General features: G+C 37.1%; 2 protein-coding genes and 1 long non-coding RNA gene across 6 annotated transcripts; 2 read left to right on the forward strand and 1 right to left on the reverse strand.

The window, feature by feature from the left end:
• Positions 1-30,309: 30,309 nt before the first annotated feature.
• On the forward strand, positions 30,310-41,896 carry CCNH (cyclin H; the record flags this gene model as incomplete). The annotated part of the gene is given in 13 exon segments (XM_032213521.1): positions 30,310-30,336; positions 30,338-30,406; positions 31,560-31,652; positions 31,654-31,683; positions 32,790-32,863; positions 33,092-33,302; positions 34,067-34,157; positions 34,160-34,213; positions 34,216-34,228; positions 34,764-34,834; positions 37,671-37,782; positions 39,449-39,509; positions 41,727-41,896. Coding segments are annotated over 13 exon segments (939 nt in total), but the record flags the coding sequence as incomplete, so codon positions are not given.
• A 4,484-nt stretch (positions 41,897-46,380) lies between these two features.
• RASA1 (RAS p21 protein activator 1) lies at positions 46,381-95,152 on the reverse strand. Its single transcript, XM_032212683.1, has 25 exons — positions 94,671-95,152; positions 87,313-87,465; positions 82,268-82,403; positions 80,822-80,892; positions 79,599-79,716; positions 77,580-77,611; positions 75,904-75,956; positions 74,874-75,024; positions 69,111-69,189; positions 67,816-67,936; positions 66,808-66,964; positions 65,227-65,314; positions 64,444-64,521; positions 62,365-62,522; positions 62,098-62,174; positions 57,603-57,775; positions 56,038-56,197; positions 55,706-55,848; positions 54,041-54,156; positions 53,113-53,199; positions 52,450-52,517; positions 51,713-51,801; positions 48,170-48,247; positions 47,295-47,429; positions 46,381-47,182 (listed from the first exon to the last, which is right to left on the reverse strand). The coding sequence occupies exons 1-25, from the start codon at positions 95,108-95,110 to the stop codon at positions 47,099-47,101; spliced, it is 3,045 nt and encodes a 1,014-aa protein (XP_032068574.1). The 5' UTR covers positions 95,111-95,152; the 3' UTR covers positions 46,381-47,098.
• LOC116505451 lies at positions 94,577-108,086 on the forward strand. 4 transcript variants are annotated; one of them, XR_004254941.1, is made up of 5 exons: positions 95,152-95,310; positions 95,514-95,767; positions 96,553-96,629; positions 100,839-101,092; positions 107,237-108,086. It is a non-coding gene; the product is annotated as an uncharacterized LOC116505451 (long non-coding RNA). The 4 variants fall into 4 exon arrangements; XR_004254939.1 differs by lacking the exon at positions 107,237-108,086 and having other exon boundaries at positions 95,154-95,310; positions 100,839-102,647; XR_004254942.1 differs by lacking the exons at positions 95,152-95,310; positions 95,514-95,767; positions 107,237-108,086 and adding an exon at positions 94,577-94,672 and having other exon boundaries at positions 100,839-102,647.
• Positions 108,087-144,179: the final 36,093 nt, after the last annotated feature.

The following is a 144,179-nucleotide window of genomic DNA, read 5'->3' on the forward strand; positions in this document are numbered from 1 at the left end:
GGTAGCAAGGATCACCGCTGCCATCACCTATCACTGCTTTTTGCTGCGGCCTGTTCGCCATAGCTTGTTCACCACCTGTTTACCTCTGCCACAGCCCGTTTGTCACCGCCAGCCATTGTCACTGCTGTGGCCCATTTTCCACCACCATGGCCCATTTGCCGCCACTGCAGCCTGTTAACTGCAGCGGCCCATTAACTGCCACTGTGGCTCCTTTGCCACTGCTGTGGCACATTCTCCGTGGCCCATTCGCTGTGGCACATTCATCATGGCCCATTCATTGCCACCCATTCACTGCTGCCCATTTGCCGCCACCATTCACTGCCAATTGCTGCCTGGAATCCCTGTCACCTGGAACAGGCCAAAAATGGGGCATGGGGCCAAAAATGGAATGCACAGAGGTGGCAATAGGCAGCAGGTGGTGATCAATCCCTGCAGTTTGGAACAGCTGATAGATGGTATTCCGGGAGGCAGATCCAACCACCAATCAGCTACCCGTCGTAAATCAGGCTGTGCTGACCAGGCTGTTTGTAGTTTGCTGCAAGGAGGCAAACTGCTGGGTGGCAGAGGCCAAAGGGTGGGGGCGGTGGGTGGAAGTGCATCTTCTACACCGAAAAATACAGTTTTTTAATATCTTTTGCCCATAACACACTCAAAATAGTTAACAAGTCAATAAAAGTGATTAATTAGAATCAAAATGAGCAACAATATCATTCATTCATTTAAGGTCTGTCTGAAGAGGAATTAGTAGAAATTAGATAAAATATAAATATTCCAAATGATATAGTTCCCATTTTTACAAAGTAAGAACTCATACACTTTGATCTGCTTTCCCAACAACATTGGTATTTGTAACCAACTGCCAGGTTTCACCTTACCTGAGACGTTTACCAGTCTCAGAAAATGACCTTCTATTGAGTCAGAATATTTTCTACTGAATCTTTGCCTCGCAGTTATCTCTCCATCGTCATGCAATAAAATCTCAAAATTTGTTTAATGGCTATTTGTTGGATGTATCAAAACCTCCTAATTAAAAAAAGTCCTTTAGGTCAACAGAATGTCCAAGACAACCATGAAGATTTTAGAGGTGCCAATATGTAAGGAACTTGTGAAATCACAAAGGATAGGTGCAAAGTTTTGAGCTGAATGCAATTTTTGAGGTAGATGTCCTCTTCAGAATAGAAACAAACTAAGAGATCATATTCAGAACAACAGAAAGAAGCAGAACAACAACAGTTATCTCATTAACTCCAACAAAATTCTTCAAATCTTTCCGTTCATGAGAGAAACACAGCTATGTGTCAGAGGTGGGTTCCTATTGGTTTGGACCGGTTCGGCTAAACCGGTAGTAACTGGTGGCCTGGGTTGCTGAAACTGTGAGTGACCCAGGCCTGCCACACCCCCAAACCAGTTCTTTTGGTGGTGGTGCCATCTTGCTTTGCCTTCTGCGCATGCGCAAGACAATTTTTTGTACTGGTGCATGCATGCACAGCAGACATCAAGCGTGTGCGTGTTGCGCCCCTGAGAGAATTGGCAATAGCCAGCAGCTGGAATCCACCCCTGCTATGTGTACAAAGTGGGTTTTACATTGCAGACACAATTCTTGCAAAAACATTGTGACTAGTTTCTTTGGGAAACTATTCCTTATAAATAAATGTCAGTCCTTCAGATCCTCTCATTCTTACCTACCATTCTCTAATCTAATAAAAGTAATAGCAGATTTGTTTTAAAAATTATCTACTTTTCTGCAGTTTTTCATATATCAAAAAGCTTCAGTAAAATCCAGATTCAGTTATAGTTATTACAGAAGAATTGCTGCTTCATCTCAGAGCACCAGAGGATTTTCTTCAAACCAGCAGCTCAGTGGGACCCTTAGATTTAACTAAATCCAATATATATTCTCTGTTACTGCCTTTGCTAAATTAGGACTAAATCCAATGTATGTTCTCTGTTACTGCCTTTGCTAAATTAGGACTAAATCCAATATATGTTCTCTGTACTGCCTAATAGGAAGCTCCTGTGGTATAGGAAAACAGTGTAAATATCTGTGTGCACAATCACATATGAGAATTATAGAACCACACACATACATGCATGCATGCATGCTATTGTGTTCCACACTGCTGCATTTTGAAAAGGAAGAGGCTTGGTATTAACATGACCCCCCTTGTTAGGATTTTCTCCAGCTCCCCAGATTTTATCATCTGCTTAGCTACAGCCTGGTGACTACAGGACTAATTTGTCTCACGAATCATTGAACAGATGCAAGCACAGTAATACGATAAACAAGAGTTTCCTGCCAACACTTCTAAGCCAGTACAAGATCCTTAAAATGTGCTGGTGTCTTTTATGGATGAGACCTCCTGAGGAGCATTAGTACAAAGGTAACAGGTTAAAAAAGCACAGCACCATTCTCAGCTCCCTGTTTCCCTACACGCTGCATAACTCCTACTCTCACCTGAAGGATGCCTGGCTTTTGTAAAGAGCTTTTAGCCCAATCTACACTGGAAACAGCATTTACTGAACAAGAGATTACACCCTCTGCATGGTTGAAGGCTTAACTTTAGGCTGCCATTTGGCCATGGAAGCACACTTTGGCAACAGTAATGGCTCTACTCTGCAGCAGGCACCCATACAAAAATGTATGTCACACTGACCCAATGTCAACTTTCAAAAGAAAACAGCTTGGCTGTGTGTGGGGTGGGAGGATATCAAAATGAAGGGGATGCTTAACTCTTTCTCTACTTATCTCATTTATACCCTACTTCACCTTTTCACTATGTTTTCAAATGAAGCTTGGCTGTCATAAATTCTCTTTTGTCTGGAGTTTTTTTTTTTAACTTAAGTGCCCATAAGAAAATACAGGCATTTAACGTAGTTTAGTAGCCAAGGAGGTAGAAGTTAAGAGGCACTGTATAAAGATATTCGCAGCACTTGCCTAATTTAGCTATAAGTAGAGATAGCTGCCTTTATTAAACTAACATTTAAGAAGCTGAAAGCAAGGCCTCTTTTTCCCAGAACACAATTTGTAACACAATTCCTTATTTATAATAATTTTGGTCCTGTGTTGAGGTGTCTTCATTTTACCATTTATCAGCCAGGAAGTACATCAAAAGTGTACACTTGTACACTTCGTCTCCTAAATATCTTTGAAAGTTTTTGATCTAATGTAATGAATTTGAGTGTTTGTGAGCTATTAACTAGAAATAAGAATAGCACAATTATTTGGCTGTGTCCATCCTTCCTTTAAAGCATTCAACTTGACTCATAGGAACAACACAAAAAACATGTGTTATATTATTAGACTAGTGGTCCATCTGCCAGTCTGGCAATAATTCTTCAGCCTTCCACCCTGATGTTTTTTCATTCTAGTTAATAATTCCAAAGATTGAACCACGGATATTCTGCAGAAATTTTGAGTGCCACTAAGCTATAACTTCTTTCAATGTCGCTTGCCTCGCTTTGTCTCAGAATGTTTCCTCAGATTATCCTCTATGTCCTATTTCTTCTTTGTGGCTTGTATGATAGATGTTGGTCACAGATCATAGAGTATGCAAAAAACAAAGTAGGGGACGGGAGATGACTACCTTTTTATCTTTTCCTGTTTTAGCTCTGCTTTATAATATCTAATTCTTTTAAAATAATTATCATAATGGCTTTAACTAATGATTATCTTACTTATTTAGTGTTTTTATTTTGTTGTTGTAAGCTGTCCAGAGTCACTTTCCATACAGATTGTGGTTTGGTTGGACCAGAGGTGATATTCAGCAGAATCTGACCAGTTCTGGAGAACTAGTAGCAGAAATTTTGAGTAGTTCAGAGAACTAGTAAATATCACCTCTGACTGGCCCCACCCCCATCTATTCTCTGCCTCCTGAGTCCCTGCTGATCAGGACGAAATGGGGATTTTACAGTACCCTTCCCCTGGAAGCCACGCCATGCCCACCAAGCCGCACCCATAGAACCGTTGGTAAAAAAAATTAAGTCCCACCACTGGGTTAGATCAATATAATATGACACAAGGTAAAACAAAATATTCTGCATAGATCCTTGTATTAGCCCCAGGTTAATTTATTAGAAAAATGTAGAAGTGGAGTCAATTAATGAAGAAAATATATTCGAGTTCTTATTTATGAATAGCTGATTATAAGACAGATATGTGGCCTGGAAACAATAATACTGTTCAAGCAAAATACTGGTTCAAACTTTTAAATTTTCTCAGCCAGCATTATCATGATAGGCAGTATTTGAGTCCAAAGTCAAGAGCTGTTTTTGGTTCATTTAGCTGTCTTCTGCTAAAGTCTAGAAAACTTTTACAAAAAAAAAAAAAAAAATGCTGGGTTGCATGTTTATGGAATTTTGCCATAAGGTTTGTGAGATTTTTTTCCTATTGTGCTATGTACATACATACTCATAACAATTCCTTTTGAGATAAATAGTGTTATCAAAAGGAAAAAAGAAATAACAAGCAAAATAAGTTAATGACAGGAGGTAAGAAGAAACCGGAGCAAAATTCAACTAAGTTTCACCAATTTTATTCATTATTCTTCTCTATACTTTTCTACCCTTGCAGAACTTTTTTACTTCTACCAAAGTCATACAACAATTCATACATTGGCATTTGTTCTTTAAACTTGTTGTCTTTTGTTTGAAGATCTAATCAACTGAAACCCCCACTGTAATTTTGTATCTCTCCATTCCTTTAACTAAAAAAACTGTGTCCTGTTATTGTGTTGAATTTGTTTTTTTATTGAGCTTTAACAATTTAGCTGCAACATTTAAATTTTTTTAATTAGGCATGAATTTGCTGAAAAAGTGTGATAAGAATAAATAAAATAGCAAAATAAGTCAGCATTGAGCAAACCCACAATGGCTGCATCTTCTAATAACAATATTATTTATTGATCAAATAGATGCATGTATGGTCTTTATTCATATCTGGATAACCTCACACACTGTGACCCGACAAATGCGCGCCCGACACAGCGTGCCGACAAAACCGTGGCGATAAAACCACAACATCGACTGCGCACCGACGAATGAGCACAGAAGCGCGCTGACAAAAGAGCGCCGACAGAAGCACCATTACGGTTAAGGTAAGGGTTAGGGTAAGGGTAAGGGTAAGGGTTAGGTTAGGTTAGGGTTACGTTTAGGTTTAGGGTTAGGTTTAAGGTTAGGTTTGAGGGTTAGGTTTAGGGTTAGTTCAGGGTTAGGTTCAGGGTTAGGTTTAGGGTTAGGTTTAGGATAAGGTTAGGGTTAGGTTTAGGGTTAGGTTAGGGTTAGGTTTAGGGTTACGTTTAGGGTTACCTTTAGGGTTAGGTTTAGAGTGGGCTTCTGTCGGCGTGCTGTTGTCGGCGAGCTTCTGTGCTCATTCATTGGCGCGATTTAGAACTCGTACTTTTCTCCCCGCAGTTTTGTCGGTGCGCTTTTGTAATGTAGCCATACTGCACCTCAATGAGATGGGTCGTGTCACAGAGGTGACATGATCTTTGCCTCTTTGAATGGTAGCAATAAGATCATTCAAACCGATGGGTTGGCATTTTCTCCTTCCTCATTTCCAAGGCCTTCCCTTCTATTTCCAGAAACTAGAAAAGATTTATGTTGTGTATTTTTCAGAGTATAAAACACACCCTTTTCCTTCAAAAAAGAGGGTGAAAATCTAGGTGCGTCTTATACACTGAATACAACATTTTTGGCCTCCCAAAAATCCCACCTCCTTTGCAAAAATGGCTGTGCATAGGCTTTAGGAGGCTTCCAGGGTGCTCCTGGGGGCTGGGGAGGGCAAAAATGAGGGGAAAATGGGCCAGTTTTTACTTGTTTTTGCCCCCCCCCACCCCTCAAGAGCACTCTACAAGCCTCCTAAAGACTATGCATGCCCTTTTTTGACATAAAATGGGCCCATTTTAGTGAAAATGGGCCATTTGGGGAGGTCTGCAGAGTGGAAAACTTTTTTATAATTTGCCTCTTCAAAATCTTGGTGAATCTTATACTCTGGTGCATCTTATACGCTGACAAATATGGTACATAAACTTCTTTGGGCTACTGAGTATGCTGGAGAAAACCCAGAAAGGATGTCAGGCAATGCCCCAACTTGTATTGGAGAAAATTGTTTGGTTACCAAATTGGAAGACCAGAAACATAGCTCCTGTGTTTATTGAGTCAGTCTTCTATCCCAGTATTCTCCACCTGTAAGTCTGACTAATCCAAGTCTAATTTAAAGGTCGATAGGAAAGGAAATATGAACTTTAAAATTAAGAATTAGCTGGAAATGGAGCAAGCAACCACACAGGTTAACTGGCTGCTTGCTGGCTGGCTTCTGTATAGGTAATCCTTGATTTACAATTGAGCCCAATATTTTTTTGCTAAGCAAGACAGTTGTTAAGTGAGTTTTGTCCTATTTTATGACTTGCCACAGTTGTTAAATTAGGAACATGGTTATTTGCTTGTCAGAAGGTCACAAAAGATGATTACATGCCCAGGACACTGTAACTGCCATAAATACGTGCCAGTTGCCAAGTGCCCAAATTTTGATCATGTGAACATGGGTATGGTGAAACAGTTGTAAGTGAAAATAGTCATAAGTCATTTTTTCAGTGTCATTGTAACTTTGAACGTCACTAAATGAATGGTTATAAGTAGTACATTTAATGCATTTCTATTAAATTTTAATTGTTTGTAAATTAACAACAATTGTATATAACAGAGTTTTCTGAAAATTTATATTTGGTTTTTTTCAGGGCTTCTTTGTTCTTTTTTACCGTCATTAAATGATCACCATTTTACCCCTTAACAAAAAAGAGAAAACTTCTTATTCACGCCTATGTAGAAGTGCAATGCTGGGTTAGTGTGTCAGAAGAATTACAAACCAATTGTAAGAAGAATCTTCCTTTTTTTGCATCTCCGTTTGCAAACAAAAAAATAAGAGACTAAAGCTTGGTAATCTAATTTGCTTCTGGGCAAATTCAAAGTGCTAATAATATTTATTTAAGCCCCAAAAGGCTTGGATCTGAATCAGTTAATAGAGTGCCTTCAGCTGCCTGATCCCAACTGTTCAGTAAAGTCATCTGGAGAATTCGGTTACAGCTGCCACAGATCATCAGATGGTGGTTTAGTCTTCTGTAGTGACTCCTTATTTAGATAAGTGGACTGATACCTTGGGTTTTCTTTAAGATGGTCATTGACATTACATTTTGTTTTCAGGCTGTCAACCGATGTTTTTTTAAAAAATATTTTGATAAATTAATCTGTTATATGTTTTAAATGTTTTAAATGTGTATGTATAAGATAGATAGATATATAGATAGATAGATAGATATAGATAGATATGTATATAAGCCACTTTGATGTGGCTGAGATGTTGAGCTTGTCGATCAGAAGGTCAGCAGTTCGCGGTTCAAATCCATAGCGCCACGTAATGGAGTGAGCTCCCGTTACTTGTCCCAGCTTCTGCCAACCTAGCAGTTCAAAGCATGTAAAACTGCAAGTAGAAAAATAGGGACTACCTTTGGTGGAAGGTAACAGCGTTCTGTGCGGCTTTGGCATTTAGTCATGCCAGCCACATGACTATAGAGATGTCTTCAGACAGCGCTGGCTCTGGCTTTGAAATGGAGATGAGCACCATCCCCTAGAGTTGGGAATGACTAGCACATATGTCCGACTGGAACCTTTACACACACACACACACACACACACAAATAAAATTGAAAAAAGTGACTTATGACTGGTCCTCACACTTACAGCCATTGCAGGCTGTATGTATGTATGTATGTATGTATGTATGTATGTATGTATGTATGTGTTGCATATATATATTATATATATATATATATATATATATATATATATATATATATATATATATATATATGTTATATTTATGCTGATAAATAAAGGGAGACTAGTATAGATCTATTTCAAGCTATTTAGCTCTCATCAGCTAGCCATACCCAAGTTTTTGGGAATCGAACCTGTGCTCCATTGCCTCCCAGGCAGGGAGTTAACCTTTTGAGCTACAGACGAGCCTAATGACAGAGAGTGGAAGTGTGACCTTCCTCCCATACTTGGGCATACCAGGGGTTGTGACTTTAAGTATATACCTCCCACCCTGGCTGGCTGATAAGGAGTCTTCTCTGTAGCTCAAAAGGTTAACTCCCTGCCTGGGAGGCAATGGAGCACAGGTTCGATTCCCAAAAACTTGGGTATGGCTAGCTGATGAGAGCTAAATAGCTTGAAATAGATCTATACTAGTCTCCCTTTATTTATTTATCAGCATAAATATAACAAATGTAACAAAAAGGCAACAGTAAAAAATATTGGGTTTCTGTCTGGATGGTCTCTTGTGACGAGCCTAATGACAGAGAGTGGAAGTGTGACCTTCCTCCCATACTTGGGCATACCAGGGTTGTGACTTTAAGTATATATATTATATATATATATATATATATATATATATATATATATATATAGATATATATATATATATATATCTTGTGTGTTTGTGTGTGTGTGTGTATATTCCAGCATAAATCTGGAACGTCTCGAGCAATTTCAACCAAACTTGGTACCCAGATGACTTGCTCTCTGGAAAAAAAATACTGTGGGGATAAGACACCCCTACACCCCTCGGGTGTGTGTTCTGTTAAGATACAGCCTGTTGTGCCTTAAATGGCTTCTACTCTACTGCCATAAAATGGATTCTACTGTAAAGCGCAGTGGATTGCCATGGTAACGGCTTCACAGTACTTCACAAGGGGCTCCCTCTGGTAAGGGGAAAATCCAACATTAGAAATTATGTTTTGTCTGGACATTTCCCCCCTATAAATAAATACCTGGGCAACGCCGGTTATCAACTAGTAACTCATAAAATTGTATGCAACTCACTTAACAACACCGAACTTAGCAATTGAAATTCTGGTCCCAATTGTCTCATAAGTGGAGGACTATCCATAATAAAAGGTATAATAAACATTTGTTAATATATTCCACAATTTTTTTTAAAAAATCTAAGCAAAACAATTAATTTGGCCATGACAATTTTATTGCTTGGTAAAACTAACACGCCAAATAATAAATAGGATTGTCATAATATTGACAGCTTGAGATAAAGGGGAAAAATTAAAACTCTCTGGGGAAAAAATATTTTGAAACCTGTCCCAAAAACTTTCTACATTCTGAAAGTTGAGTTATCTCAGCATTTCTACCAGCCCTTCTTACAATAGCTGGCTGCTTTCACTTTAATTGAGAGGCTTGAAGAAATCTGATGGTTCTTTATTTATTTATAGCTTGTGCTCACGTTTATGCAAATAAGGAACAAATCCAGTGGCAAGCTTAAAAAAAACACGGAGATGTGACTGACTGAATGCACAAAAGAGCAATTGCACATCTTTTAATGCATTCTCTTAAGGAGGGAAAAAGAAACAACAATCACAAGGCAAAACTTTGCAATACAATTGCCTTGAAAAGGCAACAAATATTTCCCACAAAATAATACTGTCCATTCTTGTCAGCTTTTTTCCCACCTCCTTTGTGTTGCAAGAAATTGCCAGTAATGAAAACAGAGCAGAGCCAATCAAATTGTTGTGTATACTACTGCACTGTGGAAACTGGAAACCCTGCATTTCAAGTAAGTGTTATGCATTATTCATAGCCTATGCATGTTTATGTAAATTAACAAAGGTGGAAGTGTATGGTGAAGCAGTATTAGTAGGTGAAATAATGATGGGGAGAAGTACCATGCTTAAAATGTATGTTAACAAAGATGCTGTCCTTAACCTACTTCATTAATATACATACACACACACACACATATACATATATTCAAGAGGTTACATCCTATGAAAAAAATGAAATACATGATATTTTACTCAAGAAACTTGCATTTTTCATCCTTTTCCCAGATTACAGCTATAACATAAAGCTTTATAAACCGTAAGAAAAGAAAGGTATGTATGCATCAATATCATTGTCAAATACGACACCCTAAAACAGTAGAATGCCTCAAGTGAGAGTCTAAAATGTGATCAAAACAAAAGGAGGGGCATTGGATTTTGGGATGTAGTCAAAGAAGAGGTAAACTTATATCTTGGTAGGATCACCAGACAAGGTGTAATTCAAACTGCATCCCATCCCACCCACCCACCCCCAAAACAGAATGATTTGGGTTAAGATAATTACTCCACAGACACAAAGAAAAGCTGTTTTCTCTTTCTGTCTATCTCTTTCTTTCCACAGCCAGTGATAGGAGGAGCAAGGAGGAGAAAGGGGAGGAGAAGGAAGACTTGATTGTAATGTTCATTTGCAGGAGATCTGTGCTTTGGAATTGAATGTGTGGCCTTCTGCAGCTTACTGACATACAGTATAATTTTGTGCAGGTTTTCTATGCATACTGCATTGTGATTTGATAGAGAAAAAACAAGATTCTTTAGCTATCTCCTTCCTCTTGCTTTAAATTTGCTTGAAGCTTAGCATTCAAAATCCTCTCAATTTTTCACTCAAATTAAATACAATAATCTTCCAAAATGCAACTGTAGATATGTGTATAATTTACTTGTTTAAATATTATTTCTGGCTTGACTTCCTCCTAAATTTATTATATCTCTGTGTGCAATATGGGAGAGGGAGATTGAGAAAACATAATACTCAAAAGTGTTTTCAGCAAAAGAAGATTTTGCACTGCATCTGAATATTTTCAGGAGTAAATTTGATTGAGTCTATAGGTTATCCAAGCATTTGAGTTTTTCTTTATCTCTGATATGTATTGATCTGATGCCTACTAGAACTAGAATGGGCATTTTTAAGGGATAAGTTAGCTGTTATTTAAAAAATGAGACTTTCCAGAATTTGGTATTAACATTTATTGCTTCTAGATTTAATATGAATATCAAAATTGAAGGTAAAAGTACCTCACCACAAGGTACTATGCCTTTTGACATATTTTCCTCATGCTGCCATTTTAATAGTAAGATCCCTATTGCTACTGAATGCAGTCCTACAAACTTCTCTTCCTTAAACACCGTATTCTTGCCAAGCCTGTGGATGGATAGTGTCTTTTTGGATAGAAAAAAATGTATATCAGTTTATAACAGAATAATATAGATTCATATTTTAAAATAATTTGATCATTCCTTCAGCGAAACTATCCTTTCAACTCCCATTCCCCTCTAATCAATTACATTTACTCAAATTTGCTGCCAAATTTGCTTGCCATTATTTGATAAGGAACAGTTGGGTCATTGTAGTAACTTAAACACAAAGCAATAGAAGCCAGGTAGGTATCATAAGTGGGAGAGGCACATTTCCTGCTGATATTCAAGGGAGAAAAACAATGCTACCACTGAGCAATGTAGTGCTACTGGAAGGCATTTAGAAGAATTATCTTTGTTTTTCTTTCTTTGTTTTCCTTCTTCCATATTAAAAGATATGGGGTTTGTGTCACAGCAACACTTTCATCAGTATGGCCCTCACTTTCTATCCCTCAAGAATGCTGTGGAATACATGATCATACTTCCTGTTTTGATGTTGTTGACATCTTCCAAGGACCAGGGTCAATTTAGCCCTTTTTAGCATTCACACAAAAAGGGTGGGTCTTCAAGGGCCAACTGACCTGCTATCTTGAGCTGTTGACCCCTCTCACCCCTACAGAAGCCACTGATCAAGAATACTTTGATCTCTTTGTTCTTTACTAAAGACTAGCAAACAGGAACATTTTAAGAATGGCCATGGTCCAGCCCTGAAGCAGGCCACTATTATCTGGAACACTAAAAATAAACTTTTGCTTTGGATCAAGCCACTCCACGAATATCTGTATTGGCATAAACTGGAAAACATTTGTTTTTTTCACATCCTTAGTATGTGGGAATTTCTGATTGATCTTGCTCAAGAAAACAGCCATATGGTGGGAACATGCACATGGTGTTTAAATTCTAGAAGTGTCCATGAACCAAAAAAGGATGATCATCCTGATCTTTATGAGGGGAAGTTACAGATTAAATTATTTTGCATAGTTCATGTGATGTCTGCTCTGCTCTCATTACCCCATTTTTAGTCAATAGACTAACCAATATGATGAGTTTTGCTGTATACTTAACAAGTTTGGTAGATCTGAAGTTTTTAGTTATTCGCAAAAGGGTAAAACTCTATGCTGCTGTTTGCAAAATTAGGCAAAGTTGGCCCAGATCATGGCTAATTTATATCATACAAGTAAGGGTCCCATTCAGTAGGTACAATTGGCAAACATGCTATTTGATTCTGTCATGTGAATTGGTACGATATTGTGAATTTATATACTATGAGGATCATTTCTGTACATCTGCTGATGTGCTACATAATTTACTTTTTGATGAAGGACTGTAATAACTTTTCCTCATTCCAAATTGACTTATTTTTTGACTTATACTTTTTTTGACTTGATCTCCAAAAAATATGCTGATGTATGCATGAGTAATCTATAGTACAAACATACTATCAATCAAGGGTGCTGCTTCCACCTACCAGTTTTTGCTGCTTTTATCCCTTTTCCCAATCCCTTACAAACCACTCTGAAACTGGCCTTCAATACTTTCATGGGTTAAAATACTGATAAAATTTAACTTATAAAATAAGGTAAAGATGCTCCAAGAGAAGATGAACTGCTGTTTGTGTCTGTGTGATTCCACAACAGTCATCCTGGTAACAATGATATACTTTTTTCCATCTCTTTTTAACTTTCCACCTAACTTACAATTCTGGTACTTTATGGTCTTTCATCCATGGAATAATCTGGATTGATTCTGCTTGTATTTGAAGTCCAGGCAAAATTTCCCAGATGCAATCACTGCTAAAACAGCTGAATTATATAATAATTGAAGTTATTTGGAATAACAAATACATTCCTTTCATGGTTTTGGAACATGTATTAATTTATATGGCTGTTCTCAGTTTAGCTGATTGTGCATACACATATATGCATGCACATACATAGTATACACACAGAGAGATTGTTATGATGGAAACTTCCTGCTGTGAAAGTGCCATTCTTTCAGTTTCTTTGATAACTCTATTGCTAAAAGGATAACATGGCAACACTTGTTGAAACAAGTGTTGAGAACAGCTGGAGACTGTAATATAGAGCATCTATGGCCCTTTTTTCACTGCTGGGTTAAAGCGATCTCCATCCATCCTTGAATCAGGAAGTAAATCTATGGCATAAAATTTGCTGCCCCGTTGCTAGCTTCTTTCCATCTTGTCCTCTGTCTGTTCTGAATGGTGCTGTCTTGATTATGTATACACAGCACATCATAAACTAAGTGACTGATGGATTCCTCCACCTTTGCTGTCTTCCTCTTCTGGACATCAACAACTAGTGGCAACAACTGCTGATCGATCAAAGCATTGTGGCAGGAATGAAGCAGGAGTGACAGCAGAATTCTTTGTTGCCTCTTGGTTCTTCTCTGTTTTTCTCTACCTTAACCTGAGTGAGACAGTTTCTTTAAAAAAAATATCTTCAACAAAAGAGGTTGAGTCATAAAACCACTTTTGTTTGGTGTTTCTCTCAAATTCCTTTTTATCTTATGCAAGCAGCAAATATGATTTCCATATTTCTCTATGCTTTGTTCTGTGTAGCAGTTCTGGTTAGTCTCGTCATTCCATTTTTATATTTTTCTGCTAAACTGGTAAGGATCATAGAGTTAAAGCATTTACATCTGTGCTGGCTGAACAGACAAACATTTTTAGCAGTTTTAATTGGCCATCACCCCAACATTAGAGTGTTCTGTTCATGAAGGCAAAAATAGCAGAATGGTGACAGATTGGGTTCTCTGTGGACCAAAAATGAGGTAACATTTTCACATCAGTTTGAAGAACTCAGCAGGCCACACTTTGACTCCATATAATCTAACAGATTTTATATACCTCATAACTGGTTTTGGATGCTGTCAGGTGATGGGGAAAATTGACTTTAACCTGAGTACAATGAAGGATGACTTAAGCTTTTCTCACTCAAGGTCTAGTGACCAGATGAAAGTGACTGCAGAAAAAAAAAATGTTGCCAGATACATTTGGACTGTTGTTAGGGGTGAGGGAGAAATGGTTTGTGTGGTGGTGAGAAGAGAGCGAGGAAAAAGAGAAGGGAACATAGTAGCTCCTTTTTGCTGGGGGCTGGAAAAAGGGTGAAAAAAATCCAGGTAACTGGTAGTGGTGGTAGATTTTACAGAGAATTAGATACTGACCAGGAGAATGAAGATCAATACAGTAGAGTACAATAACAGAGTTGGAAGGGACCTTGGAGGTCTTCTAGTCCAACCCCATGTCTAGCAGGAAACCCTATACCGTGTTCCAGACAAATGGCTATCCAACATTTTCTTAAAGACTTCCAGTGTTGGGGCCTTCACAACTTCTGGAGGCAAGCCGTTCCACTGATTAATTGTTCTAACTGTCAGGAAATTTCTCCTCAGATTTGTATGATGATTGCCTGCACTTAGATTGCTATACATGCTGTACTTGATTCAACTCATGAGCTGTAAGCCAATTATTTCTTTTTACTTACATGCCTCCCATAAACCTGCATGCATGTATGTAAATCTGTTCTAGCTTCCCACTCCAGGGGACTGGGTGGCTTATAACCCAAGACAAAGGGTTTATCTCTGGGGGAAATAATGTTCCAGAGGTTGTGAGCCTAGAGAGGGAAATGGGAATGAATTCGAGGAAGAAGAGGAAGGGCTGCTATTAAGGCAATGGTCATACAAAAGAGGTCTGAATATGGGGCAGAAATATAACATGAGAAAACATTTCACATAAAACCATCTCACATCCTCCGATGAAAATAGATAAAGAGAGGGAAGGGGAAATGCATTCAGACTTGCGATATCCTGTTACTATCTCATTGCAATAAAAGCAGTATTGCCTTCATAACATTGAAGGTTTCCTAGTCTGGGTCACTTTGAAGGGCTCACAAGGGCATAACAGAAAAAAGCTTGCTTGCTTGCTTGGACCTGCAAAGTGAAAATATGGAGTAAACCTGGAACAGGGCAGAAGAACCAGCTCCTCTGTTAAAGAAGCAGATATCACTGATGTCAGTAGTGGTGTATTGGTGCATGCAGTATTGCAGGCTAATTCTGCCCACAGCCAGGAGTTCGATCCTGACCGGTTTTGACTCAGTCTTCCATCTGATATTGACTCAGCCTTCCATCCTTCTGAGGCTGGTAAAGGACAACCCAGATTGTTGGGAGCAATCAACTGACATAAATAAACCGCTCAGAGAATGTTATAAAGCACTACTGAGTGATATCGCTAAGTCTAGTTCTATAGCTAAGTTCTATTGCTATGTGTACCCATAGCTTGGTAATTTCCAGGCTGTCTTAACAACCCAAGAATGGTTACAAAATAGTTGCTGAGCAAACAGCAGAGGACTTTCCCCATCCACTTCCTCAGGTATCACAGATTAAATTCAGTCTAGATGAACTTGCCCAGTTGGAATCCAAATTTGAGCAAATTTGAGGGACAATAGGCCCAAGTATGGGCTAGCACTCAAGTTTAATTGAATGCATTCTTTGTCTTTCTCCGATACTGGTCAAGATTTTGTCTTTTTCCAATAATGCTCCTGATACTTAATCTCATGGAGCTCCTTGGAGAACTAAGGAGCATCTAGGTTTGGGGCAGGGACTGCATATAACCTATCTGGTCCAGAGCCTCAGATACTTACTTATTGCAGGTGACAATAAAGGCCTCAACTGAACTGTCCAAGAGATCTTCAGGGAAATTCCTAAGATCCCTCTGGAACTCAGTCAGGTCCAACCAATCAGACACTGACTGGACAAAAAAATCCCATCTTTGCTCTGGATTAGTCAAAAAAAAAAAACAAAAAAACCCAAAATATTAAAAAACATATTCAGACTTCAAAGAGAGTCAACATCTTGGGGAAATGGGCTAATAAAAGATAGTATAGATATATCCCAAATTGTTTAGTTTCAAGAATGCTAAATTCTTTATAGGGAAATACGTTGCTTACAGCATCCTAATTTGCCTGAGAATAGTGTTTGAATCTGGTTAGTGAATAGAGACAATGAGTTTTTTAAGCAGCTATGGGATACAGTAATGTATGATGTCCTGCTTAGTTGTTCTGAAGCTAAGAAAATTGTTTTATATTCAACTATATTGCACATTTTCTACCTTAAAATATATTTCAGAAGCATGGCTAAGGGGTGAGGTGTGCATTTTATAACTACAGTTATAGTTCTTCTTTCCACTATGCCAAACTTGTAAATAGAATTCAGAAGAAAATCCTTCTTTGAGATTTGAGAAGATGAGGCACCACTAGTCAAAACAGAGACTGTACATTGGATGGATCCACTGTTTGATTTGGCATAAGCTTCATGTATTCAAAAACACCAATAAGAACAAAAGTCAGTTTGTACATTTTGATCCAGCAATCTTACTTGGCTTTCAAGCAGGCTGTATAAAATAACATTTTTCCCATTTTAATTTGTTGCTAACATATTTCCATATAAGAAGCAAGGGAGGGGGAAGTGCAGTTGTCAACTGTCTTTCTAGCAATTGCAAGGATTTATTTATAGGTGTAATTTCTCAAAAGACCGTTCCATGTGTAAGAATGGAATTGCTGGAAAATGTTGGCAATTATTTTGCAAGCTGTGGTTTCTCCCTTGCATGATGCTACAGCTTATTTGCATACAGTATGATTGAAAATGAAACTCTGACACATAGGATTTCACAAATATCAAGCAGGGTTGGTGGGGTGGGGGGAAGCCAACTTAAAACAAATAAATGCTGCCACTTATAGATCACAGATAGTGTTGCAACTGCTAAGTATTTTGGCCGTTTGCTTTGTTAATGCACATTTATGAATATTTTATTAAAATAAATATATCATTTTTAACTCTTAGACAACAGACGTGCGAATATCCTGATAAATTCTACAATTGGTGAAATAAAAGCTGTCCTATAAGTGCAAGATGCCTTTTAAAAACTAAATATATGAAACAGACTTTTTTTCTAAAAAAAAAAGTTTGTTTTTCAATATGTATGGATTTATTGACCCCCTCTTCCCCAGGGCCCAGAAGAAACTTGAAAACTGCTGCGGAATCACTACACATTACACTAACCTTAAATATGTTTATTCCAAATTGTTCCCTAGAACTCAGAGTGAAATATCATCAAATATTGTGTATACATCACTTACAGAATTCTGAAACTATCTTACAGATATGGTAAAATGCATCAGTGTTTCTGTGAGCAGCTGAACAGAAATATCTGTTATAGAGGACTAATAACAAGGGACACAATCCTATGGTCTGTTGCATATATGCTTCCTTTCCAGGCACCCAGAAAAATTCTATCTATAATGTCATGTCCTCATCCCACTTGCAGGCAGCCAATGAATATAAAGCTATTTTAGACAGCAACTCGATGTGTCTAAGAGCCAAACAAGATGCAGTGCCAATTGTACGAGAGTAAATAATGTGTGCATTGTTATCTCATTTTAAAAAACGTGGGAGAGCTAAGTGAAACTCACAACTACTCTGATGATTGCATAGACAGGGTTGGTTCTCTCCTAATATAAATCTGAGGGCCACTTTGGTATAGTAGTTAAGGCATGAGGCTAGAAATCGGGAAACAATGAGTTCTAGTCCTGCCTTAAGCACAAAGCCAACAGGGTATCTTTGGGTCAGTCACTTTCTCTCAATCCTGGGAAGGAGGTTGTGGCAAACCACTTCTGAAAAAGAAAACTGCAGGGATTCATCCTAACAGCTTCCTAGAATCAGACATGATGGAAAGGAGCAAAATAGTTCAACTTGATAACCAAACAAGGATGTTCAAGGAACTTGGAGCCCACCAGGTTTGGTGGCTCCCCATCTGCAGCCCTAAGTTCCTACAAGACAAGGTGTTAAAACTATGAAAATCTACAGAATGTTACTTAAATTTTGAATATACATTTGGAATTTAAAAAACAGAATATAAAAGTCACCATACAATAAAACCTAGTTGATAAATGACCTTGTTGGCCTGATATAAAGCTGCACTACAGTGTTGCCTCCAAATTCGGGTCTTAGCATGGCACCAAAGCCACTGAAGCCTACCAGACATGAGGTGCAGGATGAATTTCCTTTTATTGAAGCGCTTCAGCAAAAGGGGTCCCAGCCAGCAAAATTCCAGGACCCAGAACAAAGGATTCAACAAGCTTTTATAAGTTTTTCAAGGTAGGATAAATAAGCATTGTCTAATAAGCTTTTTGAAACTTATCTTAAGGATCCTCTATTGGCTCCATGCAGTGGTGGGTTTCAAAATTGTTCGAACCTACTCTGTGGGTGTGGCCTCCTTTGTGGGAGTGACTTGCCACCCATGTGACCGGATATGAAGATGCCGACAACACTTGTCCGAACCACCTTAAATTACCTCACACACAGCACTGGCATGCATAAGAATATGATGTAAACTTGTTTTTTAAAAGGCATCTTTGGTTTGCATTAAAACAACTTCAACACACGCAATGTTCTGATTGCACCACAAACGCAGTAGTCATCCTTAACTTTCACAGAGGCACTGAGTTTTATAAATGTGAGCATGATAGTGTAGAATAATCATATCCAAGGACCAGTGGTGGGTTTCAAAAATTTTGGAACCTCTTCTGTAGGCGTGGCCTGCTTTCCGGGTCCACTGGTGGAACCTCTTCTAACCAGTTCGGTAGATTTGACGAACCGGTTCTACCAAATAGGTGCGAACTGGTAGGAACCCACCTCTGGCTTCATGACATTCCTATTTGTCAGTCTTAACTAATAAACAAAACACTTCAAAAGTTCTTTAACAGGTCTTCTATTGGCTCTATTTCAGCCCTATTCCTAAAAGTTAATTAATAGGCATTCTAGAAGACATTCAGCAAGTTTTTTATTGGCTCTGCCTTAGCCCTATTCCTTATCTTAGCAATATGTCTTGTATGATATGCCTGACAGTCAGGTCTTGTTTTCTACATTGAAAGGAGCCTCACCTGTTCACATTCCCTCTTCCTTTATCTTCGTTATGCAGGCTTTGTATGGCCCAAAAAGAGTACTGGCAGTTCTTGACTTACAAAGTTCATTTAGTGGCCATTTGATGTTACAATGTCACTGGAAAAAATGACTTATGACCTTTTTCACACTTACGACCATTACAGCATCCCGATGGTCATGTGACCAAAATTCAGACACTTAGCAACCGACTTAATATTTGTGACAGTTGCAGTGTCCTGGGGTCATGTATCTTCTTTTACTAACTTTTGATAAGTTAAGTCAATGGGGAAGCCAGATTCACTTCACAACTGTTACTAACTTAATGGCAGCCACGATTCACTTAACAACCATGGCAAGGGAGATTGTAAAATGGGACAAAACTCACCTAACAAATGTCTTGCTTAACAGCAGGAATTTTGGTCTCCATTGTGGTCCTAAGTCAAAGACTACCTCTACTAACAGGTAGCTTGGCTTGCTTAAGGACTCATCTACCATTTGGCTCACATGCAGGTATGCCAGCCTGGGGATGGACCTGCCTGCCCAAATATCTCACCTGCCTAAGGCAAACACAGGAGGCTCTCTTGGGGGCAACAAACTGAAGCAAGAGCTGTAATCTCTGGTTCCCTGAGGCCCAATGTAGTTCAATACACTTAAATTGCTCTGTTAATTATGATAATATCTACTTGTTTGAGAAAATTAAACCCACAGACTTTACATGTATTGGAAGCTTTTTTTAAACAAACATCGTGTTTTGAACTTGGCTTATTATAGCTTTTAGACTAATTTTTATTTAAAGTTTTAACAGCATTAATAACACAAACTGAAATAGAACAGAGAAAATGGACAGGAAATAGTAATAAAAGAAAAGTTTAAAAGTGCTATAAGAAAAAAAAGTAGAAAAAGAGAAAGATGTAAAGAAGATTAGAAAGATAAAAGGAAGCTTCTCTAAAATTACACCATGTCTCTCTTCTTTCTCTAATTTATCCTGTGTAATCATCAACAGACTAAATCACAAGTTCATTTTTTTTAAAATCCTCCACTACCTACCACTTTCTTTGGAACAACATCTCATTCAATCTTCACCCAAAGAGCTGCTTTTCATTTAAAATGTTAAGTCACTAACATGTTCTAAGGAAGTCTTTGGTAATATCTTCATTTTATGTACATTAATATGCATAAACCAAATCAGAGGTGGTATTCAGCAGGTTCTGACCAGTTCTGAAGAACCGGTAGCAGAAATTTTGAGTAGTTCGGAGAACCGGTAAATACCACCTCTGACTGGCCTCGCCCCCATCTATTCTCTGCCTCCCGAGTGCCAGTTGATTGGGAGGAAATGGGGATTTTACAGTAACCTTCTCCTGGAGTGGAGAGGAAATGGAGATTTTACAGTATCCTTCCCCTGCCATGCCCACCAAGCTATGCCCAGACAACAGGCAATAAAAAAAAAAAATTTGAATCCCACCACTGAACCAAACCAAACTAATAGCCAAAGACCAGAGGTGGGTTCCTACCAGTTTGCACCTATTCGGTAGAACCAGTTCATCAATCTATCGAACCAGTTAGAAGAGGTTCCAGCAGTGGACCCAGAAAGCAGGCCACTGCTACAGAGAGGTTCCAAAATTTTTTGAAACCCACCACTGCCAAAGACTCAGAAAAAGATCTATATCTTTCAGAAAAAAACAGGTAACTCCTTTGTGTCAGCTTTTTTATATTTCCATACATCAACAAAATCCAAATTATCCATCAAATAAATTTTAAAAAATCCTTTGGTAGTTTGCATTGTGCATTTCAGAAGTGCTATTTTTTTGTGTGGAGAAACCGCTGCTTTTCAAATTCCCAGAAGACACCAATTTTCATATGTAAAATCCAATAAAATTCCACATTAAGCATTTATAATCCATAGTTGTCAAGATTTTAGAAAAGTCAGTTTATTCAACTTTGGTATTATGTGAGCAATCATCGAAAGAGCACTAATCATCAAAGTGGAATTGTGTATTGCTTTAGGACAGAGAAAATTCACCAATATTTTGAGCAGGTCTGTTAAATGTTTGCCACATCTGTAACACGTGAAAGAATTAACAGATTTTTAGCTGATATTGCAGGAACATAAGATTTAACTATGGGATTGATTTTCTTCTGTGATTACATATCTTCTACCTTTATAATGTTATTTGCAAGAATAGAGAATATAAAAAGAAATCTGACATTAGATTTTATATCTCAGAGTTACCAGTCTATCATGACCCCTTGTTTTTTTTAAAAAAATCAGATATTTTTCTGGCTGAATCATTTCAATTTCAGTCACTAGATGAAGGATAATATGCACCAATGTGGCTTAGCCAATAGATTCAGCCCTGCTTCTCCCTTGTATGTGTTGAGTGTGTGTGTGTGTGTGTGTGTAAGTACACATCCAATGATTCACTCACCCACAAAGCAAAATCTGGGGTTGAAATTACATACTACCAAGAAGTATAATCATAAGACATGTACCTCAATATGGGAAATGGGAGCAAAGAGCTGGAACAGTCCAGATGTTCTGATGTAGATATTCCCCTAACTTTTTGGAGGGTTATAAATGGAGATGAGAAAGTTTCTCTTTTAGACTTGGTATGAATTCCATGATTAGCAATTTCTTGAGAAGAAACAAGCCTGAATAAGGTTGATTTTGTTTTTAAAAAATACTGATTTCTCTTCAAGTGAGTATTAAAAGCAGTTAAAAAGAAAATATTCCTGAAAGTTAAAAAGTATAAATTAAAATTAATATTAAAGTAATTAACAATATTTGTGAAATAGGCCTTATCCTCCCCTCTAGCAAATTTAAAAAAAATCTCTTTCTCAGCAGCCATGCCAGGAATTAATGATTTGGCCTAAGAAACTGAATATTAATATCTTAGTGAACAGAATTAGTTTTTCGGAAATAGTTTATAGTTTAGTCTCAATTACTAATCTAGTACCCAAGTTTCCTTTTTTTAAACCCCATACTAGAGCCACTTTAATGTAGTGGTGTGGTGAAGCTCACTCACCTCCACAAAAAAACAGAAAAGATTGTGACATAACTAGGTCATGGAAATATAGGAATTTTTCTCCTCCCCTTTTCTTAAAGGTTATCCTGAGGAAATAGTCCTTCCACAAATTATGTTTATCACACTTTGAGAACCTGCAAGATATGTCATTATATTTTAACAGTGTAGTGCTTAACTTAAATCTTCTTGGACAACTGGAATCACTAGGCAAGCAACATAATTTAGGAACTATAAAAGTGATAGTGGTGTATATGTTTCAGTATTATTGATATTAATTGTGGTATTTTACTTAAGCTGGATACAATGAGATGCAAAGCTCTTGCCCCTCCCCCAAATACCACTGAAAGTTATTCATGCAAAGACTAAAGACAAACACATTACAGTCAGCAAAATAGTCAGAAACTTATCAGAAGCAATTAGAAACTATAATGTCTTCTGTCTTGCTAACTAAACAAACAAACTGCATAGACCAGTGATTTACCAATGGTCTACAATTCACACCTTCCCCCTAGACATTGATAGTTGGTGATATACTTCTTCCCACAGTTGGAAATAGTGTATTAATATATGCAACTAAAATTTTCAGAATGTAGATCTTTCTGCTGGTTATAATGAACAGCTGACCTGAGTTTCACAAAGACACCAATACTTTTTTTTTATACCTGTGTTTACAATTTTGTATAGCACTGAGAGATGAACTCATTCAGTAGTAGTAGTAGCAGCAGCAGCAGTTTTTTAATCCTGATTTTCTACAAATGTTTGATATAAACTGAACAGCACAATAAATGTATTTTTATTTCCTAAATCAGTGATCTTGGAAAAAATGTGGAAATTTTTTTACAGGAAATAACTTGTCTTGGACAGATTTTCTATAGACTATATGATTCTGGCAAGCAATAATGCACAGGATATGTTTTAAGCAGCATGGCAGAATGAGTTGTGACACGCCAAAAACCTTCCACTGCAATATTATAAATAGGAGCCCTTGTGCAGGTGTCTCCCAAACCTTTCCTTTCTTTACTATTCACTGAAGGCAACTGTCTGCTGAGAACCTTGATGGAGGCTCCTCTCATGATTTGTGAATCTTGGCTTCTGAAAATTTCAAGAAAAACTCCACAAATAGATACAAAAAGCTTTCTTGTGCACACTTTCCGCCTCTGCATATAGTATAAGTGTTCTAGATTATTTCAGATTGTTTAGAATACATTTTAGAAATACAATAATGAGGTGAGTTCCAGTCTCGTTCTTGTGCATTAGTTTTAACTGTAGTTGTGGGGAACTTCTGCAAGATCCTGGAAGATTAATCATATAAAGTTCCACATACCTTTATGTAATTTCCCATTTATTAATATTTGGACAAGGCAAATTGGGAGGTTTTTGAATGTTTAAATTAATCGAATTATACCACTGAAGGTTACAACACAACCAGGAGTAGAACAGCTGTGACCCTAAATTGAAGGTAGCTCTTAAGACCCTTTTGTGGAAACTATGGGAATGACAGACATATGATTTCCCATGCTTTCCAATAAAAATAAGTAGGCTAAATATATCCATTTTACTTAACCTTGCCAATGAAAAAGGGGTGAAAATTCCTCTCCTGAATAGCCAAAGTAGCTTGAGATGTAGAATCTACTGATATAATAGTATAACTGCCCATGTAATTACTTCAAATAACTATGCCTTTTATATTCTAGAAAAATGCAGCAGGTTGAGTACAAATATTTAATATATTCTGTGGATATGTGACTGAAACAAGAAGCAATTGTTATACATTTTATACTTGATTGATATGAATTGGCTACTTCTGGTGCTCTACTGGTATTAGTAACTGATTTCCCCCGCACAACACCAATGCAATACCTAATGTAACCAGAACTGGGACAAAGGGGAGTTTAGAATTAATTTAGGTAAAACAAAAACAATGAAGCTGAATCTTTAGATAAATGATCAGCTGAAAGGAAAGGCATTGCATTTGTATGGTTTTTTAAATTTCAGCATTTGTTAATAAAAGACAATGACTAAAATTGACACAAGAGGTTATTCAGCAGTCTCTGAAGAGCCATTAATTTTCTCTACATCTGGTCTACACACTTTGCAGCCTAGATTCAGGTGTAAGATCAGTGACTGTCACAAGTTTTAAGGGTATACCCACTCCAAGCAAGCAATACTAATCTTACCATACGTGTGGTTTGTGTTTTGCTTCTCACCCCAAAGAAACAAAAGACAATACCACACCATTCAGAGTAGTAGCCGCCCTTAACGATAGCATTCATTTATGCCATTCTTTTTATTCTTCTTCTGCAATTTCTTGAACACTAACACACACACAAAAATAAAATTCTTATTCCTATTTAATATATTATACAGGCAAGCAGAGAAGGGGAGAGCTTCCGTTGAGAAAAACATAACCATGGCAACAACAGAGCCAGGGAGGGAAACCATTGGTACTTGTGAATTTCAATGTAATCAAGGCTACAGGGGAAAAAAAGAGAAGAAATATTCTTTCTTTTATCCCAGAACAGGCCTGTTTTTCAAGTGGAGAAGGAAACACTTATCAGTAAGGCAGCTGGTCTGTTCATGTTAGGGCTTTATTGTGAATCTGAAAAACAGGCAGTCGAGTCCTACTTAGTATTTATTAGGGAAACTCCTCTCATGCATGTCACAGGATTTGGAAATGAAACATTTTTAATGCACAGGCTGGTTGGAAATTCTGAAGCTTCTACTCCTGTATATTGGAGGGCAATGTTCATTTTTAAATGTAATAATTTGACATCAATCTTTGCTTTTGACTGGTCCAACCACTACTTTTTGGGAGTGAGGTCCTTGTCTTGGTACTCAAAAGACCAAGCACTATTCTTGCCTCAGGAAAAAAAAAAGTAAACTGGCTTAGCATTAAATCATGTCTTTTTAACAGGAATAATTACAGCAACATCTATCCATTTTACTTCGGATGATGCCGAATCTGACAGATGATGTTCACAGTTCTACATGCTAAGGATCTCAATCCACATCACATCTTTTAATACCTTTACTTCTGGTGGGATAACAAATTCTCAGAATTGTTGCACACAATGTTAGCTTGACAAAGACTGACTGTCCCAAGAGTAGTTATCATAGAGACAAAGGGATTTGAAACTGGGTCTCCTTAGCCTCAACCCAGCACTCAAATGACTAGCAATGAAACCAACAGAATGGTAGACGTGGCACGACAAAACCGCGGTCCACTAAAGCGCGCCCGACTAAAACCGCGTCGCTGATGTCATGAGGCCAGCGCGACAACAGCGACCGCGGAGAAAAAAGGGCGCTTTAAAAAGCGCTTTGAAAGCAAGCCGATTCAAGTTAAGGTAAGGGTTAGATTTAGGGTTAGGGTTAGGTTAAGGGTTAGGTTTAGGATTAGGGTTAGGTTTAGCGTTAGGTTTAGGTTAGGTTTAGGTTAAGGGTTAGGTTTAGGTTTAGGGGGGTTAGGTTTAGGGGTTAATTTTAGCTTAGTGTTCACAGCGTGCTTTTTTTGTCACACTGTGATGACGTCAGGTACGCGGTTTCGTCGAGCGCGCTTTAGTCGAACGCGGTTTTGTGGTGGAACCAATGGCAGAAAGAACCAGAGGCCTCTTTTGTATCTTTTGTGTGTCCCCCCCCCCCCCAAGCCTTAGTTAACAGCAGTAGGGCTTCTTGCCTATCCCTTAACTGTCAGAAGTGGAAACAAATAGTGTATATCTACACAGTCTGAACTAAATATGGTTTTTAACACGGAATAATAACAATCTGAAGCCATAAATAATGGAATCTGAAGAGCCACAATATCACTTCACCCACAGGCACCCATAATGGACATGGCTAGTGATTAAATATGTCATTATATCCTGACTCAAATACTGTGATTTATGTATTTGTCCTATGATAGTAGGACAGAGTTTGAAAGGGTGGGCTTTGCATTTTGATGTCCCCCACTGTTAATCATTGTATCTAAGAGCAGATGCCTATGGCACCACCACCTTCAATGGCAACCAGTCTTATGTGCTACCAGGGACATAGCACAGCAATCATGAGCAGGACTGCCAGAATAAAAACCTAAGCCTTTTACTACTTCCCACTTCAGGACTCTGCTACTATACTCGGTTGAAGTAAAATAATCTGCAAGCAACATTGCCAATCTCTTCTGAAGATCACCTTGATGATCTGGTCAGTGGGTATTAAGTATACTGTACATGAATGGACCACAGCCTTTGAAAAATCAGAAGACAGAGCATATTTTGAATTCCCACTCAATTCTTTTTTCATTGACCCTACATCAAAGTCATTCTTTCCCCCACTCCAGTGTTTTGGCTACGGAAATCTAAGGCTCTAGGATAGGGATGTCAAACTCGTGTCATGGCGTCATCACGTGACGTATAGGGACTTCCCCCCCCCATTGCTAAACTAGCAGGGGCGGGCCCAGCATGTGTGCATTGGCCCACGGGTCGTGAGTTTGACACCCTGCTCTAGGATGTAAGAATTCTCATTCCTAGCCTTGCATTTGTAACCATTACATTAACTGACTCTTAATTTAAGATAATTAATATCAAAACATACTAATGAAGCGTGCACTCTGAAGCTAAAGTAAACATCAGCATTCTGCCTTGCACCAAGAAAGGTCTTTGACACATGTATTAAGTTTCAAACATGTACTAGTTGCTAGTTCAGGAATTCCAAATATGTGTGCACTCATTGATCTTTATGCCCATGCTGGGGCCATTTTTTACACAGAAGAATTGGAATAATAATTCCAATTCTCAGAGATGGAAAGGGCTTCATTCATACTATGGTTTAGTATTTGAAATAATTAGGTGAGTTGATATTTTCCATTCAAGTGGCAAAGTTAATCACTCCCAAGAATTAATTTGGCATTTTGAGTTTTCACATACACTGCTGTTTTTTGGAACCTTAGATATCATCTTTAATTTATTGCATTTGTTTAAGTCTACAGTGACATTTAAAAAAAACACATTTATAAAAGGTGGATGACTAATTGGCCAATTCATGAATTCCAACTTTTGTTATAAAAGACCACCAAGGCCAATGGCCAATTGATGGGAGAAGTTATTCAGTAGTCTCTGGAGAGCCATTCAGCTTCTCTACATCTGGTCCATACTCTTGCTGCAAGGGAAACAAGACATTCTTATTTAAGAAATAAATAAGAAACAAGGAAGTACATTCTTATTTTTTAAATAAAACCTCAGCAAAATTCTGGCAGATTTGATATAACTTAGGTAGTACATTCTTAAAGGGATAAGTATTTGGATAATTTTCATTATCTTCCAAGTTTGCTTTGCTGTTCCACCATTCTCATAATTCTGATCAAATATTCTAGGACATGTAATGCTTAATGGCAAAATAAACATCTTTATAGATTAAGAATGTTTACACATGACTGGCCAGAGCAACTGATTAATAACTTTTACAGCTAGTTATGAAAATGAGATTACAATACTTGTAAAATTAACACTGCATTTCTAATTTTCTAGCCTCTGGACAATTTGCACAACAGGCAATTGAGCCATTCATAATTAACTAGCACATTTCAGTTTCCAGTTTTAATTTTCAGTGGTGCATCTTTCTGAGTCATCCATTAAAACTGTACCATTAAACAGGTACTGAGGTTTTATTTATTTGCATTATCCCCTTCCACCATTAATGGCTTGGTAAACTTTATAAAATATTTTTGCTACTGCTGCTTTCAAAACATTGAACAAGATCACTATTGCTTTTGCAACAATTTGAATAAATCAGCAACATTAATTTGCTGATCTAGTATTCTAGAAACACAAAGCACATGGATACTTCTTCTGTATAGGAATCTGCAACCTAAGATATGCCATATATTGGAAATAAGCATGAAGAACCAGGGACTACTTGTTTACTTAATTACATCCTGAGCTTTCCCCATCTGGGCCTACTTTATACAATCAATATTATTCATCTTAGACTAACTTGAAAACCCAACTTTTTCACCTTTGACTTGTATGACCATTAATGCAATTGTGGTGCTATCATTTCTATATTGTGGAACAGCAGGAGTTTTTGTTAATATTGTCACTATATTGCAGAACTATTATACTATTAATATTACTAGGTATCTATTGTAACTATTTTTGTCAGACAATTTAACTTTTTTCATGTATCTCTATTATCCCCTCCTAACTGGCAAAGTGTTATATATTATATCTTTATAGAAGCCAAGCCAAAAGTTAAAAATTCAGACTGAAAAAATTATTTCTTGGCAGTTAAGGAGGTGGAACAACTAACCATAGCATGGATATATAAGCCTTTCATTACCTTTAAACATTTGTTTTGGAGAAAATGAATAACTTAAGGCTAAAGATCTACATTTTTTGCAGCTATTCCAGGGACTGAATCAGCATGAGTGCATCTTCTGAAACTGCATACAAGATGACTTGATAAAGATTTTTTTCCCCGTCAAATCAGCACAAATTGCCTATCAGAGATCTATGGTGGAGTGGGTGGCTGTTATCCTGCTCTAATGAAGGCGGTAAGCGAAGCCTGTTCGGCCAGAGGCATCTTCTAATGAAGTCACCCTTTGTGCCTGCATAGAAAAAGACATTAAAAGCATCACATTTTGCTTCGGAAGGATTAAATCATGCATTAAACGATTCCTGCCGGTCCCGGTAAATTGTTCAAAGATCTACCTACAACAGAGTAACCCACCCGGTGGGAACCTACTATTAAATTTGATAGTACAGAGCTGATAGTTCAACTGCATAGTATTTCTTTTATAAAAGAGGACTATGAACTGCTTTTTGGAGATGTGAGATCCTTTTTGGAGCCGCCTCCCCAGGCATTGAGTTCATCAGAAAAGCTAGGATCCAATTTCTCGCAACGTTGAGAAGACGAAGGAAAAAACCCAGCTTCGAATTGGGTTCTCAGTGAGAAACTCTTTTCTCTCCGCAGCGCCACATCCAATAGAGGAATCCTTTTCCCCCTTTCGGAGACCCAGCTGATCCGTTGCACTCCAACTCCCATAATTCCTGGGCCGGCCTCGGGCACTATGGGAAATGAAGTTCAACCTGTTCGGAAGATGGCAGGTCAGGCAAACCGATGTTCGGAGCTGCGCTCTTTTCCACCGGAGAGAATGGTTTTATTATTCCCTTGCAGGCTGCGCCGGGGACTGACATGGTGTTGCAGTACCGACGGGCATTCCGAGGCTTCCAGGGCAAGGACGGTCTGCAGTTTTAATTTCCGTCCCAGCCAAATCGGACGGAATGCCGAGATCCTACACTACTGGATTGTCGGAGGCCAAAGCTAGGCGGATCGTCCACGCAGAGTCTCCGTTGACCCAGTTTGCCCATATCCTTGTTGGGCTACACTCCCATCTCATGCAACCAGGAAGAGTCTAATCGGATCTAATCGTGGTGCCTTTTCTTCGAGTTTCCAAAATGCGAATTGCTAATTGACACCCCCAAAAAAACAAACAAGCCCACCGTCATGAGAGCCAAATCGACAACAAGGAATCTGGGACAATTTACAGACAGGGGAAAAACCCTAAAGCGGAGCAGCCTTTTTCTTGCTGTAGCTCGGAAATCCAGTTCTGAATCGCGCAGCGTGCGACAGCTCTTCGCTTTTTATCTCTATATTTGCACTAGCTCGCAGTTCTCGAGCTACCAGTGACTTAATAGAAATACAGACGAGTCACATCAGAGCATGCGCCAAGTTAGGATTCACACTAGTTGAGAAAAATGCTCACGATATAAATTGGCGCATGCTCTGATGTGGCTCGCCTGTATTTCTATTCAGTCATATAAAATTTCAGAGCACCGAATAAGATTCATTAGCAGGTTAGACTGGTAAGCGACGGGAAACTGAAATAGCTCATGTGGTATGAGTAGGCGGTGCGAGCCCGCGAAATCTTTTATTTTGCCGGTGATCAAAATCTAAGGCTGCCTTTGTCTGAGTGTACGTGAAAGTTGCCTTCAAAAGTCGCGACGTCTTTTTCTAATGTTATCCGCAGCTTTCCGAAGGTGCGAGCTATATAAAACGAGTCTGCTTGTCTTATCTCCGGAACGGCCCTGCGAGAAAGCCGCGCGAATAGATTTCGGGGCCTGCTGGGAAATCCTGGCTTTTTGGCGCAAGCACGCCGGGAACTTGGGGGCGGAGTGGTGGCGACTGTGATGACAGCGGAGGGGGCGGGGCCGGAGGCGGCCATTCCCGTGGCGGGGCGTTTCGTCCATTTCCGGGGTTGAGGAGTGCGGTTCGTCTGGACGTCGGCGTTGGCGAAGCTCGGGCGGCGGCGGTCGCTGTGATGTACCACAGGCAGCACGCAGAGGCGCTACTGGACTTTCCGCAGCGAGGGAGGAGTTAGCCCGCAGGCGCTCTGATGCCAACCGCAAGTTTAGATGCAAAGTTGTGGCCAATGGAAAGGTAAGGGGATGGCAAAAGAGCCAAGGAGCCTGGCTTTCCGTTACATTTGCCTCGGGTCTTTAGTATTGCCCGCTTTAGGATTTGTCAGGATGCTACAGGTAGCCCTTGGTTACCGACATAGTTGGGACTGGGAACCCCTATTACTTCACAACGCGATCGTAATTCGTGGGTGTCACGTGAGCACACCGATTTATGGAGGCAGTTGGCAATCCCGGTCAACGCGAATCCTGCATTTGTTGCTTTATCCCACTGTCGTGCGATTGCTGCCCTGCCGGCTTCCCCATTGCCTTTGCTTGTTGGAAACTGACATCCCATATCTGGAACATGATGCTTGTTATAATTGGGAGCCAGTTGCTAAGCACTGCGTGATAATGTCACTGAGGGTGCAGCAATGGTTGTTAACTATGAGGAGCTGTTACAAGTACCATTCATTCGCAGTACTGTAACTTTGAATGGGTGGTCATTCAATGAGGACAACCTGTATGTACCAACACTAATTCAGTATGCTGGCGGGGAACTCTCGGAACTGAAGTCCACAGATCTTAAAAGTTGCCAAGTTTTGAAAATACTTATATAGATTCTGTTTTTCTGTTAAGGGTAAGAGAAATGGATATTATAGTGTACCATGTCCCCATTAACAGATTTGTTACAGTTTTCTTGGCAGGAGTGAGATATCGTGTTATTATTTACAGTTTCCTTGACCATTAAGCGGATAAACTCACTATCTATATCTATGTCTATGTCTATGTCTATGTCTATATCTCTATCTATCTATCTATCTATCTATCTATCTATCTCTATCTATCTATCATCTATCTATCTAGTTATAATCTGTTACTGACAGAGAATATTGATGCACTGATGTTGCCTGGTTTGATAATGAAACATCTGCAAGAAAACAAGCAAGCTCAGAGAACACCACGGACCTCTCTGTTGTGGTTTGCCAAAGTTCTTCTGTGCAAATATGTAGATTTATAACACTCAATTCCTTAGCTGCCTGGGGATAATGGGAATGGTAGTCCTGCACATGTAAACAGTACTAGGTAAGTAAGACTCATGTATAGGCTTATGCCTTAAGTGGTTCCACTTAATAGCTTTAGTCTGTGTTAGTGAATTGTGATTTCTATTTAAGATATGTATTATCTTTCATAAGGTTCAACAGACGGACTCGTTTATTCTTGACCAACATGAAGAACTGATAATTTGTAAATATTATGAAAAAAGATTAGCAGACTTTTGCTCTGTATTTTAAGCCAGTAATGCCCAAATCTGTTATGGTAAGTTGTTGAATTTTTTACACCTGTTTTAATTTTTATGTTTAAAGAAACCAATGTCTTGCTGGTGCTTATTTGAAATGAAACTTTGTTGGATGTAAATAGCTAAATAATTCTTATTCTTCATAAGTTTTTATCTGCCATTTCTTCATTTTTCAAAATTTAATGTGGTTTGCAAAGTTTTCTTTTCCATATGCAGAATCTTTTGTACATTAGCATTAGTTAATAGTTTTGTACACTAGCATTAATAATGCTGATTTGAAATGCTGAAAGAAATGCAGAACAGTTTCTTTTCCAAGTAATTAGTACCGCCTTAAGGTTAGTGCTCTGGAATTGATGTCTTCATTCCCATGAATACCCTGGTCCACCTTATTTGTTAAGTGGGAAGAGAAAGAAAAGGGTTATACATCAAATGTCAGAGCAACAGTTAGATCAGTTTGTAATATTGTAATATTTGTAATCAATTTGTAATATTGTCACAGCTTCTGCTAGAGTTGTGCAGCAGACATGCAGCAGAATGCACAGAAGATCATAACACTGATAGGAAAGCTAATTATCCTGCCATACTGCTAAATTCTGCTATAGGAGATCACATCTCAGCTATGTGGGAATCAGTAGTAGAGACAATCAAACAAGTCTCATAATTCTGGAAAAACTACAGTTGTGAAGAGTATAAACCTATCTGAGATCATAGGCATGTAGACTTGTATTTATTGTATTTGTGAAGTGTACTATTTTTGATTGGGAGAAGTCAGAATTACTGATCTAGTGTGTTGTTTAGAAGGAAATTCTAGTATCAGTTTTGTGCACAAAATAAATAAATAGAAAAATGTTTTAGTATCTCCAAGTAGATTGGAGCAAACATGCTATTTATTCTAGTGGGCTAATTTATACATAAAATAGATGCACTTTTCATTGGTACAGTAATAAACTGCATCCTTTGTTTCATAAATTCGCTTTGTGACTATGATTTGATTTTTTCTGAATAATGTGTGTAGAACTGAGCAGTATGTTATTTAGTTTATATTGGCATTGTAAAATGTGCCTTGTATTTATTATGTTTATAACAAGTAATTTGAATGAACTTTCCAACTTTTTTGTGCTTTTAGGGAACAGCCTGCATGTATTTCAAACGTTTTTATCTCAATAACTCAGTAATGGAATATCATCCCCGTATAATTATGTGAGTAACTCTTAATCATTTATGCCTTGATATCATTTAAAATTTATAATGTTTATGTATTTTTGAAATTTTAACTAATAAGAGACAAGAAATATATAGAGCTCATATTCATATTCCAAGGTGAAAACTGCCTTTTTCTCAGGAAAACATTTTTTTGGTCTTGAAATTATTTATATTGTCTCAAGTACATATACTTTTGTTACAATAAAATGTTTGTTTTGTTTTAAGGTTAACGTGTGCATTCTTGGCTTGTAAAGTAGATGAATTTAATGTATCTAGTGCACAATTTGTTAGTAACCTCCGTGACAGTCCAGCGGGACAGGAGAAAACATTGGAACAGATCTTGGAATATGAATTACTTCTTATTCAGCAGCTGAACTTCCACCTTATAGTACATAATCCTTACAGACCATTTGAAGGGCTATTGATTGATTTGAAGGTAGCTTTTTTCCCTTTTTGCTTACCAAGTTAACATGACTGCAATAACTGTATTACATGTTGTGGTATGAATAATACAGAGATATTTAAACTTTTACAGTGATAATTACGAAGTAGCTCTTTTTAAGCTAATTTTAAAATGGCCAAACTATGAAACTGGATATCAATGTTAACTTGTGACTCCATCTTTAATATCTTAGATTTTATTTGCATATCTTTCAAAACCCTTTCTTTAGTTTTTGAAAATGGTAACAAAATATTGCTTTTAGAACTGAATGCCAAAATGATGGTTGGAAATGTGAGTTGTTTGTGCTGATGTTCATATGTGTTTGAGAGGATTCTTAATTCCTCTATAAATAAGGATATTACCTATATAATTATATTTCTTATGAACATCAGAGTTAGAGTAATGAGGTATAGAAAAAATTGTTTGGTTTTTTTGCTACCCTTAACTATCATTAAAGACAAATCTTGGTAAAGGATTATATATCATCAGCTTAAAAATCTACGAGCTTTTTTATTTGAAGGACAAGGTACTGTAGAAGACCTTTGGTGTTATATATGATTATTCTGAAGTGGGGGTGGGGGAAGACCACAAAATAGATAAGCTTTTTAGTTTATTTTGTTTTATTCTATTGCTTGAAAACAGGGAAATTCTGTTAGTACCTGCCTTTCATTTGAAGGTACTTGTCTTGGATATAGGCTTGGAGGAAATTGTAGCAACAAATTATTCCAAAGTATTATTGTCTGTTACTTATTTTCTAGACTCGTTATCAGTTGCTTGAAAATCCTGAGACATTGAGGAAGACGGCAGATGATTTTCTTAATCGAGTATCTTTGACAGATGCCTGCCTTCTATTACACCTTCTCAGACAGCTCTCACTGCTATGGTATCAAGTGCATCCAGGGCAGGATTAATATGGAAAGGTAGGCAGTTTCTGAATGTTTAAGCAATCACATAAACACCCTCTGTTTCTGTAGGAAAAATATAGGCTATAAAAAAGACATGAATAATAACTGCTGCAACAACTATTCAGTCAGACATATACTCCAAATTCCAGGATTTGATTTGATTACCTGAACAACTTTATATAAGAGTTTGGCAGCAGTAAATAATTAATTCTGGTGTATCTGGCGCCAGGCTTTTGTTTTTAATGCATTTGGTTTTAATACTTTTAATATGGCTTCTTGATTGGGATCTACCCAGTGTTAGGTATAAGACAGCTATATAAATGTTTTAACAAGGGGAAAACTTGAGTACCTTAGCAAGAAATACAAGAAAGTCTAACACAAATTACTTTTTTTTTAAATTGCTTTCATGAGCATAAGTTGTTATTTTAAATACTGTTAAATACTGCATTGCCTATTGTGAAATGTTCTATATGATCATTTTTTATGATCTATAATTTAATTCTTTTTAGCTGTTCGTTTATTTTTGCTAATTTTGTGAATTTTTTAATAGTTACTTGTCAGGAACCCTAATGCTCAAAGAGAACAAAACATCCCTTTCGCAGTTGCTGGACGGAATGAAATGTAAGTATTGATGTTGACAATGAAACAGTACCTACATATTTATTTAAAATATCGTTGATGCTTCAGAAGGAAAAGGTGAAGAGCTTTTAACAGTTGTAAAAGTTTATTTTTGATATTTCTAACTGAATAAAAGGACCCATTATTTTAGAAGAAAAATACTGTATCTGCAATCTTGTCTGTTTCCAGTTTTCATATTCCCCATTTCAGCATGTAGGATAACATAGTATAGGATATCCAATTATCAATAAAGGAGAATATTTGTAGCTCAGGGTTGAAATGAAGGGTCTTTGGTGCTCTCTGAGTTTGGTTGTTTTTTACTTGCAGATGTTTCATTATCCTAATTAGGTATCATCAGTGTTAGTTGCTGATGATGATAGTGTAGCACTGAGGATGTTACCTAGTTTGGGTAATGTAAATTTCTGCAAGAAAACAGCCAAGCTCAGAGAGTACCAACGATATATCCTGTTATATAAAATGTTTGTAGCGATATGGAGTTTCTGCAGTATTAATTATGGCACAGACTCATTAACAACAGGTTTGCTCTATCTGTTTTGATACTGAGTTTTATGTTGCCTGATTCCAGAAAGAGTTCCTTTTAATATTGTGCACGGTGTAGTCCCGGAGATATTAAAACGTCAACAACTATCCAATGTTTTTTTTCTTTAAGACTTACTAGATTCGTTTCAGTTGATTTATATTTTGAACCATTGTGGTATAAACGGTGTAAAGAAATGGCTCTAACATTTTCTCTGTGACTGTTATTGCTAACTATATGATTAGACTCCAGGAAAACTAAAACAATGAATAACAATTTTAGTGTAACTAACTGTATATTGCACTCTACTTTGACATTGGTAAAATAAATGTATGTCAATTAAAATAAAGCCATGATGGTGCAGTAATTAGAGTGCAGTATTGCAGGCTAATTCTCTGCCTGCCAACAGTTCGATCCTGACTGGCTCAAGATTGACCCATCCTTCCATTGGTAAAATGTTGGTAAAATGGGAGCTCAGATTATTGTGGGCAATATGCCAATTTTGTAAACTGCTTAGAGGGCTGTAAAGCTGTAGGAAGTGGTATATACGTGTAAGTGCTATTGCTAATTTGGTAAAAGAGTGAAAGTTTTATATGTATGATCTGAAGAGAAACCAGAGTAACTATGAAGCTATGATGCACCTTCTATAAGGACTCATAGATTCAATTTATTACACCTTACCTACTAAATATCTGGGAAATACTGATCTTTTTTACTTGCAACTACTGTTAATCAGATTGGTATGAAGTAATTTATTTGGATGTCGCCAAATTCTGCTATGCTGTATGTAAAATTAGGCAAACTTTAACAGCCTATGTTAATCCACTACTAATCACAATATATTATTATGCTTGTCTGTTTTTTATGTTTTGCTATTATTGTTTTAATGCTTTTATTTGCTGGTCTATGATCATAATAAAGATTGATTGATTGGTAAAAGAACAGGATATTTAAGCCAAGGATGCGTAAAAGAAGCTGAAGCACTTCTTAGCCATGAAAGATTTGTTTCTAATCTGAAAGAGACCATGAACAGTAACTGCTCTGCATGGCATGAGGACTAGATTTGGAGAGGAATGCAAAGTTTTGGTTTTAATGGGATCATTTGTTACCCACCTCAAGATGGTGAGAAGCTTATTTGTTTTGAACAATAAGGGACAGAATGAGGTTCACAGGTTAACCAAACAAGCTATCAGAAGCCAGTCTAACCCATCTTATGCCAGAGAAAAATATTTTTCCTCCGCTAACAACTTTGCCAGCTACATAGGATAGTGTTTCAAAATAAAAAATGTGCTTCAAATTATGCAGGCGTGCATATGTGGCATGTCAGCAGTGTCTGTCTCCATGGGAATTAGTATAGAGGCAGCTGTGAAATCTAGGGAAATAATGGAGCTATCTTTAAGGTCTTATGGACAAATATTTTGTGAATGTATTGAATGCTTCAAAGCATCTTGTTTCTGTTTGAATCCAGTATGCCGCAGAGAAAAAAAGAATTTGATAGCACTCTTCAGATATTGAAGTGTTTCTTGAAAAGAGAGTCCATCTTCCTGAAATGTGGCACTTTAAATAACATTCTTAAGTTATAAGAAGGCAGGTTCCAAGTATTTTTTTTTAAAACAGTTTTAATACTTTTGAACATTTAAACAATAGAACCAATTACTTAGGCACATGGTGGCCTCCCCTGCATGCATTCAGCTAAAGTCTGTCCTGAGAAAAAAATTGATTCCTAATCTGAATATCCTCTAACACAGTGGTTCTCAACCTGTGGGTCGGGACCCCTTTGGGGGTCGAACGACCCTTTCACAGGGGTCACCTAAGACCATAGGAAAACACATATTTTCGATGGTCTTAGGAACTGACACACCAATTTTATGTTGGGGGTCACCACAACATGAGGAACTGTATTAAAGGGTCACGGCATTGGGAAGGTTGAGAACCACTGCTCTAACATATCTTGTAATTAGAGAATTCCTTAGTTGACATCTGAAGCAGTTCCATTTGGATAAGTTTGCAATAACCTAAAGTCCTTCAGATTTAGCTTCATTTGGTTCATATATAGCCTGCCTACAGTTCTTTTGTAATAATACACCCCCTCCAAAAAAATCCAGGTAATTGCCTTTTGATCAGTTTTGTAGGAGCAAGTAGGCTAAATACAAAATTATTTAGAATGCAAATTGTTTGTGAGTGAGAAAATTTTCAACCAGCACATTCGTTTTCTTAGAATTTCCTGATCTGTTTTTGGTAAGTAACATAAAAGTTCATATTTTTATAATATTTTGATAAGTGTTTATTGCAATTGTGTAGGCATGAAAAATCTGGTAAAAAAATATGAGCTACCACATCCTGAAGAGGTTGCTGTATTAAAACAGAAACTAGAAAAATGTCACAGTCCAGAACTTGCTCTTAATTCAAATATGTAAGTAACAGTTTAAAGTTTTGTTAAATTTATTCTGTTCTAATGGCCTAATTTCTGGCTAGAGTTGTCTCTATTGATGCTATTCCAGGTGTTTGTCAGTATTTATTCCTCAGTTGGGCTTGAACGTATAATACGATGAAGTCATTTTGTGGATTATAATGTTGCTTAGCAAAACTTTCTTGCAGCAAAGTTGAGTAGGGACAGGTTTATGTTATACAATAAATGTAGATAAAGAGATGAAAGATGTTATATAAAAACAATAGTTTACCTCATGTAGCAACATAGAACTTACTTGGGGTTGTAGGTATTTTGTAATGCCACATTCCTCTACTAGGTTCAAATCATTTATATAAATAGGAAAACTTTACTTTCAAAGAACACTTGGATTAAATTTAGGTAATCTTTATTCTGCTGTGGATTATACACTCTCAAAAGTAGTCTTTTGTAGGTTGCATGATGGAAAAAGTGAAACAAACAGTTGATAGGGAAGACATAGAAATGGTGAGGATCTTCATTCTTATCCCCCCCCTTCCCCTTTTTTTGCTAAATTGGATACCAAAAGCCTCAGGTGTTCTGTTACTGAAGGCTTCATAAAAGTAGTAGAAAGAAATTGCAAAATAATATTTATATTAATCTGAAGGTTGGTTTATTGAATTTATTATTTTTCCAACTTCATCAGACTTCTTTACATTAATTTTTCGGCAGTCTATCAATGAAAAACATATATCTTATGGAAGTTGATTCCGGTATACAAAAGTATATGTCTAACAAACTTTTCATTTACCTCAGAGATAAATTTTAATTTATAGTTTTAAGGGATTTATAGTGTTAAATCTGCCCTAACTGCAGAAGGGAATGTCCCAAGCCTGCTGTACTTTTTGAGTTACACTGAGTTCTATTGCCACCTGCATGCAGAAGGCCTCTAGATTTTCCAGAGTCCTTAATCTCTGGGAGAGATGGACTCTCACAATCACCCACTACTCTAAGAATGGTTATATTTATTTGTTACATTTATTTGCCGCCTATCTTGCCATGGGGTGACTTTAGGCGGCTTTCAATAATAAAAAGAAAATGAAAGGAGTGTAAATAGACGAAGTAAATAATAGAATAATAAAATAAACAATGACAAAGGCACACAATGAGAATAATATATCAATCTGAGAACCAAAAAGATAGATGGGTGGAGGGCAGAGCAAGTGATGATGAGATGGAGTCTGCCATCAATCCACACTTCCAGTGTAGAACTGCACTATTTGTTCCCTAGGCCAATCGGCAGAGCCATGTCTTCAGGCTCTTGGAGCAGGATAGGATTAGTATTAGAATCAGTTGGTGTTGAATAAATCTTCTACACCAGGGATCCCCTGGGCCACGCAAGTGGCAGGCAAATGCACACAGCTCCATTTGTGTGAGTGGGGGACGCTCATATGGGGAAGCTACATTTGCAAGAGTGGTGGGATGCATAGATGGAGCTGTACACATAAGCGCCCATTACTTGTGTGGAACCATCCCCTCTCCTATTAGCCAGTTCACAAAACTGGAAAGATTGGAGACCTCTATTCTACAGAGTAATTTAATTATTGCATTCTTTTTAATATAAAAATGGGATTGAATAAATTTAATAGTGGAACATGCCCTCTAACATTTTTCTTATGTGGGATTTTAATAGGAAAAAAAGAAAAGGCTATGAAGGTGATGAATTCATCTCGAAAAAATCTAGAATGGAGGAGGTTAGTAGATGTTATATCACCAGATTAAATTATATTTAAACTATTATTAAATCAGGATCACTGTTTGTTTTTAGATGGCACCTGTATTGTGTCAAAAATCGCTTTTTCTTAATGCCAATTTTTTTTTTAAACAGAGACAATGCAGCTATTTTGTTCCTCTTATCAGAGCAAATCTCTGATCAATTTTAATTGGTTTCTTTAGCTCATAAGAAATGAAGTCTCTGGATCATTCACTAAAATTCCTACCTGATACCGCACAGCATTAATCTGTAATATATGCCATCATATTTTTTTTTAATCTACTTTTTAATTTGAATTGTGGTTTTAGTGGCTTTAATGTGTTTTGTTTATCATGTGAGTGATCCAGAGTCACTACAATAGATGGGTAGTTATGCAAATATAATAAAGAAGTAGAGAATAAATTATCATGGAATCAAAAGGGGCGGGACCAGTTCCCAGATACCTTACACAGCAACTTATAAGACTATAGATATTAAGAAATGTATACCTTATTTTCAAATCTGAAAGTATCAGGAATATGTGGACAATTAAAATTAGCACTGCAACTGTTAACCAGTTAACTTGAATGTTACACAATTAGACGGTTTTTACATTGAACACATAATGCTGAACTAGAATATTTAAGGGAAAAACCTAATTCTTATTTATTCTACTTTATCAAATTCTATGAAAGAAATATTAAATTAAATTTCAAGTACAATAACAAGGTCAAAATTAGAAGCTGATACTGTACTATATTTGAATTGCTGTGGAAAAATTAGTGAAACATAGATTTGAACCAGAAGTAGGTTGCCAATTTTTTATTATTGGTTCAGGCGTGTGCACGATGCTTCTGCGCATGCACAGAAGTGTCGAGTGGGTGGGCAGAGCCTCCCACTGCTGCTGCTACCGTTTCAGTCTATCCGGGCCGAACCAGCAGCAACCCACCTCTGATTTGTACTTTTGATTTTGAAATAAATGTGACATAAATGCAAAACATGTTGGAAGAACATGAGCTAAAGCAAATCATGATTTAAACGAGACCTTTCGGACAGCAGGGACCACTAAATTCATAATTTTAAATCCCGTGGACCACTAATATGATCTGCCTAATGACAGGCTACATGGGCTTGGCTGGGTGGTCACGTGACTGGGTGGGCATGGCCAACTCAATGTCACTCACGTCAAGGGGTGCCTCACTAGCCTCTACTCGCCCCTCCCCTCCCAGCTGCTTATTGCCTGTCTGGGCTCCTTAGGGTCCCAGGAAGCATTTGTTGAAGCTAAGCAGCCACCATGAGAAAGAGTTGTCAAAACATCTGGCTTAGTTCAATTGGATCTGACCGAGGCGGCTCAGCCAAAGCATCTCACTGAGGACTATGAGCATAGGCTTTCCAAGCAGAGGGAAGACCTGCGGGAGTGCAAGGCCACATACAGACTCCTGCGGGCTGAGATGGTCAGCTGTTCCAGGCCATGATGCAGTTCCACTGGAAGAAGGCTCTCCAGCTCTTTGCTACCAGAGGCACTTCCCTCCAGTCTTTGGCCAAAGCCCGCACTAGGAGCTGAAGCAGACCCAAGTTGGAATTTCTCCTCTCCTCTGACCCCTACAAAAAAAACCTGAAGGGGGAGACTTTCTGCAGCAACACAAACATTCATCGCATGTATCCGGCCCAGGGCCGTAGTTTGGGGATCCTTGATTTAGTTCAATAAATCCACGGACCACGGTTGGTGACTGCTGGTTTAAACTAAGCAATCAGAATTTATCCATAATATACTACACCCATTTTTAGAAGATGAGGTTACCTTGCATTGAATTAAATATTTGTACCATTCATTCTGGTCTTTTTGGCTCAGGTGAAACCCTTTTCATGTCCTGTTTCAGTTGGACATCTGGACATGCTAGAACCAAATTTATGTATACTGAGATTCTTCCATCTTTAATGCTTACAGTATTGAAGTTGTGCAGTAATAGTTGTAATTTATTTGAAAATGCTGATGATAATAGGCTTGTCTTATTTGCTTTATATGAATAAAATTTACCTTTTGATATTAAAAACATTGATAAATTAAGGGAATGTTTTTCAAAGCTCTAGTAGTTAATTCACTCTAACAGGATACTTATTGTGACCAATCTTCATGCAGGAAAAAATGATTTAGGAGTAAGTTGGGAGTGTTAATCTTTTGTAATATGTGGTTAATTTGATTTTTTTTTTCACTTAGGATGAATGGACAGATGATGATTTCATGGACTGATATATCTACATTCCTAATAGAAAATAAAATCTGAATTAACATACATTGGAAATAGACCCAGGCAGCATGTTGTACAACTTAACATTTATCAGAAAATTATATATTTATAATATAATAAATTTATTTTAACAAAGTGACTGGGATTTTGTATTTAGTGTGACTTCACAATGAACAGGGCTTTTCATTGGCCATCAACCAACCAACGAACTGAAATAAACATGTTCAGAGAAGATATTCACAACTTACAACTTCTGGAGGCAAGCTGTTCCACTGATTAATTGTTCCATCAGGAAATTTCTCCTCAGTTCTAAGTTGCTTCTCTCCTTGATTAATTTCCACCCATTGCTTCTTGTTCTACACTCAGGTGCCCTGGAGAATAGTTTGCCTCCCTCTTCTTTGTGGCAACCCCTGTGATATTGGAACACTGCTATCATGTCTCCCCTAGTCCTTCTTTTCATTAAACTAGACATACCCAGTTCCTGCAACAGTTCTTCATATGTTTTAGTTTCCAGTCCCCTAATCATCTTTGTTGTTTTTTCTCTGCACTCTTTCTATCTAGAGTCTCCACATCTTTTCTACATCGTGGCGACCAAAACTGAATGCAGTATTCCAAGTGTGGCCTTACCAAGGCATTATAAAGTGGTATTAACACTTCAAGTGATCTCGATTCTATCCTTCTGTTTATGTAGCCTAGAACTGTGTTGGCTATTTTGGCAGCTGCTGCACACTGCTGGCTGATATTTAAATGGTTGTCCACTAGGACTACAAGATCCCTCTCACAGTTACTACTATTGAGCAAGGTACCACCTATACTGTACTTGTGCATTTTGTTTTTCTTGCCTAAATATGAACATAGCTACATTCAAAGGGCCTATACAAATACCTTATAGCTCCATAATTATTTCTTCAGGGAGCACTAATCATGAAATAATCTCAGGATGATGCCATGCAATAATTTTGAAGTTCTTAGTATATTTAAACTTTATTTTTTATAAAAATATGCACCTAATTAATTGCTTTCAGGAAGCCTGATATACCAGACTATAAAAGCTACTTAACTACTCTAGTACAATCTTTCCTTGAGCAGAAAATATCAGTTATGTTTAGCAAAACCTTTTGCTAACATCCTAGGCAAATATTCTTATGTTCCAATGGCTGCAAGTGAAATATCTTGCTTATTGTATAAACTTTGAAAACAGCTATGGATATGTATCACAATATGTGAATGTTGAACTTCTTTATAAGGCATGTATGGAATTGCTGATTTGGAAAATCAAGCTTAATATCCAAATCAAATGTTTGCATTGACCCAGTAGTAAAGTCAGCAAGTTGTATTTAATGCCAAGTATATAATTTGTGAATAGAAGAATTAATGTATACAGTGGGGCAAAAAAGTATTTAGTTAGCCACCAATTGTGCAAGTTCTCCCACTAAAAAGATGAGAGAGGCCTGTAATTGACATCACAGGTAGACCTCAACTATAAGAGACAAACAAAACAAATCCAGACAATCACATTGTCTGATTTGGAAAGAATTATTTTTCAAATTATGGTGGAAAATAAGTATTTGGTCACCTACAAACAAGCAGGATTTCTGGCTCTCATAGACCTGTAACTTCTTTGAGAGGCTCCTCTGTCCTCCACTCATTACCTGTAATGGCACCTGTTTGAACTTGTTAGCAGTATAAAAGACACCTGTCCACAACCTCAAACAGTCACACTTCAAACTCCACTATGATGAAGACCAAAGAGCTGTCGAAGGACACCTGAAACAAAATTGTAGACCTGCACCAGGCTGGGAAGACTGAATCTGCAATAGACAAGCAGCTTGGTGTGAAGAAATCAACTGTGGGAGCAATAATTAGAAAATGGAAGACATACACAAGACTACTGATAATCTCCCTCGATCTGGGGTTCCACGCAAGATCTCACCCCATGGGGTCAAAATGATCACAAGAACGGTGAGCAAAAATCCCAGAACCACACGGGGGGACCTAGTGAAGGACCTGCAGAGAGCTGGGACCAACGTAACAAAGGCTACTATCAGTAACACACTACGCTGCCAGGGACTCAGATCCTGCAGTGCCAGACGTGCCCCTCCTGCTTAAGCCAGTACATGTCCGGGCCCATCTGAAGTTTGCTAGAGAGCATTTGTATGATCCAGAAAAGGATTGGGAGAATGTCATATGGTCAGATGAAACCAAAGTAGAACTGTTTGGTAGAAACACAACTTGTAGTGTTTGGAGGACAGAGAAAGCTGAGTTGCATCCAAAGAACACCATACCTACTGTGAAGCACGGGGGTGGCAACATCATGTTTGGGGCTGTTTCTCTGCAAAGGGACCAGGACGACTGATCCATGTATAGGAAAGAATGAATGGGGCCATGTATCGTGAGATTTTGAGTGCAAACCTCCTTCCATCAGCAAGGGCATTGAAGATGAAACGTGGCTGGGTCTTTCAGCATGACAATGATCCCAAACACACCACCACCCCCGGGCAACGGAGTGGCTTCATAAGAAGCATTTCAAGGTCCTGGAGTGGTCTAGCCAGTCTCCAGATCTCAAATCCATAGAAAACATTTGGAGGCAGTTGAAAGTCTGTGTTGCCCAGCGAAAGCCCCAAAACATCTCTAGAGGAGATCTGCATGGAGGAATAGGCCAACATACCAGTAACGTGTGTCAACCTTGTGAAGACATACAGAAAACGTTTGACCTCTGTCATTGCCAACAAAGGATATATAACAAAGTATTGATATGAACTTTTAATATTGACCAAATACTTATTTTCCACCATAATTTGCAAAAAAATTCTTTCAAAATCAGACGTGATTGTCTGGATTTGTTTTCTCATTTTGTCTCTCATAGTTGAGGTCTACCTATGATGTCAATTACAGGCCTCTCTTATCTTTTTAAGTGGGAGAACTTGCACAATTGATGGCTGACTAAATACTTTTTTGACCCACTGTATATTGTCTAGTTTTGATCTACTGGGCATTTTAGCTCAGTGAAGGAGCATGAGAAATGTTTTAATTAAAATCATTCCAATTAGAAATATTGCTGTAATTATCCAATTTACTTCCATTAGTGATTGGAGATACATTTACAAAAACACATAAATATCAGCTGTATAAATTATTCTGAGCTGATATTTAATGTCTTACAACTCACTGAACTTTTGATAGATTAGAATATTCTTTTACAACTAAGATACTTTGTATAATGATTGCATAGAATGCCTTGTGCATTCTGTCAGGCGTAACTCTGAAATATAGATCCATGAAGAATGCAGAACAGTATGATTACGTTTGAATGAGCAGTTTAGCATAATATAATTTGTGAGTCACAACAGATGATACATCTCTCCAAAGGGAACTGCATTTGAAGAATGCAGAATTCTCAGAATTCTTGTAACTGGAGAGGGGACTCTTCCTAAGTAATCCCTTTAAATTAGTAATAGCCTGCTTTATATTTCAGATGGTTGAAAATCAGTTTGGATTTCCCAATCCAAGGTTTCCCACCATTTGAGGGCTAGTGGAAATATTTTGAGATTTTGAGAGTCACACTTGCAAAATCCATCCCATCCCACTGTTTGATCACCTCAGTTTGCTTAGTTTTTCTGGGAAGGTAGGCAAGTTTTCAAAGAAATCATTTGGGATGTATCCCTTATCCCCTCACGTTTTTTAAAAGAATGCCTCTAATATATAAGCAAAGCTCAGAAAACTAGGAATGTGAGAGGAGAATGCTGCTTCAGTATATCACTTCGCAGAGAGCTTTAATTAAATGAAATAGGCATAACTATTGGGTGAAGTCCTAATCAGCTTGAGAGCACATTTGGTTTTTTACACAAAACCATCTACATTTTTTTCAGAAGGCTGTTCCCCTGCCTTCTGAAGCAGGTAGGGTTCTTTATCAGTCTAAGGCCTGCTGATGTATCATGTCTACTGTCCTAGCATTGACCATTATGAATGTCTTACATTTTCTATTTTTTCCTATTATTCTTCATGCATTATGTTTAAACATGCGAGGTAGTTTATGCGGCAAGATGGCTTAAATGTATAGACAGAAAATATACACATACATACTTGGGGAAGAAATATTCACTCATTAATATTTTTGTTCATTTACAATCTAAACATGAATTCAAAGATTTTCACAATTGTTTTAAGAACTATTTTGAAAGGCTTCAGCCCTCTGGAACTATCCTTTGTTTTTTCTGCTTTATTTGTAACTTTTGATTTAGAGGAAAAACAGAGACTTTAAAATTCAGTAATGCAGTGGGCCACGGTATATTTTTTTAGAACCAACAATGGCAGCATAGTAATAGGCTACTTTACAGTGACCACCACCTAGTCTTTCTTAGCCTTTGTGATATCTCATGAACCTAACACCAAGTGACAGGAGAGCACTTTCCATCACAATTCTCCTTCAGTAATGGTGTTTTTAGCAGCTCCTAATTTAGAAAAGTCCTTATATAATCTTCTCCTCTTACTCTTCTATAAAGGACTTATTAATGACAATACATTACTAACCCTAAGTTGATTTTTTTTCAGTCAGCACTTATGAATGTACAAACATGTACATATATAACTAAATTCCGAATTATTAGTCAAAAAAATTGGATGTATGCTATAAAACTGTTTAATGAATGCATGCATGCCTGATACAATAATTAATAAATTTACTGAATTCAAATTTACTGTTGTAAACATTTTACAAAAATCATTGCAATTTATCTGGATACAGTCATTGGTGAAAAAATTACTCAAAATGATAAATGGCGCATAAAAAAAATAAAGGTGACAAAACTCAGTCTGCATCTTCTTTCAGCACAACTCTGAACAAGCAAAATAGAATGGTATAAAAGTGTACAGCAAAGATTTCCTTTCAAATTCTGGAAGCTGTAAATACAAAGTGGTTGAATAATTGTAATGTGATTACAGTAACCAGGTGAATTACAGTAAAAGGTGTTCGATCCAGTTATACTTTGCTGTTGAAACAATTTATTGGCAGTTGACTGTGTTTTCTGAAAGACAGCTAGACTTTGGCAATTGGAGGTTTGAAATAACATTAAAGTTCAAAGAGACAGTCACAGCATTTACTTTGTGGAAGGTGATTTGTACACCAAGGCTCAGAGGTCCTGAAATTGGTTCCAAAAGTGCAAGTGTCCTGCACAGATAGCTTAAAGCTGCTGGTACAGTCAGTCACCAACAGATCTGTTGTTTTTTGCATAGTTCACACATCACTGGAAACGTGAAACGTGTGCTATTTTTGGCAAGAGCAAGAAGAAGTGATATTGGTGAAAGTTGTCATGTTGGTCATGCTAGCTCATGCAGAAAGCTGCTACCTAATGTTGTTAGACACTGAATACTGATTCTGCTTTTGTTGAAGCAGTTCTGTAATTGCCAGCAACTTCTTTAGCACATGCTGTTAAAAAAAAGGTAAATTTATTAAATTATCCATGGTCTTTCTGGAAGTTTTAAAAGCTGAAAGAAGTGATTTAATTTTGAACAAGCCTATGTTTGGTATCAGCTCTTACCTGCATTGCCCCTCGCTCATTACTGAGTGTTCGAAGTTCATCTGAATGTGCCACACAAATCTCATGAAGGGCTGCTAAATCACGTGATAAGTCAGTTCTAGAGGGTTCTGTAGTGTCTGGAAGTTCAGGTATGTTCTTGAACAAAATATAACGAAGATTATCATCTTTTATAAAATAATACAAAAGGCAGGCTTTTCTCACTTTTTACCATTATTTGACCATTTTTATCCATATAGAGAATGATTACAGTCATTGTCATTCTTTAGCTACAGGCTGCTTAAGGCTTAAATGACATAATAAGTGCTTTTAAAAAGTTGTGTAAGCATCACAGTAGTTAAAATTGTGTAACTAACAGATTCCATTTCATTGTTGAATGATGTAGGAAGCTCAAGTATGAATTGATATGCAATGCTGCATTTTAGAAATATTACCCTTACTTGTGAAGTTTAACCTACTATTTTTAATATCAATAGGCTGATTTTATCCAAAGTTAGTGAATAAGCGTGGCAAACAGCTAAATTGAATTAATGTGCTCTGGAAGAAGATAATTCTATGCAAGAAAAATCTCATGAACAAAGACAGTAATGGGAATATATAAAATAGCAAGGAAGGAATAAGCAGGGAGATGAACTATATAAAATAGAGGGACAATATCACTTGCATATTAAAAAAGTCCACTGAACACCCAAAAAACAAGCCATATAAAGAAAAGCCATTTCAGAAAGCACAGATGATGCCTTGGAGAATAAACAATTAATACTTCGAAGTACATTTCTGGAACTAGAAAAATAAAGTCTTTTCCCAGTTCTCAATGAGGAGATAATAAAGCAAATCTTTACAAAACTAATAGCTGTGTTATAAATAAGTGCTCTTACCCCAAGTTCATCCAAAAACATGATCATCCTGTGTTTGTTACTCTTGATAAATGGATTTACACCTTCCATATAAGGTTCCTAAAATTAAATAAGTTGCTATCTTTATTCTACATCTATTGTAATGCATGCAATAGTTTTACATTTTGATTTCTACATGAACTCCCAAAGCAGCGTAAGTAGTTAAAATATTTTAATAGCCCCTTTCTATATTTACTAAAAATCACATCAAAAGATTCACATAAAAAAACCACCTCACTCACGTTTTATATAGTTTGTAAAATTGTAACAATAGTAATGAGGTTCCTTTATTGGATTTATTAAATCTCATCCTATTTACAGTCAATAAAGCAACTGACCGGCCTGACAAGGGAAATTCATAATTGGTCTTGTAAAGGAAGCAGTTTTTAAATTGTGAAAAATGATACATCCCTTCAAAATGGATTGAGAAGCAAATTGATTATCTATCTAAACAGTGCAGACCAATATATATGAATTGGCATTCTGCATCAGTTCAAATTACTAAACTACTTTCAAGAAAACCCCTACATGGAACATACAGTAACAATCAAAAATGAAAATAGACTCAAGAGTTCTGTTTTTTTGGATTTTGTTTTTATACTTGGTAAGACTTGAGATAATACAAAGGAGGTTTTCATATTTCACATATTCAATCAAAATTCAGATTCTTAGAACTTAGAAGTATGATTAATGATGTGATTTCTATCATATTAAAGGTAAAGGTTCCCTCACACATATGTGCTAGTTGTTCCCGACTCTAGGGGATGATGCTCATCTCTGTTTCAAAGATGAAGAGCCAGCACTGTCCAAAGATGTCTCCGTGGTCATGTGGCCGCATGACTAAATGCCAAAGGCGCACGGAACGCTGTTGCCTTCCCACCAAAGGTGGTTCCTATTTTTCTACTTGCATTTTTACGTGCTTTTGAACTGCTAGGTTGGCAGAAGCTGGGACAAGTAATCGGAGCTCACTCTGTTACACGGCACTAGGGATTCGACCTTTCTAATCGACAAGCTCAGCGTTTTAGCCACTGAACCACAACATGCCTTTATCATATTAATGGTTCTTAATTATTGAGAATTCCTAATCAAGAAAAGAGAAACATGATCAAGAACATGTGCTAATTGTTTCAGTGTCAATTAATCTCTTTGCTAAGAATGAGGTAAGTTATGGATCCAAAACATTTCCAGTGGCCATGCTCTGGAATAGACAGAGTACGCTAAAAAAAAAAGCCAATATCTATGTCCATTTTGTTTAACCAGACAACTGGCTAAGGCTAGGTTCTAGTTCTGCAACTAATACAGGTAACCTTCAACTTACAACCATTCATTTAGTGACTATTCAAAGTTACAACATACTGAAAAAAGTGACTTACAACTGGTTTTCGCACTTACGACTACTGCAGCATCCCCAGGATCTCATGCTAAAATTCAGGCACTTAGCAAGTGGTATGTTTTATGATAGTTGCAGCATCACAGGATGACGTAATTGTCATTGTGACCTTCCCATCCGGCTTCCAACAAGCAAAGGGGGAAGATGGATTCACTTAATGACTAAATGATTCACTGTAGTGATAATAACTATAGTGACTCATTTAACAACCACAGCAAAAAGGTCACAAAATTGGGTATGACTCACTAACTCACAACTGCCTTAACAATTCCAGTCCCAACTGTAGTCATAGGTGAAGGCCTACTGTATGATCTGTAAACCATAGCAAAACCTTTGTTTGAAATTTCTAACCTAAAAACAGTTTTCTTACTGTGTCCTGTCCAATCTAGAGAGATACAATCACCTTTAAAAGGAATGAAAATGAACAGGAATGCAAAAAAGAAGTTATAATTTCTTTATTCATTTGTAAAATGACTTTGGTCTGTTTTTAGAATGTTCAACAACTCATAATTTAATACCGTGTTTCCCCCCAAAATAGGATCTACCCCCAAAATAAGCCCTAGCATGATTTTTCATGCCGCTTGCAATATAAGTTCTACCCCCAAAATAAGCTCTAGTCCAGAACATCAGCAGCAGGGCGTGGGAGATGGTGAGAGTGTGTGGGGTCTGACAGTGGCTAGAAGAAACTGCAGACCACTCAGCCCAATTCTTCCAAGCAGTAGGTGGAGACATAGGCTGGGGTGGGGTGGGGGTATACGATCTCTCCTATCATCTGTGTTTGCTTGCAGAGTGTGTGGTGGAAGTTGGAGGTGGGGGCCGAGAGTGCAGGGGCTGCAGCGTGGCGCCACCTGCCCCATCACTTGCCTCAGAGGCCTGGAGGTGGCACAATCTGGCCTGCAGGACGTGCTGCGCTGTCGCCTGCCAACTCTGTCTGTCTTTGCTTGCCTGTGGCTGCAATGGGACAGGCAGTCATGCGGTGCGTCTGGTGGGCCAGATTGCATGCCTCCCCATGGTTGTGCCTCCACCTGTTACTTAGAGCTGCTATTGCGAGGTGAGGCAAGGCAGGTGGCAGGGTGGGGGTAGTGGCATGCTGCAGCCCCTGCATAGTCAGCCCTGCCATCCAACCTGGTCCTCTAGCTTGGCCACACACTCGGTGGGACAGATGGTGGAACAGCGAATGGGAATGATGGGGCTTTTCATACCTCATCACAGAAGGAAGGAGAAGGAGGAAAAGGGAGAACAGTTGCTTGAGTGCTGCCACTTCGCCAGCTGCTCCCTGGCCTTGCTGGCGGGAACCTGGACTGAAAGAAAGGGTCTTTTTCTTTCAGATTTGCCCTGACCCTCCCATTCCTTTTGAACCTGGCTTCCCTCCTCAGAGGTAGATGGAGGGCTAGGTTGGGCTGAAACAGAGGAGAAAGGGGTTGGGGGATAGAAGCCATGCAGCTAAGGATAGCTTAGGGCTCGCTCACCTCTTTGTAAGGCCTCTCAGGAGAAATGGCATGGAAATGTAAAAGCTGACCTGGGCTCTGGCAGCGGGGGCTACTTGATCCTTTTCCCAGGAGTACCTTGCCAGCGTCCACTAGATGGACTTTCTCTCCCCTCCGCCCCCAGTTCCCAGAGAGGGAGGGGGGCAAGAGAGAGAGGAGGAGGGAATAAATGGAAAGGGCTCACAGCGGTTTGTTTTGATTTTCATACCTTGTCTCCTGAGAGGCTTTGTGGAGGGTAAGCCCCTCATCCTTATTTGCTGGATGGAGGGCTAGGCTGGGCTGAAGCAGTGGAGAAAAGAGAGGGAGGGAGAAGCTAAGGACAAGGGGCTTGCCCGCCTCTCAACAAGGCCTCTCAGGAGACATGGCATGCAAATCAAAACAAAGCACCTTGAGCCCTTTCCATTTGTTTCTCCTCTCTCTCTCTCTCTCTCTCTCTCTCTCTCTCTCCCCCCCTCCCTGGGAACTCCCTCCCTGGGAAGACCGGTCTTATTTTCAGGGAAATACAGTATGATATGTGGACATAGGATGTAAGGTGATCCTTTCCCCTGATGATTAACTATGGGACTATCTGCAGGCAATATATACCGCAATTAGGATAGGCAGTTTGTTTGTACTTTCTCAATGAAAGTATGATGAACCAATGTTTACCTTAGCTCCAAACTCAACAAGATTTGCCAAATTCTGTACAGACTTTGCTACCAGCGTCAGTGTTCTTGCTGCAGTTGCAGAAGGAGAATCTGTAACAAATAGTTTGAAAATCACAACCAATATTACAATAATTTATAGCAAACCAACTTAAGTCAACGTTCTTCCTTCCAGGTCATATTAAACCAGCTAAGTTGTTAACACCTGATTCAGGTGTTAACTGATAGCCTTTTGAAGGGGAAATTCATAAACCATGGCACTTCCTTTCCCAAGGCACTAATAATATAACTATAGAAATCTTAAAGACAGTAAATTCTGGTTTTCCCTTTCCTAATTTTTTTTAAAAAAATTCACCAACTAGTTGTTTAGGAAACAATTATCAAAATAATTATACAACTGCATATTTGTCATTATCTAACCCTCTCAAAACAATTCAAAATGAATTGTTGAGTAGCAGTATGAACTTATTTCACTTTAAAAAATAAAATGTTGAAAGGAAAACTCTTAGGGAAGTTTAGCAGTATTAGACACATATGATGCTGAACCCAAATGAGTGCACCAATTCCATATACTCTCATTCTCATTTTATTACTGACATTTCTAATAATTATATATTTTAAAAAAGCACTTAACTCTATTTAACCAAGCAATAGAATTCATTTTCATGACTGCATTTGAAACTAAATAGGTAGTGTTGTCCTAATGCTAAATTTGAGTTAATTACTATCTAATGTATTCACCTGAGATGATATTAAACATCCTTGGATTAAGAATAGCAGGGCAGATCAGCCGAAGGAAAACAAAGCCACTGAAATTATAGATACAAGAATATGTTGATGTTTAAAATAAATAAACAAAACATTGCAAAATTATTAAGGTGCACATATATGAACCCATTTATCTCATTGTTTTTGTATATGTACTAGCAAGAGTTCATAGTTTTTCAACCAACTCTAAAGCAGGGAAATTGTCCTTTCAACACATACATCTAATAGTTTGTAAAATATTCATTATCAGAATGATAGAAAAGATTTTCAAAAGTCCTAAATTTTTCAAGCTAAAATAATAGCCTGTGTCACCCTAATCAATGTAAATTTTCAATAAGTATCAATAAAATTATATAGTATATATGCATGTAAATAGTCATTTCATATACGTACTGTAGCAATATACTGTTTAACAAGTAGTTAAAGATACATATTCACAGTCTCAACAAGATAAGGAACAAAGAGATAAAATCTGGTATATTAATTTCTTTCTCTATCTCATAGTTTTGCATTTTCAAAGTTTTAAAACAATGCATCTTTTCAAAGATAGCTGAAAAATAAAACATGAAGGTGAATTTCTCAATTATAGCATATAACAGGCAACAAAGCAATAATAATAATTAAAAAATAACTTACCTAACTACTCTTGTCCTCATAGTTGTGTTGGCTGGCCACTTGTTCTGAACAGATTTTTGTAAGCAACCGTAGATATACCTCAATGTCCTAATCAAATAATACAATTGGAATAATAAGAAATTAAGTTTTACTATAGTGAAGCATTCCAAAAATATAGATAACAGATATTCCTGATACTTCATATTTAATTTAAACAATCAAGATTACTATTTTAAAAATGTTAAAAGAAACATCAGGAAAATTTGAATGAAATAAAATACATCAGACTCAATAAATATATATTACAAAAAAACTTTAGCGAAATACTGAACTCTTCAGAAATTTTACTTTTAGGTATCAACTGAATAACTGAAAGATACAAAATTTTAAAACAAGAAATAAGAACTTTCTAAGTTTTCATCCAAGTTTATAGCAGTGTTGGCAGTATGGTGGCCTAGTCTCCTACTCGGAATGCTGAGTGTTCAATCCTAAATCACAGATGTTTCTCTCAGGGTACAAAGAAAAAAAATTTCTGCAGCAAACTCCACATGATGTCAGAAAGAGCATCCAGCAGTAAATGCTCAGCTCTGTCCAGTCGCCCTGTCTTTACCCTAAATTAAAGGAATATAGAGTTGTAGAAAGGGAATTATTCAAGTTTATAGTAGAAATAAAGTGACTTCAGACTGTAATAATACTTCCACTTGCATCATAATCAAAATGCAGGTGAAAACAAAGGAAATTTATTTTTCTAATTTTATAGAAGTTCTACTATGTACACATACTCTTACCCACAAACACTAAACTAGTGAACAAAATCTAAGAACTTGGCCAAGGAATAACCTTTTAGAAAGAACTATAACAGAACAATAGACAGAATGTGTTCTAATCCACATGAAATTGAAACAACCAAATTTAAACAGATCTTTCTAGAAAATACTGATGAACTTACGGAGGTAGTATTTCTGCAGCCATGAATATTTTTTCCACAAGCTCTGAAAGGATACTTAGTAGATGTGCTAAGTTAGTATTTACATCTTCATTTTTTTCTAATTTTGAAGGATTCAACTGAAATATACAACCATAAATTGAACATTTAATTCTTATTTTGAATGAAATAGATTAAATATGTTTACAATATATATACAATTTACGATACAGTTTAAGATTAACAGATTAAGACTATTGAAATATAAATAAATTTTAAATTCAATAATAAGCATATGGGTTGTAATGCTATAAAACTAAGCATTATTGGCTATTTTGTTCCATTTTGACCTCTTTGAGTATTTGGTGAAACCTACAAATCTTTCTCAGAAAAATGTATTTAACTTCATCAAATAAAATAGACATTGTCTATATTACAATGGAAAAATTATGTACAGATTAAATACAACTATACAAATATTTTTTAAAAAAACTAATAGTTAATAAATGTGTTTATTTATTAACCCATTAAATTGATAACAAGATGATGCCCTTTTTAGGTACAATAATTTTGGACAATGTTATGAGGTTAGCAAACATTTTTAATCTCTTAATTCCATCCGAGATTAGGGTATCCCAAATCCTATTGGCCTTTTGCAGTACCCCTAAAACTTGATTTTATACATGGGCTTGGGGGTCCTAGATGAGTGAAAAAGCCAACTTCTTGGCTTTGTTGATGGTTATTTTGCGACGCTTGGGTGCTATTTTTTTTTAATATTACGTGTTTTATTTGTTTGATCTATTTTATTGAAAGCTGCTCAGTCATATATATATATATATAATGCAGGGGTGGGTTCCGGCAATCTCTATTGCTGGTTTGATCATGGATGCGTCGTGTGCGCTTTGCGCACATGCACAGAGCAATAAAAATTGTTCTGCGCATGCACAGAAGCAAAACACAAGATGGCAATGCCTATGGCGCCACCCAGAGAACTGGTTCGGGGGTGTGGCAGCCTGGGTTACTGCTGGTTCCAGCAATCCAGGCCGCCAAACAACTACTGGTTCAGCTGAACTGGTCCAGACCGATAGGAACCCACCACTGGTGTTATGGTTGGCAATATAAATCTTTTAAAAAAACAACCCAAGTTTTGGAGTCTAGAGGCCATATTTACATAGTATCATATGTATATCATTGAATGCGAAGTTTAGTTAGAAGTACTGAAAATAAAGCTGTAATGTTTTTTTTTCCCAAGTTCAAAGATTCCTTTGGATTCTCAAGGGATCTGTGAACCCCAGGTTGAGAATATCTGCTCTAAACTAAAATAATACAATGGAATAATATTGGAAACGTGTTTTAAAGACAAGTACTAATTAGATTAGCATATGATTTTTTATACTTCTAGTATAGCATTTTTGAAATTAATGTACTTAGAAAATTGTCAATGATACAATATATTAATAACTCAATTTAAAACCTAAATAATATAATACAAAGAGAATTAATTTTATAAGGATAAATCTCAGTTTAAAATTGCCTCAAAAACACTTAACTTAGTTACTATCTTCATCACAGGTTTCTAGGTTTAGCATTAAAAATTGCTGTAAATGAAATAAATGTGCATTAAAAAATGTGTTTCCTAAAGAAAACGTGCATATTCATTATATAGTAATATTACCTTAAGTTTCTTACCTCACAAGATTGTTTACTTTCCATTATCTTTAAAATAGAGTCCTTTAGAGCATGATGCACAAACCGTGTAGCTGTAGCTTTCATATACTGCTCCATAAGGGTACTTGCCAGTGTGGTGGCACGGAATAAAGTAGTGGCTTCATCTGAATAAAAATATGCGTTTGTATAATGGGTTAAAATATTATATATGGCATTTTTTAAAAAAATCTGAGAGATATTAATGGTCCAAACAACATTATAAAGGCAAGGATTGGGAATCTTGGGAAAAGAGAAAAGGAATGTCATAGAAAATTAATTTCAGTGTTAATCAGTATTAAAGATTTAGAATGTACCTTCCATGCTTATTTCTCTGTCATTTAGCGTTCGCAATAATAATGCTTCCAGTTTTTCATGGAGAAAAATTTTAAGTAAAATACTAGCTAGCAATGTTCTATCTTGTCCGCACACATGGGATAAGGCATAAACCACGTGCAACTCTTTTTGCAGTACCAACTGAAAAATAAAGGTTAATAATTTAATATAAAACTGAAATATCATTTTTTTCTTAAAAGAAGAAAACAAGCAAATAAAAATTAGTTAATGCAAAAATAGAATATTTGTGAATGGAAAGTAGCTGCAGAAGCTACTGTATTTTTACAATAAAAAACTACTTTAAATATGTTTTTGTGTCTTTTGTATTATATGTACTCCCACTGATATATTGTTTCTAAACATTTGGCAATTTTCATGTATTTCTGATTTCAGTTATTTTCCCCCCTTAAAAGCCTACTCTAAATACTTTAATTTCCCTTACTGGGTAATATACAATATATATGAAAGCCAGTTTTAAAAATCTGATTCTGTACATGCACTTCAAATACTGTCCTTTTTCTTAGAAGTATTCCCTAATTTTTGAGACCAGTTTTTATTATTCCAACAATTTATAGGTACATAGACTATGATAATGTTTAGCCTTCACCAAGTACTTTTTGTTGCATTTCTACTTTAATCTATTATGAAATCTAAGTGTACAATATCTGCATATATAATTGTTACTCTAGTAATCTCCAGTTTGAATGGCATTTAAAAAAAAGACTAGGGGTGAAATGGTTGGACTTACTATGTTTCTCATGAAGTTCAAAACTTTGTCTTATAAGTCCTTTCATCTATGGAGATTCTCAATCATCCAGGCCATGGTTGTCCCAAAGGCAAATGGACTTTTGGTTTTTTCCTTGAAAGGACAGTGAAAGGACACCACCTATCTGCTCTCCTTTTAGCACTTCCAAAAATGTTGCACATCCATTTGCATATAGATTTAGGTGACCTTAAAGGTACAGATAAATCTCCAAGTGGCCTCAACAATTATTAAACAGCTAATGACCTTCAGAGGGCTAACGACCAGATGACTGCAAAGAATATAAATCCTTCCATTCTTCACCATTCAGTCAGGACTGAAGAAGCCTCTTGGATGAGAAGCTAAATGTTTTCAAGAAAAGACAAAGTCCAGTTGCCTTTGAAAAAGCATTTTTGAGACAATAACTCTTTTCCAATTTTGTTCTTTTTCATGTTCTTCCTTCATATATATTTATGTAGTTCATGACATATGCTCCTTCAAATAATGAAGTTCTAGTGTTTGGGGATTTTATGTATTCTGTTAGCTATCACAGACAGCTTGTTCAATAATATAGTTTGAAATTTGGAAGAGCAATATTACTTTAACTTTTAAGTCTTGTAAAATTGACATTGTTTTCTGAAGTATTTCAGTGTATAAATAAATCTAAACGTCTTCTGTTCAAATTGAGAGCTACACAAAAACACCTTGAAAAACCAAAAATTAATAATAATAATTTTCTTATATTGACAAGAAATGCTTTAAAATGTTTTTCAAAATGCTACTGAAATCACACTATTTCAATACCTCTTTAAATTCACTGTATTCTTCTTCAGGCATTATTTTCTCCATAGAATACCGTGCTCGGACACGCAAAGAGCCTGGTTCAATACCTTTCAGGGGTACATGGGAACTGAGCTGAAACCATTCATCTGTTGCTTGTCCTTTCTGTAGTCGGTTCAATTGGCATCGCATAAATACTTGAAATATAACATTACAGATTATAGTTAGTGTTTTGCAATTCTCTTATAACTGACTGACATTTCAAAAGTTGCTGTTCCTGGCCAACCTTTTCTGGGCTAGAGGTTTTAGAGGTAAGGCCTAGTTAGGACTTAGATGGATCAGGAAATCACAGTGGTATTAGCTAACCTGAAGGGTGGGGAGGTGTGCATGAATATATGGGCTGACATTGAAGTTTGATATGAAAGATGTGACAAGATTCTGTGTTACTTAGAATATTATACTTGACTTCACTGTTATCCTGTTTTAAACATATAATAAAATATGAATTATTTCATCCCTGAGTTTAATAAAGTGTCTGAAAAGTCTCTTTAAACAATTTTCCAGTATGATTAACTATAGCATAATTCAACGTGGATTATATAATTCTTTTTTCTCTCATATAGAATAAATAATTCTAATTTCTAATAATATGCAATGGAATGTGCACCTAGAGAAGCAGTTTTAGCAACGAAGAGCTTTATCAGACAAGAGGTCCAGATTAAGAGACTGTGCAGTTCTAACCTGGATGGCTAAGGGAAGGAAAAAGCTTGAGGGTAGCCACATCCAAGACTCTCAGGATATATCTATTAGGTTAAAAGCTTATAGATTCACTTTAGCAAAATTCTGTCTCTTAGATGTTTACAAATAAAGGATTGGATCATTTTGATTTTGTTGTGTTGTTCTTATGCTTGGGCCTGACAGAGTATCAGATACAAACTGATAAATATAGACAACAAATACAAACGATGAAGTATTTATCAGAACCATTCTTCCTGAACACTGTTGCATCAAATCATTTCCTCAGAGAGAAAAGTACAAAACATTTACTTTTTTAAAAGACAAAGATATTAAAATTTAAACATTCTTTTTATTTCCTCTTGCATCAGTTTCAGAACATACAACTTTATTATTACATTTCATTTTCTCTGAGTTTCTAAAGTGTATTAGGTGGAGATTTCATATTTGTACTACCGTATTTTTCAGAGTATAAGATGTACCGGAATATAAGACGAACCATCCTAGGTTGGTAGATAGGAGGATAGAAAAAGAGAAAGAAATACAATAGGTAGGTAGGGAGAATGAGTACTTAGGTAGTTAGGTAAATAAAGGGATAGAGAGAGAGAGAGAGAGGGAAATAGAGAGAAATACAGTAGGTAGGTAGAGGGATATATATATATATATATATATATATATATATAGATAGATAGATAGATAGATAGATAGATAGATAGATAGATAGATAGATAGATATAGATATAGATATAGATATAGATATATAGATCTCACACTACTCCTGGAAACACCAAACCTGAAGTAGTCTGAAGCAGCCTGAAGATGACGAATGAGACTTCGTCGAAACGTCGCCAAGACATCTCCAATTCTACGCGGGAGAAAACCCGAACAACTAGAGACCTATATATACATATATATACATATATATACATATATATACATATATATATACATACATATACATATATATACATATATATATATACATATACATACATACATACATACATACATACATACATACATACATACATACATACATATATATATATATATATATATATATATATATATATGATTTTTACAACCCCTGGTAAGCCCCAATTATGGGAGGAAGCTAACTGCTTCCATCATCTGTCATCACGACAGAAACCCAATGTTTTTTACTGTTGCCTTTCTTATATTTGTGTTTTTTTTAATTTGTGCCTTTATTTATTTATCAGCACAAATAAAAACACACACACACACACACATATATATATAGATAGATAGATAGATAGATAGATAGATAGATAGATAGATAGAGAGAGAGAGAGAGAGAGAAATACAGTAGATACGTAGGGAGATAGAAAGAGAGTAGGTAGGTAGGTAGGTAGGTAGGTAGGGGGATAGCGAGAGATAAATAGAGAGAGAGAGAGAAATACAGTAGGTAGGTAGGAGATAGAAAGAGAATACGTAGGTAGGTAGGTAGGTAGGTAGGTAAGTAGAGGGATAGAGAGAAATATATATAGAGAGATACAGTAGATAGGTAGGGACAGAGAGAGTAGGTAGGTAGGTAGGTACATAGATAGATAGAGGGAAAGAGAGAAATGCAGTAGGTAGGTAGGTAGGTAGAGATAATAGGTAGGTAGGTAGATGTTTCCAAGTGTATTCATCCATGTGCTGGAGAAGGAAATCACTGACAATCTGCAGCACCTAAGACTTTGTTTCTGCTGGCACAGCACTTGATCAATGTAATTCTTATCAACCACTCTAACTAAAGAGCTTTCTGAAAGGGGAAAAAAGAAGTTCTGCTCTCTGCAAACCTGCCAAAATTGGCCTCTTTTTCACAAAAATGGGCTCGTTTTTTTAAAAGGCATCAATAGCCTTGGGGTGGGTGGGTTGAAGAGTGCTCCTGAGGGGGGGTGTCCGTTTTGTCAAAAAAAAATTGCACGCATAGCCTTTAGGAAGCTTATAGATTGCTGCTGGGGGTTGGGGGGTGGCAAAAACAGGCCTTTTTTGCTCATTTCTGCCCTCCCCAGCCCCCAGGAGCTCTCTAAAAGCCTCCAAAAGGCTATGCACAACCATTTTGGTGAAGGGATGAGGCTTCGGGAGGCAAAAAATGATGGATTCAGTGTATAAGATGCACCCAGATTTTCAGCCTCTTTTTTGAGACAAAAAGGTGTGTCTTATACTCTGAAAACTACGGTATTTCTAAGGATAGTTACATACATTTGAATAAAATAAAATCTATTTTGTTTGATCATAATTTTTACTTATGAATTATCTTTTTCCTACAAACACTAAGATTTTTTTGCTATTCCCCTTTCATGTACTTCCCTGCAGAGCTGGAAGTTATTTTGCTGATGTAAATAAAAAAGAATCATATTTAATTTATAATGTTATATTCTTCACACTAAAAATATTTAAAATACCTATTTGTGTTTGCTTGATATGCTATTATTATTGATAAATTTTTATTACAAAACTTATTAATACCAAAAATTCTGATCAAAGTGTTTGTATATTGCAAGGCAACAGATATGAAAGAATATTCCTTTTGTTTTACAATCTCTTCAACACAAAACTGAAAATGTGTCCTATGAGAGAGTAGAATTGGTTGTAAGATTAATGAGTTTCCATCCTTCAAATTTTGTCTTCAATTTTACTTCCTAAATCTATTTCCCATTTTAATCGTCTTCAAGAAATGAGTATGGACAGATCTAGTGTGTAATTCCTGGCTAGGAGGGCTTTAGTAATCCTTTGAATTGTGTGTCGGTAGTGGTGGTTGTAAATAGTCACTCATGTCGTCGTGACCTCTCATCTGGACTACTGCAATGTGTTCTACATGGGACTGTCCTTGAGAAGCATTCTTTCCCCAGTTATTTCTGCCATCTAATTGGCCAGGAAGGATAGACATACTTCAGGTCCCATTGGCCAAGGAATGTTGGTTGGCAGACCCTAATACATTCTCTAACCCTAACCTAACCTAACCTAACCTATGTGTAACATTCTACCTCTGGAGATCAGAATATCCCTGACCCGGCTGGCCTTTCATAAGGTTCTAAAGACTTAGTTCTGGGCCTGCTCCAGAGACAGTGCAAGAACCTGCTTTTTGATTTTGCTAGAGATCTGAGTTTACATTGCTTGGCCAATGTGTTTTTAAAAACTTTGTAATGTTTGTGGTTAATTTTTACTTTAACTCATATAAAGGGAATAATTAAAAAACAGATAAATAAATAGAATACATATTTTTCCTTTAGTATTATCACAGAATATGCTAAACTTGGGCACATATTCATGCTTGGTTAAACTTAATATTCGTTGTCTTCTGCCTGCATTTCAGGCATTGCCTTGTCGTTTCATCTCCCAAAGTTCCTCAAAAAATAAAGGAGCTAACCAGATTAGCCAACCAACAGACGTTATCTGGGAACAACTTTGTAATGGGCCTGAGATGCTGCATCATATTAGCAGCAAACTAGGCCCTCAATTCACCTGCCTATAGGAATTTCCTAAGTGGAAATCAGATAGGATTTGAAGACCATTTGAAATGAGAATACATAATGCCCACTATCCTCTCGTTTTCAAAGTATTTCTATAAACTGAAATTACAGCTGAAATGACTACCAAAAATGAAGATTCAACGGTAAATTTACAATAAATTATGTGCTAAGAACGATATTATAGGAAGGGAACAAAGCAGCTCTAAGTTATGTGAAAACTTTATTTAACTGGGAAAAGTCATTTTCCTTTTGGATAAATGCAATAATTTTGAAATGATATTTTTTTAAAAAACTACCAAACTTACATATATCTGGATCTTTACTCTTCTTTGTTTTATTACTAAGGCTTATTTCAAACCTGTTGATATCAGAAGAAAGATCACTGGGGAAAAAAAAAAGAAAAATCAGATTCATATTTGTATTTTACCTTCACACTGAACATCAAAATGCCAGAAAGTTGTTGGTACTTTCATTACAGTCATATTGGTAAACAAATAAAAGAAAGCAACATATGATAAAACTGTCTGATTTCCAATTCCTGCCCCATATAATAGAATTTGCATGGAACTTACTCAAACACAAACTCCTCCGACCACACAGGGTTCTGACCTTCTCGTACATGGGTTTTTGCCACCTGAACAGCGTTCAGGGATATATTACAGTAAGGATTAGTAAAATGCTTTGCTGGAAGTGTATGGGCTTCTTCAACATGCAATATAAGACTGCTGACCTAGAAAAAAATTGCAACAGAATTTTAAAATTTATTTTACACAAATTATGAAGTATAAAAGATTGTACATAAACTATAAATAGTTACACCTACTGATATATTAAGTAATTATATACCTAGTAATACCAAATTAAGAAATCAAGCATAAATAGATTTAACTTGAATGCTATTGTATATTCTTTCAATTTATCTAAATGTTGATAAAGAAAGCGGAAAAATGTCTGGATAGAATTTACACACTACTAAAATAAGAATACAGTGCAAAATCATTGACTGATGGTTTTTAACTGTGGGTTTGTGCCTGCATAGAGCAAATTCAGAGAAACTATTTAATGATATTACTGCTCCAAAGGTACATGGAAAAAGACAAACAGAATGCAGAGCAATAATAAAAGTGAAACATGTTTAATTATTGAAAGGGATAGGATGGGGGAAAGCACCTATTGCCATGACGGTGAACCTATGACATGCATGCCCGAAGTGTCATGCGGAGCCATGTCGCTTGGCACACGTGGCGTCGCCTGTCCCTCTTCCGGGTTTCTGACACACATGTGAGTGATTATCACCTTGCTTTCATGCGTGTGGTAGTGCCAGAAACTGGAAGAGCTGGTCTTTCGTTTTCTGGTGCGAGTATGCATGCCGGTCAGCTGATCGTCACGCACTCATGCACACTAGTAACTGGAAGAGTAATTGTACCAGTACCCATGCTCTGGCTGGCATGCATGCACATGCCAGAATGAGAAGTTCATTTTCCGGCATGTGCGTGCCCCTGAGGAGCTCCTCTTCTGGGTTGCAGTCAAGTGTGCATGCTCCCTTTTTGACACTCAGTGCCAAAAAGGTTTGCCATCACTGACCTATTGTAAAATAAATTCATAAAACCATCAATCTCCCTGGAATGCAATAATCTTCTACAAAATATCTTACATTGTTAACTAATGTAGGAACTAGTAGAAAGTTGAAAAGGATCACTGTGCCACTTCCTGGGGTATAAAGAAATGTCATAGAATGTGGAAGGCATAAGCACCAACCTCTATTTAAACCTCTCTGTAATTCATAAGAGTTTGCTCTGTGCAGACACATACAGCCTTTTAAAAGAACATACAGCAATTCTATAAGGAAGTTAATATTTAATCATAAAACACTATTTTTATGATTAAAAGAATTTATAATGACTAATTTTGTCACCTATAAAATTGGAAGAAAGTACTGTAACATCTAAATATTAATAATTCCATCAAATATTAAGACGTAATCAGTACAATTTGCTATTTACTATTTATAATTCTCAAGATTTTTTGGAAGAAAAAGGAACCCAATAAACAATATTTAATTATTACAATAATATACACTTTTGGGGTTGGCTTCTCTGTAAAGATGTCTCATTTATACTAAACAATTAATTTTCAGAGGAGAATATACTTATTTTTCAATATATACTATATATATTGAATAATATATATATTCAATATATATTATTCTCAATACATAATCCTATAACATATATAAAATGACATCCACACAATGATAATTAGACATAAAATACACTAAATGACATCCCAAAGTACCAAATATATGTTGCTCCATCATGATTATGGAGCAATCTATAAAAAAAATTCCAATTAACATCATAACTGACTATACAACTTTTTCTTAAAATATGGTTAGTAGTTAGTTCATGAATCCTAACAGCTTTGACTTCATTATTAAAATTGAATTTTAAAATTATTAAAAGCAAAGCAGTACCTGTATGTTATTAAATTAACTCCATTTATTTCATGTTTATTTCAATCTTTAATTTATTTAAAGTACATGATAAAGGAGACACTGTGATTATTCTAAAAAAAGTTATAATTTCTTTACTTTATACAAGTAATAGATTACTTCAATCAAAAACATTTCAGTTTCAGTGAGAACACATTACCTGACGCAAGCGCTTATTAGATGTTCCTGAACTTGTTTTTCGTAAATTGCAAAACTTTTGTAAAACTTTCATCCAGTCCTGCAAGTAAGAAATCTCAGATCAGCAGTTCCCAACTATACAGTGCAAATGTTTATAGGTCCATAGCTGGATACAGGATTACAGACAAAATTGCACTTATGTTTAATCCTTTAACTAATCTCTAGGTATTTTAGTTAAGTTTAACTTTTTATAGCAGGTCTCTTTCTTATTTCTCCTAATGTAGAAAAGTAGTATTATCATAATCAATTAACAATTTAATTACAGGAAGGTAAAGTACAAAGGCAAGTGAAGACACTTTTTTTCTGACTGCCCTATTTCTATAAGTATTTGCTCTTGTTCACTTCTAAACAGATTTTTTAAATTGTGACAACCTTTTACACTCTACCTTTTAATAAACTGCTTCACTATGTCAATCTCCTTACAAGGAAAATGTCCTTTTTGGGTGAGTGTGCATGTGCATGCACACACAAGCTGTAACCAAAAAGTTTTGACCTCGAATATTATAAATACAATCCACTATAGCAAGCACATGTGTTTGTGTTTGTATCCCCTTTCCCCTTTTGAGTTGTTCGCCGCCCTGAGTCCCTCCCGGAGAAGGGCGGCATACAAATAAATTAAATCTCAAATCTCAAATCTCACATTATTACAATCCAATCTGATTTTTATCACAATACATTAAAAACATGTCATATACTGCTATCTTAATCATATTACTACAATAGGTTTTTTTTAAAAAATATTTACCTGTGCTTGTTCTGGAGTTTCTCCTGCAAAGTAAAAGATGTAATGCTCTTCACTAAAGTGCTGAACTACTATCTGAAAACAGTTTGGCCTATTTAAAGGAAAAACAAACAAATAAACAAATAAAGATAGAATTCTTTTAACAGAAATCAGGTGTCACTTTTGGGACCTGCAATCTTTTCACTCCCATATATGTTTACTACTATTACTATCCTATTGTAGTGCATTAAAATCCCTCTTTATTTTCCAAATATGCCTATATTTAATTAATATTCATCTCTTTTTAATGCACATTAATAGCATCTTTTAAAGATAAATCAGCTCAAGATGAGATGGACAGAAAATAAATCTAGTAATTAAAAATAAATGAGTTAATATTGACTCCAAAAACTGCATGAATTGAAGACTGAATTCTAAATAGTCAGTTTTAATTTGTTATAGTTGTCTCTAACCTAAAATGTCATTACAAACAAATTTGTTTTTGGGTAATCAAAATGTACCTAGTATTGGGCTTGATGATTATGTTTATGTTCAGGAAGTAAGAAACTTTAAAAACAATTTGGAATGATAAAAACAAAAGTAATTTTAAAATAATCTAATATTACAGCTGAATTTTACAAATAATGCACACTAGGAATTTAATCCAACACTGCAAATAATGCAAATTATTTTTCTTAACTTTCCAAGCCCTAAGAATAACACATATCATTCATACACAGTACTTGTTTTTGGTTTAAGTTCTGTTATAAATTTTGGGGGTATTGGCCCCTGTTCCAGTAACTCCTAGAAAGTCTGCACCATCTTCTTAAAGGTAGATCAAAATCCTTAGTTGAATTATTCAAGTCCTATGGTCGGGAATAGAAATGGACAATCCATAGGCCATAAAACTATATGTTAGTTTTAATGTTCTTACACTGATCTAGCCGTTCTCCCACTAAAAAAGCACAAAAATAAAAAATGGGTCATTTTACTTCCAGAAATACTCATTTTTTATTCCTTGCAAAATTTAAAAATCAATACGTTGTACAACTTTTTAAAACAAAAAATATGACTTACAATAGCTCTTGAGCAACAAAAAAAATAATGTATCAAGATTTAAAAATTAAAAAAGAAAAAAATGAGGCAAATATATTTTCTATTGTTCAAGAACCATTTATAAGTAACCTTTTTGTTTTCAAGACCTCTACACTTTATTATTTTTAAAAATTATTGACATTCTATTATTTATATAAACTAGAATACTAAAAACAGAGATGAGAAAAAAGATATTATATCAATATTAATTACAATCTGGATTATTAATGTTACACACATTAGAATTATTTGACTTGTCAAGGTGGAAAATAAATCTTGTATTGTTAATACACAACACACACACATATTAATGAATGGCAAATATTGATGAATGGAAAAAATTTAACAAGAATTAAAATATATTTAAAAAAAAAAAAAATTTCTATCGGATATATGTTGCTGATATTCTCCAAGTTTAAAATCCCATTTAGATATTATCAGAAGATTGTCTTTACATTTGCTTCACTAATAATGAAATTAACACCAAAATATTTGAAAATAATATCTTACCTGCCAAACAGACTATCATGTACACCATAGACAGAACATACACTAAGATCTATCAATCCTTTGGGTTTAGTCGCTCGTTTTTCACTTTCAAAATAAATAAGCTGAGCATCATTTCCTTCTAAAATAAAGTACAAGTTCTTCCACCGCTTTCCTTTACCTGTAACCATGGTAAAAAGACAGGGTAAAGTATGTGGATTTTTTATCATCAAGTCTCTGACAGTCTGACTTCTAAAATTATCTTTGTCAATTCTACCTTATTTGTTCAAATTACCCCCCATTTTTTTAATGAATCTTTAACAATGGATTGGTACATAAGGTAAATGTTTAGCCAAACTCAAATTTTGATTGACTGCTGGGAAGATTCTCTATTGACTGGGTATGAATGTATGAATTAATACCTTTCTTGAAGTTTTCTTTTATTAATATTGTAATTCTGATTAGTAGTTTCAAGTTCTATACATCATAAGCAGAAGAAAAAGGCAATTGCAGAATTGCATTTTCTTGTTGCAGAAGAATATTAATATATAAATATGAGCTAAAAATATAGTAATATGCAATTACACTCTATATAAAGCATACAAATTGAGTATAAGCAGATAGGATTACATTATTTTTCTACCACACAATATTTATTTATTTCCCTCCTTTATTATTTTTACAAATAATTAAAGGTGGTGAACATATCTGACACCCTTTCTTCCTCCTGTTTTCTCCACAGCAACAATCCTGTGAGGTTGATTGGAATGAAAGAGAGTGACTGATCCAAAGTCACCCAGTTGGCTTTCATAGATAAGGCAGGACTTCAACACATAGTCTCCTGCTTTCTAGCCTGTTGTATTAACCACTGGACCAAATAGGCTCTATTTAGTATAATTTAAGAATTCCTAAACTGCAGTAGGTACAAGATTACTGACACTGAATGTATTTGCCACAAGTAAAGCAAAATTTAACTGAATTGTCAGATATTCACAGCTATTCTTAACAAAAAAAACTATGATTTGTACTTACTTTTTTTAAGAAGATATCCTTTTTTAACAATATTTTTATAGAATGCATCTTTAGTTTTTCGCCGAATTGTATTGTAAATTTCTTTTCCATCTACAACATCATTAAGCACTTGCCCTTGATGCTGAGAGAAAAAAAATGTTAATTTTTCATTCTGAAACACTCAAATTCTACAAGGCATACTATAGCACACTGATTAGTCCATGCTGCTGCAAGATACTAATTAAAGAATAGTATCTTAAATTCATAGTATAACTTTGTCAGCTACTTCTATACCTCTCCCTCCCTTTCCCTGTATCCATTTTTTATCCATTTTCCCATATTTAACTAGAGCAAATTAACAATAACACTAAAAGAATAAAAATCAGAAGAAAAGTTTCTTTTCCTTTACATTTTAAAAATCTTTGTAGTTCAACTAACAGTTTTAAAATTGTATAGTGTTTACTTGCACTATTTAGTTTTATAAGTAAGAACAGTAACAATATGCATGTTTCAAATTTCTGTTTGGAAGCTCAGGAATTCTTATTTCATTACTCTTCTCCAAAGCTTCTATTCCATTCCTTCTGTCACAATATTTCCTGGCCTACCTATTTTGGTTGGCTTACTTAGTTTTGCTTTGGTGTAACTTCATAATTCTGAAAACAAGTGGACCTGCTTGTGCTTGATTTTGTTCATGTATAACAGTAAATACAGTAATAGAGTGTATGATGATTAATGTTTTGTTTTTAAGTATTAAGGATTTAATTATGAGTCATATTCCAATGCATGACAAGAAAGAAGATCAACTTAAAAGGATGATCAAATAAACAAGAGTTATAAAAGATAACAATTTAAGTGACCTACAAAATAAAATAAGCTTTTTGGACCAAAAAGCAATTTTCTCATTACTAACATTAATTTCAATTACAACTCTCTCTACTGAAAGAACAAATCACATATTTATTTATTATATTTATTTGATGTTTTTATTTTGCCTTTATTACTTTTAAAACTAACTCAAGAAGTGAACACAGATAATACTCCTCCCTCCTCCTATTTCATCTACAACAGTAGTCCTGTGAGGTGGATTGGCTGAGAGCAACTGGCCAAAGTCCCCAGTTGACTTCCATGCCTAAAGTGGGACTAAAACTCACAGTCTTTCCCTCCTCTCGGTCAGTACTTTAACCACTGGCAATCAATACATATTTGCAAGAGCAAATGATGAAAAAATAATAAGCAATCTTTCTTTTATGGTTTTCTTGTATTTTTGTAATTACTAAAACTTTTAATTACAATTAAACATTCATGTAATGACTCACCTGCATTGGAACAGGATCTTTAAGATAATAGCCTTCAACAATCTGTTCTTTTCTATAGTGATCTATGATGTCTGCTATACTGTTAAAAACAAAACAAGTCAATTAAGAGAGAATTCTATAAAGTGGAAATAAAATGGCTATAATATAAATGGGGGCAATCTTATAGGCTTTTCTACTCAAATTGTATATTTTAATGAATTCCCAAATGAAAAGAAGTTGACACAACCTACAAAAAGGGCAAAACTAAATACACCATGACAGCTTTCTGAAAATGTGAATGCATTCATGCTATTATGTACAGTTGTTTATTGATTCAAAAATAAGAAAACAGTGAACATTGCAGTTGCAAAAGAGTTTGGACACTCTTTCAGCTAGCAATTTCTAATGCCTCTCTAGAAATAATAGTTTCTAAAGATTTCCTGTATTTAGCTAAGGCTATTTGTGTGCCTGGTTTTGGTATGTTTTTCTACTTTTTCTTGAAGAATTATTTTAGTTCAAAAATATTCTTGCATTTTTTATATCTCTACATTTTACTACCATTCACGTCTGACGGCCAGACTTTATTTTTATTTTCTTGGTAAGTACTCTGTAGGTTTTTTATTTTTTGTTAAGTCCTTTACTGTAAGTACTTCATGATTAATTTGCAGGTATTTTTCAGATTTTCTGTTTGAAATACCCAACTTCTCAGCTTTATCACCGACTGTGGCATATTAGCTGTTGATATTTAGTTGAATCCATTCTTTTTATCACCTGCACAATATTTAATGTGACATTAGCTGCCCACCAGCTGCAAAGAAAAACTAACATTTCTTGTTTTATTTAAATGTTTCATCAATTTTTGCTACAAATGTACTTTATGTAGTTGTGGCTGAACATTTCAATTTTGTTCTATTGTTTCAAAGTGTCTTTGGAGATTCTCAATCATCCAGCACATGATTGTCCTAAAGATGCTTTTTTCCCACTTTGTTTTTTTTTCTTTGAAAAGACTTTGCTTCTTTCTCAAAAAGCATCAAGAAGTTTGGATGAGAAGCCAAACTTTTCAAAGACAAAACCAAGAACGTCATTGCCTTTTAGAAAAATCACCTTTGGGTTTTCAAAGCATTTTGTTCCAAAATGTGCCAGATTTATCAAGCTTTATCTTTATATTTTAGATAATGTCATTTGTAATGAAGTTAAGAGAAAACATTTCCTTTAGAAAACTCTTCAGTACAGATCACTTCCACCTAAGTAACATTGTACTGGGAAACTACTCCCAGGCCAGCTAAATTTTCAGCAGATTATTTGTGATCTGTTAGTTATCTGTTTTTCACAGTTGAAATTACTAGATAGAAGTGTTTATAGTTTATTTTTAAAATTCTTAAAAGAATGAATCGTCTTCATTTGTAAATATTTAGATAGCTGCTTAGAAAGTCTATTGTTATAGAACAACAATCACATCTTGAGAAGTTATAAAGATTAGAATATGGGTTCATGTGTAAAATTATGTCTAAATCTTTGTAGACTTAATGAGGTGGGCGAGTGGGTGTGTACTCAGCAACAACTTTGCTGTAAAAAGAAAGTAGCACTAAGTAACTTGATGTCCAAATTTCTCCATTTACCATATTTGCTTCTTTTCTTATTTTGAGCAACAAATGAAAACTTGTTCAAATTTGCAGAACTGTAAGTTGTATTTAACATTGTACACTTGTATCAGATTCTGTCCACTCACTGAAATGTAAAAGATTCTGCAACTGTAACCTGTTAGAGCTATATTTAATAGCACATAATACATTTTCTACATATATGTATTCTTACATTGAAAAGTAAAACCCATTTTAAATTTTGTATGAAAAATTATGACTGTATATATTTAAATATATTCAGTATTTGGTACCTTATAAATAATATTGAAACTCTCTAATATGAAACAGAGGGCCAAATAATAAGAAAAAAATTAAGTCACAAAATTCTAATGTAAACAAAATGGTTTGGAACCAAGTTATATGACAATCTTCATTTGTAGCACTCTCTCCATACATTAAGATAAAGCAGTCTGACACTTCTTTTCTATCTGGCATATCCAGTCTTATTATCTTTAAAAGTATAGGTTCGCAAGCATAAAAACAATTTCTTTCTCCATTCCATTTTATTATTTGATTATATTTCTTTGAAATGTCTCATTTTAATATGAGGTTGAGGAATATTTTAAGTTTGGCTTTTATAAACTGTTGATCTATTACTAAACTATTCTTATTTTTATAAATTTCCCTGAGATTTTTCTCTAAAAGGGTAAACAAAAAATCATATTCAAATTGAATCACATTTGCACTGAAAAGTTTGAAATGTATTATAATAGGGAGGCAGGGTAAAATTGCACTTGAAGGCCAATATTCAAACAAAGAAACAAAATCTTGAATTCCACATCATTTATAAGCTGTACATCATGCACACTAAAATGCACTTGAATAAATCATTGTTTATAGACTATATCAACAGACCACTTTTCTTCATTTTGTTATTTTCAATTAATTATAAACATGCAATAACATCAGCAGAAAAGAAAATTTGAATTTAAATATCATATCTACTTAAAACCAATAGTAAACTATATACTTTATGTTATTTTTTCAGAAGTGTACTGCTAATATACTTAAAGTATTTGCTATATTATCAAGATTTATACTACTTCCCCTCACTTTCCATATTTTAGAGACTTTGTCAAATAAAACTAATACATTTCACTTTATGAAATCTGATATTTATCATTTTTTTCTCAGTTATATCTAAAAGCGAAGAAAGACGGTGTCAGTTTTACTAGGTAGTCTCTCCTGCATTTCCTTTACAGGGCAAAAAACTAGGTTTCTGAGTCTCTTGTCCCACTCATTATAAAATAATGGGCTATGCTTTTTCTTATATGACATAGCTCACACTTTATATTTTATAGTTTTCTAGGCAACATTTCTTCTCTCTGTCTCCCAAGGTCTTTCTCATGTATCATTACAGCGAGGGAGAGGGAAGTATGATTTTCTGAAGAGACTGCTCTATATTTGAGGAGGTCATCTGTAAAATCTAATCTAATACCCTCCACCCCCCTTCCCTACTATATATCCTAACAGGAAAGGAAAAAGATAAAAGTCAGTCACCAAATCTGGAGCTGCTAAAGATTTGAACACCAGTTTCTTTCTTACACTTCTCCTACTTTCACAGGCTCATTAACTTCATTTTTATCCATGCTTTACATTATAAATATTTTAATTCTGGTTGAACTGTCAGGAAAAAAACAACCCTGTCCTCTGTGCATAACAATTTGGGTTTGGAATATTTTGCATATCCCTTTTGCTAATAGAAATGCATAGCACACACTTATTCAGTACACTCATATTCAGTAACCTATACAAAAAACATCAATTAAAGCAATACACATTTGAAAAGAAAATTAAATCTAGTAAAATACTGAACATTTTAGGTTATGACGGCTTTGAGCTGAGTTTGTCTCCTATTAACCATAAATATTTTTAACAAAAATATGAAAGCAGTTGATTTGCTATTGAAAAGATATATTGAAAAGTTGCATAAGACATACTTAAAAGTGTAACTACTAATGGACCTACTAAACTCTCATACTATATACTACGGAAAAAATTATAAGAGGCAGAATAAAATTACATTTCAAGGCTAAAATCTGAAGAGTTATGGAAATCCTGCAGATCATATCATTTATATGTCTGTACATCATGCTTTCTGAAACATATTTGAATTAAATTACTGCATACAGACATCAATATAGCATCCCCCCCTTTTAACATTCTCAATTATAATGTAAACATGTAATGACATCAGCATGAAAAAAGCCTCTAAATATAAATATGCTATGTACATAAAACCTAGTATGGTAAATGTAAAACAGATCTCTTCTATTTGTATTCTTGTCAGCAACTTTACAATTATAGTTTTAAGAAAAACATTTTCCTATCAAATATGTCAAATACTATTATTATTAGATTTTATGCTGAAAAATTTATCAGACTGTCAATGAAGCTTAGATCTTTGCATGCTCAGATTGTGAGGGGAGGCTTTTAAATTACTCCTACTGAACCTCCAATATCTACTGCTTTAATAATTTGAGAGGTGGATTTGGAAGTGTTAAATACTACTTCAATAGTATCTTTTACAGCTATAACTGTCAGATATATCAACTATTTTGCTTTTCTGCAAAAAGCATTTTCATTTTGAAAATTTTATGATACGTCATCATCTTTCTCATACATATGTGCATATGTAGAAGTTATCCAATAATGAAACTATATCTTGTGACAAAAGAAATTTTAAAAATGTTATATGAATGAAATCCTATTATGAACAGTTTAAAGGTATTACTTTTAATTAATTATATATACATGGTAATTAATTAATTATATACACAGTACACCACACACCGAAAAACTCAGCTAATTGGCACAAAATTGTCTTTTGGAAAAGTTGATGTAAAAATAATAGGTTGGATTCAGAAAACTTGACTTATGTAATGAGCTTTTCCCCTTTATTTTGTAGCTTTCTCAGGTTGAGAGCAGAAAAAGCAAAGAGAGCTGTTGCAGTAGAAATTAGTTTGTGAGATCCAGCAGGATGCTTTAGATATGTGTAAGTAAATTTCCACTCACACAGTGTAAAATCAGATCATAATTTCAGTATCTAAACAATGAAGTACAAACACAGACTTAAGGTTGAATTATTGTACTTGTAACAACTACTGAGAATAGCTTGTAAAAACTGAAATATGCAGTGAAGATGGCTTCAGATGAGAATGTTTTCTAAAAAGAAAACACTTTTTAGTTTTTCCTCATTGTCAAGTTATACAAATCAGATCCTGTGGAAATGGAATTTTTATTGCTTAATTCAGGACCGTGGACTCCTGTTTCATGCAAAGTTTTCAGATGGAAGGCTTTACTGCCACATCCTTAAGAACTAGACAACTAGACAATGGGCAAAATATAGTTTACCTTCAAAGGGGCTGACTCTGCTGCTAGCTCGGTTTTCAATGAGGATGTCTGAATGCCAGACAGATTTAGTGAAGAAGATATTCAAGAAGCTTGTATGTGGGATATGCAAAATGATCCAATTGTATAGCCTCATAACATCTTCCACTTGAAGTTCTATGACAGTCCAATGACCTTCTCAGCTAGGAGAACTTGATACTTTCTCAGTCACACCAGCTGCAGGATTTCTAACCACTCAGAAGACAAGCTGGAAGTGAGAGAAATTCTCGGTTGGGATGGACATCAATTCCCTGGTTCATGTTTGGCATATCCAAGTTCCATAATCTTGGTTAGGGCAAATCTTCTTTGGAAGTGAGAACTAAACTTATCTAGATTAACATACTTTTACGAAGTTGAAAAATAGAATGAAATATACTCAGTATAAGTGGAGTTTTACATCCTAAATTTTCTCTCATGTGAAAATTAAGTGCAATGTCTAGTGATGAAGCAAATGATACTTTTAAAAGAAATATAGCAGAATCCACTCTTATGTTCCAATGGCCAAGTCTTTTTTATTTGTTAAGATCTGACAATGGACACATCTTCTTACTCATTTTTAATATATTATATACATTTTTTAAATTTTGCATCTTTCAAATCAAAAATAATTGTTACATATAATGTTCTCCCTCCTTGCACAAAAAAAATCAAACCTGCCAAAACCACAAAAGTCTGATAGAATTTAGTATATACCATTAATGGCAATTAACAGAAATTGTAACACAATTTGTAAAATATGTTTGCAACATACCTGTTATAGTATCTGCCCCCCATCATAAACTGATTGTTTGGTGTTGGACATATTTTAAAACGCTGTATGTTTTCACTGGTTCGAAAGTAGAGTGAGTAATCTCCAGGTGTATTATCAGAAGGCCTCACAAGAAAACTTGATACTTGACCCACTAATTATAAAGAAGGAGAAGAAAGTTACAGGTCTTTGTCAATAAATCTGTTTTATTTTATTGGTCTGGAACTTAGCATGCAGCAGAGGAAAATTTAATCAGTTGCAAAAAGCCTTGCCATTTTTTCTTAGGATATTCTTTTTGAATAAGCAGTAATAAATGAGTCATGAATTTCTATAAAAATTCTATAATTAAGCAGTGATAAAGGAGTCAGGAATTTCCATGTCTTACTTTGCAAATACAGCCTTCTACATCTTGAAGTAATCCTGAATTTAAAAACTTTTGCTGAAAAAACCCCATATTTTTATAGTAGACAATTTTGAAAAATACTAGAATGATGTTTAAATTTTAGCTTAGACATGAGATAAGATACTACTATCCCTGATTCATATGCATGCCCTCCGTTTCCATACTCCTACCTGGCTATTCAAATGGATTTTAGTTATAAAATTGTGTAAAACTGACAATTCATTTCCCTGTCAGTTTGAAACACATGAACAATATACTGCAAGTCCTAAAATAGTTCTTTTTAATCCCACCCTCTAAAGCAGAAAAATCCTTAATTCAACCACAACATTTAGTACAGAAGACATGCATGTGACTGAGGACTGAGTAATACTTTGATTCAAATTTCAAAGAAAAAAAAGTTCATGAGGAATGAAAATACTACATAAATTTGAACCTGTGTCATAGGTTGTGCTATTCTCTTTTCCAGTTTCTGAAGATCTCGGAAAAGGACATAATTGCTCTGAGAGGTGTTACAGAAAGATGCTACATTATGACTTCCACGCTCCAACATTTGTAGATAGAACAGTGGCATATAATTCTAGAATACATTTCATATTAACAGATATTCTATTTATTAAAATTCACAATTACCTGTCATCAGCAAACTATAAGCCTCTTGTTTTGAAATCTTTCCATGGAACCATCTTAAAGAATACAATAACAATAAACACTAGGAAATATTAGTAGCAAGCTCTTTGGTTTGTTTTAGGAAACAAACATTTTACAAATGACAATTAAAATGCATTTACAAAAACCCAGACATGTAACATCAAAAATACGCCTATTCTTTTATATCAGTTGTATTAAATGTCAGCAATATCTGATAAATACGTTTTAAAACTGCTATTTTTTCTAAATAAAATATAATAGAAAACAGCAACTTGATTTATTTTATGAAAGGACCATCTGAAATCTAGAGCTGGTCCAGAATGTGGTGGGGGATGTTGGGAGCATCATGCTATTCCCACAGGATCTCATGTTTTGCAAACTGCATTGGTTGCCAGTTGGTTTCTGAGTGAAATTCAAGGTGCTGCTTATCACCTTTAAAATCCCTCATGACATACAGCCATGGCTATTTCAGGGACTGCCTATCTTCAATTGTTTCTGCTTGTTCAGTACAATCGAAAGGAATGAATGTACTCTGGATCCACTTGATTGAACAGTGTTATCTTGGAGGCAGGGCTGCTGTTACAGCTTCTTCCCTTTGGAACAATGTCCTCCCAGAGATTCTTGAACTTCTTTTACTTGTGTTGTTTAGGAAGCTGTTAAAAACCTGGCTGTTCTCCCTGACCTTGGGATAGAATGGGTGAAATGCTCCCTTTTTATTATGTATGCTGAGTAACCTTTGCATTACTTTCCAGTCAGCTAGGGTTCTATTTTACTTCTATGTTGAAATATTGATTTTCATTTTTATTTGTAAGTTGCCCAAGGATTTAGATATCTCTAAATTTGGAAATTCAATTAAAATAGTATGTTCAGAAAACATTTCAAAGCAAGCTTTATTTCTATTGCTGTTCTTTTATCCAGATGAATATATTTCATTCCTTTTGTACTAAAACTTGTTGTTTGAGAACCTCTCCATTGTACTAGCATCTCAATGCTAAAAAAAATGTGGCTAATATCAAACAAAGAAATCCAGATATGACTTATGAGTCAAAATTGGAATATAGATTTTTAAGTCCTAAAATGTTTCTCATTATGCACATTAAAATAGCACTAATTCAGTGTTCAGCCTCAGTATCTTTATTTGTCCTGTCTGTTAAGAATTTGGTTTAATAAATGTAGTCCTTGACTTACAACAGTTCATTTAGTAATCATCCAAAGTTACAACAGTACTGAAAAAAGTGACTTATGGCCATTTTTCACACTTACATCCATTGTAGCATCTTCATGATCATGGATGCTTGGCAAATGGTTCATATTTATGATGGTTGCAGTGTCCTAGGGTCATGTGTTCGCCTTTTGCAACCTTTTGAAGTCAATGGGGTAGCCAGATTCCCTTAACAACCATGTGACTAACTGCAGTGATTCACTTAACAACTGTGGCAAGCAAGGTTGTAAAATGGGGTAAAACTCACTTTACAACTGTTTTGCTTAGCAATGGAAATTTTGGGCTCAGTTGTAGTCATAAGTCGAGAACTACCTATACGTATCTAGGCATACAATCTTCTTTTATGGGATGATGCCTCTGGCATATAAAAAAGCAAGAATTAGCATACTAGAAGAACATACACTTAGATAATTATGTATAAAAATTCTACACTTACATTTTGCCTTCATGTGGATCTTCCTCTCTTCCCTTAGAAAAATATGATACAAAAGTAGCATTAAGCATGCTAAGGAATTCTGTTCTCTTTAGAAAAAACATAATTAGTATAACTTTAAAAATTTAAACATTAGGTAGTTCTGAATCAGAACAGAGTCTGTCCATGTTTATTCAGGATTACATAGTACATTAGACAACAGAGCTTTCTACAAATAAAGCTTATAAAGGAATATAGTCTATGATGCTTCAAAATTTATAAATATTTTAAAATTCGTATTTTTCAGAGTATGATGCACCAGAGTATAGGACTCACATTAATTTTGGGGGAGGAAAACAAGAAAAAAAATTCTGCCTCTGCCTACCAGCATCTATCAGTATTCATCTGGCTAGCGTCCTTGCAGCAAACAGCAAACAGCGTGGTGAGCTTTAGCACATTATCACAGCCTGAATTCAGCAGGAGCAGCTGATTGGTGGTTGGATCAGCCTTCCGGAAAAAAGCCAATCAGCTGTTCCAGGCTGTGGGGATCGCCACAGCCCATCGCTGCCTCCAGGTGTTGCGTTTTTGCCCTCCGCGCGTCACTTTTCTGGCCTCCGCATGTCGCGTTTTTGGGTTCTGCATGCTCCATTTTAGACCCATTACAGGCTGCAGGGATCGCCACAGCACATTGTCTCCTCCACACGCCGTGTTTTTGACCTCTGTATGTCACTTTTTCAGCCTCCGCACACCACGTTTTTGGGCCGTTCCAGGCGGCAGGGGCGGCAATGTGCTGTGGTGATCTGCGCAGCCTGGAAAGGGCCAACCAGAACTTTGAATTGCACCGAGGCATGCATCATCACAGGTGGTCATTGTAGCATCTTGGTACATGCAGGTAAAACTTCAATTTTACAAGTGCATTGGCTCCAAGGTATTATTCAAAGTGTTGGCTATTCCCTACAATGTCCATTATAACACAGAATTGTACTACCTGCAGGACCACCCATCTTCAGTAGTCTCTGCCTGTCTAAAGTACGCACACACCCTTTCTTGAAATAGTGTATCAAGAGACATGTCTTTTAGGTTGCAGCACCTGCCCTGTTGAACTACCTTCCAAGATGTCTCTGATCCTACTAATCTTGCTATTTTCTAAGGCATTAGGTATCAGGAGACCTAGTCTTAAAAGGTGAAATACAAGTTGATATACCCTCAACTGTTTTTGTTGTTGTTAGGATACTGTAATTTGTTTTTATTATATGCCACTTGAAGTATCATTTCTGCAAATTTGGATAATCATATAAATAAATAAACATAGTCTCTGTGCCAAATCTTATTTCTATTTCCCATCCAAAGGAAGGAAGGGTAAAAATTAATTAATATAACTGCAATACTAATAGAAGGGAATATAGGTGGCTCAGAATAAAACTGGGGATTACTTCATGCTGAACTTGGATGTTTTCATGCAGACGTTTCATTATCTGGCTAGTAAAATCTTCATTCTAAAAGGCTTGGAGTTTGCTCTCTGTTTATGTACAGTAGCTTGCCCTATCATTGTATGTATGTGAGGGGTAGTTTTCTCCTTGGTACTTCCTTAATTAGGCTGTTGTTTACTACTTGATTAGTTCACTGCTGGATTGTTTGTTTGATGCTACTCCTGGTGTTAATCCCTGTTTATCTGAGGATTGATTTCTGGCAAGATATGTTCTGATCTTATTGTTTCCTTTTTAGATTTTTTAGTGCCTTTTTTGAATGCTGTGCAAATGTGGTTTTATCTCTATATGCCAATTGATAGCTGATATGTCTGACTGCCAAGTTCCCAGAAATACTTAAGGGATCACCACTCTCGGATTCATAGCAGAGGCTGTAATGCAATGTATAGAAACAATAGCTTTCCCATACGTGCAACTAAAAGTATAACTTTGGCTTGTAGATGACATCTTTGTCATAACCGAAAAGAAATAACTAGGGAATCAACAATCTATAATATCTTTAAGAAATAAAATTAACAAGAGAAAAAGAAAACAAGAGTTGAATAATATTACTTACCACTTCCTCCACTAAGTCTTCTACAATAAGGCCTTGTTCATCTGTACGTAAGTTTGTAACCCACATCCATCCATCTTCCAATTCATTGTGGACAATGAACATGTCTCCTTTAAGGAAACTACAGATGGTTAAGGTAAAATGTATTATTTATTTAAATCAACACTCAAGCGAACAAAGTTACACTTTTATCAACTTGATCTGTCTTTGCAAATTAAATGAATTTCTTATAATCCCCCCCCCCCGAACCATAGGTCACCAACTAGTTATTATGTAGGAAACCTTGATGATCTCATATTTTTATTTTAAATGTGTTTTATATTATATTAAATTTGAAGGAGTCATATTCTGAAATATTGGTGGAAAAACACATTAGAGTGGTATATAAGCCTAAATGCTATTGCTATTGCTAAATGCTATTGCTTCAAAAAACAGTAAGTGTGGAGCAAGAACAGAATATTATTGAGCTCTCCAGAAATCATATATATAGTCACTTTAAACAGAAACCTGGAATATTTCTGTGCATTCCTCAAATTTAAACTTATACCACATTAACTATCTGCATCATTTCCATAAATTTGACTGACATCACTATAAATTTAATGATAAAATAGATTTTACATTGAAACAAAATACTTATTACCATGTTTCCCTGAAAATATAACATGTCCTCATAATACAGCCATGCCACATTTTCCTGGTGGGCAAAAATATAAGCCCCCTCCCCGCATATAAGTCACCTAGACAATCCGCCAGGTTGTGTGCCGCTCACCAACCTAGCTGCTGCCCGGCTCCCACGGCTTGGCGACTTCCAAATGCCAGTGAATAGCGCTCTGCATGGCTGGAGAGGGGGGGGGTTTGCACAAACGGCTGTTCTGCTCTTGCTCACCCGCCTCCCAGCGCACGATGCTTGGCCAGCGCTCATTATGGAGCCAGGACTGCCGCCACCACCATCTCAGCCTGGCTTTTTCCACGCCTTCCAAACCGAGGCTTTCGGCAGTGGTCGCTTTGGGCACACGCTCTATGGTTGTACGCTCTGCAGGCAGCTGGCCCACATATTTTGTATGTAAAAAGAAAATAAGACCCTGTCATATTTTCGGGGAAACACGGTACAGTTTTCCATTATTTTAAATTAATAGAGTGAAGTGGCATTTTAATTCTTACAAAAAAATCTAACAAATATTAAACCCAAATGTACATAGATTATTTATCATTCTAAATTATACCTTATTTCATCTGTTTCTGGCACTTTAGTATATGGCAGAATGGCTCGGACTCTCCTGCGATCCTCTACTGGCTGTAAAAAAAAAGAGAAAGATATTCTGTTTTGAAGAAAAACTTCAGAATTGGTATACTGAATCTAGACAAAATCTCCAACATATTCAGACCCACGATTTATAGACAGCTTCCCCCCACCCCCAATTCCTTCAGTCATAAAATTCTAATTGGCTAGAACCAATTTCAAAACCAATAAAAAGATCAAGATTTTTATCTAGGTTTTGATGTAGCATCAGAAATAAACATAATTTAATAATAAAATAATTAAGGTTTTGTTTGTGATTGGGAAACAGGTTTTAATTAAGATTGTTATAAACAAATATAAAATACTGGCATTTGTGTTAGATATTTGCTGAATTTTTGTAGAATTTAAATAAGTTATCTGAAAAATCTTAGATTTATATTCAAATTGTGATTTATAAAAATAGATTGTATTAAATTTAATTATTGTCATATTATTATTATTATTGTTATTTTTGTTCAAAATTTCTATCTATATCTTTACTATATATCTATGGAGATGGTCAGTCATCCAGGTCATGGTTGTCTCAAAGGTGCTTTTTCAAGAGGCAACTGGACTTTCTTATTTTTCTTTAAAGATCTTTCACTTCTCATCCAAGGAGGTTTTTCAGCTCCAGAAGCTTCTGGGATGAGAAGTGAAATGTCTTCAAAGAAAATCAGAAAGTCTAGTTACATCTTGAAAAGGCACCTTTGGGGCATCTTTATTATACCTGACCTAGTTGACACAAAAGACTATACAAGGTTTTGGAATCTCCAGAACTTTTCATCAGACTTTATTTATAAAAAGAAGAAATAAAGAATCATAGAAGTCCAAAAATACTTTTTTCGCTTCCAGTTGGTTGATTGTAGGTGTTATTTGTATCATGTCATATTGTCTCTTTTCTCCTGAAAACTGTATTGTTCTGTATTCAGTCTATATCACAACTTCTATTCTGGGACTGACTTTGATATAAAGTTCTGGAGAACTTCAAAACTTGTAATTATTCTTTGTCAATCTAATTAATCTTTTAAAGATATTATATGGGCTTATATACGTATGGCATTTAGATCCTCCAAAAAAGTGCAACAAAGCTGTGAATCTAGAAACAGTGATTTTCAGTTTCTTAATTCAATGTATTCTTTTCATCCCATGAATCAGTATTGACTCATGGCAACTGTAGCTTTCTTGACAAGATGTTTGGAAATAGTTTAACACTCCTGCTTCCTAATGCTAAAAGAGTGACTGCCTATAAGGTTATCCAACTGCCTTTTGCCAAAGTAGAACTCATTATCTCCAGGTTTCCCACTTGGTATTTAACCACAATACCAAACTGGTTCAATTCAGTTAATTTCAAATATATAAAAATTCACATTCATATATAAAAAATACATACCTCTGGAGGTGCTACAGGAAACAATAATTTTTCCCCTTTAAGCAAACAAGACACATGGCTGTAATACCCTATTAGATCAGAAAGTGAAGAAAACCGTCGGCCACCAATGTAATAATCGCCACACATTGCAATAATCCTATCAGAGAAAATAATAACCAATATTAGTATAATGTCCTTTTCTATTTTAAAAAAAGACTGCACATATAACAAAACTAGAGGCAGTCCTGACTTAAGGTATATGATTTCAGCAACTGTTTGAAGTTATGATGGCGCTGAACAGTAGATGCTCGTAGTTGTGTTTCTCTCTGCATCCCTGCAGTACTGCCAACTTCCAACAAATAAAATCAGGGAAGCAGGCAGCTATTTGCAAAAGGTGATCACACGACCACAGGACACTGTGACCACATGACATTCATCTAACTACGGCAACTGGGATGTATGGAATTGCTGTCATAAGTTGGTGTGATCATGTGATATCAGGTTCACCGACAAATGCGCGCACGACAAAAGCATGCCGACAAAATCGCAGCAAGATAACTGCAACCTTGAAATTGCGCCCACAACAGCGTGCCCACAACAGCGTGCCCACAACAGCGTGCCGACAAAAGCGCGCCTTCAACAAACAACGCAAAAACAACGTAAGAATCCTAACCCTAACACTGACATTAAACCTAACCCTTAACTTAACCCTAATCGCGCTTTTGTCGGCGCGCTGTTCTGGGCATGATTTCGAGGTCGCAGTTTTCTTGCCGCGATTTTGTCGGCACGCTTTTGTCGTGCGTGCATTTGTCGGGTCACGGTGATATCACACCTTAAAAGCAGATTGCTTAATGACAGTTCCCAGTTCCAAATGGTAAACAAGAATTTGATTTATATTCTAGTCAACTGGCAGCTAAGTTTTTTTAACAGTATAGAAAGATAAAAAGCATAAATTAAAATTAATATTACAATTACTAAGTAATATTTATAAGAACAACCTTATTCTTCCTTTCAGCAAATTAAAGATAATTTAGACTTAGAATAACTTTATTGTTACTTTAAATGGACACTAATCGGTATACATTAAAATGAATTTCACGGGCTTCTGGGGGAGGAGCCTGTCGCCGACGGGAGCTCAACGGAGCTCCTCTCAGAGTTCTGGTCTGTATATCTTATAAGATCTATAGATATCTCCCCTTTCTGGCAGAAAGGGGCAGGGAGAAGGTCAGTCGTTAGGATCTCTTTGTAATTCACAGCCTTTTTTTTCGCTGTGAATGGAGAAGAGGTTCAACATTAGCTGAGCTTTTACTCCAGCCAGTTCTTCGCAGCTGCTTTTTTGCAGCCCTAGGCAGGTTGCCCCCCCCCCCAGGACAAAGCTAAGCTATTTAAAAATTAATCCGGGCGGGGACCATTCCTGAAGAATTTCTTCTATTATTATCCAAAATACCAGCTTCAATTTTGTAAAAGGCTCCCTTTTCTAGCTGCGTCACAAGATGGCGATCTTATAGCTTTTGTGTTTGATGTGACGTACTTAGTCAGCCCTACTCTCCTGAAGGCTTCTCCGTATTAACTGTTAAAAGATTAACTGAGGGGAGCAGAGACTTTGATTGTTGGCTTGCTTGATCGCTTGTTTTTATTTTTTATTTTTTTTGGAATGGCTCCCAAATCTAAGCAGAAGCGCTTCCTTAATAACACATCTCAAAAAATTGCTATGAAGTCGCTGCCCTTGCCTCCTACACCCTCCACTGGAGATTTGTTAACACAAGAATTTCTTCTCAAAACGCTTAATAATTTCAGACAGGAAATTAATCAACTGATATCGGATTTATATGATCAATTTGATGCTAAAATTGCTCAAGCAAAGGAGGATATGATCGGAGTAATGACAGTTATGACAGATTATATTGCTGAACCGGAGGATAAATTGGAACTTTTGGAAGAAACCAACTCTAATTTGACATCCAAAATCCAAACGTTACAACAGGAAATTGAAAATGCTCAAAAACAACTTGTCATGATAAATTATAATAAGACTGCGTTTGCAATAAGAGTTAGAGGACTGCGTGAAAAGGAACAGGAGAATTTGAAACAGATCTTCTTTGAGGCTCTTAGCCGCTCGGTGGGAAGTCCGGGACTTAACTTTGATTGGCAGATCCAAAAAATTTACCGCCAGAATTCGTGGGTAGCAAAACAGCGACAGCTTCCGAGGGACATAATTATATATTTCACCACAAGGGAATCCAGAAATGTGATAATACAGAGGCTTTACAACAAGAGGCTGAGAATTGATGGACAGGACTTGATTGTTTTTAAAGAAATACCATCTCAAATATTAAGAGCAAGGAGAGACTACATTTTCTTAACTGAAGAACTCAGAAATTCTCAGATTCCATACAAATGGGAAGTCCCGGCTGGCATTACAGTTACATTTGAGAATCAAAAACATCACTTTAACTCTGTCTGTGAAGCCTGAGAATTTTATTACAAGACTCTGAAGGCGGGACTTCCTGATTCATCCGGACCTGGAGAGAGACAAGGAGAAGGAGAAGACAAGCAGCGGGACACGTGGCCACAAGGCGGAGGGTGTTGCTTTCCTCTTCCGGAAGGGCAGAAGAGTAAAGAATAAAGACTTAGCGATGCTTTTAAAACTTCATGATTTCTGCCTGGTATAAAATGGAAAAGTTGTACATCGATGATGAGATATGGAGGCTGAAAGAAGCGCTGCTGATTGTGGACATATATTGTATATAAGATTTGTTTGAACTCTAACTCAAATTGCGCATGAATTATTTTCCTAGGCGAGGAGAGCGGAGATCTCAATCTTTTTGAGTTGTGGTTTGGGACGAACGGAGTTGGGAGCTGCGTGGGAGATGGAAGGGTAGCGAAAGCTTAACTAGACTACTTGGGGCTAGAATGCAAGCTGATGTTTGTATGAATTGCTATTTCAATATAAGGTTAAGAAAGATTAGTCAGAGAGTCTCCAGGAAGGTGGAGTAAATATGTGAGGAGCAATGGACGTGGATAAAATATATATGTGGACATGGGTAAAGGCAGGGTGGAAGGTAAAAAATTTACACGTGGATGTGGGTAAGGACAGAATGGGAGGTGTTGGAAATGAAAAATGAAAGAAGTACTTGAGTTTAATGGTTTTATAGAAAGGTTTGGATATTTGGATAAAAAAGAGATAAATTAAAGGTCTGAATAGATAGATAAAGCAATGAGACCTTTAGTTGGAGAACCCCAATTGATTAACTTACCTGGCTCTAATAGAGTTTGAAACCCTGCAAGTAATAAAATAACCGAAATTTGGAATGAGGCACATTGTTTAAGATTTACAGATGATGGGAAGCTGTGTTAATGTAGCGGGTTTATTGATCTTTCTTGTTTTTCTTTTTTTTGTGTGTCTTTTTCTTTCTATTTTTTACTATTTCCCCCTTTTTTTTTCTTTTTTCTTTTTTTTTTTATCTTTTAACTTTAAAGTTAGTTGGTCTTATTACACTCCAGTGCTTGTTAAAGAACTATGCCGGGTATGGGACCTGGGAAGCCGTAAGGGGGTTAGGGAGGGGGGATTATAGGGGGGAGGGGGGAGGGTGGAAATACAGTTTCAATTCTTAGAACAATAAGAATGCACTTGTATACTGTTGCTCGCTTTTCTTTTCTTTTTCTTTCATTTTCTAAAAAATAAACTGAATAGATTAATTGTAGGGATACACCAAAGTGAGGAGTAGAGGGAAAGAAGAGGGAGAAGTAAAGAGGGAGTGAGAGGGGAATGTAAGGAGGGTGAGATGGAGGGAGGGGGAGATGTCTGAGGGGGAAGGGAAGTAGAAGAGGGGAATGTTGGAGGGGAGAAATGAAAGTTGGAGGGGGAGAAGAAAGGGTGTATGGGGGATTGAAGTGTTATGTTGGTTTTTTATGGTGGATTTTTTTTCCTTTTTTTTTTGTTTTTTTGTTACGCACAGTATATAAGTGATTGTATAAAATGAAAATGAAAATGAAATAAAAAATATGGTAATAAAATGAAATTTCACTGTATACAGCTCTCCAAGGGTTACTACCTCCAATGTACTCTACATGACAAAAATAAATAAATAAATACAAAATTATGCATATACCCACATATATTATATGACATGGAAAAATACACAGTCTAGTCAATTTATTTTCAAAATAATGTAAAGACAGATTTCTTTTGAGAATTGTGTCTAGAACATTACCCTACATTAAACAAAGCCGCATGTTTAAAAAACTGACAGCTGTAGAACATGTGGCTAAACTCTCAGCAGCTGCGATTCTTCAAGCAAGATAAGCAACCCTTCTTGATTCTTTCCAACATTTAAAAATTAATCTCCTTGATTTAAAATTAGAAATTATATCAAGTATATATGCTAGTAAATATGTGTTTGATATACGTTTTACAATATTTACAAGTTCATGGAATGGTTAATAGTCAAAGAAAGCTCATCTTACCACAATATTTTACAAATGAAAATATTTTAATGCACACTACAACTTCATCTTCTAGCCCCAGTAGTCAATAAAAGAACAATGATGGAAGGAATAAAAATTTGGTGGGAGGAGTTAAAAATAAGAATAACAAACAGGGGAAGTGGCCAATTCTCTATTAAAAGTAATGAATAGCTTATTAATATTTGCACTCTGCTTGAATTACAGGTGGATTTTCCATGGCACATTCTAATACTTGCAAAGAGATATTGATTAAAAAAACTGTCAATATTTGATATTAACTGAATATGTAAACTGTGCATACCCCATCAGCCAAAGAGATTTTTCACAAATGTTTTGAAATTTGTGAACAAGTTTGTGAACCACATAGTCACTACCCTTAAAAACAGGGGGCCCAAACCCCCAGGCCGCACAAGCGATGGGTGAGCGCTTCTGATGCTCCATTTGTGTGACTAGCAATTGTACACAAGCGCATGCACCTACCACTCACACAGAATCATCCCCCCCACTGGTTCGCCAAGTGGGAAAGGATGCGGATTGCTGCCTTTTATAGGAGTTTATAGGAGTACAGTTTTCAATTTCAAAAACAAACATTCACTCACCTAAAGTGATTAACAACATTGGTTTTGCTCAGAAATGAAAGCACAAATGACCCAGGCCTTCGATCACTCTCTCGAATAAGGTAACTTCCAGGTTTTCCTGCTTGTCGAAGACGTTCTTCTGCAATTGTTCTGTCAAGTTTTCCATGATACCATCTGAAAACCGAAGCATTAAGGCATGATATATTCAATCTATTCAATCAATTTAGCAGAGCATCTGGACCTGAAAATCCTGGATAAAATATCTGTCATCCATTTTTCTTACAGGCTGATGCAAGTGAATGACAAGTTTATTCCTAATGTAATACTGTTAACAGAAATCTAAAAGTAATAATTATTATAGTTGTTTCATTTTTAAAAAATTTAATGCATTTTATTTTAAAACAGGCATTAAAACTTCACTGATTCTTGCACTTCTGGATAATTTTTTCAGCAAACTAGGATCTGGACACTGCAAAACTCCTATTCTTCTGAACTTCCTTTGGGAGATAGGACATACTCTTCTACAGTGCTGCTCTTCCTTTTTTAGGTTATTATTCCAGTCTTGGGTGAGGGGGAGAAAGATCTCCTTGGGGACTTCTACTTTGTTAAGTTCTCTCTGCTCTCCACTTCTTTTTAACAACTACATGAAGCCACAAGAGAAGTGAGGGCGTCATCTGTTGGCAGAGGATGTGAAATATGCTTCTGATAAGCAGTTTATAAATATGCTTATACAGCATAAGTGTTGATCCAGTCCCTGGAGATTGTCACATGAAGTCCTGAATGAATACCTGCAAACTGGACTGAATTTTGTTTATATGGACCAAATATTTCCACAAAAATATATTTGACTCTTGACTCTGAAAGGAATTTTATTCCCATTCAGACATAGTTTGCAAGACTAAGCGTCCTCCTGTGGACTAAACTCTCGACTGATTAGAAGGTGGTACTGCAGCTAGTATGGTTTTTGTACAGCTATGTCTTACTTGCCAATTCTAGCTATTTCTGGATTAGGAAACCCTGTTCAATCACTTGTGACTCAGTTACCTCCTGTTTAGATTGCTGCAATATGCTGTATATGGGGTATCCTCAGGAATCATAGGTAAAGTTAGCATAAGTTCAGAAAGTACAATAAGTACAAAATGCAGTCCAAGTGACCAGGTATTTTGATCACTGTTACATTTTCTGGAATCTGCTGCCTATGGAGATCCAGTCTTCTCCTCATATATTTAGACAACAGTTAAGGTGTAGTTATTCTATCAAACTAAGGAGACAGGTGTGTTGTGATTAAAGATCTGAATTCAGCAGACATTTATATTATACATTGTATATTCTCTTTCTTGTATTATTTGATAGCTATGGTTATTTTATCAGTGGGTTTATTTACTATTTTGTGAAAGGTTGACTTGGTGATGTTTTTGATTACTAGCTGCTTTTATGAATAGGTGGTATATCGACAAAGCAAATAAATGAATAATAGATTTCCCAGAGGAGGCATATGGCTGTCTAGTTCTGCATCAGTTTCGCCCTCCAAGCTATTTTTTCAATCCTGAAAGAATTTAAAAATTTTCTTTTGAGGTACATATAATCCTTGACTTATGACCACCATCAATGGAAATTTTCCATTGCTGAGAAAGACAACTGTTTTGCCTAGTTTTCTTGTCACAGTTTTTAAGTGAATCACTGTATTTAAGTTAGCTAAGTGAATCTTGCTTTCCCCATTGACTTTGCTTGTCAGGGAGTCACAAATAAATTATCACATGACCTTGAGACACTGTAACCATCATAAATACATGCCAGTTGCCAAGCATCTAAATTTTAACAAAGTGACCACAGAGATGCTACTACAGTTGCAAGTATGAAAAACAGTAATGAGTCATTTTTTTCAGTGCTGTTGTAACTTTGAAGAGTCACTAAATGATTGGCTGTAAGTTAAACACTACCTGTATCCACCTGAACTTTTCATAATGTAAACATGACAAAAATTTAATTTCAACACAATTATGAATATTGCATCAAAACTAAACTTGAAATTCATTTACCCTTCCCTATAGTTCCAAAATTAAATGTATCAAACTAATATTTCCAAACAAAATACTCTTGGAATATGTTCTCAGTATTTTAGTATGTTGCTAGATCATATACATCAGACTGCAAATTTACTTGCATCTTGAAATCTCAAAAACACATTTTGGAAAATAGCTTTCAATTTTAAATCATCCTCTGTACTTACAACTGCACTATCAAGTACCGTATTACAAAATATTTTTACATATAGGGCTTAATATCTTCATTCTACCATATAGAAATAATTTTCTCAGGAGGTTATTAATATATCATTACAGGATTGTTGTGAGAAAAATGAGGAAAGTGTGTTGGATATATTCATCATATGTAGTTATTTGCAAAAATTTATAACAGGATATAAATTATATAAATAATTGAATTGAATTGAATTTATTGCATTTATATGTCGCCCTTTTCCCCGAAGGGGACTCAGGGCGGCTCACAATCCAAGTCAGGGAAGGGGGTACAGATAAGGGATAAAAAGACGAACAGAACAATACACAGTTTAAAAGCACACAACAACCATACCATTCGAGGGGGGGGGCAAAAGTTCTTTAGCCCCAGGCCTGTCGGAACAGCCAGGTTTTAAGGGCTTTGCGGAAGGCCTGGAGGGTGGTAAGGGTTCGAATCTCCACGGGGAGCTCATTCCAGAGGGTCGAAGCAGCCACAGAGAAGGCTCTCTTCCGGGTAGTCGCCAGTTGGCATTGGCCGGCGGATGGAATTCGGAGGAGGCCTAATCTGTGGGATCTAATCAGTCTATTGGAGGTAATTGGCAGCAAGCGGTCTCTCAAGTACCCATGTCCAATACCATGAAGGGCTTTATAAGTGACGACTAGCGCCGTGAAGCGTATCCGAAGACCAATAGGCAGCCAGTGCAGCTCGCGGAGGATAGGTTTTACATGGGTGAACTGAGGTGCACCCATGATCGCTCGCGCGGCTGCATTCTGGACAAGCTGAAGTCTCCGAATGCTCTTCAAGGGCTGCCCCATGTAGAACATGTTGCAGTAGTCCAGTCTAGAGGTCACAAGGGCATGAGTGACTGTTGTGAGGGCCTCCCGGTTCAGGTAGGGACGCAACTGGTGCACCAGGCGAACCTGGGCAAATGCCCCCCTGGTCACAGCCGACAAATGGTGTTCGAAAGTCAGCTGTGGATCCAGGAGGACTCCCAAATTGCGAACCCTTTCTGAGGGGCGTACTGTTTGACCCCCCAGCCTGAGAGACGGAAAACTTGGCCAATTAGTAGGAGGGAAACACACCAGCCACTCGGTCTTATCCGGATTGAGTACAAGCTTGTTAACCCCCATCCAGACCCTAACAGCCTCGAGGCACTGGCAAATTGCATCCAGAAAGTATACTAAATATCTGTACAAGTCATCCTGAATCACTTCTACAAAGGAAAAGTATACCAAGTATCACTTTAAAATTTTACATTATTAAGACAAGATCAATTAAATTTTGCTAGTGATAATCTTTTTCTATATATAGTATGGGCATAATTACTAATTTTCCCTTTAAAAAAATTAAAACCAAATTAATTCCATCTACCACTCTACTTATCAAAAGAAAATCTTGCCCTACTGAAAAAACACTTGCATTTAATTCCATAGATGATATAATAATTTTTGTAGCACTTTTCAGTTTAAAAAGATGGTGGCCAGTATTCATTTATTGTATTTATTGTTCATATTAATTTCAATATTGCATTATTGTCTTTTCCATGGGATATTTATATCTTACAGTTTTATACATAACCAAGCATAAAACATATATAAAGTTTACCTAGACCAGTATGTCATTGAATTTGATATATACAACAGCTCTTTTCAAAATGTTACTTCAAATATATTTTTCAGATTACACAGTAACTACAATAATTATTAAAACTATGCAAATAGTTTAATAATTTTATAGTGATTCTATATGTTGACTTAAAAGTCAAGCTCCACAGAGTTTGTGTGTCCAAGTATACTGAGAGGTAGTCCTTGCTTATGACCACAACTGAGTCCAAAATTTATGTTGGTAAATAAGATTTGTTAAGTGCCCCATTTTACAACCTTTTTTTGCCAGAACTGTTAACTGAATCACTGCAGTCATTAAGTTACTATCATAGTTTTTAAGTGAATCTGGCTTCCCCATTGACTTTGCTTGTTAGAAGGTCGCAAAAAGGTGATCACATGATCCCAGGACACTGCAAAGGTAATAAATATGAATAAGTTGTTAAGCATCTGAATTTTGATTACATGGCCATGGGGATGCTACGGTGGTCATAAGTGTAAAAATGGTCATGTCACTTTTTTCAGTTATGTAATGGGTACCTGAGAGACCGCCTCCTGCCGATTACCTCTCTCAGACCAATTAGATCGCACAGGTTGGGTCTCCTCCAGATTCCATCTGCCAGCCAATGTCAGCTGGCGACTCCCCGGGGGAGAGCCTTCTCTGTTGCAGCTCCGGCCCTCTGGAACGAGCTCCCTGTTGAGATCCGGATCCTTACTACCCTCCCGGCCTTCCGCAAAGCCACCAAGTCCTGGCTGTTCCAGCAGGCTGGAGGGAGCTGAGAAGCATCTACCTCCATAGAAATTGTGAATGTTGGTTTTGTTTTTAATATGTTGTCTTTGTCTTGTTCCCCCCTTTCCCTTGTCTTTTCTAAGCCGCCCGGAGTCCTCCGGGAGTGGGCGGCATACAAGACAAATAAATAAATAATAATAATAATAATGTTGTAATTTTGAACGGTCACTAAGTGAACTGTTGTAAATCAAGAACTACCTGTATAGTAACCAGGCAGAGCTATGCAATGGAAGCAGAGGAAAAAGAATCTGTTGTAAAGGACCACCAAATCTAAATTCCAACTGACACCAACTGGGTGGGGGCAATGGGGTGAGGTGGGGGCACACAATTTTCCACTTTTTCATTAGCATGATTTTTCCAGGGTTGGAATATTTCAGGGATTTGTCTAGGCAACATATACATTTTCAATTTCCCAATCCTCCCTAAATTACCACATTTCATTTCTTGCACTATCATATCACAGTGGTTGTCAACAAATAGTGCAGAAAGTCTCTGTGAGCAGACCTCCCACAATGACTACAAAGAAGTAAAGATCTGTAGGTGTACAGTATCTGGATCTAGCATGGGCACTTTCTATTCCTATTGGCAGCTCCTCTGTCCCTTAATTTAGAAAACAGACATTGGTTAAGGAAGTAAAAAAGCAGTGGTTATATATCCTATTGCCATCCCCTCAATTCTAAGAGGTATTTTCCTATGCCTGCACAAGTAACATGCAAGTCCAGGAAATAGAATGGTTCCTTTAAGGAACAACCTGTCCAAAGATAAGGTATCTTTTTCAGATCCAAATACTTCTCACCTTTATGAAGCCACTGTATCTAACAGCTCCAGTGATATTACCTTAACACTTCTATAGTTATCCTGTTAATAAAGCAGCTGCACACATATTTAAAATAAAAAAAAATATCAATGAATTTATATAGCAGCCATCTGATCAAAAGTGACTCTGTGGTGGTATACATAATAGCATAGTTAACTTCTAAGGGATCTAAGGGAGTAATTGGGTACACAGATTATCCATTAATAAAAATTTATTAAACTTCTATGCTGCCCAACTTAATTATTCATGTACGCCACCCAACTCTTGACAATCAAATAACTGCCTTAAATCAATAAAAGATAAAGGCATTACCCCTAAATGTTCATTTAATCTATTTTCACCGCAATAAGCAATGACATCATTCAAATGTCAGAAATTATCTCATTTTTATAAATTCATATTATATGCATAATGTAAACATAATGTAACATAATGTAAGTGCTTCTCTTGAAGTATTTGGATGCAGATAATTTGTCCTTTATTTTTCAAGGCAAAATCTTCTCAGGAATAGTATTTTTATAAAAACGTTTATAAGGTAAGGCTACTACTAGAAGAATACAATACATAGATTCAAAATAGTTATAATTAGTCACCGACAAGTGTCTCTTTTTCAGGGAAGGAGCACACTAGGTGATTGGATACATTCATGTGTCTCTTTTTCAGGAAAGGAGCACACTAAGTGACTGGATACATTCATGTGTCTCTTTTTCAGTGAAGGAGCACACTAGGTGCTTGGATACATTCAAGATTTTCCAGAAAGGCGCTACATCATTTCAATTTTGCAGCTATGCTAGGTTTATTATGGCATCAGCTATGATCATCCTAAATAAAACATCTCTGTTTTATGTTATAATAGTTTTGAACTTAGAAATAGTATTGGGTTCAAACATCATTTTAGCAAATTAGGCAGTAGAGCAACTATGTGCCACTTCAATAAACTCAATTGTTAATAGATGAGCAATTTTTAGTTTTATGCAATGTCCTGCTCATAAAAGGAAGACTGAAGTCTCTTTGGAAATAAGAAGTCACTGGATTATACACTAGCTGCAGTGAATGAGATGAAGCATATTTTGCCTCCTTTGAAAAGCTAAACTACTTCCCATTGTTTTTTTTTAAAAAAATACACAGCAGAAAGCTGGTTTAAAGCTTTGCAATTGTAAGTACCTAAAGCTTCTCAGTCCCCACATGAACCTGTTCTGATGTCAGGATCAACATCTCTGCCCCTTTCAAAGTTAATCCATTATCAGAATACACAACATCATTTCTTTCATTCATTAGAAAATACCTATTTAAAAAAAATATTGCCTAAACTCGATAGTGACACTTTTAATGTCACTACCATAGGTTATCATATGCAAAGAGTGATACACTGTATTTATTTATATTAGTTATTTCAGAGAGATGTTATTATTTTTTCCTATTTTTACGTCTATGAAAAGCTTTGAACACAAAGTGTGTGTTACCACTTACCATGGTACCACAGAAACCTTTATATGCAGAAAATGTTATAGTTAAAAGAGAAACAAGTCTCATAGGCCATTTTTGGTTTCAGTCATGGATTCCTTAGATAAAAATATTGAGGACTGTTAAAGCTACGGTTAAGCTTTCGGAAAACGCCCACTTTGGGAAGCTTTAGGCAAAAACGAAGGAAACGTGTCAAATGCGAGCTTATTATTATTTTCAAGCGAAGAGAAGGTGGGGGGAGAATTCTTAGGTTTTCATTTTTTTCCAGGCAATCAGGCAGTTGACTAAGCAGCTTCCAACGGGATGCGGGAAGAGAAAGAGGCGGCGCAAAGAAACTTTCGGGACTTGCTCAGAGTTTGACATACACAACACACTTCCACCGGGTGCGGTGCTAGAAACCGAGACTTTTGGGAAGGATCCTCAGCTGACTCCTTAGCCTGGATGGGGGGTGGATGGAAGGCATACTCACAGGTTCGTGGGGGGCGCGTTCAGTGGGATGGCCACCTCCTCTTCTTCATACTCGGGCCCGTCGAGAGAGTCGCCTTCATCCACGGTGCTCAGTCCTCCGGCCGGAAGCGGCGGCTGCGGAGGCGGCGGCAGAGGAGGGAAGCTCCCGACAGTATTGACGGCGGTGCTACCGCCGCCGCCGCCGCCGCTGCTCTCGGAAAGCGGTAGCGTCGCCGCTAGCGGCCCCTTGGACATCTCCGCAGGGGCAGGCCTGGAGCCCACCGCGAGCGAGCCCGGGGCGGGACAAGCACTCAGGCCGGAGCCTCCCAGAAGAACCGCCGCCGCCGTCTTGTTGCTCCCGCTGCGGGAGGCTGCGTTGGCGGCGGGTGGGCAATGTCCCCCCGCTTCTCCGGCCGCTCCCGAGCTCCCCTCTTCGCCGCCAGCCTCGGCCGCCGCCATCATGCTGCTCCGGCTCCTCCCACCCCTTCCCCGCCTTTAATGGGACAGCCCGCAGCCGGGAGGAGGCGGCCGAGAGGCACAGAGAAAAGAGAGCTGTTCCCCGCCTTCGCCTCTCAGCGGGGAAGGGAGGGAACCGGTGGACCTGAGCTGCCTCAGGCGCGGAATGGGAACAATGGCAGAGCCGCCCGGTAGCCAAAACTCAAGTCAGTTCCTGAGGGTGGGTGGGGGGGGAAGCGTGACATTCCTCCTCTGGCACCGAAGGCTGCGGCTCTTTCAGCGCCTCACGCGCTCCCTCAGCCAGCCTCCCTTGGACTCACTGTGGGCTGCTGTGAGGCGGCAGCGCCCCTAGTCTTTCCACTTGCCGCTCCTCTCCTCCACACACACACCCTCCGACTTTTTTTCCCAGGCGCATGCGCGTCCCTTCGGCCGCCACTGTTTGCCACGAGGAAAAGCACGGGAAGAACTTCTGCGGCAGCGGCGGGGCAGTTCTCGGGGCAAGCTGGGCTTTCGGAGAGGGCAGGAGGCGCCCCCGGTCCCGTTGGGAAAGGAAGACGCGATCAGGAACTCAGGGAGTGCCGCGTTTCCCAGTGTCAGAACTCGGAAAGAGATTGGCAGAGGAAACAGCGCAGTCTACCAGTTTAATCGGATTGCGGAGACAGAGTGAGAGTTCGTGGGCTATAAAGGGCTTCCCTGACTGTCGGCTGACTGCAGTTTGTCAGTTCGAATCTCACCGGGGTCAAGGTTGATTCACCCATCCATCCTTCCGAGGTTGACAAAATGAGGACCCCGATTGTTGGGGCCAATATGCTGACTCTGTAAACAACTTAGAGAGGGCTGTAAAACACTGTGAAGCGGTATATATGCAGAGGTAGTATTCAACAGGTTCTGATCAGTTCTGGAGAACAGATAGCGGACATTTTGAGTAGTTGGCCCCATCCATTCTCTGGCTCCCGAGTCCCAGCTGATCGGCAAGAAATTGGGATTTTGCTGTATCCTTCCCCTGCCACGGCCACCAAGGCACACCCACAGAACCAGTAATAAAAAATCCCACCAATGTAGATGCTATTGCTATTTCTAAGAGGCACAAAAAGGTTTCTTGCCTATGAAAACCTCTGTCATATTTTAAATAGGTCCTATTTTTTTGGTTTGGTGCAACTGCTGCATTTGACTAGTTAAGGCGAGGCAAAGAAAAATGCTTCATTGCCCCTGCAATGGGTATCGTGGTACAGATCAGTCTTTCTCAACTTTGGCAACTTGAAGTCCACATCCCTTGATGTTGCTAAGGTTGAGAAACACTGATAAAAATGAATCAGTGTGTGTGGCAAGTGTGTGTGGCAATGGTTTTTGCCTCTGGTCCACAAAATGCAAGCAAGTTAAATGTGATAATATACCTCAAGATTGTGCTCTAATGTGCTGTTTTCCTGCTTGCTGCAATTTACAAATAGGATTATTGCTGGCCTTGGTCCCATCAGCCCAAGCTTGGATGTAACCCCAGTAAGATGTCATCAAGGTCAGCAAACAGGTCTGTATTTATTTATTTGTGCATAAACCTCTCTGTGCAGCTGAATCTTACATCAAAGGCTGCTTGGCTATTACTGGGTGCAGAAACATCTGTCCATCTGTTATGGACGTATTTATTCATTTTTCAAAGTTGATAGCCTGCCCAATTCAAAACACTTTGGGCAGGTTACTGTATGTTGAAATTAAGAGCTGCCATAAAAGAAAAATACAAAAACAGTAACAATAAATCAACCAAGTAATATATCAGCCCTTCCCCCAAGAGTGCATGGATAAGGTTGGCAGAAATTGCAGCATTCCAGGCACTAGAGCTGGAGCCAAGACATTCTTTGTATCTCATTCTGTAATGCCAAAGGTATAAGTTGCGTTAAAGTATTGTAGTTATTTTCAAAATTATTTCATCTGAGGCTGTATGTTAATATATTAATATATTCCTATTTAGTTTTTCAGAAATGTATTTTGCTAAAAACTGTTGTGGGCCAGAACCCATGACCGGCCATGGCCTGTTTGCAATTGGGCCGCGTGAGTGGCTGGGTGGTGTGCGTGGATGCCCTCAGCCCCACTCGTGTGAGCCATAGGTACTCACCTGTGAATGTGCCCACCCCTCCCACAAAACCTTCTTCTCTTTTCCCCCCTCCCTTCCATTCTGGGCCATCAACCCAGAAAGGGTGGGGAACTGTGCTGTAGGTGATATAGAACAGTGATGGCTAACCTTTTTGCCATCATATGCCAAAAGTGGGGGGAGTGCAGGGAGGTGCCGTGCACATGTGTGTCCACACCCATAATTCTATGTGCCCGCCTTCCATGCATGCACCCGCAACCCCCCATTCTCCCCCTGCTTTTGGCACATGATGGCATGGTGGACCTGTTTTTTGCTCTCCTCAGACCCCAGAGCCTTTCTAGGAGCCTGGGGAGGCCAGAAACGACCCATTTGCTGACTTCTGGTAGGACTGGAAAGTCCGTTTTCCATTCTTCCCATGCTCCAGAGCCTTTGCCTGGGAAGGACAAAAATGGCCTCTCCCCCTGGTGGCCCACTGGAGGGTGAAAACAGCCTATTTCCCCCTGGTCTTCCACAACAAGCCCCAATTACTCATGTGGCTTTTTGGGAAAATTAATTGCCCACCCCTGGTTTATAGGAACCAAGCAAGAGAAATAATCAGCACCCACTAGCATTTTTATTTTTATTTTGAATAACCTATAATAGGTTCTACATTATACTGGAACCTTTCTGGTCCAGTTCTGAAATAATGGTTGAACTTCAGAGTGGTTGTGATAAGGATGGGTAATGTTTTTCTCTATTTTTTTTCTTGTTGAAAATGGGACTGGATGAAGAAAGGAAGGTAGAAAGAAAGGAAAGTACAAAGGAGCTAATGAAACTTTCCACTTCTATGCATCTTGCATGCTTTCTTCTGTGTTTAATATTTTCTAATTTAAGATGTTAGTTATCACAGGAAAGGGAAAAATATTGTATGAAGAAAAATGCTTTCATTAACAACAGCAAAGCTCTGTAATGTTATGAGATAACACCACTAAACATAAGCTTCATACAAAATTAATTTAGAAAGAAGGAAAAACAGGAAATTGGTGAAAGGAGAATTTAAAGCAGAAGTCCCTAATCCCCGGGCCACAGCCCAGTACCATGCCATGGCCGATTCAGAATTGGGCTGTACGAGCAGTGGGTCGGAGCACACGCAAGCACACAACTTGACTTGCATGAGTGGTAGGACAGCACACACAGAGCTTGACTAGTGCAAGTAGTGGGCTGGTGTGCACGTTTACAGTTGTACTTGCATGAATGGCAGGCCGGCGCACACTGCCAAACATGCATGTGCATTCTGCCTGCCACTTGTGTGGGCCTGTTCCTCTCTCTTCCCCTTGCAGGGCCTCCAAACCCTAAAGGTTGAGGACTGCTGATCCAAGGCGCTCTAAAATCTTAATATACTTTTATCCAAATTGTAGAATTGTTGGTGTTAGTTGATTAAGTGGTGGTTAAGAAAATGCTGTGGCCATTAAGTGAATCTGTTTTATCCAATGGGTTGTTTTTGTCAGAAACTGGAAGCAAACTCCAGCAAATGGTGTAAAATATCAACAATCACTTTCATGTGGGACTCTGCAAACGGCCATAAATGTGAACTGATTGTCAAGTGCTCAAAATGCAGTCATGTCAGCACAGGATGGTGTGGACCTCATAACTTTAAAATCAGGCCACAAGTAGCTTTTGGAGGTCTGCCATAACTTTGAATGGTTGCTAAATAACCGGTTGTAAGTTGAAAACTACCTGTATGTCTGTTCTAAGCAGTTGCACAAAGAAAATGTTCATGCATATAAATTAAGCTATGTAAGCCCCCAAAAATAGTTCATTTTTAATGAAGTGGTATTAACACAATTATATACTGCCTCTTTATGATCTAGGAGTGTTAGAATTTATGACAGATGTCAAAGTAAATTGTTAACTTGCTTTATTCTTCAAGTAGTTTCAGTTACAAAGGAGAAGTGAATTTAGGAAATGAGAGGCTTCAGATTAGCAAGATGTATAAAATGGCAAGTGCAATACATGTAAATAGTATAGCTATGCAACTTGTAGCATATTGACGATCTTTTTTCTGTCAACAAATTGATTAATTATTGCAAAAAAAAGATGGAACTATACATGGAATGTAAATAATGCCATCTAAGCAGTCATTGCTTTTTGGAATCTTGCCTCATTGGAGACTAGTACATAAAAATTGTATTATATTTAGAACAATGTTGAGAAAATAGTTATGGTACTAAAACATATAGCCAGTTAATGAATGCATTTAGTATCCAGGCGTCTTCCTTGTTTTACCTTATCTTATCAAACATCCTCCTATAAAAAATGCAGTCTATACTGATTTAAATGGTCTGAAAAAATATTTAGAAGCTCTTAATACAAAAATGACATATCTGCAGGTCAGATATGGATTGTGGATTATTCATCAACACATTTTTTTACAGGTATAATGGTTCAGCCACAAAACATAGCACAGCATAAAAAAATAATTTACTGGTTCGGGTAGAAAGAGGCAGGAAGAGAAATACTTTGAACAAGCTTAGTAGGTACTTGCGACCAATAAAGTATATCTCTAAACCTTTCTGAAAATTCATATTGTTTTTTTACAATGCCTCAAAAAACCTTTAGGGGAAAACTGCCCTTTTCAAAAAAGTTCAACATTCTGAAATCAGGTTAAAAATATACTTGGCAAATTCTATTCAGAACTGCATTTAGAATGTATGAAGTATTTTTTACCTGCAGAACTATGTCTTGATTTTTACCAATATAACCACTCTGATTTACAAGTTGCATTATTTGCCTTTGGGCCTTTCCTCTACTTGGTTTCATGTAAAATATTAATGCAAATGCCATTATATTTAATCATACCCCTATGGTGCCATTAAACTTTCAAAGCACAGAACAGTTGTGAGATATTATTAATTAGGTTACAGTTAAATTGTGGTCCATTTACTGTTCTCTAGAGAGGCAAATGGCTGTAGTCACATGACCTTAATTCAGGTTGTGTAGAAATACAGCAAAACAAATAATAAATTCTTTATGATCTGCTGTTTGGGAATACAATACGCAGTAGCCTCCTAAATGTGTAATTTGAGTTTGGAATAGAAAGATAGTACATAAGTAAATATAATGCAATCATATGTGAAATAAATGCTGTTAGCTATAAAATGGTATAGTACCAGAATATGAGGACTTCAACAATATAAATAAACATTGAAATATATGACTAAATGCATTTATTGCATGTTGCATAGTTTTTAGGTTTCTATCCTTCTCTGACCTAGTGACCACTAGGTGTATTCGGATTATAACTCAGAATTCCTAACCAATGCATTCGTAACTAGAAATTTTGAAAGTAAAACTCTCAAATATCCAATAGGCAGCTGATCAGTTGGGATAAACTTGATTCATCTTTTTCAGTTTTCCCTGACATAAGGCCTTTTTCTATGCTTTCTGCCATTTTATCTTTTTAAGTGAGAGTGAAAGTTCCATTCGCATGTTGTTATGGTATGCTTTAAGAAAAAGAAAAAGAAATAACTGCGAGTATGCTCAAAGCATTTTTTAGATTTCCATGACAAAATATTTTTTCCTGAGTAACACTTCATCGGATATTATGTAACATTTAAATCCCCATTTTTAAAAAATCATCTTTTCTTTCTGTCATTCCTCTAAACCTCACAGGTACTTGTGGTTGTTGATCTTTCATGCTCTGCAGATGAAAGTAAATGAATTCCAAAGAAAAGAGAAGCTGAATCATCAGACATAAGCATGCTATTCTTATTATCTTGGCACCTAAGCAAAGGCAAAATTTTCCTTTCAAATACCACTGTGTGGCAGCTGTGACTGTCCTTAATGAGTGTTTTACTTAAAATAGACAGAAACTGGGAAGGCTTAAATGGGAACGATACCAAGAAAACAGACCAACCAGCCAGATGGTGAGTGCTTCCAGTGGGGTGGGGGGAGAGGCGGATTGTGAAAGAGTCAAATCACAGCAATTAACAGGGAATAAAGGGACATGTGGGAGCACTTACACTTTTGTGAAACACTCTTGTTTTTCATCATCCCCTACACATTTATATGTATGCATATGTAATTATATCTGACAGACAGGTTGAGTATTTATTTTTGGTCTGTTACAACTATTTTAATTATTCCCAGCCACATTAAATCTTCCATTTGAAATGAGGTGCATTTTTTCCCAATGCAATTCCTAAATTGTGATATTAATTGCAAATGTTTAATGATTTTTATCAACCAAATTAATAGCAACATTTGTTTCTATGCAATGAGTATGAAATTAATAACTAAGAAAGGATTCATTCTCTCCATGTTTTTGCTGACAATTTTTGGCAATATTCATTAACCAGTTGCCTTTGAAGAACAGGAAATAAATCCTGTTAAGGATTTAGTATCACAATATACACAACAAGCATACTAAAAGTGCATGATACAAAGCACCTTAAATCAGTTTACATCTTCCCAATCTGCTCTTTGTCAGATCCATTGGACAGCAGCTCTTATAATTCTCAGTCAGCTTGGCCCTTGGACAGTATAGTTTTCAAATTAAGGATAAAACATTATTAAACAGTTTTTGTTAATTATTGAATTCACATAGTGTGCTTTGCCATGAAATGGTTAATTTGGTTGGATTTGTCTTATTGCGGTACCTAAACTTATCCGATTATGATTTATTCAACTGTTAACCAAGCAGAGCTTTTACCATATATGGACCTAGCCATATGTTGAGTGTCAATAATGATTGAGAACTTCAGTTTTACAGAGTTTTCCAATCTTGATATTTTTTTCCATTGGCTAGCAAAGAATATTTAGTTGTGTTCAACAACAACGACAAAAAACTACCCGTTATTATTCATCCTTCTGCATGTATTCTTAGATATACGGTTTCACAGTCTGTACAAATCCACGCTTGATTTAGAATCAGATCAAGATCTAGATCTTTGACAAACAAAAAGACTTTTTAAAAATGCAAGCGGACAAAGCATCGAAATCAAATCAAATCCAGGAATAAAAAAATAAACTCATATTTATCCCATTTAACAAATTTTAAACAGAAGTAAAATACAAGTAGTTCAAATAAAAAATGAATTTCATATTCAATAACCTATCTATAAATTTGGCAATTCCCAAAAAAATAGGGCAAAAATTAAGATGATATAAACCAACATTCAGTATGAGGTTGCATGGTAAATTTCTGGCTCAAGATTTTCACAGATTTTCTGAAGTAACTCAGTTAAGGTCTCTGAAATAAACTTGTACTTCCACTCATCTTGCTCTTAAATCAGCTTTAAGTTCTTTGCTCCCACAGATTTCAGCCAATTCCAAGATTGTTCTTGATTTCTCTCCAGAATATTTTATTACTTTCCAACAGTCTTGCAGTATTTTGATGTTGTGAAATTCATGCCAAATTCTGTGATTCAGAAATGTTATGATCTGTTTTTCTGCTGATTAAAGGAAATAGATACTGAAATGATATCTCATTCATTGGTAAACTCATGTGGGCAGCACATTTTTTTAAAACAGCAGTCAACTGCCTCACATTTTAAAATAACATTAATTATGTCTGACATTTAAATTGCAATTCCCAAACACATTTTGTATTGTATGTTAGATTACTGATTTTGCCAGTTGTGTCTGAAACAAACTTTCACTTGTTTTCAGAATTCCATTTTACAGGAGTATCTCTACAAATTAGAAGCTTTACTTAAATTTAGCGTTGGTGCTACATATTTCACGTTTTATATAGCAGATACAAAAGTATATTTGAATAATCTACAGAATGTCATTTTCCATTTCTCAGTTGTAAAATGACTGCAAAGAGCCTTGTAACCAGATGCATCAGCAGGTTCCATTTTAATAAATGAGAGCAAAATCAGATAATTGGGACACATAGCACATGGCTATGACATTGTGACAGATATATCAAAGGATACAATAGAGGTTTCAAACTCAAGGCCCGGGGACCAGATTAGGCCTGTGGGTTGATTAGATCTGACCCACTAGAAGCATGCGCCCCCCCAAGCTCCATTTTTGCTGGCAGAGGATTGTAGGAGGCCATCCCAGCCGAAAACAGAGTTCAGGAGCCCATTTTCACTAGCAGAGCACTTGGGCCACCACAGGCACCTACACCAGTGACATTGAGCTGGCCATGTCTACCCTGGCCATGCCCACCTGGCCCTCTGAGGTCAAACACAACCCTTTCATTTTGGTATTGCTTGTCTTGTGGCTAAGATTTATGAAAAGTGTAATCTGAATGCCAGGTTCAGCAATATTAGTTCCACAGTGCATTTTTCTCTTGCTCCTATTTGGTGGTTTTTAAATATTAATGAGGAAAGCAGTGTCTGAAAGAATTTATCACAGATGACATGTATTGAAGGGGAAAGTTGTGGAGCAAATCTGTGTCTTTTTAAAGTATATTCTTTTCATTTTCATTAATGGTCACAAAAATATAGTGTCCTTCCTTTTCAAGTTAAATATATATAAATTTATGAGGGTGCTAAAAGCTTACCAATATAGAGGTTACCAATAAAGAATTATCTAAGGATAACTTCAAGAATAATCGACAAAATACAAGGTATAGCTAAAAAAAAACCTAATGAAAGGCAAACAGCAGACCTAAACCCTACTACTATGGAGAACCCATGGCACATATTTGACCATATTTGGTGGCACGCCAGCCGTCAGCTCCTGTGCACATGTGCTCGCTGGTCAGCTGATTTTTTACAGAGGGCCAGAAGAGGTCGTTTTCACCCTCCCCATGCTCTGTAGGCTGGGGAAGGCAAAAAATGGCCCCAACGGACCAACCGGAAGTTCAGGAAGGAACTTTCAGTTGGGCTGTTGGGGCCATTTTTTGACGATCTCAGGCTTCAGGAAAGCCTCCGGAGGCTGGGGAGGACAAAAACGCCCCCCCGCCCCCTGAGGCTGTCTGGAAGCTGGAAATAGATCATTTCCGAATTTCAGGTTGGCCCATTGCAGCTGTTCTTTGCTCTCCCCAGCGTCCGGAGGCTTTCCTGAAAGCTGGGGAGGGTGAAAAACTGCTCCAATGGGCCAACTGGAAGTTCAGAAACAATCTGTTTCCAGCTTCCGGAGGGCCGGGGGTGACCATTTTTGCCCTCTCCAGACTTCAGGAAATCCTCCAGAGCCTGGGGAGGGGTCACACATGTGAGCATGCGGGCACATGCTCGCAATTTTGGCACATCATAAAAAGGTTCACCATCACTGCCCTACTAGATCAAACTGACCATATACTGTTCTACTTATCCATATCTTTACATTGTTTTTCTTCTGCTTTTTCCGTAAATAGAGACCAAATCTAGTTATCACATATCAAAATATAAAGCAAGTATAAAAATATAGATATTAGTAGTAACCTCTCCACAAATTATTTTGCTAAGGGGAAAAAAACGCATGCATTTTATATAACATCAGTATTTATAGTACCTGTACCAATTATATTTCTATATTTTCATATCTCGCTTCTGAACTAAACTATAAATATGAGAGAAATCCAGTTCCCTAATGAAATGGGACATTTAAAAAAAATGTCACTTAATGGAATTGAATGATAAATTCTGAATTTCAATGGTGTAAAATCATGGCAGTAGATTTATACAACGTGGCCATCATTAAAGATGGTTACAAACCCACCCAGTTATGTATCCTCTGAAAACTATGGGTGAGGAATTCTGGAAATAGAAGTTAACACAGCTTCAAGCTGCTAATGTTGAGAAACACTGCCCTAGGAAGTGCTTTATTTGAAGTTTCAGTGAAGAAAAGCACAACTTGAAATGTTGCTACAGAAGAATCTAAACTCAGCCATTTTTCCTGAGAAACGGCATGTACAGTATTCCTAATATTAGCCAAAAGTATCCCTTAAGGTCTGGTGTAGTTTTCTAACTTATCCGAAATAATTCCAAATACAAATATGAAAACAATTTTGCATCTTTCTCTATTTCATATTCTGCTTCCAAGCTAGATCAGGCAGCTTGAAAGAAAAGGTAGACAGTATTATACCTGTGAATATCACTGTGTCTGGGAAAATTCTTTTGATTTATATAAAGCTCTTAGTTTTAAAAAGGGCTTATTTTAAAAAAAATTAAAACATTAAAAACAAGGCTGGAATGTTTAATTCTATTCATTCTGCAGGAGGCAGCTTGTTTATCCCTCTTCATCTACTGCAAAAGCCTATCAAATTTCCCCCTGCCTATTTTAATCTTGAACATTTGTTACTTTATTTAGCTGCCCCAAAGCAGTTTTGGTTATTATTTTTTTATTTTGTTTGTTTATTTTCAGTTGACCAAAAACAAAGGAAGTGCAAAATTTAAAATTAATAATAGATCCTGTCTTTTAGCTTCATTTTTTTATATGGTTCATTTTTTCCACATCCAGAATCTTTTACATTCCATCATTCCATCAACTACATCCTTTCTGATCCTTAGTATCCCCTTTATAGCAACTTCAATCAGTTCAATGGGACTTTGTAATATCACTGTGTTATGAGCAGCTCCTGCATCTTTTCAGAAATACTTTCTGTTCAATCTATTAGAAATTTCAAGTATCATTTGTTTGTTCTTTGTGTGTGTACAACATGTATTTTATCTTTTTGAAATTGTTCTATTTTCACTCCTGTTCCTTTTATATATATTTTCCCATGTCAATTTTTTTTTTCCTTTCAGGTGGGTAATAGAGCTAGGTCAGCTCTCATAGTATTGTATTGTGCTGTCTGGAACAGAATTCTTTTCCTTTCAGTCTTGTAGCTGATAGCCTTGCAAATTTAGGCAATTCTGCTTCTCTTTATTCATTCATACCTATTGCCAATACAAATTTATGTTCATTTGTTTCTCCTAAGCATAATGGGGAAATGCCAATAATATAATCAATTGTTTTATTAAGGAGTCCTATCCATTCTTTCAGCTTGGTTTAGAGTATGTTCTTTTAGTGACTACTCTCTTCTGAGTCTCCTGGGATTGTCTCAGCCATTTTAATATTTAACTACATTCTAATGTCAACTATTCAATTATTTTGCCAATAGAAATAAATACATTCCAGGAATAGAGCAGACAAATCAATTCTTAGTCCAGATCTCCTGAACTTTCATTTAATAACAGGTTACTGATAGATTCTTTTCTTGAAACTTTGTTGAAATGAATAGCAATATATGCATTAATTAGGATTCTTAACTCCAGAAAGCACACTTTATTGGCTGATCAGTCTAGCTAGTCTAATATTCTTTCATGAAATTAATGTGCTTTTCTTCTGGGAGCTAAGAGTGGTACATGTACTAAACCCTCCTGCAATCTATTTCCACAACAACCATGTGAGGTTAAACTAAGAAAGCTAGCTCAAAAACACCCAATGAATTTCCATGGCTGAGAGTGGATTTGAATCTAGGCCTAGTCAAATCTTTAACTACTGTACCAGTATATCATAACATTTGTTCTTGTTGTTAGTTGCGAAGTCGTGTCTGACCCATTGCGACCCCATGGACAATGTTCCTCCAGGCCTTCCTGTCCTCTACCATCCATGGAGTGTATTTAAGCTAATGTCTGCTACTTCAGTGACTCCATCCAGCAACCTCATTCTCTGTCGTCCTCTTCTTCTTTTGCCCTCAATCTTTCCCAGCATTAGTACTCAAATTATTTCCTTAGACGCATGAATACTTACTTAATGCAATAAACCATATGATATAAAAGGATAGCACAATGATAATTATTTGTAATTGTTGTGCTTTTATTGTTGATGAGAGAAAGAAGTGGCTTTTTAGAATAACAAAAGCAGTAGAATTAATCTTGGATCCTAAGCAGCTAGAGGAATGTGGAGAGAAAACTGGCATTAACACATTCCAAGTGGTGGGACCAAAGCAAAAACTAAATTTGATTTAAATTAGTTTAAAATATCAAAGCTATTAAATACAGTCATCATAATTTATTCCTATGTTATTAATGCTTTTGTCTGTCTGTTTATCTATCTATTTTTCTATCTATCTATCTATCTATCTATCTATCTATCTATCTATCTATCTATCTATCTATCTATCTATCTATCTATCTATCTATCTACAGTTCACTGGCAACTTTTGGAAGGACTCTTAAGACATTTCCCAGAACTTCGTGAGAACCGGATGTGATCCCAGCTCTGAAGTTAGGCCCCCTTAATATAAAGAGAAGTTAAAGAAATGTCCTTTGTAAGACCAGCACAATTGTAAGAAATAAAAAGGCCACACTGATGAATAAAAAATAACTGTAGGCTACAAATGTAAAATCTTAATCAATCTTTTTGAACTGGTGGCTTTGAAAGGGGTTGAACTACAGCAGCCATCACAATCATCTGCATATGCAGTTATAGAGTAGTGGGGTTTATGGTGTGACACAACTGAAAGGCACCATGTTGAGAAAAGCTGACAAAGTATGTGAATGGAATCATCTGACATCAGAGAATGTCAAGGAGGAAAACTTGCATAAATATGAAATAAGAGATTTTTGTATTATTAATAAAATAGATTGCTCTGAGGAAATAGAAATTGGCAAGAGTAATTGCATAGCCATGAATTAAACAGCAGCTTAAAAGCAAGAGATCCATCCTACAGCACATGTTGCTTTGCTGTTAAAAAAAATCATCTGGAAATTTCAAGGCAATGATTGTGGGTTTAAAAGTGGATTAAATTAGAAGGAAATTATAACATGATAAAGAGTTTGAACAGACCTCAGAAGTCTCCAACCTCCTGCTCAATCAGGAGACCCTATACCATTTTAAACAAATGGTTGTCCAGTCCCTTCTTAAAAACCTCCAGTGTTGGATTTATTCTCAGTTTTAGACTTATTCGATCTTATTCTCAGTAAACTTTATGAGAAATAATTTTCAATATATTTCGCTCTGGTAACAAATGGACAAATAAAAACTGTCTTGTCTTGAGACAGGCATACCATATATAATTAAAACTTTTAAATAAGGTGAAAACTAGTACAAACTAATATAAAGTAAGGAAGAAAGAAGGAAATCACAAAGCAAAAAAATGAAAGTAAAGAAAAAATGTTAAGAAAATAAGAAAAGTAAGAACAAATATAAAGTGACTTCTAATATTCTTTACAGCAGTTATATGGTAAATAAAAATAAAAATTTTAATTTTTCTAGAGTTAGATCAGAAACTAAAGGTTTTTTTGACATGATCAATTTAAATGTCTTATCAGTTTTAATTCATGAAAGCCTACTCACATACATTTAACTACATGAGATGCTACACATTGAGTAATATTAAAGTACAAACATTTATGGATTATAATTTTTCTTTTTTGCATTGGGATTGTAATTGCATTTAATTGATTTTATGACTGTTTGCCACCAAGAATCACTTCTCTGATATGTGTGACCATACAAATTGAATCAACCAATATTGATTTATAACATTTTTACTCAGTATGTATACAAAGATAAAAGATGAAACAAATACAATTAGTGATGTCTCAGTAAACCATTCTTGACTTGATTGTGCAAATACCATAATTACATGGATGTGTCTAAACTTCTGTTATAAGTACAGAGGTTTGGCAATACAGATTCATCACTGTCTCCCTCCTCACCGAATGCCCACAAAATATTTCTTTCATTATGTTGTTCTTGTATACCCATTAACATTAACTAATTTCTTGAAAGGGGTATATCAACCTATGCTGACTATTTTTGCAGACAAAATAAGAGAAAAAATAGCAATAGCAATAGCAGTAGACTTATATACCGCTTCATAGGGCTTTCAGCCCTCTCTAAGCGGTTTACAGAGAGTCAGCATATTGCCCCCAACAATCTGGGTCCTCATTTTACCCACCTCGGAAGGATGGAAGGCTGAGTCAACCCTGAGCCGGTGGGATTTGAACCGCTGAACTGCTGATCTAGCAGTAGCTTGCAGTGCTGCATTTAACCACTGTGCCACCTTGGCTCTAGAAGAAATTTTAAGTAATACATTTCAGTTAAAATTAAGCTCCACTGAATTGTAGCTATTAAAAAGGCATGAGAAGGTTTTATTTGTGTCTGGAAATAAGGGAAATAGCATCTCACTCCATCATAACTTAGAAATTATGAAAGAGCAGAGGAAGAATGTATAACATTGATGGCAATTTTAGCTTTTGGCATGCTAATTGCAAACATGCATATAACCCAGCTTTTTCTTTGTGAAGGGAATGTTTTGCCGAAGAAAATAACCTTTGCAAAATTATGCCTCTCCTTTGCTTCACATTTTCAGAGAAGTAGAAAATAGAAGGATGGAAGTACAATCATCTTGTCATTATTAAAGGTATTGGAAAACTCCACCAATTTTTTTTTACATCTATTCTATTTTGACCCCCGGGGCAAACATGGAGGGATAAATAAAGGAAAGGGTCCTTGTGTTTGTTCCCCATCTTGCTTCTTATTACTGAAATGAGCTTTTGTGTTTAAATCATAAAAAAAATCTTCCCTCTCTCTCCCTTCCTCCCCCTCTGTCATTTTTCTCTTCAAAGTTAGTTGTCTACAAGGTTGGATTAAAACAATCAAGATAGCAACCACGATGGGGTGATTACCCCCCCCTTGTTTTTTATGTGGATCACAATGCACATAAAAACAGGAAGATATTAGATCAAAGATTTAATCAAGACTGCATAGCTGCACTCTTTAGATATATCTTTTAAATACTCCCAATTATGTTAGGAGATTTAGGGTTTTTTTTAAACAAATAAGAAGTTCTGCTATTTGATTAGTGGTAATAGTATTTAACACAGGTAATCCTCAACTTACGACCATTTGTTTAATGACTATTCAAAGTTACAGCAGCATTGAAACAAGTGACTGACAACCGGTCCTCATAATTTTGACTACTGCAGCATTTCCATGGTCTAATGATAAAAATTCACATGCTTGACAATTGACATCTATTTAAGATGGTTGCAGTATCCTCAGGTCACATGATCACCATTTGTGACTTTCCTAGCTGGCTTCCAATAAGCAAAATCAATGGGGGAAAGCCACATTTGCTTAACAATCATGTTCACTTAATGGCCACAGTAATTCATTTAAGGACTGAAGCAAAAAAGGGTTATAGAATTGGGTGCAACTCACTTAACAACTGCTTTACTTAGTGATGGAAGTTCCAGTACTGATTGTAGTCATAATTTTAGGACTGCCTATTTTCTGTCCATCTCTTGTTGAATTCAGATTTCTGGTGAACAGTCCATAGTTCAGTATCTATATATAAATCATAGTGAATAGGGGTAAAACAGTCTACATTTATTTGTCCAGTCACATTTAAATTGCCATTCTACTGTGACATATTTTTATCTAGATTCAATCACAAGTACTATAGGCTAAAATTAAAGTGTTCCTCCTTTTCACATATTAAGGGGCAGCTTTGTTGTAAATCATTATCAATATGTTCTGCTACCTATAGTTTCTCATTAATGGTTCAGGGAACATTTTTTTTTAATCCAGAGGTGTTATACACTAAATAGGAATTAAAGAATATGTACAATTATCCTTTAAAATCCAACCAGTGCTAATATAAACTCTAAAGGTCTTCTGAAGGGCTAAGAATATATTTATGGTTGTACAATAATAGATCAATACAGTTTTCCAAATGCTGACATATTATTTGAAGACCAAAACTTCTTTGACTGCCATGAGAGAAGATTAGTGTGCAATTGTAATGTTAGATGTGGCCAATGTTCCCTCTAACTTTTTTTCAGTGTGTGTGGAAAAGTATAATGTTTGAGCGACACATTTTCATGCCTGAGCACCTGAATTTTTTTTCACAGATGTTTCACAGAGCAATTGATTTGTAGGATCCGAATTGGAATGGAGAAAAATGGTTTTGTGCATGCATGAGTGTGTGTGTGTGTGTGTGTGTGTGTGTGTGTGTGTTTGAGTGAGCGAGGGATCCAGTAAGGGAACTGTGCCTATTTAGAAAAGGTAAATTATTGCAAACATGATCAGTCGAAGATAAGTATGGGGACAGGCTGGGTGGTAGACAGAAAGTGATGAAATAAAAGAGTGGGAGAGAGGAAGAAAAAAGAGGGAAGAGAGACAGAAAGAGACAAAGAGAAGAGAGAAGGGAAAAGAAGAGAGAAAGTGACAGAAGAATGGAAAAGAAGAGAGAAAGAGAAGAGAGACAAAGAGAAAGAGGATGAGAGAGACAGAAAGAGACAAAGAGGAGAGAGAAGGGACAAGGAGAGAGAAAGTGAAGGAAGAATGGAAAAGAAGGAGAAAGAGAAGAGAGACAAAAAGAAAGTGGATGAGAGAGACAGAGAGAGAAGAGAAGAAGAGAAAAGAGTAAAAGAGAACATCTCATTTCAACCATGAGGTGCAAATATTCTCTTTGATTGGTAATTTTATTTGTCCATTTACTATCCAATACTCTCATTTCTCCTTACGTTCATCAAGAATTTATCACAATACCTTGAGAACAACTTTTTCAGCATAGCTTTACAGCTATTTAAAGTATATAGTAATTTTGGTCAGGTTTTCAGAACATTAGTCTATTTATAAGTTGCTAAGTGCAAAGAAACAGAATTCAGAAAGTTGGCTTCCCTTTTTGTAATTGCCTATTGTCTGCTTAATTTTCTACCTACATTTTTGATAATGATATTCATTGTTGACCCAAGAAGTCCATCATAGAAAGAAATCCTCCCTATGAACTTCGTTGGGTTTCCATGGAATGAAGTTTGATCTTTTTTTCAACCATATAGTAGCATATTATTTCTAAGGAGGATATAATCAAGATAGTCCATAATTGCCTGTTCTGACCCCCTCCTCCATCCAGTAATGAAAGCCGAGACAAGCTTAAATGGAATGTCCTTTAATAACAAGACCAGAATCTCGGTGGCTGAAAGCCAAGTAAACAAACAGATAAGGACCTTGGCAGTAAGTCTGACAAACCTTGGCAGCAATTCAAACAAATCTTGGCAGCAATCCAGCCTGCCAAGTTAGTTTCTCTTTAGTCAAAGTGTTGACTTCTGCAAGAAGGGCGTGAAACAAGCAGTCTTTTTTATAGTCTGGAGAGGAGCCTAATGACCATCAGCTTAGCGTAATTACCTCCTGTAATTACGTAATTGCTCCTGATGCCGAGTAGCTCTTCGATGGCATGCATCCAGGAACAACTCACTGTTGATTTCTGGATCACTCTCCCTTGCCTCCTCCCCATTGATCCAAGGCTCAGGTGCTACCTGGTGGCCAACCAGTCTCTCTGTGCCCTGCTCGGAGTCGGAACCCTGTCCAGGGTCCTCCACATCCTCCAGGACTGACTCATAGGGCCCCTTGCTGTTGGAGTCTGGTGGCAGCTCCAACGTCTCCTGCTGGGCCACAACAATTGCCTATCAATCTAACAGTATGGCGATTGACAATCTCTTTATATTTCAACTCTAACTCTTTCAGTCTTAAAGGTTTGGTGAGGAGAAATCCAAAAATTCTTTTAAAGAGGAAAAAAATGCTTGCACAATTGCATCCATGGAGACATGTATAATATACACAACACACAGAGAAACAAACTTAACGAAGTATTAAGTCAGCCCACCAACTAACTAACTCTCTCTCTCTCTCTCTCTCTCTCTCTCTCTCTCTCTCTCTCTCTCTCTCTCGATGGCTTGGCTCCCGCTTTCGATCTGCCGCCCAACGACCAAATGGAGAAGCAAAAAGGCAGGAGAGATGAAGCGGGAGCCAAGCCGGGTCATTCCTTCCAAGAGGCAACTTTCCCATCGAATGATTCACTGCCCTAGACTCGAGGAGACCCCCTGCAGATGTTTTTTCAGAGGGTTGGGTTTTTTAAAAAAATGTATGGCATAACAAAATGCAGCATAGTAAGTAAAATTCACAGTATATATGTGTGTGTGTGTGTGTGTGTGTGTGTGTGTGTGTGTGTGTGTGTATATATATATATATATATATATATATATATATATATATATATATATATATATATATATATAAATATAAATATAAATATAATGTATATCAAAATATAAAACACCAGAGCAATGAATTATTTTAAAAACACAGTAAAAGTGATTATAAATAAAATTAAATTATGTATGAGCAATTAAGTGGGGTGACTAAAATTGTGGCTGGATATCTAGATCATTTAGCTATTAGACAGCAATGCCCCCAAGGTGATGTTTTTCATGCAGGGATCCGGGACATTCTGAGGGGCAATTCCATCTCGATTTGATGTAAAGTTTGTGGTACATTCCTACAGTCACAGTTAGGATTATCAACCAGCCCCCATTTACATTTCCAGTATTGACACCTGTCATGGTTAGTTCGGGCCTACTTGAGTGCTATCCAGATTTTCTTTGGAAGATCGAAGCCAAAGGAGTGTTGTACTAGATCAGACACTAAGTTGCCCATTCTTGGCAGCATCCTATCTCATTATCAAAGTCTTCTCTGATTAATTGCCATCCCAAGTTTTTATTTTTTCCATGTTTTTTTAGGTGTTCTCTAGAAGTTAAGGACCAATCAAAAGTCATTCCTAAATACTTTAGATTATGGTTAAACTACAGCAGCTGGTTCCTAAATTCCATTTTTGGTGTATAGTTAGTTCGTCTGTTCCAGTGAAAACAGGCATCTCAGCTTTGCTGAAATTGGTTTTTAGCTTCCAGATTTCAATTAATGATTCAATGTAGACTAGCCTCCTTGTGAGGCACCCTGGGCAACATGATTCTGACACTCGTCTACACATTCAGACTGCTGGATCTTACAAGGATCTCCCAGGAAGAAGCAGCAGCATGAACACTGAAAATAAAAACAAAAAAAACCAGTGGATTGATGCAAAAACAGAAGTACATCATGCCTTGGCAACAGCCCCAGAAATGACTAAATAGTGGACAGTAAACAGTAGTAGTAGTTTCTATCAAGGTGATCTTATTGGTTCAGGTAATTCTAGGTGGAGAACATGATCCTGGTGATATCTAGGTGCAAACTGAATACATTTGTAGATTTAAACAGGCACTTTAAACTGACTCTAGAAATGAATCTTGATACAATTTAGGCTACAAGATAGGGTCCAAATAATCCTTTGAGGTACGCCAGGTCAGGAGATATATATTACAATATACTAGAATTCTGCATTAATATGGGGTATTCATTCTTCATTCATTCATATAAATAAATTATACCTCAAAGCATGTGACTCGGTATAAACAGAATTAAAAATATCATTAAAATATAAGTAGCTGAGCTAAAACAACCAACACCATCAACATAATAGCAATAGCTCTTAGACTTATATATCGCTTCACAGTGCTTTACAGCTCTCTCTAAGTGGTTTGCAGAGTCAGCATATTGCCCCAGCAATCTGAGTTTTCAAGATAATCAATATATCAACTATCCAACCCAGACAACAGGCTTGGCAACAAAATCAACTGAATGCTGTATTAACACAATCTTGAAAGCCTGGTAGCATTTTCTCTTTTCTGTGTCTTTATTTAGTTATTAAATGTATGTGCCATCCATCCACTGTTGAAGCAACACTCTTACATCAAAGAGAGTCAACACAGGGCAATATTAGTTTCTCACATTTAGTTTCTGGCCACATCTTCATTGTCATAGCCAAACTCTTCAATCCCCTTTTATAAATAATAATACATTTATTCCAAAATTTATTTATCTGTACTTCATCTGTGATGGCCCAGGAACATCTGCAGCTATATGAAGCATGACCTAATGTTTCTATAGCGGTTTTCCCTAGTTATGCCATAATCCATACTCTCTGCAAAGGAACAGTACTATTAAAAGGCATATTAAAGGTGATTTTCCTACCTCCAGAAAAGTCTTGATTGCAATAATTGTTAACCAGACTGTCTAGATTCCATGAAAGTTTATATGACAGTATGCAAGATGGCAAACAGGAAATCAGTATCCCCAGATGATTTGCTTTTGACACCAATTTGAACTAGCAAATGGATATAGAAACAATCAATTTTTCAGTTTCAGAAGATTCCCTTCTCTACAGCCCATCACAAATTTAAATATTCATTGATTCACTGCTGCCTCCAGTTATCCATGCAATCCAATCAAATATGCTTCTAAAAGGATTTTTGCATGGAAAGTATTCATCCACTCACAATGTTAAAATGCTCTTTTTAAAATGAATAAGCAGTTCAGAGTTAACTGCTGCATAGAGTCAAAGTTGTTTACAAACTTTTAGCAGCTTCAAACTTCACAGCAGGAGATAGAAAGGAAAATAGCTTATTTGATTTATGCCTACTCTTAAGGAGGTAGAAATAATGTAATTGCTGCTGTTAGATTGAGTGATAATATTCAGCCTGAAAGTAGAAATATTTCTGAGTTTTCTAAGAAGCACAAGTGTTAGACCGTAACCTCAATTTATACACTATATGCAGAAAGATTAGTTTTTAAGAATCTGAGAAATGTTTCAAATGGACCTATTGTTCAAACCACAATGTGATTCATACATGTAGTTCGAACAAACTGAAGACTAGTTCCCTTTTTGGTTTTGTGTTTTGGCACCTAAAACCTTGCCTTTGACCTTAACATCTCATAATTTTATTTAAGGGTGTTTTTATTTGCTTGTTTATTGTTGTTCAACAATAAATCTTTCTATAAAAAGTTTAAAAATAGTTTGCTCACTAAAAATAGATAGCACATTGGTGCCTGCTATCTTGAAGAATGTACTTTCCATGATTATGCATTAAAGAGTATTTACTTACAATATTGGTTTAGGAAACTCAGAGTTTCAATTCATTTAACTTTATAGAACATGCCTTTCCAAAAGAAAGCAATATTTGCATATTTTGTAGTTTAGTTTAAGCTACGTCTAAATGGAAACAGAAAAGGGAAACTATGTAGATGAAGCAGCCATGTTTATTCCTGCAATATTGCCATCGCTTTTCTTCATCACTAGTTCAGGTAATGGAAAATGTAATTCAAGTCAATACTGCCTGTAGTTAGGAAAAGTTGTCGTCGTCATCATCATCATCATCATCATCATCATCACAAACAACAATAACAAAGCTCACTACTCAGAATGATAACTTTGAAATTTGAAAGTGCTCTACAATATTTTTTCCCCATCTGAGCTCATCATTTGGGCATAAAATGGTTGTCTCTCATTATTATCTGTACCAGTAGTGAAATTCAATTTTTTTTGCTACCAATTCTGTGGGCATGGCTTGGCGGGCATGGCAAAGGAAGGATACTGCAAAATCCCCATTCCCTCCCCACTCTGGGCCACCTAGAGGTGGTATTTGCCAGTTCTCCGAACTACTCAAAATTTCTGCTACTGGTTCTCCAGAACCTGCTGAATTTCATCCCTGATCCATACTGTATGGATCTCTATGCATGAACCTATAAAATAAAGCTGACTAACAATGGCAGAGTTTACCATCCTTCAGGAAGCTGACACAGGATATTGGTTGATTGGAAAGCAAAAACTAAAAGCTTTTCCATTAAAATGCATTTGGAATACTACAACAAATTGAATCCTTTACTGATTAGCTAGCAACACCACTAAGATTTTCTATTGTTAGGCTATGTTGCTGCAAAAGTGGCTAAATTGTTTAAAGTTGTGTTGCATAAAAAAAGCTTGGTAATCATTGCCTTATCTATTTCCTTGTGTATCAGAATGGTGGTATTGGTGGAAAGAACTGCAATAGACCACATAAGAGTTTTGACTGTTCTGTCGAACAAACATCTATTTGCTTAGAGGGGCTTTGTTCCTGTTAATGGAGGCAGGGGTAGGGGGGAGAAATATGTGTTGTTTTGAAACAGAGAAGATAGAAAAGATACCCGTTAATGTCTAGCTGACTAATGAGAGAAATCCTTGTTTGGCTTTAATTGGTCAGTAAATCCTCCAGATCCATGAAGAAGTAAATATGCCAATTCTACTAAGGCTTTAGTAATCTTAGAGGATAGTCAAGTCAGGTTGTGCTTTGTCTTCATTGTAAATTTGCATTTAGTTAAATGGAAGATGATCATCTAGAAATATCCTAAACTGATAAGTATAAATAAAATGGAATAAAAGAAAACCTTGGGATCCTTCAACAAAATTACTCCAAACTTGACATGGTAATTGTTAAGCCAATTCATAAGTGAGTTAGCTGTTTCATATCTGAATCATTGAGATAAGAGTATTTGTCTGTCTGTCTGTCTGCCTGCCTGCCTGCCTGCCTGCCTGCTTACCTACCTACCTACCTGTGGTGGGTTCCGGATCCCATTGCAACCAGTACGGTGCAACGGGACTGGAGGTCTACCACATGCACGCGCGCCTGCATACTTACCACTCGTGATGCTCAGCAATACTCCAGCTGCTCGGCAGAGCATTGCACAGGAGCCATACACTCCGTACGTGTGCACAGAAGCCCCAATTGGCTCAAATACAGGTAAGGACAGCGGATGGGCAAGTGGGCCCTCCGGAGCACCATACCATAACAGTTCCTGGTGCTCCGGCTGTACTGGTCGTATCCCACCACTGCTACCCACTTACCTACCTACCTACCTCTTAGTAATTAGAATTCAGTGTTGGACACTGACTGTGAAATACATGTCTAATTAGAAATAAGTCTATGGCTGCTTGTGTAGGCAAGTGCAATGCTGACCGGATCTAGTTAAAACTGAACTAGCAAGGAAGATTGTGATTATTACATGTTTATATGGATATACATATAATTCAAGGCTGCAGACAATATTCCTGCCTCCTGTTTTCCTCACAACAAAAATCCTGTAATGTGGATGGGCTGTGGATGGGGCTGACAGCGAGTAACTGGCTTAAAGTCACCCAGTCAGTTTTCATGAATAAGGGAGGCCTCAAACTCACAGGTTCTTAGTGTCTTACAAATGACCACAAACCTTTCCTCTTCATATAAAACGAACAAAACATCATTTTCAAAAAGGGAAGTGGTGAACCACATTTGAAAATACGTACTTTTAACTATCCGAAGTGCTCTATAGGTATACCACTTCCCTTTTTATTATAAAAAAGCATCTTTAAGTACAAAAGTTGTCATTTTCCAGAGTATAGTCAGATGTCTGAAATCCCACTGTTCACATGATTCCAAATCTAGTAATCAATAGAGGTTTTCATTACAGGTGTTGCCATGCATATACTTCCAGTTTTAGAAATACAAAAGGCATACTAAATTATTGCTCCAGCAATGCTCAAAGCACGTGAGAGATTAACAGTTCCGGAGGCAGGCTGGTATCTCAGCTCCATGTCAACACATAAATACAATAGTCTTGTGTTCTTTATGAATAAGATAACCAAAAGTTTGGTAGAAAATCAAAGTAAGTCCTCTTTTATGGGAGCTAAATGGTGAGTTTGACATAATAGGTTGCTAAAATAGAAATTACTATTAATGCAAATAATTTTTATAATTCATACACTTGGGTTCCATATAGTGCTATTCAGAATACAGACTAGAATAATCTGTAACTGATAAAGACATGAAGCTTATGTAGAGTAGAATTAAGTAACACCAATTCTTAGAATTCTTAAAGTGAGTTATTAGAAGCATTTCAAAATGCTGTTATTACTGTATAAGGCACTAGGCAGTTTAGAATCCAAATATTTAAAATTCTGTAGCAGCAAAATTAGCCTGGGACCGATTTGCATCAAATCTGTTGCTATGGTGTACCATTTGATTATCTGGAATAGGTTTTTTTCAATGACAGAGCGCCCGTCATGGAACTCTCCTCAGAAAAGTATGGCTGACACTATTTCGATTTAGTTACAGACTGAAAATGTAATTGGTCATGATCACATGAGCATTTGCAACTAGTAATAGGATGCCTTTTTATTGCTTTGTTTATTGTAATTATTCAATACTCTGCCATAATACTTCAATATTCTAGGAAGTGTAAATTAGAGATATATTAATATCAAATTACTAGTCACTCAACTCCAATGTTTGGAGTTGTTTAAAATATTGTTAATATCCAACTGGGATATATGGTGATTTTATACCAGCTATAAATAAAATTATATAAAGTGATAGCAGAAAAAAATGCTTCCAACATGGTTCTATATAAAGAAAATAAACTGATAAATTTCTACATCCTTCCTATTGAAATCTGTTTCTTGGTGAAAAGCACTTTATTAGTGCAATATGGAAATGTGCAGTTATTTTTATAGTTTTATTGTATATTTACAATTTAAATAATAAAAATAAAACTAAAAAAAGAATTAAAAGAAAAAAATAGTACAGAAAAAAGAGAATATTGAAAGTATAAAAAATTATACTTTATAACAAGTATAAATAATTTTAGTTACATATCAACCTAAAATACAACAAATGTGTTTTAATTTATCATACAAATGTAGTGAACTACAATTTTTTTTCCTGCAGAAGTAATTTTGAGAGCTAAATCTTTGTTTTAAACTTTTAAACTGCATCTGGCTTTCACAGGTGTAGAGAGTTGTATTCAAAAGTTTAGAAACCTTCATCAAGTTGTATATTTTTAAGAAACCTAAAAAGCAGAACTTAAACCACAACTGCTCTCAGCAAATTTGATTTCTACAGATGTTTCTATATGTATCGATACAAAGCACATTGCTTCAAAATGTACTTTCGCCCATAGTCCGGTAGAGACTCTGGTTGCTGCTTGGCACTCGGCAGCATCGGAGGCCCTCGACCGGATTGCGCCACTACGGCCCCTTCGAGGCGGCGGATCCCGGAGACCTCCTTGGTTTACCGAGGAACTCCGGGAGATGAAGCGCCGGAGGAGATGCCTAGAGCACCGATGGAGGTCCGATAAGTCCGAATCGAACCGAGCAATGGTAACCACCAGCACCAAGGAATACACCAGGGCACTTAGGGCAGCGAAAAGATCTCACATAGCCACCTTGGTTGCGTCCGCTGAGTCCCGCCCAGCCACCCTGTTTAGGATAACCCGCTCCCTACTAAATAAGAGGGAAGCGGGGGAACCCTTGCAGGGTAGAGCTGAGGATTATGCCCAATTCTTAGCGGACAAAATTGCTCGGTTTCGGTCGGACTTGGACTCCATCCCTGCAGTTCCAGCCGAGGCACAAGAGGATCAAGTAGACCATCTCTGGGTTGAGTTTCAGGATGTTGCCCCCGGGGATGTGGACAAGGCCATGAGGGCTGTAAGTGCCTCCACCTGTGTACTGGACCCGTGTCCCTCATGGCTGGTTACTAACAGCAGTGGGGTGACAAGAGGCTGGATCCAGGCGGTTGTTACCGCCTCTCTTCGGGAGGGGAACTTCCCCGCCGCACTGAAAGCGGCGGTGGTGAGACCCCTCCTAAAGAAGCCATCTCTGGATCCAGCTGTTCTTAATAACTATCGCCCAGTCTCCAACCTTCCCTTCCTTGGGAAGGTTGTTGAGAAGGTGGTGGCCTTCCAGCTCCAGCGGTCCTTGGAGGAAGCAAACTATCTCGACCCCTTCCAGTCAGGCTTCAGACCCGGTTACAGCACAGAAACCGCTTTGGTCGCATTGACCGATGATCTTTGGAGAGCCAGAGATGGAGGACATCCCTCCATCCTGGTTCTCTTTGACCTCTCAGCGGCGTTCGATACCATCGACCATGGTATCCTTCTGCAACGACTGCGGGAGGTGGGAGTGGGAGGCACCGTGTTGCGGTGGTTCTCCTACCTCTCGGACAGGTCGCAGTCGGTGTTAGTGGGGGGGCAGAGATCGTCCCCTAGGCCCCTAACATATGGGGTGCCTCAGGGTTCGGTCTTATCCCCCCTACTATTCAACATCTACATGAAACCGCTGGGAGAGATCATCCGAAGGCACGGGATAAGATACCATCAATATGCGGACGATACCCAGCTGTATCTGTCCGCCCCGTGCCAACTCAATGAAGCGGCAGACGTGATGAACCGAGGCCTTGAGGCCGTTATGGACTGGATGAGGGCTAACAAGCTTGTACTCAACCCAGAAAAGACCGAGTGGCTGTTGTGCTTCCCTCCCAAAGATTCGACCAATATTCCATCACTCAGGCTGGGGGGTCAAATTTTACACCCCTCAGAGAGGGTTCGCAACTTGGGAGTCCTCCTGGATCCACAGCTATCTTTTGACCACCACCTGATGGCTGTGACCAGGGGGGCATCCGCCCAGGTTCGCCTGGTGCGCCAGTTGCGACCCTACCTGAATCGGGAGGCTCTCACAACAGTCACTCGGGCCCTTGTGACCTCTAGGCTGGAATACTGCAATGTGCTCTACATGGGGCTGCCCTTGAAGAGCATCCGGCGACTTCAGCTAGTCCAGAACGCGGCCGCGCGAGTGATTGTGGGTGCACCTCGGTTCACCCACATAACACCTATCCTCCGCGAGCTGCGCTGGCTACCTGTCGATCTCCGGATGCGCTTCAAGGTGCTACTAGTCACCCATAAAGCCCTGCATGGTAGTGGATCTGCGTACTTGAGAGACCGCCTTCTGCCAATCACCTCCCTGCGACCAATTAGATCTCATAGATTGGGCCTCCTCCGAATTCCATCGGCCAGCCAGTGCCGGCTGGCAACCACAAGGAGGAGGGCCTTCTCAGTAGTAGCCCCGACCCTTTGGAATGAGCTCCCCGTGGAGATTCGTACCCTCACCACCGTCCAGGCCTTCCGCACAGCCCTTAAGAACTGGCTAGCCCGTCAGGCCTGGGGACAAAGATAGCCGCCCCTCCCGAATGATGAATGAATGTTGCTTATTATTTTTTACTATATGTGTCTACGTCATTGTTTGTATTCCCCTTCCTGATTTTTATGTGAGCCGCCCTGAGTCCCCTCAGGGAAAAGGGCGGCCTACAAATGTTAATAAACATCTAAACATCTAAACATCTAAAATGTGCCAAGTTATCAAATTTTTCGTTTGCATGCTTTAAATCAGTTTTTTTAACACTTGCCAAATTAAGAAGTGTGATCTTCAAATTCTAGAAAAAGTTGCTGGCGGGAAAATTCTGGGAGTTGAAGTCCACACATCTTAAAAGTTTGAGAAATACTATTTTATTTTATGATGAATTTTAGGTAACCTATCTGTTGAATAGTCAGTCTATAACACCTGATGGAAAAGCCAAGTTTTTATAGCTTTCCAGAAGGCTAAAACAGGCTGTCCACTGTTCCATTAATGTCCCACAGTCAGTGAAGAAATACACGCTGAAAAGTGATTGGATATTTCAACAACATGATGATGTGAAAAGATCTGCCACCAAATCAACCGTGAAGTACGTTGCAGAGAAGAAAAACCCCCTAAAGGTTTTAGAATGGCTTTCACAGTCTCCGGACAAAAGTAATTGAACTGCAGGCAATTGTAACTGCTTCTTCAGACTGTTGTAACTATTTGACCTGTTGTAGCCTTTCTGATTGCTTCAGTGAAACTCATTCGCCCCAATAGCAATCAGCATCAAGGTATGGCATGCAAGAAAATGGCAGTGATTGAGAGTAATAGCAAAAGCAAACAGAGCTGTACCAAAATACTAGCAGTCCATCTCAGTCATTAACAAAATTAATGACTATCTCCCTTCTTTTAAATAATTTCAGTAATTAGTGAACGACAAATCTTTTTTCTTTTAATCACACAGCTATCTGCAATAGTCTTTTAAGATGGCATGGGCCAGCTATTAGTTTCTCAAATCCAAATTGAAAAAGACTGTTTAAAAGCCAATGCAATATAATTATGTATACTCTATTGTATTTATTAGTATTCAGTTCTTGATAAAGAAATCTGATAAATTTAGAGCTGATATTTGTCTTGACTAGAATACCACAGACAGACAGATATCAGACCTCAAAGCATTTCCTGCAGTCTAGTTTGTACATGAAATGTGAGACTGTGGGCAGGCCCAACAGCAAGAGAAAAAGCTATTTCAGCATAAAGAAAATGTATTTCTCTCATCTCTACTCACAGATAAATCTTTTAATTAATGATAGGCAGGGCAATCAGGAAAAAAAATCCTTGATTTACTAACAGTGAGTTATGTTTTGGTTTGTAAATGTTACTAGTTTTAATAGTATTTAATGTACACTTTTTAACTTCTTCTGTTTTTGAAAATTTTATTATGAGTGAAGAATGCCCTGTCTCAGAAAACTCCATATACCAGAGTCTCTGAGAATACTACTATTTGCTAGCAATTTCCTGCCATGTAGGAGTAAGAATGGATTATAGCTTGTTTTTCCTGCCATGGTATTTTTAATTTTAAAAAGAGAATTTATTCGACCATAATTTAGACCAGTTCGTGATCTGCATTTGTGGATAAGGCAGGACAGAATTAGAATTTTTACATATAAAACCCTCTTGAAATTTCTCAACATCAGATGCAGCCAACTTGAAAACTGAAAAAGAAAACTAATGCCAAATGAGCACAGTATGCCTCTTCAGAATAAAGCTTCCTCCCTTTATTTTATTATATACTAACTTACCAACTACTAACTAACTTATTTCATGTAGGCCTACATTGAAAAATATTGTGACTCAATTATTTCTATTAGATGAGTTTCTAATGAATGAATATTTAGGTGTTTGTTTGTTTGTTTGTTTGTTTTAAAATTGAAATTCTCTCATCTCCAGATAATATAATTGTCAGGCCTAGAGCCAATTCCTTTTGATATCTTTGGCCTGCCAAATATTCTATTCTACTATGCTGTTTCATTAGTGGGGAATTGGGAAGGGGAATAGTAATTCCTTTCTAGAATCCAAGGTCATCCTTTGTCTCTTCACCTCTGCACCTGACCGGAACTGGATGGGTGGAACTGCCAGCATGGTAGTGGAAGATTGGACCATGTGATGGACTTATGGGTGTGGGGGCAAGATCATGAACTCTCAACTGGGTGGTGAAAGCCCAGGAAGCTCAGATTCTGGTTTTCCCAGATATGTCAACATGACTCTCTTAATAAATTGGAACTTTGAGCAATACTTTGTCTTGGACTCTGATTTAATTTTAGATGTTATTTGGAACCCTGACAATAATATTAATATATTTATAATATTAGAATAGATAATATGATTATGAGATCATGTTTTACTAAATGTTTAAATGTTGTTATAGTTCAATGTTGATTCTAAGATGAAAAATAAATTAGATGCCATGTTTGTAAGATATAGCCACTTTTCAAAGCTAGCAATAATCTGAAAGAACTTGAAAAGTTCATGCTTTTTTTGTACATAGTGGCTTCTTTTTGGTTTAACATGATGTAATTGTTGATAGAATGATGGTCTATGTTTAGTTAGCTAATTCTAGGAGGTTGGAATTTATGATATAACCATTTTAAATTTAGAGAACCTGAACTAACATTTCCAGCTTCATGTTCATCTGAGTTAAGTATCCCTTAATTAATACCTTCAGCATGATCTCCTATCAATCTCAGCCAACATGGCATTTGGCTAACAATAATGGAAGTTGTAGTTAAACATTTCTGGATGGTGCTGAATTAGAAAAGGCTGTCTGGGATGGCAAAAGAAATAATATATTTTACTTTGGGAAAAAGCAAGCAAACAATAAGACTACATAGGGAGTGTCAAAAGAACAACATAATTTAATCTAAGTATTACTAGAATATGTACCATGTATCATTTAGCTTTAGAATTTGTCTTTCAAGAAAAGGCTGAAGAATTTTGTGTAAAAATCTTATATGATTTCAGAAGTCCAATGGGATCAACTGTTTACCAGATCCTCCACAGACAAAAATGAGAATGAAGATTAAAGATTGGTCCTGTAAAGCAGTCTGGGGAACAGATTCCTAAAATAAAATGACAGATAATTTTACTTTAAGTCTGAATCACAATGACAAGAAGGCAGCAATTAGGATTTGGACAGCAAGGGTCAAGATAGAAACCCAGATGAGAGAAATTGCATTTCAGAAGCCTTCTACCCACTGACATTCATAGCCCCACTTTGAGCATATCCACTTCTAGCTCTTTATAGCAGATTGATACAGAGGGACTGCAGAAACGAATGAAATTACATGTCAGTTCTAATAATTCACAGCATACTACTGAAAGTTCGGAAATTATTTTCTAAGCAAGGCCAGAAGAAGAGAAAGTAGAAGTTTATTTTAGAACCAAATTAATCTTGCTTGCACAGGTTTACACGTTAAAAAAAACCTGGAGCTCCAATAAAATAAAATAAAATTAAGATGGTTTTTGGCATGTGGTGGGAATGTACCATTCTATAACACCCATAGGATGTATTAGCTAGCACTTCATAGCAGTCCAGTTTTTGATTATCTAGAAGTTTTCTAACATTTGCATTGTCAATACAAAGTTAGCATTTCAGTTTGAAAAGTGTATGACAAATACAAATTTGATTATATCTGGGAAGCTTCAATTTAAATTGTAGTTCACCCACAAACTTCTAAAATAAGCTTAAGAAAATAATAGTTCATCAACTTCAGTTCCAGTTTCAATTCAGTGGAATTAAAAATAAAAGGAAAATAATCTGTACTAGTTACTGATTTGTGCCCAAAATGTGGGATCTTTCTGCTTGAGATAGTGATTATATTTTATGTTGCATTTAAACAAAACTTTAAGTAGAAATATGTTGAACTTAAAATATTCAACATAATAAAAATCAGTATCCATGCTAACCAAAGACTCACCCCTAACATAATTTCTTATAATTTTTGCTTGTTTTATATTTTATGATATCTTAAAGGCATATTTTAAAAAAGTTAGGTATGGAATTGATTGCAAAATAAACTAAATTAAGATTTTTAAATTTAAATCCTCATAATTATCTGTAAAAAACACATATACCAACAACAAACCCATCCCACCTGAAAATTAAAATATGTACGTTAAAAAAAATTAAAAGGAAAACCAACAACTTATAAGAGTAAATGAAAACCAGAAACTTAAGTTTCAAATCAGAGTCTTGTAGGAGAAATAGCTTTGCAACAACCATATCTACCTGAGAGACCGCCTCCTGCCATTTACCTCCCAGAGACCTATAAGATCACACAGACTAGGCCTCCTCCGGATTCCATCTGCCGGTCAATGTCGGCTGGCGACTCTCCGGGGGAGGACCTTCTCTGTAGCTGCTCCAGCCCTATGGAACGATCTCCCCATGGAGATCCGAACCCTTACTACTCTTCTGGCCTTCTGCAAAGCGATTAAGACCTGGCTGTTCCGGCAGGCCTGAGGCTGTTGATTTATCCAGCCCCATTCTAAGCTATATGAATGTTGTGAAATTTTAATGTCTGTTCTTTTTAATTTTTTTTTTCAATGAGAAAATTCTTTTATTACATTTTCCTTTTCCTTTATACAATCACTTAAATACTGTGCAGTTAAAAAAAGAAGAAGCAATAAACAACTCATAACACTTCTATCCTACATATACCCTTCCTTCTACCCCTCCAACTTTCATTTCTCCCTTCCAACAATCCCCTCTTCTACTTCCCCTCCCCCTCAGCCATTCCTTTCTCCCCTTCCCACCATCTCACCCTCCTTACATTCCCTTCTCACTCCCTCTTAATTCCCCCCTCTTCTTTCCCTCTACACCTCGCTTCGGTGTATTTCTAGTATTCATTGGTCTATTTGTTTTGTACTAAAACAAAAGAAAAATAAAAGGAAAAGAAAGAAGAAAAGAAAAAAAAAGAAAAAAAAGCAACAGTATCCAAGTGCATTCATTGTTCTGAAAATTGAGTCTATATTTCCACCCTCCCCCCCACCCACCCCCTGAACCCCCCTCCCTGACCCCCTTCCGACTTCCCAGGTCCCATTCCCGGCATCGTTCTTTATCAAGCAAAGTCTGGAGTATATTGAAACCAAATAGATTAGAAGTTACAAAATAAAAAAAAATAAAAATAAAGAACAAAAAAGAAAGGAATAATAAAAAGAAGAAAAAGGGGGGAAACCCCCCCCCAAGAAAGAGAAGTCAATATACTCTCTAACATTAACAGCTTCTCATTATTTTTAAAATCTTAAACAATGTCTTTACCTGCTTCCGCATATAAATTCTATACCTCCCATCCTGCCTTTACCCGTGTCCGCATATATATTTTATCCTCATCCATTGCTCCTCTCATATTTACTCCACCCTCGTGTAGACTCTCCAGATAATCTTTCTTAACCTTGTATTCAAATAACAATTTATACAAAAATCAGCTTACATTCTGGATCAAGGTAATCTAATTGAACTTTCACTACCCTTCCATTTACCCCACGCCACCCGACTCCATTCATCCCAAACCACAATCCAAGAAAACTACGATCTCCACTCTCCTCGCCCCAAAGAATAGATCATGCTCAGTTTAAATTAAGATTCAAACAAGTCTTATATAAGTCCCATACAATATATGTCCAAATTCAGCACCGCTTCTTTCAGCCTCAATATCTCTTCATCGGTATACAGCTTTGTCATTTTATACCAGACAGGAGTCCTGAAATATTATTCAAATTAAAAATTTAAGAAGTATTTTAAAGGCATAGCTGGATCTTTATTCTTTACTCTTCTGCCCTCCCGGAAGGGGAAAGCAACACCCTCCGCCTTGTAGCCACATGTCCCGCTGCTTATCTTCTCCTTCTCCTTGTCTTTCTCCAAGTCCGGGTGAATCAGGAAGTCCCGCCTTCAGAGTTTTATAGTAAAAATCTCGGGCTTCGCAAACAGAATTGAGACGATATTTTTGGTTCTCAAATGTGACTGTGATACCAGATGGCACTTCCCATTTATATTGTATCTGAGAATCTCTGAGTTTTTCAGTTAAGAAAGTGTAGTCTCTCCTTGCTCTTAATATTTGAGATGGTATTTCTTTAAAAACAATCAAGTCCTGTCCATCGATTCGCAGCCTGTTATTGTAGAACTTCTGTATTATTGCATTTCTGGATTCTCTTGTGGTGAAATATATAATTATGTCCCTCGGAAGCTGTCGTTGTTTTGCTACACACGAGTTCTGGCGATAAATTTTTTGAATCTGCCAATCAAAGTTAAATCCCGGACTTCCCACCGAACGTCTGAAAGCCTCAAAAAAGGTCTGTTTCAAATTCTCCTGTTCCTTTTCACGCAATCCTCTGACTCTTATTGCAAACGCAGTCTTATTGTAATTTATCATAACGAGTTGTTTTTGAGCATTTTCAACTTCCTGTTGTAACGTTTGAATTTTAGATGTCAAATTAGAATTAGCTTTTTCCAAAAGTTCCAATTTGTCCTCCATTTCAGAAACATAGTCTGTCATAACAGTCATAACTCTGATCATATCTTCCCTTGTTTGAGCAATCTTGGTGTCCAGTTTATCATATAAGTCCGATAAAAGTTGTTTAATTTCCTGTCTGAACTCTTTAAGGGTTTCAAAAAGAAATTCTTGCGTTAAGAGATCTCCAGTAGAGGGCGTGGGAGGCAAGGGCAGCGATTTTGTAACAATTTCTTGAAATGTATTATTAAGGAAACGCTTAGACTGCTTCGATTTGGGAGCCATTATAAAAAACGCACAAACAAGCAAGCAAACAAACAAAGTCTCTGCTCCCCTCGGTTTTAAATGGGATACTATTTATAGACTTTTAACAGTTAATAAGGAGAAGTCTTCAGGAGAATAGAGCTGATTGAGTGTGTCATATATCAAACGCAGAAGCTATAAAATCGCCATCTTGTAACGCAGCTGGATAAGAAAGCCTTTTACAAAATTGAAGCTGGTATTTTGAATAGTAATAAGAAAAAAATTTACAACTTCAAGTTAATATTTGGTTTTGAAGCCATTTCAAAATTTATCTGCCTGCAGTTAATAAAACTCTATTGCCTGAATATGCAGCTTTAAGTAAAGAGGCTGAGTTCCCCTTTTATTTTGAAGTTTAAGGCTTGGCAAAACTTTCAGTGAGTAAACATTGTAACAAGACCGTTCAGCAGATTCATCACCATTTAACTTCCAGATAAGCAAAGTTAATGAAGGAGTAAAATTCTTGTAGAAATGAAACTAATTAAAAAGCTTCTGCTGGCCTATTGTGAAACCAAAACATATGATAAGCAATCTCTTTTGTTTTGAATTCTTGTGAATTCTTGTGAGAATTAACAAAAAGTGTTCATTATTACCGGAGAAACCAGCCCACTCGGCGCCATTTTAAAAGCCTCTAAGTAAATAATTTTTCGGAGGAAAAAAGAAAAGAAGCTAAAATGTTGATAAACAATTATTGTCCACGGAAACGGATTCAGCTCGTGATAAGATTAAATCAAACAAAACTTTGAACTGAGTGGGGGAGACCTACTTTGTCCTGCACAAGGCAGTTTGAAATTCCCAGCACGGACAGCCGTTCTGCCTTGGGCTAGCCCCCCTTTCCCTGCAAGCACAAAAGCTGCAAAAATCGAAGAGCATTTGCCAGCAAAACAATTTCTTCTTTCCTTCTTGCCTGAAGGATAAGAAAACCTGATAAGACGTCAGATGGAAGATCCTCTAAACAGGTACGTAGCCAGGAATTCGGAGGCAGCTGATTTTTTTGCTGCCACCACCAGCAGGCTCCTCCCAGGAAGTCCCTGTTCTTTTTAATTTTTATATGTTCCCCCTTCCTGCTTTATCTGTAAGCCATCCTGAGTCTCTCAAGAGTGGGCGGCATACAAATCCTAATAAACCATAAGCCGTAAACAGTAATATTAAAAACTCTTTTTCTCATTGTGAACCCCCAGAATCAATTTTCAGCTTTTCATTTGCATTGATAATCTTCACATTCAATGTAATGGGGAAATAACAATATTAAGAATTATGAAGAAAAGTGTCTATTTCATGTTCTAGATCAGGGGTGTCAAACTGGTGGCCTGCGGGCCAGTGCATCACGCACAGGCCATGCCCACCCCAGCTCTGTGAAAGGGAAAAAATGTCACAAAAGTCACGTGAACACAACGTGATGCTGAGAGTTTGACAGCAGTGTTCTAGATGATATTAGATTGAGAACTTGGGATATAATTAATCAATGAACTTTTCCCTTTATTTAGACTTGCTTTCTTAATTATCCTACAATATTTCTTCAAGCTGTACTTTTTATGTACTCTGTATAGTATAAATTATTCATTGACTCCTTGTCTGGTTCTGAAGTCATCTGAAATGAAAAGTGTGGTGGTCAAATGGTGCGTCTCTCTGCAGGGTATTTTAATTTCTCTTTGACTTTATTTTATTGCTAATTGAAGAAGAGAAAAATGAAAAATGGGAAGAATAAAACCAACTTTTCATGAAGAGTCCTGAAATGGGTTGGTACCCATTTCAGTGGCTAACTTTCTGCTTGCAACACTACAAAATCATTTTTCAAATTTCTGAATAGTTTTCTATGTTAATGGTTTCTGTGCCTCTTCCACCCATCTGTGTGATTCAGTGGGTTGATATGGACTACTACTATATGTTCCCCTGCCTTTTAAAGAGTGTGTTCTGTGAACATCCTAAACTTTCTGATAAATTAATAGGTTCCACCACAAAACCGCGGACGACAAAATCGCGGTCGAGGAAAGCGCGCATTTGATGTCATCACAGCGCGACGAAAACATCGCGCTGTGATGGAAAAATGGAAAAATAAAGCGAAAACCTTACCCTAACCCCCCAAACCTAACCCTAAACCTAACCCTAAACCTAAGCCTAAATCTAACCCTAAACCTAACGCTAAACCTAACGCTAACCTTTAACGTAAAATTTAACGTAACCCTAACGCTCTAAACCTAACCCTAACCCTTAACCTAACCCTAACCCTAAACCTAACACTTACCTTTATGTGAATCGGCTTGCTTTAATTTTATTGTTATTTCAATTTTTAATTTTTTTCATCGCGCTGTGATGACGTCAAATGCGCGCTTTCGTCGATCGCGCTTTTGTGGACCGCGGTTTTGACGGGTCACGAAATTAATATTTGTTCCTTTTGCCACTTCACACATTATAGGAGCACAATGGCTCAAGTGATTAGGATGCTGACTTGGAGATTGGCAAGCCCGTGTTCGAGACCCAAATGCTGCCATGGGGCAGGATGAATTCCTGCTGGGGACAGGAAAGGAGCCCTGAGCAACAGTGATGTCACCAGCTAATCCTTTCAACCTGAAAGCGCCTTGGTGCCTCCCATACAAGTGTGATGCAATTTTTTCCTTCTAGCACATCATTGTTTCCAAATCTTGTAAGGATTTATGTCCTATCTAGTTAAAACTCCTAGTTTCTGAAAAGTGGAAGGGACATGTCCTTGAAATGCTGTTCAGCTGTCTTCTTGGGCTCCTAGTTTCTCATGTGCTCCTGCATTCCAGAATAAATCATATGTTTCCAGGACAGGTTTGCTTAACCAGCCCGCTGTCAGCTAAAACTTAGATGTCTTTTTGTGTAGGATTTTATTGCTTAAACAGTTTCACAAACTTCTGATTTTTGTCAGATTAGAAAACTTTTCTTTCCACCACTCTGAAATCTGCTTCGTCTTCAGTTGGCCTTTTCCTATTCACTTTACAAAACTCTGAAATCTCATAAATAAGACAGTTGCATCTGACATAAGCTCAACATATATTTTACAAAGTGAGACTTCTGGGTGATTTGGTGAGCTTATTATTTGAAACAGAATATTCGCTGATTTTAAAGCTTGACCTCTGACTCACAAATTACTGTTTGTGAGAAACTTGCTGTTTCCAAAGAAGAATTATTGTAACCCACTTTTCTGGTTTTGTATTCAATCTGTAGAATAAATATTGAGATCATGACAGAGGGCCAGATTCCTCAAGTAAAAAGAAAAAGTAGGAGCCTCGCATATAAATATGCACCACTCCTGAAGCAGGGGTGTAGCCCAGTAAAGATTTTTTTCCCCTTAGCACTGAGCTGCTAAATTTTTACCTCTTTCAAATGTGTTGGCAGAAAATTTCAAGCTATGGCATTAGAGTACCAGGAGTGCCTCTGCAGGGAAAAATGGAATATTCTTTACAAGTCATAGATCTCATTATGCAACATGAAGGAATGAATGATATGCTAATTTTTTTACAAAGGCCTACTCATCTAATGAAATCAATACATTCAAACATACTGTACAGTTACTATTTTTTATGCATGGCAAAATGTATAAACTTGACAATTTAGGAAAAAATAAATGTTCTTTGAAAAAGAAATAACTTCTATAATATTGTCTGAAAGATGAAAAATAGAACCAAACAACTGACATATTCAATAGGATATTACTTAGATATAATTCTAAGCAAATCCTATATCAAGCTTTCTGACAGTGAGTTTTGAATGAATGTGACAGGTGGTGCCTTTATAGTTATGTGAAAGCACCTAGAAACCACACAGGATTTCATGCAATTTATTTCTATTTGCAGTTTTCGATTATTCTCTACAGATAGAACAGTGGGAGAGAGCTGAGTCTCATAGTGTGCAATCCAAATCCATTATGATCAAGGGTCATTTTGGTGCTCACTGCAGCAGGATGTGGGTTATATTGACTGATCTCATTTATTGAGGAATTAGTTGTCACTGTCTTTGGGAATGTTTCCTTCAGAAGCCACATGTAAAATTAATGGGATAGTAATGTGGCGTTGTGCGGTATCTTGTTGTACACTTGTATAATTCAGTTCATTCAATGAGGTTTATGCAGGAGATATTCCCACTGTCTTTCCTTTTCAGCTCACCCTTCATAGCTTGTGTGTGTGTGTGTGTGTGTGTGTGTGTGCGTGTGTGCGTGCATGTGTTCATTCATTCATCTATTCATCCATCTCTCTTACAGGATTTGTAAGTGACTCAATAAATAGGGGTATACAGACACCAGAGATGGTATTCAGCAGGTTCTGACCAGTTCTGGAGAACTGGTAGGTGAAATTTTGGGGAGTTCGGAGAACCAGTATATACCACCTCTGACTAGCCCTGCCTCCATCTATTCTCAGCTGATCGGGAGGGAATGGATATTTTACAGTATCCTTCCCCTGCCACGCCCGCCAAGCCACACCATGCCCACCAAGCCACGCGCACAGAACCAGTAGTAAAAATGTTTGAATCCCACCACTGACAGACATAGATGCATGCTCGCGTGCCCACACACACACACATGCACACACACACACACACACACACTTGCACACACACAAATTGCTGGATATGCTGCACAAGATTTATGACTAATTTATGAATGAAAAAAAAGGTTTCTTAGAATGTTAACAGTAGTATCAAAGGAAGCAGGGGTGGGTTTCAGGCAGTTTGCGGCGGTCCCCGCAAACCGGTTGGTTGGCAAACCCGGAAGTAAGTAACCTCCGGGAATGTCGAAAGGTCCACCTGCCCGCCCGCGTTTCTTACCCGGTTTTGATGAGTTCTGCGCTTCCACGCATGCGCAGGACGCATACAGCGCCTGCGCGATCCTCTAGGAGCAGCTGGAGCATCGCACAGATGCTAGTACGCATGCGTGCACTGCGCGTGTGCACGAGGACGCCGAATCGGTTGGAACGGGGTGAGAAACCCACCCCTGAAAGGAAGGCAACCAAAGGAAGTCAGGTTGGTGCAGTACTTAAAACATCTGGCTTGAAACTGGAAGACCTTGAATTCTAATCCCACTTTAAGCACAAAGCCTAAAGGGTAACGGGTCAGCTTAGAAAAAAAGGCAATCCACTTCTGAAAAAAAATTGCCAAAGAAACTTGCAGAGACTTGTCACCAAGGTCAAAGACTGATTTGAAGGCACAAGAAAAGAGAAAAGGTAACAAAAAGGTGCCTCAGGTCAATTGGCAATGTGCATTCTGAGCATTAATAAAATTGGCAATGTGCATTCTGAGCATTAATGAAATTGGTGAATCGTGAACCAAAGCTTTACCTAGTGATAATGGCTACAAAATCACCAATTTGTAGAAGGTTTAAATAGCAGCAGACACTAAAAAGCATTCCTGGGGTTTGCAGCAAGTTTTTTAAAAAAGCAATTTTAAAAACATGAAGCAGAAGGAACAGAGCAAGTATCAGGTACCCAAAGCTCTTAAATACTGAACAATATTTTTTTGCAATGCCGTTGTAACAAAAGTCATGCACTGAAGAGAGTTTAGAAAAATGAAATGAAAATACCCCTCTCCCAATAGGTCCTCATTCTGCATCGATATATGATAATATATGGAATATATTCTATCCATTTGGTTGATAAACAATAAAAAAAAATCAGCTTACTCTGTAGATTTAATTACCATTTTGAAATGGTTTAAAAGATTTGTCACGGTTCATATGAGAAATTAACTCTGTTTTAACAGATCAGGTTTGCCTCTGGGCCATTCTTACTTTACTTCTCCAATGCATACAATGTATTTCAGAATTGGCCTATATTTAAAAAAAAAAAAAAACTAGAAAATTGACACGAGGGATGGGTGAAGCAAACAGGGCTAAATATTTTCTTTGACTTGCCCTTATCTCCTTTTTTCCTTACTCCACTGCCAGAAATTAATTAATTAATTAATTAATTAATTAATTAATTAATTATATGCCTATGCATATACAAACACTTGTTAAACTGTTTCAATCTTAAAAAAAATATTAGAGGGGGAAAGGTTGTGAATATGAATTATACACATGAATTATAAGAGAGAATCCAGAGTCTGATTTCCTAGTCCCTGGGCATTTTTTTCTTTCCATGGAAAATCTAATCTTAGTTCCCAGGCATCTTGATATAAATTTGTTCCATTCTTAAATTTGCTGAATTAGCCTCTAGCTGCAATTCCCAAATTGTAGCTATGGTTCCCTTGTAGAGGCACCACCGGATATTTTAAATTTAAGGAGCGCAGAGTTCTCAACATCTGATTGACACCATGTGAAATATTAGCTCTGGGTAATACTTGCTCCTGAAGTGATGCCTATAAACCTGCAATTTTTGATAAATTTTGAGTTTCAAATTTCAGTTTTAGAAAGACATTTGTATATTGATAGGAATGTAACAGATGAATATAAGAGAAAGCCTGCTGGATCAGCTGAGGACCTTCTTAATCCAATGTTTAGTCTCTCACAGATGGTGGAAATACATACATCTCTTGCATCCAACCAGGACTACTGAGTCACAAGACTAATAACCGTAGACAGAACTGCCTTTTATGAATGTATTCAGTTAATCCATATAAATATGTTAAATAACTAAGTAAAATAAAGCCATCCAAGTTTCTGACCATCCATACACATAGATTAATTATGTGTTGTGTAAAGTATATTTAAGCCACACTATTATTGCCATTGTGTAAATAGATTTCTGGATGTAAAGTTATTCTGACATTTTCTGCTATTTAGTCAAAATTACATATGAGGCAAATGAAAGAAGGCAGCACAAAACATAAAACTTCACTATCCCATAGGAAAAGCTGCACCAGAAGACTGAATTAAAAAGAGAGAAAAAGATTCTGCTGACAACTTTGATTATTTATAAACATGTAACCACAAAAGCAAACCAATTGAGACTGATTTGTATGATGAATTCTGAAATCAGAATTTGATAAAGCGAGAGTTGTTCTCAATGGTGCATAACTTAATTGTGCATAAATAGATGCTAGGATAGTAAGGCACTGAATATCATATTGATTTTCAGTGTTTCCAAATATGTCAATTAAAAACATAATTAATATTAATATCAAATTACCACCATGAGATAATATTGTGTTCATTTAACTTATTCCCCAAGTTGATTTATAAAATTGATTAAAATAAAATGAGTTAAGATTTAGCTACTGAAAGCAAATGGATAAACATTCTTGTTAACGAAAGACATGACAGAATTGTATAAGAGGTAGTCCTCAATGTACAATCATAACTGGGACTGATATTTCCATTGGCAAGGGAGGTGGTTGTTAAGTGAGGTGAGTGTATTTTTTTGCTATGGTTGATAAGCAAATCACTGCAGTTGTTAAGAAATCATGTGTTTGTTAAGTGAACCCAGCTTTTTGCATTGACTTTGCTGCCTGGGAAGATCACAAGTGGCAATCCTATGACCCCAGGATACTGCAACTAGATACATGTTGGTTGCCTAGTGCCCAAATGTTGATCACATGATGGTGGGGAATGCTGTGACAGTTTTTGTTGTAAATTTCAATGGTTGCTAAACAAATAGTTGTAAGTCAAGGACTATCTGTTTATATTTATTTTTAATAATGCACACTTATTTCTTATTCTGCATGGATGACAGCAGTTTCCTACTTCTGGGGAATGGTTGAAGTATGAGATGAATTCTTCAATCGGACACATATTATTAAGAATGTACAGTAGATGTTTGAGTATCAACCAGAGATTTGATGGTTGTCATGAGGTCATCTATTGATGACCAGGAAAAGAACATAATCAATGATTTTGTTTCTTCACGATCACCATAATCTGTTAAGATTGTATCATATTTCAAAAGTCCATATAAGTTATAATCAAAAAGCCTAGAGAACGAGATATATTTTTCTCATCCGAATGTTAATGGAAAGAGGAATATTCTTATATTGGGGCTAATTTTTCTGTAAGGCTGGGCTAGCTACAGAAAGGCAGGCTTCCTGGTCCTCAACTCTTTCATTTGGGGAAAAATAGGATTGTACAGTATGCCTTCACAATTCAAATGTACAAGATGTGCATTCTACATAGAGCAAGTGATTCCATGGATAACCTGGATCTGAATGATGAAGGACTTAATAAATGATTACAAGCACTTTGAATTGTATCTGGAAACATACAGGTGACCAATGCAGAGACTGAAGAAGAGAAATTACTACTGAGTCAGCTTTTACCTATTAGCACGCAAGTCATTACATTCTGTTCCAAGTGAAGTTTCCAAATAATTTTCAGAGACAGCTGCAGTTAGAGTATGTTGCAATAGAAAAAGTATGAGATCGTGGAGGCATTATTATAGCCAGAGCATCTAGTTCCTAGAACAGTTATATCTAGCATCGCCCAAACTTGACAAACAATAACAGCAGCCATAAGTTCAAGAGATATATTTCTGCAATTTAATTACTTTAAAGACAACAAGGCTGTGCAACTGAGGAGGTGAGAGTTGGTTCAGAAAATGTGGTACCATTTTCTGGATAGATAGTTGAGTATGTTTTCAAACTGCTAGTTTAATTTATAAAATCCTGAAATGGCTTGGCTACTATTTAACCTTCATGTTTGTCTCTCCAAACTGAATCTGCCCATGCTGGGCATTCAACTTAGAAAGACGGTGGGAATGAACAGTCACATCCTGACTGTGGAATAGCTATTCCCTGAATTCCTGAAATATCACCATCACCCGCTTCTCCCATTACCACTTTATTAAAATATTGTTTAGCAAAAACTAAAACAGCAACATCTATATTGCTTTGAAGGTCTTTGGAAATATAGTTGGCTTTATGTATTTTATCTCTTGAAAAGTTGATCAAACTGTTTTAGATTCCTTGTGTGTCCAATCACACTTGGCCAATAAAGAATTCTATTCTATTCCATTCCATTCTATTCTATTCTATTCTATTCTATTCTATTCTATTCTATTCATGTTTAATTGTTCTGGTTTGCATTGAATATTAAATGTTAGCAATAGCAATAGCAGTTAGACTTATATACCGCTTCATAGGGCTTTCAGCCCTCTCTAAGTGGTTTACAGAGTCAGCATATTGCCCCCACAGTCTGGGTCCTCATTTCATCCACCTCGGAAGGATGGAAGGCTGAGTCAACTTTGAGCCGGTGAGATTTGAACCACTGAACTGCAGATAGCAGTCAGCTGAAGTAGCCTGCACTACTGCACTCTTAACCACTGCGCCACCTCAGCTCTTTTTAAATGTTATGTGTTTTACCAGGAGGACTTGATCATTTTTGGAGACAAATTGGTTTCATTGTATTTTGTATTACTGCTTGGAGTAAATATTCAAATAAAACAACACAGGCCTTATGGAAGTGGCAGATACACTCCTGCCTTTACTGCAATCTCCAGGTACCGTAGTTTCTATGGGATTCAGGAATTCCTCTTTTCTAGCAACAGCAGTTAAACTTTCAATTGCTACTAGTAAACTGATCCTCTAGCTTGTACTGCTCTTGCTATTCTAGTCATTTATGTATTTTGTTTGAAATATATTGTTACTGCTATTCAAAAAAAATGTGTGTCATACAACATAGTCTAAATGTGAAACTATATGAGAATCTTGCACCTCAATTTCTGTTCTCAGATTAAATAAAAAGAAGAGAATGAACCAAGGCATTCTATGTCTCCAAAATGAGAGATGGATGAGGTTAAACATATCTCACTCCATCAGAAATTTTCTGATTTTATCTTACAGAACATGAGATTTTTGTAGCTCCATTTCTGTTCTCTGACTTTATCAGAGAATGAGAGAGACCAAGATGAATTACATCTAGAATCAAAAGATGGATGTGGTTAAACCCATCATACTTATCAAAGTCCTAAGGCCAAAAGAATTGGATAGCTGTGACTGAAAGCAAGCCATCTCATGTAGTATGATAGCAGATATAGTAGGTCTATATTTAATACAATTCAATAGAATAGCAGAGTTGGAAGGGACCTTGGAGGTCTTCTAGTCCAACCTCCTGCCTAGGCAGGAAACCCTATACCGTTCCAGACAAATGGCTATCTAATATCTTCTTAAAGACTTCCAGTGTTGGGGCATTCACAACTTCTGGAGGCAAGCTGTTCCACTGATTAATTGTTCTAACTGTCAGGAAACTTCTCCTCAGTTCTAAGTTGCTTCTCTCCTTGATTAGTTTCCACACATTGCTTCTTGTTCTACCCTCAGGTGCCTTGGAGAATAGTTTGACTCCCTCTTCTTTGTGGCAACCCCTGAGATATTGTAACACTGTTATCATGTCTCCCCAGTGACGTGCGGTGAGCTTCATGGCCAGTGAGGCAAGCGCGAAATCCCCGCCGAAGCCCCAGTGCCGCATCCGCCATAGAGCAGGACCGGGACCCGCTCTATGGCAGACATGGTGCCAGGACTTTAAAGCCCTGCCACCGGGGCCTTGCCACCACTTTAAAGCCCTGCCGCCAGGCATAGTGTGGTGGCAGGGCCCCGGTGGCGTCTACCATAGGGCAGCCCTGACCGTTGTTAGTAGCCACGTCTGCACCGTGTCCTTTTTATCTGCAGCTGTTAGTCCAATGTTAAGCTATTGAGTTCCTGCCTGCCTGCCTGCAAGCACTTTCTGGGCATCATGCCTGCCAACTTCACCTGATGCCCAGAAAGTGCTTGCAGGCAGGCAGGTGCTCAATAGCTTAACATTGGACTAACAGCTGCAGATAAAAAGGTCACGGTGGGGATTCCATGAACACCCTCGGAAGGGAAGGCGAAGGGGGGGGGGGTTATGTGTTTAGGATTTGGATGGGTCTCTGTAGAACAAAACCGCAAGCTCCTTTTAAAGCGAGGTCGGGGGAGGGGGCAGAGGGGTGAGCCAGCCAGCACTGCAGTGGAGCTATGCAAAGAGGGAAAACGTGGCAGCTGTCCCTAGCTCAGTAGGTTCCTCGCCGGCTCACCTCTCCATGCCCCCTCCAAGCCTCTGTTTGAGGCCCGCATCCCCCACCCTCCCCCACTCCTAGCCCTCATTTGGCCAAGGCACTGAAGCCTTTGTTCTGCTTGCTGACACCCCCCCGACTTGGTTGCGATTGCTCCCCTCAGGTGAGAGCAAAGGACGAGGAAGGTGGGGAGGGTGCCCGGGGGCGCCTCTGGCTTTGCAAAAGGAAAAGGCAGGAGAACCGCAGCCCTTACCTTCCACAGCCATTCTCTCAGAGCTCGCTTAGTGCATGCATAATTTACCTGCCCAGAGATGCTTCTCCTCCTCCTCCTCCTCCTCCTCCTTCCTCCTTCCTCCCTTCTTCCCCCACCTCCTTCTTTCCTTCCATCTCTTTCTTCTCCCTTCACGGTTTTCTCTCTCACACTCATCTGCAACCGAGAAGTTCAACCTGCAGCGAGGAAGGCTTTAGCTCGCTTTCCCTCTGCAGCCTGGGAAATGGAGTCTCTGCCCTCTCCGCTCAAGCAGCGTAAGGCATGATTTGCTGCTCTCAGATCAGGAGGCGGGAGAATCACGTGGCTCCTTTGCATACAGAATTTTTCGCTTTTTAACCCTTGCTTAACTCTTAAAAGGCAAAAAATTCCTTATGCAAAGGAGGTCCATTGTTCTCTTGCCTCCCCCTACAGTTAACACTAAGCAGACTCAAAGTCACTGTGACTTGGAGTCTGGCAGCAACTACCTTGGCCTTTTTAATTTTTTTTTTTTTTAAATTCCTTTTCCTCATGAGACTGGTGAGGCCCCGCCTCCCCTGCCTCCAGTGACTGCATGTCCCTGTGTCTCCCCTAGTCCTTCTTTTCATTAAACTAGACATATCCAGTTCCTGCAACCATTCTTCATATGTTTTAGTCTCCAGTCCCCTAATCATCTTTGTTGCTCTTCTCTGCACTCTTTCTAGAGTCTCCACATCTTTTCTATATTGTGGTGACCAAAACTGAATTTCAGTGCATGTTTGTAAATATGTATCTTAAAAGGAAACAAACACTGAATCCTAGAAGAATACTGCCAAGCACTAAACGATATACAAGTACCTATCCAAAGAATAGATGAAAAAATGTATAAAGTGAAGCACAGGGAATTTAATAAGGAATTTGTAGGCCACAGTGTGTTGGGTTAATTAAAAAAACATTTTATAAGTTAGTTTTTAACAAATGAATATACAATATTGAAAAACATGAAAATAATTGTTAAAATTTAAGTATTGTATGATTATCAATCATACAGCATAGTATAAAACATTAAATAAGATTAAGAATTACAGAAATTTCCATCCAAACAATTTAGGACTTCAAGCTAAGAGGAACTCAAATTTCAGATTTGGTACAAAGCCATATGCAGAATTGTAATCCAAAAATGATTTCTGAGTTTCTTCTTTGTCAGTTTTACTTCAGAAATATATAGTTTTTATTAACATTGAGCCACATTCCCAGTTTAATTAGCTCTTCTGCAAAAGCAACTGTGCATTGTTTCAAATGGGAAACATGTAGCACTTATCATGAACACAGCTGGTTTAATATGCTTTGTGGAAATGTAAGTTTTAGTCATTAGTAAATTTAATTTAAAAATTAGCATGTTGGAAAGGAAACTGAACTTTAAATATTTGATTCATTATATTATACATTATTTTACAAAATTGTTAGATTTTACCATGCCACTAAAAATGGGGGAAAAAAAGATCCAAAAATGATCCAAATTGGTCATTACATTTCAAAGAATTTTTAGAAAATGAGCCATCTATTTTAGAACTAATACTGAAGTAATGCATCCATGATAGAACATTTTATACCGGTTTTCTCTAAATGTAACATGTAGTATGAATTTAATGCATTTATTCAATTGAACTTTATATTATTGCTAAATTCTCATCCATTTAACCAAATCTATACCTTGTATAAAAATATTTCACTGATAATTTATAACTACAACTCAATAAATGGTCCATATTTTTTAAGTTTTACAAATTCAGTTGAGTCTTTAAAATATTTATCTAATGTACTTTAATGGCGCTGCTTATGCCTTTTTCCATAATACAACTGAGATTACAATTGAGGAAGCCAAAATATTTCACTAAACAGAATTAAACCTTGTTTTAGATGAAACATTGGTTTGTTAAAATAATGTCCAAAATGCTGCAAAAGATTGGAGCTGTAATTTTCCATATGATTTATTACCATAATATGGGTTAAGGGTTCCTTTTCCTCTCCTGTGTTTACCAGGTTCCTGTCTATCCTGATATTCTTAAAAATATTATTTTTAATGGAAATTAGAATGCAAAGCACAGCCTCTCATATGGTGTTTATTTTAGACAATACTTTTAGGTCTCACAAAATTTCTAAAATAGCATCCATGGGGATATTTTGCTTTCTGATAAGCGGATGCTTTGACACTGGCCATACCTATTATTTCAGGCCATTTTATAATTAAGCATTTGTCCTATTTTAGCCATTCTATGAGTGCACCCTTTACATACCCTAAAAATTCTACTTATGCCCTAGGCCCAAAAAGATGTCATATCTCAGTAATAGAATACTGAGGTAATAGAATACCATAGAGGTAAAAGCCATTTCAGTCTGGATAGCCACAGCCACCACAAACTCATGGGTGCAGTCCCAAGATCCACTTTCCAAATTTTGCCACACATTGTAATTGTAATGTGAAGTGCAAGTAAAAGAGTGTATGTGTCAGTAATCATTGAATTGATTAATTGGTTGGTTGATTTTGGAAGCAGTGCCATTGTGCATGCCTCCTGTGTGACTTTATAAAATTAATACCTTACAGAATAGTCACATCATTGAAATTTGTGATGGTTCAGATAGTGAAAGTTCTTATGTTTATATTCCTCACCATTCATGACACCCATCCATCCATCTAAACCAAGACCTGTGAGAAAAAAAAATCCAATATTTTAAACAGCATTAAGGATGAGCATGATGTGAGTCATGTAGCTCTCAGGATGGGGAGTGGAGATAGTATCCCAAGGGCAGCTGCCATGACAGAAAGGTAGTCTCCTGGGTCTATACTTAATCATAGTTAAATTTGATATATATTACAAATTACATTCAAATTAAGTTAAATTCAGTGTAAATTTTGTCCAGATCTTACCTAATTTTTGCTGTAATAATAAGGAAGTGTCAAGTGATGCCTTAGACATCAAACAAATAGTGTACTCTAAAATTTAGACCAGATTGATTAAAATTGGTTTCCTTTATTTATAAAGAAGAGATAACTGACAAACCAAACTGTAGAATATAGAAACCCTATTGTAGAAACCTGTTCTGACCCTCCTCCTCCGTCCAGGAACAAAAGCCGAGACAAATGTAAATGAGAATGTTTTTAATAAGTTCAGACTCTCGGTGGCTGAAAGCCAAATCAACAAAGAGATAAGCACTTTGGCAGCAAGTCCTACAAACCTTGGCAGCAATGCAAACAAACTCTGGCAGCAATCGAGCCTGCCAAGTTTGTTTCTCGTTAGTCCCTAACGTTGACTTCTGCAAGAAGGGCGTGGCACAAGCAGTCTCTTTTATAATCAGGAGAGGAGCTTAATGAGCATCAGCTGAGCATAATTACCTCCTGTAATTACGTAGTTTTTCTTGACACCAAGTAGCCCTTCGACAGCGTGCATCCCAGAACAACACACAGGTGGTTTCTGGATCACTCACTCTTGTCTCCTCCCCACTGATCCAAGGCTCAGGCACCACCTGGTTGCCAACCAGTCTCTGTGCACCCTGCTCGGAGTCGGAACCCTGTCCAGGGTCCTCCACATCCTCCAGGGCTGACTTATAAGGCCTCTCGCTGTCGGAGTCTGGGGGCAGCTCCAACGGCTCCTGCCGGGCCACAACAGAAACCCTATATAGATTCATCCACATAGTCATTGCCTATTGAATTTTGCTTGATATGTCATGACAATTTTGAATTTGGAATCTGCCTGGTAGGATAATAATGGTAAAAACATTCCTTTGTTAGAATTTTCACAAAGAATTTTTTTTTCATTTTGAACATTTTTATTTCTAGATAGTTCCAGAGTAGAACCATACATGCAAAACTGCATTAGACATAATAGATTTACAGTAGATTCTATTCTATGTTAAGTGTGGAATTTACTTTTTTTACAGTATAAAAAACTAAACATCAACAGGTTGTGCTTTATTCGAAGCTACTGAGGAATGAAAGGAGGCTTTATTAACAGAACTAGTTAACCACACAACAAGAATAAATGCTCCCTGTCTGACAGCTATTTATACTGTTAGCTGTCAGACAGACAGTCAATCAGATGCTTGTTATTTTCCCACCAGCCGGCAGGAGTGCCTCAGCCAATAGGGATCGTCTTAGCTTGCCAGCAACTATGCCAGGACGTAACACTCCTTCCCCCCGAATTGCGCAGACGTAGTCCTTTAAATAGGCAGGCCGACTTCGGCTCCGCCCTGAGCATCTCAGTTTCTGGTCAGGAGCCGGATGATCAGGTTGTTGATTGGACTCCTCCATTTCTGGGCAATGGACGTCATCAGTGACTGGAGACTCCCCCCTCAGCGGAGCCAAGGTGGCGCAGTGGTTAAATGCAGCACTGCAGGCTACTGCTAGATCAGCAGGTCAGCGGTTCAAATCTCACCGGCTCAGGGTTGACTCAGCCTTCCATCCTTCCGAGGTGGGTAAAATGAGGACCCAGATTGTTGGGGGCAATATGCTGACTCTCTGTAAACCGC

This window comes from Thamnophis elegans, chromosome 3 (assembly GCF_009769535.1).
Source record: "Thamnophis elegans isolate rThaEle1 chromosome 3, rThaEle1.pri, whole genome shotgun sequence".
In the NCBI taxonomy this organism is placed as follows: domain Eukaryota; kingdom Metazoa; phylum Chordata; class Lepidosauria; order Squamata; family Colubridae; genus Thamnophis; species Thamnophis elegans.

Excerpts from the sequence above, each read along its gene's own strand:
- RASA1 (XM_032212683.1), bottom strand. The coding sequence starts at position 95,110 with ATGATGGCGGCGGCCGAGGCTGGCGGCGAAGAGGGGAGCTCGGGAGCG. Across the intron at positions 77,612-79,598 it reads AAGACTTAGTGGAGGAAGTG|GGAAGAGAGGAAGATCCACA; the intron begins GTAAGTAATATT and ends TATTTTTCTAAG. Across the intron at positions 54,157-55,705 it reads AAAGTAAACAATCTTGTGAG|TTGAATCCTTCAAAATTAGA; the intron begins GTAAGAAACTTA and ends TGTATATTTCAG.